Below are 140,324 nucleotides of genomic sequence, written 5' to 3' on the forward strand. Positions count from 1 at the left end.
CAGCCTTGCTAGTAGATGAGTAACCAACAGAATATGCTGAGTATTGTGAATGTTTGGTGCCCTAAGCAGAAAATGAAAAATCAAGCAAAAAAATTACACACCTTAGGTGGAAGGGAGTCAAAAGATGTTTAATTGGCTTTTCTTTGATGGATCATGTGACTGTGTGCTGTCACTACGGCTGAGTATGCGCTCTGACAGCCATACCAACAAGCCTGGCTCTTTGGCATTTTGGTAAAGCTGCTGGTTTGGTACCCTGTAGACCTGGGTTTGAGGCCGGTTGGGGTGGCTGCTCTTGCCCTTTGCTACATATCATTATCATTCTGAGCTCACATACAACATATGATGAAATGTCATGGCACATAATAAGGGGAAAGGAATTTAAGTTCATGTGCTATCTCGCCCGAATTAACTCGCCCAAAAACTATTTTAAGAAAAGATTTTACCAAATAGCTAAATGCCTGGATGCCAGTCAACATCAACATTTTATGAATTAAACATGGATATGCAGAAAAAAACATATGCAGCTGAGAAACTGTGCATTCCATGATCTACATTATTATTAGGGGTGCATCATGAAGAATGAAGGAAAAAGAAAATGAATGCAGAACAGCAAGGCACCTTTAACTGAGGCAGTATGTTGTAGACTACTCAGCATCTCAGACATGTCTCAATACAATTAACATGTAATTATTTGCAAAGTGACATTCAAATGATTAATGTGATTCATATTATTACTGTTAAGTAGAGAAGCATTGTATAGAAACTCCAAATATTCATGTATGTTTTCTTCAGGCCTTGAAGTGGTGCAGTCAGTTAAAATTCTTGCTCTAAGCATAGGCTGAGCCCTACAACCCAAGACCTCACATGTTGGAGTATAAGCTACTGTATGTCATGAGATGAAATGACTGTTAGTCCACAGTGGTGAAAGATAATTGACTCTATTTTGACAGGGTCCCGTCATCGCTCCAATTATTAGCTCTATCTAGCAAGTTGTAAGGAACCGATGAGTTTCTTCAATGATGTCAATTGACAGGCTTGGATTAAAACTTTAAAATCCCCGCCTCCTGACTAAGAACCACGTTAATACTTTATTGCATGGCTGTTGGTTTCTTTTCAACATTGGGGGGAAACACTGCCAAACAGCCACACCTCCTACCACCACTTCCTTTTCTTGCCCAGCATGTGAAGGTAGATCATTAAGAGTTTAGCTACATGTTAGCATTGTTTAGGGAAGCTAAGTAATCCACTAGCTGAAGCTAGATTTCTCATCACACTAAATTTATTAAATCTGATTTAGTTATACTGTGTATCTCATAAGCTTGCTCACAGTGCACATTACCTAATGTTCAAGTGTGCCATGATGCAATCATTTACCCTGCTAGCAAACTGAAAGCCCATTTGATCATTGCTGAACTCACCTCTCACCAGCTCACTGCTCTGACTAGACGGTTCAATCCGTTACCCAAACAAGATTTTGGTTTTTGAAACTAGTCAATTAGTTACATTTTGAGAGTCTGCACCAATAAGAGTTCCTCACAACCTGTATACTATAGCTGTACAAATTATATGAGCCAGCTGTAAAAGAGGGGGGGGGGGGGGGCATTTTTCTCAACATTTCTCACCACAAAACCCACGCCCATGCATTGTTGTGAAATTCACTTTTGTGTTCTCATATATAATAATAATAAAAGTTTTAAACATTTTTTCCCCTGGACCCCCTTGTGTCCCCTTAGAGGGGTGTGCTCACATAGGCCACCCCCATGGTAGATCCATCCTAGTCAATTAGGATTCTGGCTCTCCATCTGGCCTGGTGCACTGTGTCTCTGGCTGGTGAGTATATAGGAGGACTGCATTCATTGTTTTTCAGTGTTCCTGTGTGAGTGCAGAGGACATTGAAGGATGCTGAAAGCATGTATAACTGACGTTTATATGGTTATAACTTTACATGTGTATAACTGAAGTCGGGGTGAAAATGTGGGGGTGAAATGTGTTTTCTTTGAAAACTTAAGAATTTACAGGTAGATATTTTTCAGTCAAGTAAGAAAAAAAAAAACTTCAAAGCATAAATCTCCATCTTATTGATTCATTTTAAATTAAGGATCACATCATTCTGTCATTTGTATAATCAAAGAGGATAGATGCCTCTTCAGAATATGCTGTAAATGCACAATGAGTTCTTCAGACTGTAAAGCACATGAAAAGTTACTGGAACTCTGAGTATCATGGTTCTATGTTTAGTAGCATAAGGGGAGCATGGATATCATTCTATATTTCATTTAATCTATTGTTTGATCAGTTTGATCTATTGGTTACTATGCTGCGACACTACATATTCACAGAGTGGTATGAGTAATCAGCCTTCACCTCAAAAGGACACAGATAGAGCTTGTTTCATAAACAGGGAAATGTCACGGTCATTTTTTCTGTCTTCCTCTTACTCTTTTCCACATAAATTGCTTATTCATGCTGTGTGAGCATTGTAGCAAAGATAAATATCCTTAATACTTGGGAGCCCCTGTTCTCACATTCTAAGAGATCTGCCTTTTCTCAGTATTCAGATGCATTGCTTTGTCTGATTCAAACTCCATTTGTGCTTTCTTTAACCCTTTCCACAGAGATTTGGAAAAGTGTATTTAAGTTCGAAACAGCGAAAAACCAGCACTCTGTTTTGCTCAACGCACATTTCCTGACTCAGAGCATACGCAGAACTTTGACCAACACTCACGAACTCATGAACTCACACCCAAAGCTTGTATTCATACCTTCCACTTTTGGAATCTATCTTGGCATAACCTATCTGACCTATAAACAGACCTGTTTCTTCTCTGAGGAAAAGTACTTTTATATGTTGAACAGAAGAAAGCCTTATGATTTAAAACTCATTTCAACAGTCATAGAAACATAGTTGCAGCTCTGTATTTGTTCAGGTTTTTATACTTTATAACAGTTTGAAGTGAGATGAATCCAGTCAGCCAATACACACATGCACAGCCATTAGCTAAAGGTGCTCACTGGAGGACAGGCTGTACTCTGCAGACATCATTTAAACAACTTGTAGGCACAGGATGTCTAAGAAAGGTGAGAAGAGGAAACCCTATTTTCAGCAGAAGAAGCCTTAACCATTGAATTACTTTGAAAATCATTTTCTGCTGAAAGCTGATTGAAAGACTGCCGGAAGAATATCATTTTACTTTTCTATCCCAGGGCTGTCCTGACACATGTGCACACTGAAACCTTGCCTCTGCACCTGACACATGTACTTCTATACATGCATACATTTATTTTTTTTTGGTAGATGTAGATATAGATAATACTTGAAGCTTCAAGCTAACTCTTTTCAGACATATGCACTCAAAAAAACTGTTCTAAAGTTGACCTGTTATACATTCATTTATACAGAAGTCACCCGTATAGATTTTTTGTTTGTTTTATACTCATTGAATCTACAGTACTGCACGTCATTTGAAGCTGAGGGCTTACATCTGAGCTTTTATTAATTTGAAATATTAAGACAGGTATTCATTTTCACATTCAAGACTTTGCTCTATACTTACTGTATTTCATTTTGATTTTGAAAGAATCATCATCATTCACCTTGTTTTCAGCAATTTGAAAATGAAAAGAACTTTTTAAAGTACAATAAATTGAGAACAGTAGGAAAGTACGATAGTGTATAATATAACATTTATGACATTTAATACAACTTTAAACATGGACACATTTAGTTTGAAAACAACTATATTTAATAATTAAGTTGAAAGAAACCTTACCTGTACACAGACATAAAGTGAGGGTCAATATCCAATCCATTCTGTTTCAGTCATAAAGACAGAGAGGGAGGAGGCATGGAAGGATGAAGAGAATGAAATGCCAGGGTTGTGTGGTGTTGCCTCTTGAGACTGTGCAGGAACTGAGAGAGAGGGAAGCACTCAGAGTCAGAGAGAGTAACTAGAGGAGGAAATACAATGTAGAAATGTGTGTCTGTATTAGGGGGACTAGGGTGGGGGGTTGTTAGCAGACAGAGAGGGGCGTGAGATGGGAGAAGTCATATATCCTTCTCAGGGTTTTCATTTAGTCTTTGTAAGTGGAACATATTCAGATGAGGGTGATATTACTGCAGATAATATTTGTCCTATGTGTAATATAATATTTGACCTCTATACTGAAGGAACATTTTGACAGTTATCCTGCTACCAGTGTACATCAAAGGCATAGTCATCCCTTCAACAATGGAGTTAACACCTTGAAAACTGATGTGTCCCTCAGCACCTTCCATGATCAACACAAAATTCACCTTCACTCACTGTTCCTTGACTGTTCAGGTGTCACATATCGACTGTTCAGGTCCATCAGATAAGACAATAAATGACAGTGTGCATTCTCAAACTTCAACATCGCGAGTCATTCCCCATCTCAGTTTTCCTGTTCATATTAATAAATAGAAATTATGTACCATCAGGGCAGACAGCTCTGAGGGGCCTCCATCAGTGTTGGGTATTGCTCCAATGTACAGTGCAGACAGAATCACTCCTCTAATACAGATGCCCAGAGAATCACTAAAGTATAGAATTTTCACACAAAACATAAGTAACAGAGTACATACTCTTTGTCTACAAACAAGGGTTAGACTCACAGTTAACAAGATTTAGAACATGGTGTAATATGCAACAGCACAGTTCACATGAGGCACTGAGACATTCTGTCCTAACAATCTGAAAAGGAAGGGCAGAAATCATAATGCACGACAAGTTGAGGAAACATCTCTCCTGTCTTATCTAATTTAAAAGTATATCGCTGTGTGTCTTGAACCATGCCAGTTCAAATACGTGAATTTGAACAGGGAATATTTTTAATTTTTTCATGTTTTTGCCAAAGCATACTACTTCATGTGTGTCATGTTGAGGGCAATGAATCAGATGTAAAGTGCAGGTGTTAAAATACAAATAAACACATAGTTTAAAGCATCTGGAATCATTCTTTCCTTTTACTGTGTTACAGTTTTAGTCTCATATGACAAAAAGAATATGGCCTAAAATTGTTTACTTTTGTTTGGCTACAAATGTGTGGTATTTACATTTCTCACACTGCTTTAAAGCTGTAGACCAAACACTTATAGTTTGTACATTCAGTTTCCTACCCTACATCAATAACATCTGAAGAACCACACCAACAGCTGATGTTAATCTTTTGTTCTGCATTTCAGGCAGTATGTGGAAATTACCAGAAGCTTGCACTTCACAATATGAGTCCTTGTGAAAGCAGGGAAGCTAACCCTCTGTCTTCATTTTGTGCTCTTTAAAGGAGTTTTACTAAAAGGTGTGGGCTGTGCAGAGAAGGAGAAAATACAGAAAATAAAGAGGAGCAGACAAATACATTTCAATACAGGAATCTGTCCAATAGATAAAATTTCATTTTACAGAGGAAGTGGGGGGTAAATCTATGAACTGGGTTTAGCTCTACAGACAAAGTATCATAACATGTTGGTAACAGTTTTTGTTATCTTTGTTGCAGAGCATATATGTGGGGCATATTTAAGCTAGAAATGTTTGTTAGTAATTGTTCTTGTTACATTAAACAACAGTCTGTGGCTTAGCACTACAAGAAATCCCATTGTATCATATAGTGATCACGTGATTGTTATTTTTTACCTTGTGTCAGTGCTCCCGCCCCCTAGCCGTTGTGTTTTTGTTTTTTCCCGATCCATGTGCTTTTGTTTTCCTTGTGTTTTAGCCCTGCCCTGCTCCCCGCCTGGTTCTCCGCACATCTGATTGCTCATCGCCTTCACCTGCCTGCCTGCACACCTGCTTCCCATCCCCTTGTCAGCCCTGCCCTATATCTGCCCTGCATTTCCCTGTTGTTAATTCGTAGCAGTTCATTTTCTGACTGTCTTCGTCCCCGCAATTTTTCCTGTTCGTTGCCTTATTCCGTTTTCGACCTGCCTGTTTTTCGACCTGTTTTTTGCCTGCCGATCTGTACTGTTCGCCCGATCTCTCTGCCTGCCTGTTGTTCAACCCTGCCTGTTCCGGTTTACCCTCCCCTGGATTTTCCCACAGACTGCCTCTCTGGTTTTCAACCCTGCCTGTATACTGTTTATGATCTGCTCATCGGATTACTTCTGCCCGGACATCTACGCAAGGTGGCCTGCGACTGAGTCCTTGCCCGAGCCCTGACACCTTGGTTAGTTTCGCAAAGGCATTTTAACTGCTAGTGTAATTAGTCAGTAGTTTAGGCCTCCCCTTCCCAGCTGGCTGCTCATCTGCTGCTTAACTGAGCAGGGCATGCATTGGGTGTGTCTGCACTGAAGTTGCAGTGGAGGAGGAGACCTTGTCTCTTAGCCTCGTTGTATGGGGGCTCCATCGTACAGGAAAACGGGGTCTATCTGTGGGAGTCCTTCGGGGGAGGCCTCTGGGGAAAGCCCTGTTTCAACGCTGTCCTCTATTGCATTTGTTAACTCCTGTACACCTAATCTCATTCATTATATGTGGATGTTTTATTTCATGGTATGTGTTGGAATAGTGTTGGAAGGGTACAGTCCTTCTATTGGCTGTATTGTGTGGCACTTGCATGCTGGGGCAGATGCACACCTGTGGTCTTGGCCTAGTTTTAAACTGTTAAAAGTTCCATGTTTTTCTTCCCGATACTGTCCCTGCCCTCTCCCCAGACTCTGCAGGAAGTAGAAGTACCAGTCGTGGGTAACAGACAGTATAACTGCCTCCTTGGGGAGGGAAAAGTCACAGACAACATGATCTGTGCTGGTGAGTTGGATGGAGGAAAGTCTCCCTGTGATGGGATGACTAGTGGCGAACAGGTGACAGAGATTGGGGTGAACAAAGACAAGATGTTTAATAGTGCTATACAACAATTACAAACAAAACAAAGAAATAACTATTTACAATAACAAATAACCAACACAGGGCAATCTTTCCCCAAGTGTCTCCTTTTCACACTGGCTTACAGAATCAATACTCTCCTACTACCTCACCACAAAGGAAGGAACCCGGCGCTTAAATGGTGTTAGTCCCGCCCTGGACTAACCCATTGACCTTGGTGAAAATATTAAAATCAATTACAAGAAAATATAGCAGAAAATTATGACAGTAGTTCATCTTCTAATGAAATATACACATTTCATTGACAATCCCACGTTTTCTTCAAAATAAACATATTGCGGATAAAATTGATATTGGCAGCACAAACTTCCCCCTTCCGCGTTTTAACAGTTGGAAATGTTACCGATAATCCTATATAACTCATGACTAGCGCATGCACTCATTTTGCCTGTTCTCGGCAGGAGCTTTAACCCACAGGTGAGTCTTTTAAACTTTTAATTACAATTAAAACATTCGCCGTAAAGTGTAAACCATAATTACTTGGCTGTTATATTAGCAAACACGATTGCCTGTTTTCGTGTGAATCTGAAAACAAAGTGTTCGTATTCGCTACATTAGTTTTAAAAACCCCGAGCAACAATAAACAACCATTGTTACGACAATGTGCATAGCATTCTCTTTCCTTTTACCGGACTGAACACAACACAGCTAGCCAGGATGATTTGCAACAAAGAAATAAACAGATGCAATTTAAAACCGAGTCTGTATTTTACAACTGCGCAAATAAATCTATTGCATTTATGGCGGATGCGCACATTTTTGCGGAGAATTCTTTCTGTTCAGCCTATTCAAGTTGAAATTGTCGCTCATTCAACCTGAATGGATACACTTCTGTTCCTTTGTTCTGGAAGTCACTCTGAATAAGAACGCCTGCAAAATGAATGTAATTATAATGTAATTCTTCAAATTGAATCACATTTTTAAAGTATTTCAACTGCAAATGGTCATTTTGTTCACATATTGATTTGATATTGTACACTTATCGGAATGGCAAAAAACACTATATTCCATTTGAAATACGTAATTCTCTAAGGCTGTTGTATCTTCAAATGTTTGACTTACTTTCAGACATCACTTTCAGTTGCTTGTAGTTTAATGAAAAAAATGCTTGAAATTTGTGTCTTAGACATTAACTTCACACTTACACGATGCATGAATTTCTTTCCACTCTTTTTTTAAATATAAATACTTTGAAGAATCTAAAAATGAGCTCTGATTCGTTTAAAACTTATTGGTCATTGCATAATTCCATTTGTGTTATTTCATAGTTTTGATTATATTACTATTCTAAAATGTGGAAAAGGAAAAACCCTTCTATGGGAAGGTGTCCAAACTTTAGACTGATATTGTATATATCAGTACATGACAAGTGTAACTTTTCCAGTGACAAATTGTTCAAATAAGAATAGGGTCATGCGAGAATCAAATCCATTTAAAGTAGGGCAACAGCAGAACCTGAACGCACACCCACACACCAACACAAAGCAATGGGCTGCACCATAATAAAGTATGTGAACATGCAATACATAATGGTTGGATACTTGGATTTACATCTTAAACAGCTATCATTAAGTTCAATATCAGAATGTACTCATGAGACAGTGCTTTGCAGATACCATACATATAATTGCCTAAATCTCTTCAATGCACAGCTTGGAAAGCAATACTAAAGCACTCTTTTTAACATCTAGCATGTAATGTGTTAAAACAAATGAAAAATCATGCAAGTTCAAATTATACATGTCGGTGTCATTGTCTTGTGTGAAAACTTCTCACACCGTCATGTCTTTTCAACACTCTAAACATATATTTTTGAAGAGTGACTATGGAATGATATATTGGTGTGCTTTTAGTTACTCACCATTAAGCATAAAACTTCACTTGATCAGGATCCGTGAGACAGTTTTGTATGTACTTTTATACATTCCACATTTTGAATGCTGCTAAGTTTTGTTATAGCACTAAGAGTCTGACAAACCACAGAATTAACCACTACTGTATACTGGATCGCAACATTTCACTGACATTATGTCTGCAATGCATCATTTAGAAAACTATTCATTGCAGTTACATGGCTGCATTCTGCTGTCATGCCATGCAGTGGCACAGCATTGTGCCTATTCAGAGGCCGGAGGTGCAGTTCCATCCTCTCCTGAGGCTGCATCTGCTTCCCCTGCCCCGTCCTCTGTGTTCTCCATCTTCTGCTTGTACCGGCTTTTGAAAAACCCAGCCTGGGAGACAGAGAAAGAGGCTGAGTAATAAGGTCCACACATGAAAGACCAAAGTTTAAGTGTTTTTCAGGAGGGCTACATAATGAAACTGACCATAAGCAATGTAAATGAATCAAAATTTGATTGAGACAGTAAAACAATGTTTTACTCAATGACTAGAAAGGCATATTTACCTTGTAAAGCCCAGCAGTGATCAGAGCAAGTAGCAGCAGACCCCCCACGGCAGACCCTATTATCTCCTTTGTGAAGTCAGCTTCAATGTACACCTCCACACAAGTAGCAACCTGATGGAGATTGAGAGACCACAGTAATTAAGCAAGGCGGTGGTAATCATAGTTGTTTTTACGGAATTTATTGAATAAATTTATTACCTCAGTGACAGGCAGGTTGTTCTGAGAAGAGGAGGCTGTATAAATAAACTGGTTTCGGTCATAATCGAAAACAGCTCTACTGACCAACTGTAGTGAGGTAAGTTGTGTGTAAAGGAGGGATAAAAAAAGAAGCAGGGTAAGAGAGTTGTTATGTCATGACCTGCATACACCCTAACATCAAAAGAGAGGATTACAATACCATGCACAGTTACACACTCCCCTTACATAGCCGCTTACTGAAGTTTGCAACATTCAGAGACTGGTTGACAGCATATGAGAGCTTTTATTTATATATTACAGCAACAGTACAATGAACATAATGCAACTGAATGTGGAGGCTTCCTGTTACCTGTTCAATCCAACGTGAGCTAACTTCGCCAGAGAAGTTGTAAGAATAATGACCATCCTTCCTCAGGTACACACTGCACTTTATCACTCTACAAACTGAGACAGTGCAATCCTGAAAGAAAGAGAAAATGATGTTACATCATTCATCATAAGAACTGTAAGTCAGAGTATGCTACAAAAGGAACTTTTGTAGAAAAGATGTTTACTGTGAACAGATGAGTAAACTAGGAGCCTCAGTGTATGAATGAAAACATATTGTGTTTTAATGTTAAACACAAACATCTTGTGTCTTAATTTTAATGTTATTGAAGTACACACTGTACTGAAATAACATTAAAATTAACATATGGATGAAGACAGGTCTAATGTAACCTAAATACACTTTGTGACTGATCATTTACACAAAAAGAAGACAACACAAGGTGTTAACAATATATTTGTGCTGAAGGACTTGTGAGCAGAGTGAATAAAAGGATGAGACACTCACCACAGTGGGCTTGTTCTTCAGCACCTCTACAAAATTATTGACTTTAGGTTTCTCATCTCTTTCTATCTGGCAACCTGGAATCTGTGGAATTAGTTACCATTAGCACAATCAGTCTAGAAAGAAATGTGTGCTGCACAGGCTTATTAGGATGTAATTTGCACATGCAGTTGTATGATTTTATATCTATAACAAGCTGTCCTGAAGGCATGGATATCTGTCAGAGTCTGTGGTTGTATGTGTATATGTTTACTACTATATATGTTCAGTGTGGACCTCACCTGAAGTCTGTTTGCATCACTCCAGATATTTTTTTCTCCAAGTTTAACTGGCACCTTAAAAATCACTGTAGCATTAAGGTCTCTGATATAATTCACAACCTGAGGCAAATAATAAAGGTACATCTGAGATATTTATTCAAACAAATGTCACAGATTCTTCAACCTTTTAAAAATATTTTCAAGCATAAAAGGAATGTCACAGTACAATAATTCATTTTGGGTTTCGGCATTTTTAAATAAAATATCACACAGAATGAAATTTCAATGCATCATTTGTAATTTAGTAAAATGTGAGAATTGGTCATGGGTCTGAATACTCATGCAATGCACTGTATGTGTGAATATATAAGAGTTAACAAGAACAAAACAATGATTCATTTATCCTGTTAAGATGAAATTAATTTTCCAGTGGAATGTAACCCAAAGGTTTCTGGTTCAAATTCCTGCAGAGGCACTGCTGTTGTACTCTTGGGCTAGGTACTTAACGCATAATTGCCTCAGTAAATATCCAGGTGTATAACTTGATAATATGTAAGAATTGTAAGTTTCCCTGAATACGAGCATCTGCTAAGCAAATATTCCTTATGATATAATAAATATTATAAATAATTCCTTATGATAGGCATGACAGACTTGCTTGGTAACCTAGATATACAATTGTTCAACAATAAAAAAAACATTTATTCATTCACTACAACTAATGTACACTGTGAACGCTGTCAGAAATTTCCCAGACAGAACACTGGACATTCAATAAGCTGTTGCATCCTCAAATATTTTACTTAGTTTCAGACCTCACTTTCAGTTGCTTATAATTTAAAGGAAAAAAATCACTGCGTGCAAATGGAAAATAAAAGCAAACTTTAATGTGAAGACAGATGCAAGGTGTTCCTGTACAGTAGTTTACCCCAAACTGGATATTCTGTGATTCTCAAGCCCATTTCCATCTGGTGGACATGTCCATACAGACAGTACCCGTTAAACGTTTGGACACACATGATGAAAATGACGTCAATCATGCAAGACGTGTTGATTTAAAGACGAATGCTTAAATGTTTGTAAGTTGTTTCTTATACAAATATAAAGTGAAGTTGATGTCTGAGTATGAATATGATTTCAAAAAAAAGAAATAAATTGGCTACTTTGAAGAATCTAAAAAACAAGATAGTTGTGACTTGTTTAACACTTTTTGGTCACTGCATAATTCCATTTGTGTTATTTCATAGTTTTGATGTTTTTATTATTATTCTAAAATGTGAAAAATAGTACAAATAAAGAAAAACCCTTCTGTGGGTAGGTGTGTCCAAACGTTTGACTGATACTGTATATATCTATAACATGACAAGTATAACTTTTCCAATGCCAATAAACCCACAAATTGTTCAAATAAGAATAAGGTCATAGGAGAACCAAATCCATTTAAAATGGGGCAACCTCAGAACCTGAAGGCACACCCACACAAAGCAACAGAATATAGAAATGACCATGTAATACATAATGGCTGGACATTTCTGGCTTTATATTTTGCAGCAATACCTGGATTTACATCTTAAACAGCTATCATTAGGCTCAATATCAGAATGTATTCATGATAAAATGCTTTCCAGATATATGAGATGTAGCCTATATATGTAGTTATACATATAAGAACACATATATTTAGCCAGATCTCCTACACAACTTGGGAGGCAACATTAAAGCACTTATTTATTTTTTATCTTCTAACATGTGATGCCTTAAAGCAAACTAAATACAATGCAAGTTTCAATATTCTAACGTGTAGGTGTCATTGTCTTGTGAGAAATCATCCCAAGTTTATAAAAGTCTTTTAGACACTCTAAACATATCTTTTTAAAAAACTGACTATGGAATGATGTATTGGTGTGCCTTTAGCTACTCACCATTAAGCATAGTAAAAACTTCAACTAAAACTTCACTTAATCAGTGTCAGTGACACAATTTTGCATGTACCTTTATACATGTAATAATTTGAATGCTGCTAAGTTTTGTTATAGCACTAAGAGTCTGACAAACCACAGAATTAACCACTACTGTGTACTAGATCGCAACATTTCATTGACATTATGTCTGCAATGCATCGTTTAGAAAACTATTCATTGCAGTTACATGGCTGCATTCTGCTGTCATGCCATGCAGTGGCACAGCATTGTGCCTATTCAGAGGCTGGAGTTGCAGTTCCATCCTCTCCTGAGGCTGCATCTGCTTCCCCTGCCCCGTCCTCTGTGTTCTCCATCTTCTGCTTGTACCGACTTTTGAAAAACCCAGCCTGGGAGACAGAGAAAGAGGCTGAGTAATAAGGTCCACACATGAAAGACCAAAGTTTAAGTGTTTTTCAGGAGGGCTACATAATGAAACTGACCATGAGCAATGTAAATGAATCAAAATTTGATTGAGACAGTAAAACAATGTTTTACTCATTGACTAGAAAGGCATATTTACCTTGTAAAGCCCAGCAGTGATCAGAGCAAGTAGCAGTAGACCCCCCATGGCAGACCCTATTATCTCCTTTGTGAAGTCAGCTTCAGTGTACACCTCCACACGAGTAGCAACCTGATGGAGATTGAGAGACCACAGTAACTAAGCAATGCGGTGGTAATCGTTGTTTTTACGGAATTTATTGAATAAATTTATTACCTCAGTGACAGGCGGGTTGTTCTGAGAAGATGAGGCTGTATAAATAAACTGGTTTCGGTCATAATCGAAAACAGCTCTACTGACCAAATGTAGTGAGGTAAGTTGTGTCTAAAGGAGGGATAAAGAAGAAGCAGAGTAAGAGAGTTGATATGTTATGACCTGCATACACCCTAACATCAAAAGAGAGGATTACAATAGCATGCACAGTTACACACTTCCCTTACACAGCCGCTTACTGACGTTTGGAACATTCAGAGACTGGTTGACAGCATATGAGAGCTTTTATTTATATATTACAGCAACAGTACAATGAACATAATGCAACTGAATGTGGAGGCTTCCTGTTACCTGTTCAATCCAACCTGAGCTAACTTCACCAGAGAAGTTGTAAGAATAATGACCATCCTTCCTCAGGTACACACTGCACTTTATCACTCTACAAACTGAGACAGTGCAATCCTGAAAGAAAGAGAAAATGATGTTACACCATTCATCATAAGAACTGTAAGTCAAAGCATGCTACAAAAGGGATATGTTCACAGTAAACTAGGAACCCCAGTGCATGAATGAACACATCTTGTGTTTTCAAACTGTACTGCATGCATTACCATTAAAATTAACATATGGTTGAAGACAGATTTATTGTAGCCAAAAGACACTTCATGACTGATCAGTTACACAAAAAGAAGACAACACAAGTTAACAATATATTTGTGCTGAAGGACTTGTGAGCAGAGTGAATAAAAGGATGAGACACTCACCACAGTGGGCTTGTTCTTCAGCACCTCTACAAAATTATTGACTTTAGGTTTCTCATCTCTTTCTATCTGGCAACCTGGAATCTGTGGAATTAGTTACCATTAGCACAATCAGTCTAGAAAAAAAATGTGCTGCACAGGCTTATTAGGATGTAATTTGCACATGCAGTTGTATGATTTTATATCTATAACAAGCTGTCCTGAAGGCATGGATATCTGTCAGAGTCTGTGGTTGTATGTGTATATGTTTACTACTATATATGTTCAGCGTGGACCTCACCTGAAGTCTGTTTGCATCACTCCAGATATTTTTTCCTCCCAGTTTAATTGGCACCTTAAATATCACTGTAGCATTAAGGTCTCTGATATAATTCACAACCTGAGGCAAATAATAAAGGTATTCAGGTAAATAAAGGTACATCTGAGATATTTATTCAAACAAATGTCACAGATTTGTCAACCTTTTTAAAATATTTTCTAGCATAAAACCAATGCCACCTTAAAATACGTTATAATATTTTTAAAAATACTTTCTAACATAAAATCAGTGTAACATTACAATAATTCATCTTGAGGTTCAGAATTTTTAAATAAAATATTACATAAAATGAAATTTCAATGCATCATTTGCAATTTAGTAAAATGTGAGAATTGGTCATGGGTCTGAATACTTTTGCAATGCACTGTATGTATGTATGTATGTGTATATAACAAAGAGTTAACAAAACAATAAAATAATTAATTTACCCTGTTAAGATGAAACTCAGTAAATATCCAGCTGTATAATTTGATAATATGTAAGAATTGCAAGTTTCTCTGAACAAGAGCATCTGCTACGCAAGTAAACGTAAGACGTAAATATAAATATTGGAGTCTATGCTTTCAATGACTTGGGCCTCAGTGTAAGGGCTCAGGCAGGGACTCAGTCGCAGACCAAGAGAGCTTCAGGTTGCAGGCGGGTTTATCAATGACGGCAGGAAAGTAGCAAAACCAAAAGCAGGCAGGGTCGAAAACCGGAAGGCAGTCCGTGGACAAAAACAGGGTCAGTAACAGAAGCAGGCAGGATCAGGAACCGGGCAGGCAAACAATCAGGCAAAGGGACAAAACGGCAGGCAGGAAACGAAGACGAAGGGCAGGCAGAGTCAGGCACGGAGAATACAGAAATCCAAAAAACTGCGGGAACGAAACAGGTACGAAAACGCTGAGACGAACTGGCAAACAAGACAGGAACAAGCAGGGTAGAAATAGGGCTGGGCTGATGAGGAGATGGGATGCAGGTGAGCAGGCAGGCAGGTGAAGGTAATGGGGCAATCAGGTGGGCTGGGACCAGGCGGGGAGCGGGGCGGGGCTGGAACACAAGGAAAAACAAAAGCACATGGACAGGGAAAAACAAAAACACCACAGCTAGGAGGGCGGAGCCCTGACAGTACCCCCCCCCTACGGACGCCCCCAGGCGTCACAGCGGGTTCGCCAGGGTGCCGGCGGTGGAAGTCCCGGATGAGGTCGGGGTCCAAGATGTCCCTGGCAGGGACCCAGCACCTCTCTTCAGGACCGTAGCCCTCCCAATCAACCAAGTACTGGAGTCCGCGCCCCCGTCGCCGAACTTTAAGCAGGCGGCGCACGGTGTACGCCTCCGATCCGTCGATCAGGCGGGGTGGCGGGGGCGCCCGGGGTGCAGGACAGAGCGGGCTGCGGAAGACGGGCTTGATCCTCGAGACGTGGAAGGTGGGATGTATGCGGCGGAGCGAGAGCGGCAGCTTCAACCGGACCGCTGCGGGACTGATCACCTTAGCAATGGGGAACGGCCCGATGAAGCGGGGGGCGAGCTTGCGGGAGTTTGTTCTGAGGGGAAGGTCTCTGGTGGAGAGCCACACTCGCTGACCCTGGCGATAACGAGGGGCTTTGGAGCGGTGGCGGTCGGCGAAGCGCTTAGCCTGGGCTGAGGCTCGCAGCAGGGCGAGCCGTGCACGCCTCCAGGTGCGGCGACATCGCCGGATGAATGCAGCTACCGAGGGGACGCCGACTTCCTCCTCCTGGGCAGGAAACAGAGGGGGCTGGTAGCCCAGGCAACAATGGAAAGGGGACAGCCCCGACGAAGAAGATGGCAGGGAATTTACGGCGTACTCCACCCAGGGCAGGTGCTGGCTCCACGCCGACGGCTCCTGGGATGTCAGACATCGCAGCACCGTCTCCAGTTGTTGGTTCGCCCGCTCGGTCTGGCCGTTGGACTGGGGGTGGAACCCCAACGACAAGCTGACTGATGCGCCCAACAATCTGCAAAATGCCCTCCAGAAGTGGGAGGTGAACTGGGGACCCCGGTCAGACACCACGTCAGAGGGCAGGCCGTGCAGCCGGAAAACGTGAAGAATAAGCAGCTGCGCTGTTTCTTTGGCGGAGGGAAGTTTGGGCAACGGAATGAAGTGGACAGACTTGGAAAAACGGTCGACGACGGTGAGAATGGTGGTGTTACCATCTGACGAGGGCAAGCCAGTGACGAAGTCCAATGCGATGTGGGACCAGGGTCGTCGGGGAACTGGCAGGGGTTGCAGCAGACCGGCAGGTGGCTGGTTGGACGTCTTATTCCGGGCGCAGACCGAGCAGGCGGAAACGAAGCGGGGAATGTCCTCCCTCATGGTGGGCCACCAGAACCGCTGACCGATGAACGCCGCAGTACGTCAGGCGCCAGGGTGGCAGGCAAGTCTAGACGAGTGCCCCCATTGCAGGGCCTGGGATCGGACAGACTGAGGGACAAAGAGGCGGTTAAGGGGGCAGGAGCTAGGACCCGGCTCGGTCCGGAGGGCAGCGCGGGCGGTGGTCTCGATGTCCCACTGCGCTGCCGCAACCACGCACCGGGTAGGCAGGATGGTGCTGGGTTCTGGGGTCTCGCCTGCTGACGCGAACTGGCGAGAGAGAGCGTCAGGTTTCCCGTTCTTGGTACCCGGTCGGTAGGACAGGGCGAAGTCGAACCGGGAAAAGAACAGGGACCAGCGGGCCTGTCGGGGGTTCAGACGTTTAGCCGACCTGATATATTCCAGATTTTTATGGTCGGTCCACACCAGGAACGGCGTCTTTGCCCCCTCCAGCCAATGCCTCCACTCCTCCAGTGCGAGCTTCACCACCAGCAGCTCCCGGTCGCCGATGTCGTAATTGCGCTCGGTGGGCGTGAGGCGGTGGGAGAAGAACGCACAGGGATGGAGTTTGTTGTCTGCAGCCAAACGCTGAGACAGGACGGCCCCCACTCCTATGTCCGAAGCGTCCACTTCCACAATGAACTGACGGGCAGGATCAGGCTGTGTCAGGATGGGCGCAGAGGTGAAGCGGCCTTTCAGGTTGCGAAATGCTGCTTCGGCTGCCGGGGTCCAGGAGAATGCCCTGCTGGTAGATGTCAGAGCCGTGAGGGGAGCTGCTACAGTGCTGTAGTCACGGATGAAGCGGCGGTAAAAATTGGCAAAACCAAGGAAGCGCTGCAGCTCCCGATGAGAGGTGGGGCGGGGCCACTCCTCCACCGCACGGACCTTCCGCCGGTCCATTTGTATGCTGCCCGCTGAGATAATAAAACCCAGGAAGGAGATGGTGTCACGGTGGAACTCGCTCTTCTCAGCCTTGACATAGAGGTGGTTCTCCAGCAGGCGCTGGAGAACGCAACGGACATGCTGGACGTGTTCGGGCAGGGAGCGAGAAAAAATGAGGATGTCGTCTAGGTAGACGAAAACAAACCGGTTCAGCATATCCCGTAGGACATCGTTCACCAGTGACTGAAACACAGCAGGAGCATTAGTTAATCCGAATGGCATAACCAAATATTCGTAGTGACCGGTGGAGGTGTTGAAGGCTGTCTTCCACTCATCCCCCTCCCGGATACGGACCAGGTGGTAGGCGTTGCGGAGGTCGAGTTTTGTGAAGACGGTGGCCCTCTGCAGCGACTCAAAAGCAGAGGACAGGAGCGGGAGGGGGTAGCGGTTCTTCACGGTAATGGCATTGAGACCCCGGTAATCAATACACGGACGAAGAGGACGTCCCTCTTTCCAACGAAGAAGAAGCCGGCCCCGGCAGGTGAGGAGGATGGGCGAATAATTCCAGCTGCTAGGGACTCCTGGATGTAGCGATTCATGGCCTCAGTCTCCGGCAGGGATAGGGAGTACAGACGCCCCCTAGGTGGTGAGGAGCCGGGCAGGAGGTCGATCGCACAATCATAAGGACGATGAGGGGGAAGCGAGGCTGCACGGGACTTGCTGAACACGGGCTTCATATCCAGATACTCCGGCGGCACTGCCGAGAGGTCCGGAAACTCCTCTGGTGCGCAAGCGACAGGTGACACAGGAGCTAGGGCCTCATGCAGACAGTGGTAGTGGCAGAACGGACTCCAGCCCAGGATCTTGTTGCCCTGCCAGTCGATGTGGGGGTTATGTTGCGCCAGCCAGGGATGACCCAGGACTATGGAAGCTTGCGGGGTATCAATGACGTGCAGTACTATCTCCTCGCGATGGTTGCCGGAGATGAGGAAGCCCACGGGGGGAGTGGCGTGGGTGATGCGGACCAGCGGGGCCCTGGTGATGGCATGGGCCTCCAGAGGCGAGTGCAGCGGGACCCGGGGCAGTTGCAGCTGGGCCGCCAGGTTGGCATCGATGAAGCTCCCATCGGCCCCCGAGTCAATCAGGACGGAGACCGGGTGAGGCTGATCCTCGACGAGCAACGTGGCAGAAAACAGAGGGCGGACTTCAGAGGACTGGCTTAAGGGGGTGACACTCACCTGTAGTCCCCTTGCTACAGGTGAGCGCTAGCTTTTTGCTGGGCAGGTTGCCACGAAATGCCCAGGTTGACCACAGTACAGGCACGCCCCGGCGCTGATCCTCCTCTGACGCTCAGCCGGGGACAGGCGAGTCAGGCGAGTGCGGTCGACTTGCACCAGCTCCGGGAAAACGGGCGGCGGTGTAGCAGGGCTGCGCGTTGCTGGTGTGGGTAGGGGCTCACGGGAGGGGCTCCGCGGTTCACTGGTTCCTCTCTCCCGCTGCCGCTGTGACAGGCGCTGGTCAACGCGGATAGCCAGATCCACCAAGGCGTCAAAGCTGACCGGCAACTCCCGAGTGGTCAGCTCGTCCTTGATGGTCTCCGAAAGGCGTCATACTGTGCCTCCGTGTTCCACCCACTGGAGGCAGCGAGGGTGCGGAAATCGATCGCGTAGTCAGACACCGACTGGCGCCCCTGGCGGATCAGGAGCATCTCCCTCGCGGCTTCTCGACCGTGTTTGGAGCGGTCGAAGACCTTCCTCATCTCCTCCGCGAAGGTGGCGAAGGAGTGGCAGAAAGGGCCGTCGGCATCCCAGACCGCAGTGCCCCACTCCCTGGCACGTCCCGTCAACAGGGTAATCACGTAGGCGATCCTCGCCCGGTCCGTGGGAAACGTGGAGGGTTGGAGTTCGAAAACCAGGGAGCACTGGGAGAGGAACGACCGACAGGTTCCGGGATTCCCCGCGTAACATTCGGGAGGTGGCAATCGGGGCTCCCGGCACGGGAGAGCTGGCGGGGCAGACGGGGGAGCTGCCACAGGCGGTGCGGGGCGGTTCTCCTGGCTCAGCTCAGGCAGGAAACGAAGACGAAGGGCAGGCAGAGTCAGGCACGGAGAATACAGAAATCCAAAAAACTGCGGGAACGAAACAGGTACGAAAACGCTGAGACGAACTGGCAAACAAGACAGGAACAAGCAGGGTAGAAATAGGGCTGGGCTGATGAGGAGATGGGATGCAGGTGAGCAGGCAGGCAGGTGAAGGTAATGGGGCAATCAGGTGGGCTGGGACCAGGCGGGGAGCGGGGCGGGGCTGGAACACAAGGAAAAACAAAAGCACATGGACAGGGAAAAACAAAAACACCACAGCTAGGAGGGCGGAGCCCTGACACTCAGGCCTTCAGCCTGGTCAGCCTTAATTTCAGGCCACACCTTTAGCTCGTTCTGTGACTTAAGACTCTTGTCACTTTTGTTTCTAGTCACTTATGAAGTTAAGTCAGACCCTTATGAGGATCAGGCTGACTTTATTCACCATAGCTAAACCTATTAATTTTATTGAACTGTATTTTGCCTTGGCAACTTGGCGAGTTAGACTGAATCCCAGACTATACATTAATAAGGCAGTTGACAACAGTAGGGATTTTAATGAAATCACCAGATAAAAGAAAGTTCAGAGTTTTACAAAATAACTTTAAGAGCATTTTTGGTTTGTATGTATATTTGTATTTCCAATTAAGTCACATACACTTTTCTTAGTCATTTGTAAACCAGGAGATTACGCTGGTGATGGCATCGGGATCCTAATGCTATTAAAAGTTGCAAATGACAATGCATATAAAATTTCATTAAAAAAAATTTCAAAGAGTGAAAGCATATATGTAGGTAGCAGTATGGTGTAGTGGTAACCCAGTTAACGAATTGCTGCATACTACGAATTGTCGTAGTATGCAGCTACATAAATGGGCGATGTACAGAAATTGCAACTGATGTAAGTTGCTCTGGAGAATCTGCTAAGCAAATATAATGTATTGTAGATTATTTTCAGTTAAATCAAATTGTTATTGTATTGTATATGGACAGGACACTACTTCTACTACTAGGATACTACTACGTAGTATGTAGTAGGTTTGACAAATATACATAAACATAAGTGTCTTCAATTCAACAATTTGACCAGACTGCATTCTAAGAAAAGATAAGAAACAAAAAAACTAATATTTTGTTATGAAAGATTAAAGTGAAAGCAAAATACTTACCTCAAATGAATGCAGCACTGGTCTCGTTAAGTCATTCTTACCAGCTGTGAAATTAATGTAGCTGGTTGTGTCATCCAGTCTTGAATTGTAAAAAATCAAAGAAAATCATTTAAAAAACAAAGTAATGACTTCATGATTAGTCTATAATTAGTCTATATTATAATTATAATTAGTCTATAATTAGTCATACACAGCAAGACTACTGCATTCAACTCTGACCCACAAAGAAATGCAAGTGTTCATTTGCCTTCATAAAGCCAAGTTTAGCAAATTCACTAAAAGGTGAAAGGATTTTTAAAAAGATTTTTAAAACCTTTAAATATTTTTGAAAAAAATTAAATGCATTTGTTTATTGGAAAAAGTCAGAGGAAAACATTGCATGGATTTGACAGATAATTCTGGAAATTAGCACCTACATGGCAGTTAATACAGCTTGTTAAAATAATGAATTTTCATCTCAATCATTAAAACAAAATAGATTCCCCTTTCAAAGGTGCTCTCAAAAACACACATATATATTAAAATGGGGGGAATGAAAGATGGAAAATACTGAACACATCGGAGAGGGGACATGATTTTATGCTTTTCCTACCGAGAGAAGCATATAGAAGCATCTCAAGAATGTAATAACAAGACAGACTATAGAGAAATATATGTCCTTATTGGAAATTAAACCTTGATTCATTGTGGTAATGAAAACTTGCAGCATAGCTGCTAAGCATATGTATTTTCCAGCTTTCAAGTAACAATGATTCATTTTAAATGTGCAAATTAGTGACAAAATACAGCATGGAGTGGAACGAGAGCACTTACCCCTTGATCAGCATGTAAATGTTGTATTTTACATTAATCTTGTCCATTTTGAAATTTTCACTGCCACTGTGCAGCTCATTCCCACTGAAATTGTTTGAAATGCAGAGTTAGTGCACTTTAGACACAGATTACAGGGGCACTACAACATATGTGCAATAAGCCAGAGGAGATTATGAATAAAAATGGCTCAGTTAAACACTACACTATTGAGAAAGGAGCTTGCACATCTGCAGAGAGGGCCGCAATGCAGAGAAACAGGGAGGCTTAAAAAGTGCATTACCTTGTGGCATTGGCAGTGAACGTCACACTTCTGTCATAGTGACTGTTTCCATCTATTCCAAAAGAAATTATAAAGAGGGCCTGATAACAAGAAAAACAGAAGATGTACAGGGAAAATGAGAGGTATAAAATTGCTCTATGATTGCAAAAACTGAGGCACATTACACTGTGTTTTAGAATAATGAAAAAATTCAGATCTGCCTCAAGGGACAGGAATGAGAAATATCATGGACTTGCATTGTTTTTGTGTGTATTCTACAGATGTTTTTAATCACTTCATGTCATATGATGAGGAACATCTGGCTTTTCCCATCAAGTGAGTTAATTGCAAGGTGATGTAGTTCCCTGATGGCTTTAAAGCCAAGAGCTGTATTATGTTGTACTGCTCCTGTGTTCCTAAAACAATGGCTCCAATTCCATCTCTGAAAAGAATTCCAGTTTTAACACAGGCGGTTTTAGTCTCATACTTTTATTACATAGCAATGCTGAACTGTTTACACTGGAAACCACTACTACTTTAAAAACTCCACCTGAGGGGAAAGACTATGACTTCCTTTGCAATCAAAAATTTGCAAAAACTGGACTGGAAAACCATCCAACTTGTCAAAGGACTAACTGGAAAATGTGCTGTAGTATTGCTTTTAGAAAGTGTTTTAAAAGTTTTTAAGGTGGCCACCCTGTTCTGGAGTGGGGAAACTCACGCGGGTGTTGCTTCTGAAAATGGGCCTGTTGATGAAGCAGACGCTCTTTCCTGGGGTGGTTCGGTCCTCGCTGTCTGAGGCACTGCACTGCACTGTGGTTCTCCGGGAGGGATCCTGGGGGAACAGCCGGAGTCAGCATGTACTCCTAAAACGTGTGTACTTTGCCTCCTTTTCTCTCCTTCCCACCTGCATAATCTCTTAGATCCATTTTATCCCCTCCTCTCTCACCTGCACCACGGTAACCCTCCTGTATGACAGGCCTGCCGGGTAGGTGAAATTGACGTGGGTACTGTAGGAGTTTTCCGCCCTGTTCTCCATGAATACTGTCACGTTTAACACCAGCGCTATGCCAACCTGCACCTCCGACGCTCTAAAAATGGAGGAAGGGGGGGAGGGAAGAGGGGGGAGGTCAGGAACTGAGCAGTTAATGCATATGTGGTACTGATTATACTAATGGTAAATATTACAATAACAAAAAATGATATTCAGCAGTATAAATTCCATTGGCTATCATTCTGCCTAAAGGGTACCTCTACTATGTCACAGACAGACAGAGCATCACAATGCATAATAACTGATACTGATCAAGGGGTTATAAATATTAAATCTGAACACTGACAATATTCTTACCCGGAGAAATTGAAATCCACTTTGAGGTCATCAACACACTTGTTATCTGTCCCACAGTCTATCTCAAAGTCTAACTAAGGGAGATAGCAGAAAATTAATTAACATAATTTCAGCTCCAACTCTTTGTAAGGGCTATGGAGTATATAGCTAAAAATATTTCTGATTTTGTTAAAAAAAAAAAGATGATTTGGTTAATCAACGAACATGAAAAATACCTTGACACATTGTGCATACAGGTGTAATGTCATTATAACATTTCTTTCATATGAATGAACCATACACTCAATTATAGGGACATGATGTTAATTTTATATTATTTCAAAATGTACGGTTGAGGTTAATGTGTTATTTTCTGTCACTTTAGCAAATGATAGCATGCCAATAACGAAGCTGAAATTCAAATTTAATTGAGAGAGAGCTCACTGGGTGGTATGTAGTTGTAGATTGTTGGTCAAGGACTGGGGCAAGACCGTACTTATCCTCAGAAGCCAGACCATAAAAATGGAACTTTATTTCATTGGACAGGGGATTCAAAGCATCTTCTGGGCACTCCTAAGAGACAGAGCAGAGAGATGCACATTCTGAGCCTTGCCACTCACCTTCCATTATATACCTAAAGGAGGAAAACATCTAGACTATTTTTATATTGGTAAAGGAATATGAGGAAGAATGCGGACTTACAGCAATGAAAAACTTTTCTTCATTACAATGCTGTTGTTTAATTAGGATGACTTTCTCTTGTGTGCGATTGTTGGAGGAGAAATGGGCACGAAAGCGAGATCGAGTGGCATCCAGAGTGAGAGCATAAGAAATCTGTGCTTTCACGGCTATGACAGACAACAGAAGAGGAAGGGTTTCAATATATTTAATAGCTTAATAATGACAGCCTGATATAATCACTGCGAATGATGAATTAGAAGCACATATTCAGGTGGATATGGACAGTGAAATATAGAGTGAATAGACACTATATTCTGTGCATACAAATCCAAACAAGTCTGATCGAGTGCAGCACCTATTTTGTCCCGAGTGAGTTTTTGCATAGTGAAGCAGACAGTGGCCGTAATGGGGATCTTGGTACATTCAGAGCTGCCGGTGGGGATTTTGCTTGGGCTGTAGGACACTGTCAAGCCCACTGACACCACTGGTCTGGACCTATATAAACAAGGATAAAAGCAAGAACAGCAACAATAACAATCATGATTTCTAGTGCTGGAACAATACACATCTCTGGATTAGAACCGGATATGGTGCATAAACATGTTCTAAAAGAATACTCTAGGTCTGTAGCAATTATTTTCAATAAAGACTTTCGCAAGGTAAATAAATTGAAAGGCAATACCACGACTCTGACATATATACAGTTTTGGTTTTAAGAGATTTTTGCACTGTTGCTTTAAGTGCATAGATTGGATGATTCTGAGAGACATACTGAATAAATACGTGTTTGGAAACTTTGACTTGTGAGGATGTCAGAGTTGGGTGTAAAATTTGCCATACGTTTGTTTGTCAAGGATGATAACAAACTCTTTGTTTTTGATATATAGTAAACTAAATCTTTCTACAGTCAGAGACTGTTTTTTTCTACAGACACAGCCTAATGAGTCTCAATACATATTTTGCGTGGGTCATATTTTCAGGTAAATGAGTACAAATCAGAGCTCCTGCTCATAAACAGTTTAGTAAAAGCAGCCATTTCAAGAGCTAAAATCCAATGAAGTGTTGAAGCAATAAGGCACCTTAACTCGTAATAAAGCAACAGACCTCAATATTCCCCCAAATGAAGAAAAATACAATTTTATCTTTATCTTTATTATTAATTGCCAGACACCCATTTAGACATGACTCAATAGCTTGTTTCAATTTTAAATCAGTAACTGCACAGTACCACACAAGAAGTTAAAACAGACCTTCATCGGGATGGTAACTGTGCACTCCATCATGTAATTAGATTGCAGAAATATTGCATTATGAGCACAAGAGAGTACAAAAGAGAATCATGATCTCTGTCACCTTCACCTCACTACACACATCATTAGAGATATCACCTGATCCAAATAGTGACTAACCAAATGAAGAATTAATTTAAAAGTTCTTGACACTATCAATTACAACAAAGGGAGTAAGACACTGAATTCGTTTCCACAATTAAAATCAGAAAAAAAATCTGGTATAGAAGAAAAACACCAGTACACAAGGGGTAAATTGGGGGAACCTGTCACAATTAAAATAATTCTGGGATATCACATTGTAACACAATCGCACACAATTATCTCATCATATATATTATTTGAGGTAGGGTGATGGTAAGGGCAGGAGGCAGGAATAAAAAACTAAATACATGCCATATATAAAATATAGAAAAACATTGTATTACTTTAAAAATACAAAACATGAATACATAAATATATCTGTGTACATCTGATGTCCATATATCCCTAAGCTCTAGTCTGTATGTTACCAAATTACGCTTTTGATAAGTGTCTTGCTGTGTGCATGTTTCAGTTTTGACTGTGAGCTTCAGTTAAATATGTTGACACTGTGATACCTGAGAAGAAGAACCTCCCCTTTGGAGCCCACTGCTATATCTGGAAGCATGTCTTCACTTTGGTCCAGAGAGCCACTGACAGACTGACCAAAGTACTGCAGTCCTTTTTTTATGGAGGAGCTTTGGATTCTCTGCATGAAGCCAGAGAAAAATGGAAGTGTTGGAAGAGTGCAGAAACAGGGATGAAACAGGGAAAATGCATGTGATGCCAAACAAATACTGTAAATGTTTTACAGCGACCATCAATCAATTAATGCTGGTATCTACAAGTATCTGTCCATAATAGTAAAGTGTTCATTCAAATGCAAACTTATTGTGCTACTTTTATATGTTTTACTGAGGCTTATTCAAGATCGGGGCATTGCCCAAGGCTACAGTATCAGCTTCCCACCTGGGAATCCAGTCCACAGTCTTCATATTACTAGCAATGTTCCTTAGCATTACACCAAACCGCTGCCCACCTCTTCTCTCTCACCTGAGAGTAAATTGAGTTGACTCCTCTCCTATTGCCACTGAAGATGTACAGGCTGCCTTGGCCATTACCCTCCAAGGGGGCGCCCACAGCTACATCAGAAATCCCATCTCCATTCAGGTCAGCAAGAGCCGACACACATGACCCAAATTTCCCCCTCTCCCCTGGCTCCCCCACCAGGGCATCTTGTGTGCATGAAACAGATGGCTAGAAAAAAGCAATTAGAGGAAAACAAAACAATTAATTTTAAATCACCTTGTTGCATAAACTAAGCAATTCAAAAGAGTGCATAGCCTCTGTAGGCGGACACTAAAGAGTGAAAACCGCACACACACAATGAGTATAGAGACATAGATCAAATTGCATGCACGGCAGCAGAGACAAGGAGCACATGTGATCATTACCCCATTTTCGAAGGTACAAACAATGACTTTGCCTTCTGTGTCTTTCTGCGTGTCTCTGTACATAGGAGCAGCAATGAGCAGCAAATCAGTTTTGGAGTCTGAATTCAAATCCACTGTACACACCTCTGCTCCAAAGTATGAACCAATCTGACAGAGAGAGAAATAGGTGTAGGATAAACAATGGTAGCATTTTACAAATCCAAAAGAACTTCACACCCTCCTGAGGACAACATATTTGTAAACACTTAGACCAACTGTTGTATAGTGTATTAACTCACTTTTCATGTCAAGTATTATTGTCACGGTGTATCAATTAAACAGTAAGCTATAGTGTAAGTCACTTATGACATATTGAACTATTAACATGAAATGATATTGTGAAATCTAAATTACAGCTTAAAAAATACACACATAAAAATGAACATTATAAATGGTAAAATTAGCAACAGACCTGTTCGCCTTCTATTTCAAATTGTTTGCCACTTGAAAAGAAAACAACCACTTTCCCGATATGTTTATATCTTGGGGCTCCCAAAATATGTGTCTCTTTATCTGTCAACTCAGCAATAGCCATTGAAAATCCTGAAGAAACAAAAGGTTAAAAAGGAATCCAAAATAATTCAGACAAGAAAGAATAAATTTATTCAACATCCATGGTAGAAGAGGAATTACAAAATACTGATATATAATATAGGATTATTATACTGTTCATTTGTGTGTGTGTGTGTGTGTAAATAATGAAATATCTGTGTCATATTTTATTTAAAAATACTAAAACTCAAAATGAAGGTTTATGGTGTTTAGATTTATGTAAGTTTCTGAAAATATTTTTACTTAATATATTTTATATATATATATATATATATTTTAATATTTTATTTAATATTTTTTAAGAAATACAGAAAACTGAAATATGCTGTTTGCATAAGTATTCAACCCCTGTGCTCTGGAAGCTCTAAGTTCATACAGATGAAAAAAAAATTGCCCTAATGAGGATGCTATTGCTTTACCATCGGTGTCTACCTGAGAATCGTTAACGTAACTGTCACATTTTCCAGATAGAAAGCCCAGTGTTTAAGTATCATTGCTCAGGCTGTGAATCTGGAGGAAATGTGTTAAAATGAAGTCTAAGGAACATTCTATGTAACCTAGATGTACAATAATACGAAAGTATAAATTAGGAAAAGGGTAAAAAATGACATCCAAGTGTTTGGATACCACTGGTTGGTAGCAGTGAGCACTGTTGGATCGATGATCAGGAAGTCAAAGCTGTATCGCACCACCCAGTCGCTCAAAACTCAGCATGCTAGCAAGAAGAGAAGCCACTTGTGAGAGAAGCCACAAAGAGGCCCAAAATCACCTAGAAGGAGCAGAGTTCAGTGTACAGAGTACAGATTTCAGTGGTTCAGAGTAGAGTAAAGGTCCACCAGTCATCAATATCAAGAGCTCTGTGTAAAACTGGCCTGGGAGGGTGGCAAGAAAGAAGCCATTACTCAAAAAGAGACATCTCAAAGGATGTCTGCAGCTTGCCAGAAAGTATGAGAGTGACGCAGCTAAGACGTGGGAAATGTTTTCTGGTCAGATGAGACCAAGATGGAGCTTTCTTGCCAAATTTAAAGTACTATATGTTGCACAAACCTAACACTGCCCATACCTCATGAAGCACAATTGCTACAGTGGGATATCGCTATGGTGTGGGAAGTATCAAAGTCTTGATCACAATCCTATTGAGAATCTGTGGCACTACTTGACAATTTCACTCCATAAGTGTCTTCCAACCAACGGGAACAACCCGGCACAAATGTACTAAGAAGAATGGCCAAACATCACTCCCCAACAGTGTGCAAAGCTGGTGGATACTTACTCCAAAAGACTTAAAACTATTAATGCAGGACAAAGTGGTTCTACCAAATGCTATATATATCTCAGCTTTTTATTTTTCTTAAAAATATTTTCTAACATAAAACCCAATGCCTTAACATTTTCAGTTTTCTTAAATTAAAATATCAATATCAGTGTAGGGCTTCTAATATTGTTAACTCCATATGGCTTTTCGCTTGTGTTGTATTGTACGTCACTTGTAAGTCACTTTGGATAAAAGCATCTGCCAAATGAATTAATGTAAATGTAATCAATGTATCATTTGTAAATCAGTAAAAAGTCAGTATTTGTCACAGATCTGAATACTCTTGTAATGCACTGTATATATACATAAATGAGAAAGTTTTGTATATTTTATGTACCTCTGAAAAATTGATAAAGCCATCAGTTTTATCATTTAAAATATGTATTTTAAATTAAAAGATGTACTTTCTGAATACTGAATGTACTACATTGCTAGTGGGGTGAAAAAACAATAGTTGTTGTACCTTATTTTTACTATTCAATTCTAAATGAGCCATTAACAAATACACTATGAATACATTTTTGGAGGAAGACTGCCATACCCAAATAACTGTCTGATTCATTTTTGCTGCTGCTGTCAAAAGCAGGACTCCCTCTGTTTGACGGAAATTTCTGGTAACCTCCTTGCCAGCCTTTTGCCCCCACTGTTCCCATCAGAATCGCCCCCTAAACATAGTCAAAAAAGCAGAGCAGTCAGAAAACTTGCACAGGCAAATACAATAAGCTACATTTTAAATGAGTGTTGCAGCGTGACCACATCAGACAACAGTGTCCTTATAGGATGTTTGTGTACCGAGGACAACAAAGCTGAACTAAATCCTTCCTGAGCCAACTCCATATCAAATGATTCACCAGTCTGGGTACCTGTGAAAGAAGGATAAATGGACATCAGCACAGATGTTCTGCACATTAATGTGAAATTCGTACATTTACAGGTGAGCAGTCAACCTTCCTGTTTAATTAATATGGATTATAAAGATGGAGGAGAGGGAGAACCTCCTAGAATAAACATGCATCACAGCAAACTGGAAAAGAACACATTGGAAGTGGGGGCAGGAGGACAGAGGGAATGTGAAATACAACAGAAACAAGAACAATGATGTGAAACATCCACTGAAGCAGAAATTAAGAATGCAAGACTAAATGACAAAAAGAAGCCTGACCAGACCAACCAAAGAAAACCAACAGAAAAACAAAGTGTATTGGTAAAGGTAGATCAAAAACAACTATACCCTCAATAGCAAAAATGTTCTTTTGCAGAGTATCTCTGAGTTTATCCAGTGCTTGGAAACTGCTTACAGGAAACAAATGGTTAACAGTAGGTTTGGAGGCTATGGTTTCCAGCTCTGCTCTCCCCTGGGAATTTGGGTTAAATGACTGACCCACCTGAGGAAATTCCACAGACAGAGACCAATAGTTGACATCAGGGTACATTATATGTTATCAATGAAAAAATAACAACTCCTGGAAAAAAGAAAAGATAACCACACACAAAGAAACAAATGCACAAATCGAGCCATTGTAGATGGAGCCAAGTCAGTATGTTAATTTGTAATCCACATAAAAGTATAATGATAAAGGTTAATAATCTGTTATTACCCACTTATTGTAGAATACATGCTGATAGAAAATGCTATTAAGGTAGATTACATACCCCTATAGCATATCTAATGATGCCTTTTAACTCAGCCTCTGGAATGACGTCATGCAGGGAAAGGGGATCTAAATAAGTCACCCCATCAGTGATGACCAACAAGACTTTATTGGCTTCTGGCCGCGCTCCACGCGTAGACCCAAAAAGCTCACGACTGGAAGAGAAAATAAAAGTAAACTTAACATAAAGTATCAATGTCATGATTGGCAGTACCACCCACTAAAATTTACTGCAGAGCAGCTGACAAATATTGCATTCATTTCAAAGTTGGGTAAATGCTTACAGCTCTAATTTTGTCTATGACACTTTATTTAGAAATCAAACTAATTTAAACTGTCATGGGTCATTGACTGTTCTTCTGTCTCAGTTCCTGCACAAAGTGTCTATACAGCTCAGCCCATTGTCAAAAATTACTAGTGGTGGAGGTACAGAAAATGATGTGCAAGATAATTAAATGTTTTCAATTCTGTTTTTGGATAAATTATTATATTATGTGCTGCATACAGTACACCTCACCTTCCTCAAATTATCCTCTTGAACTGTGAAATATTGTCACATGCTTTTTATGCTATTTTACCCCATGAAGAAATTCACTGTGGGAGACAACAACCAAAATTGAACAGCTGGTGGGGCTTGCAGTAGCTGTTTCAAAACATACACAAGACTTTTTTTTAACTTCCTATTGTCTGGCTGCCCTACAAAAATACACATGGGTTACAGTCTTCCCCTTCGGTCTTTCCTTTGATGGCGCTTCAAGGTTTACAATGCAATTCAGACTTACACAACTGTCCGAATGGCTGTTGCAGTGCGTGTCACTCCTTTCTGTTGCCGTATAGCAGCTATCGAGCCCCTCCACGCGTTACTGTTCCTTTTGAACTGATTGAAGTCAAAATGGATTTCAAAGTCGCTAGAATACTGCATGACTGCAAACTGAAACAGAATGAAAAGGGAAATGCAAGCCATGACCTGTATTGTGTCATTGATTTATAACAGGTGTATTAAATACATTTACAATTTTGCATTTTCATTTTTCATTTCATTTTGCATATGAGATCATTTCATTCTTCCAGTCAGAGGCAGTTCTGATGCATGGTAAACTCCCAAAGCTCCCAAAGATCCCAAAGATTCTAATTCCATATTCCTCCAAAACCAAATATCATCCATATTAATTAATGCCACATCCACAGCTCATTTGTCTCGATATATAAAACTTTTCATGCCATTGAAGGATTTCAGTTACACTTCTAGGTTGTTTCTTTTCAATTAATTTTTAATTTAACCCTGAATTCTCTTGAGGTTAAGAACCCATTTTCTGAGAGCAACCTAGCAAGAAAGTCAGCAGGGAATTGCATTACATTCCAATGTGAACCTCAGAGCATTTGCAACCACCAGATGCAGACCAATAATACAGTTAAGCATGTTCCTCAGTGCCTACCTCAAAACAATCACATTACAGTAGTTTCATCTATTAATGTCATGGCCTGAATTTAACATCTTATTTCATCTAAGAGTCTAAGTGTCCCACTCCAGAAGTGCAGTTATAAGTGAAGGGCCACTCTCCCATTGCTGTTCTGACTTTAGGAACAGTAAAAGATAAAAATGCCTGTAAATGCAGACCACACTTCTGAGATGATCTGTTCAGAAAAGAGCAAAGACAAAGGGAGTAACCCAATATTTTCTTTGTACACAAAAACATGATGTTTTTCCTCCAGATGGGCAGAGAGGTCAATTTTACCATGTTGTACAGTTCAAAGTGATGGGTGAGTGGTGTGATAAAACCATAAATCTAATGGCACCATGATGCTCATAAAATCAGAAACCTTAGCATAGTGGGTAAAGCTTGTAGGCGGCATGAAAATCATCCACATAATTTAATATAGAGAAAAAGTGCCTTGCACAAGATCTTTCCTGACCGATACTGAAAAACAACGATTTATTGCTTCAGTTCCTTGGACAACTTGCTTGAATATGCTGTTTAAAACTGAGCCTTTCACAAAACCAAATAAATAAATAAATAATAAGAGAATATATTCTAGTAGGTACAGGGTAGGTACTGAAATATATATTACTGTATAAAAGAATTACTGTTTGGAAGGACCACTCTGCTGTAATTCATTATTAAAACAGTTTTTTGAATTTAAAAAATCATGCTTACCTGACTGTTGCGTCCTAGGAGTTGTGAAATCATATTTATTACAAATGATTTCATTTGTGCAAAGTCATTATCACTAACACTGCCTGAACCATCCATTAAAAACACAATATCTGTACCCTTCGGACAAGCTAGAGGCACAAGGGAAGAAGAAGAGAAGGGAAAGGTTAGAATATGTAGCAAGAAACTTCACATGCTTCTATTTTTCTAGAGGTGAACATGGCACTCTCATTCTGTTCTGAGATACAATAGGACTCCTGAATCTTCATGTTCTATGGCTGCTTTCAGACAGAGAGTAAGAGCCATGGTAATTTCTTCCACTGAGTTGGAGCCCAGCAGCAATAATGACTGGTAACCATGCATGTGAAGTGTACTACCTCTTCACTGCACAGCAGACTACTGCAAGTATTCATCATTTAGTGTACTCTCAAAGCGTATTTCAGGCTTTTACAGCAGAAAGAGATGCTTTGAAAATATGGTTGACCCAAAATTGGTCAGCTGTTGCATCCAGTTTGTATGATTTGATAGCTACATTTTTTGTAACAATATTTGTCATACCTTTGGATAAGAAAAAAAAACATTTAAATGAAAACACAAATTATAGTAACTTCTGTTTCTTGGCTGCATTTGTTTAGTGCATGCATCGCTGTTCATTGAAATCCTGGTGTGTAAAGTTTGACGCATCATATCGAAGAACACGCAAGGCTATAATCGCTGCCAAAGGTGCTTCAAATAAGTACTGAGTTTGAATACTTATGCCAATATGATAGTTTTTTATTTTTTAATAAATTTGCAAAAATTTCTAAAATCCTGTTTTCACTTTTTACTTGTCATTATGAGGTATTGAGTGTAGATTGATGGGGGGGGGGGGGGGGGGGGGGGTTAATTTAAATGATTTTAGCATAAGGCTGCAACATAACAAAATGTGAAAAAAGTGAAGGGGTCTGAATACTTTCTGAATGCACTGTATCTTTCCCTGTATATTCTATTTTCAGTATGCTTAGCAAAAATAAAGGTAAAAACCACGTTTTGAAAAAGTACATGAATGCAGTTTTCCTAAACTGACTTGTTGGTCATTACTCTAATTAATCCATAGCAATGATAAAAGGAAATTCCTTAGATTGAGCAAAAGCAAACTGGTCGAACTTGTCTGCTCACTTCCTTATTGTAAAATATTATCTTTTCAAACAAAACCAAGTGAAAACCAATTCATTTAATTTATTGCATGTTTTTCATGGCCAAAATCTTATTTATGTGCAAATTGGATCTAGATGTTACAGATGTAAGAAAAGAAATAAACATTGTATCATCCCCCATGTTATTGTCTCATGCTTCTCTCTGTCTTTCTTTACCTCTGAGATTTGGAGGTAGTCCAGATTTACTGACACTGAAACTTTCACTGAGCTGAAAGCACATCCCATTGTAGGTAGTGATAGATGGACACTGTCTGGGTATTGTGGGTCCACAAACCTGAGAAATGTCAAGAGAGGAGACTTACATGAATTCCAGTTTCAGTTTCCAGTCGAGTATGGTTTACTGAGTGATGATCACAGTGCACAAGCACCAGATATGGAATCAAGGCTAGACCTCTTGGGACTTAGAGTGCTTAGTCCACGCACAATAACAGCCAGTGTATGGGAAGACTGAGAGCAAGATCAAGGAAGACTGCAGAAGCACTGCGGTATATGGATTTAATGCTTATGTTTCTTGAAGACCATTAGCTCTACTTCATACAAGTGTCTTTTTCTAAAAGTGCTCAGGGCTGTCACCACTGGTCTTCCCCCCTTTTTACAAGGGCAGACCTCTCAGCAGCATGGTCATTTCAATGCACTGTACTGACAAAACTTCAGTTCCCATCTCCAGCCATTAAGCTTGTCAGCCGGAAACCCACTGCTGGCTGCAACATAGTACTTCTCAGTAATATTTATGTTTACAGGTTAACCAACTGTACAACCAAGCTGTCTGGCTAATTAAAATTAAAATCTGGGTTAACTCAACAAATACAGATATAGCAGTCTTAACAGAAACTTGTCTTAAGAAATCAGTGGTTATAGGTTTAACAGACCAGATCCTCTGAGTAAAAGAGAGGGAGTTGCAGTTCATGTGAAATCTAAGATTATTGGTTCTGTAACTTAGTCTGTGACTAAAGGTAAACGCTTTGAGTGGCTTGCTGTTAAAGTTTAGCATGTCTAAGGCTTTCCATTTTACAGGCCACCGTCTGCCTCGAAAGATGCGCTGTTTTCTCTGTCAGATGTCTTACATAAAATAAATTACTCTGAATTCATTCTTTTTGGGCATCTGAACTGGGATTGTCTTACACTGACCTAGGACTGTTTTAAAAACTGTCAGATTCTCTGAATCTTCTGCAGCTGATTATGCGCCTACCAGACCAAGCCCTGGCAATTGGAATAATAAGTGCACAATATTAGATATTATTTTAATGAATACAACCTTAAAGCAAACTTACGATAGTATTTGTTGTTGCAGTGACATCAGTGATCACTGTGCAAACACTTGAGTAAGGGACACAACAGTTCCCAAAACAAAACCTTGTTTTACTCTTTAAAGAAGTTTTAAATGTTTTAAGAAACAAGCCTTTTTAAATTATCTGTGGTCTAGTTATGTTGTCAGTCACCCTAATCCCAGACTCCTAATACCAAATGTTAATTCTGCATGGGAATATTTTCAATTGATATTCAGGTCCATCTGTAATAAGAATGCCCACGTAAAAAGAAATTTAGAATCAGAGGAAAGGATAACAATTTTCGGATTTCAGTTTTTGGATATCTTGGCAAAATTAATTAGACTAATGAACCCATCATGGGGTAAAGCTAGATTCTCCAAAGTATAAATAATCTAAAAGCTAAAGCTATTAATTCAACTGACTGCAACATCTTTTAAACATCCAAGAAACGCATCACAAAAAGTGCATCAAGGAAAGCAAAATCTGAATTATACTTGAAACTGGTGACAGAAAGCCATGTTAACACATCAAAATTCTGGAAATGAATTATCTTGTCCAGTTTCCGCTGCCCTCCTTAAGCACATTTGAGTTAACTCAAGTGAACTCTTTGTAACTGGTGTGGCTGCCCTGAAAGGAAGGAATTACGCAGTAAAAACGTACATAAACAACATATCAATTTAAACTTAAAGTTAAAAATGTCGGGCTGCAGGATAAATGATAAGGCATTAAATAAAAGATAAATAGTTGATCATACATTGTTGATCACAAATTCTCTTCCTGTGTACCTTTTGAACTTTTGGCATGTGTGGCAAAGTTTACTGCAGTACATAAATAACATGAATAGCATGTGAGAAAGATATGTCATAGGCAGTGGCTGAAATCAGTTTCACGCTCTGTTGTTTTGTGCACAATAATCATTCAGGAGTTAGAAATGAATTAACAATGAGTTCTAGGGTTGCAAACTCTGTGGGAGAAGACGCTCTTAGTCACAATTGCTGAATGTAAATGAACACAAGATGAACACACATACACATAGAGTTTTATAACTACAGACTTACCAATGTTTTTGATGACTTTGGATCTTTTGACATTGATAATCCAAGAGACATGTTTACTCCATGATTGGGCACTGTTAAAAACACAGATTTCTTTCGTCACAATGACAATATGTATGCATAGCCTATTTTGTTGCATAAAGCATGAGAAAACGTCCCCTGAAGAACATGGTAAAAATCTTTCTCATGCTTATCTGCATCATGTAACAGCTATCTTCCTCTTCCCACAAGAACAGAGCAGAAAAACATAAATGCTGTTAGTGCAAATTAAAATATCACTTTAATTGGAAGATGGGGAGAGGTTGCAGTTGGAGGATGGGCAAGGTTGCTTTCTCTTTTGAAAAAGGAATCGTTACATTACAGTACATTATTGTCATTGAGCAGACACTCTTAACCACACCAACTTACACAGTGCATCTAATAAAGCTGCATTGAAAGTTACACTAACAGGACACCTAGCAGGCCAAACATGGTTCTGAAATCACACATGCATGCCAAGATAAACATGCACAGCAATATGTCCTTTGTACGCATTTGACTTAAAGACAATACCATTCCAAATATAATGCTGACACATACCACATGCGTGCAAGTAAGTCTCAACATACCCATATAATTGCACATAACAGGGACAATGATCACGCTTGGGGAGGGGGGTTGAAGTGCGTCTTCAGTCTGCAACGGAGGACGGCTAGTGTTTTAGCTGTTCTTACCGGAAGCTTGCTTAACCACATAAGGGCCAAGTCAAACAGTGGGCGTTAGTGAGGTTACGGGAAAACAGCCAAGCACCCTGAAGAAGCTGAGCGCAGCGGTCTGGTTGGTGTGTGGGGTCAGGTGATCCACTAAAGATAAGAGGGAACCATTCCCTTGCACCGCTCAAGAGACTAACACAAGCATTTTGAAGCAGATATGAGCTGTCACTGGTTGCCAGTGAAGGGAGATCAGGAAGGGAGAGAGGTGGGAGAATCTGGGGACATTCTGTGACCCAACTGAGCAAGAGCATTTTGTATAAGCTGCAGTTTGATCGCACTGCAGGGAGGGAAACAAGGAGGAAGTTGCAGTAGTTTAAGCAGGAGGGAAGCAGCGCTTGTTCTAGGAGTTGGGTTGAGTAGGTGGTGAGGAGGGGGCAAATTCTTCTGATGTTGTAAAGGAAGAGTATGCAGGTCCTGCTGACTAACACCAACATGTGTAACACCTGCTGACTTGTGTGGACTTGTGAGTTGTAGTCTAAGTCACAGGTCCCATAAGTGAGACATCTGATTATTTATCACTTTAGTTAATTTCATCATATACTCTCTGCACAATCCTTTCTTACTACCAGCAAATCTGCCTTTTGGTCTTACTACATTTTCAAGGTGTTTCTTACCTTGTATTGATATTTGAGAGCATGTTGAAGATCCAACGCTGCAGTCATAAACGGTCCCTTTCCTGTTTTGAGTGTAGTAATTTAAAGGAGCACTAACAAGTAACCTGGGAATGAAAGAACAACAAGAGAGACGGACATATGGAGAGAATACGTGTGATCAGATCCAGCCATCAGAGCACCACCCACCCCCAATCCCCCATAGTGCTCACACCTTTCTCTCACCTGTCTGCCTTTGTCTGTATCACCCTGTACCCAAAAGCAGTCGCAGGATTGATGAAAGATTTCCAAGCAACAGGATCGACATTGAAAGTCACAGCTGGCTGAGACACTGAGTGACAAAAAGGGAGTTAACAGAGTACACAAATACATTGCTATTATTATAGTAATTAATATGTCATTTAACAGATATAACTATCCACACTGGCTTACAAATTATGAGATACACAATTACAATACAATAGCAAAAGAAGAGCAGTAGATTATATATATAATTATACCAATAATAGATTGTACATGTGAGGATACAGTCAAACAGGGTGGTGAACGATATATAAAGGGATAAAACATTATTTTATTGAAATATACACTCAAAGATATGACATTAAATGAAACACTTGCTATGGTAATGTTCAGAGAAGTCTGTTTTTAGAAGAGCAAAGGCTTGTATCTGTGGTATTAAAATCGTGACCCAAGACTGTGTGTCACAGACGGGTTAAAAATGTCAAAACTTTCATGAACTGACATCTTGTGCTTCTTTATTCTTAAGCCATACATACACACACACACAGCTAAAAATTTAAGCTCATCAGAAATCAATAAAGTATGTTTAAGGAGATTTTTCATCCAGAAGTGAGACAAGTGAGAGTTTATCTTCCTGCCACATCATCATCGAAATACAAACATGATTACTATTGACATATTGCAATTTATTACCACTGTATTCATTACCAGATGCCAGAAAACACTGAACATGACAGTGCACCAAATATGCTACAAGAGAAGTAGCATTTAGGTAGTACATTGATCCACGGGTTGTCACGGTTTATGTGGCTGCTCCCCATAACGACCAATAGGCGTCCTCATAACAGCCTGTCTGGGTTTCTGGGAGTCGCATCCCCAGACTACCGCCAGATGTCATCGCTTCCCGTGTGTGCATTATCTCATTTAGTTAATCAGTATCACCTGCGTCTAGTTAGTTTGGTCATGTGCTTTGTTTGCTATTTAATCCCTGCCTCTTATTCACTAACTTATTCGTTACTCAGTCTTGAGCTACAATGTTCTGTGTATGCTCTTGTGCACTAAGCCTGGTTTTCTTGAGGCTTCAGAAAAGGTAACTTTGTTTTCCTACATCCAGTCGTTGTCTCAGAGTCATGTCCACTTTTGGATTCATCCTGCTTCACGTAACACTGGCTGTCTGCAATGAATTGCATATACTATTGAAACAAATTGTACCAGGTCACAGAGATGCGATATTGCTAAATTTTTGCAGACTAACTAAATTAGGCCACAAGACCTCATATGCGATAACTGTCAGTGCTCCCGCTCTTGTTTTCCTTCCCAACAGCTCACACATACCATTTACACAACTCGTGTTGTGACAAGCATGCAAACTGCAAACATTCATCCTAAGGGAGGGTGCAAGAGGAAAAGTGAAAACGTAAGGAATAAAAAGGACTGGTGAGAAGAGTATTGAACATAAAAGCCTGGGAAAGGGTATATTCCATTTAGTTGTGTAATACATTGTACCATGTTGATACTAATGAGGCAACTGCATGTAGTGATAAAAACACTAGAACAGAACTATATCTTATTCTAACTCAGCTTACAATAACCAAGCCCTCTGCTTCTAAAAAATGATTCTTAGCTCAGTCACCACATGTGACAAGATACTCAATCAAATGTCATGGCACACAATAAGGGAAAAAAGGAGTCTGGTTTCATCTGTTATCTCCCCCATATTACTAATGCACCTCAAGTGCAAAATATTTTTAGAATATATTGTATAGTGTAGCTAAATGCCTGGATGCCAGTCAACATCTCAGGAAAGATACTTCCTATGAATTAAACATGGATATGGGACAAAAAAAGACATTAAAATAATTCTGAGTCAATCATATTATTTTTCATTTTATTTAAGGAAGTATTGTATTGAAACTATATATTTATGTATGTTTTGTTCAAGCCCTTAAGTAGTGCCTTCAGTTAAGATGTTTATTCTGAGCACAGTCTGAACCCTACAACCCAAGACTTCACACATTTGAGTCTGAGCTATGTTTGTTAGTCTGAAATGACTGTTAGTCCACAGTAATGACACGTGACAAGGTTGGGTAAGTTATTATTGGTCAGGGTCCCTCATCACTCCAGTTAACAGCACCATCCAGCAACTTGTTAGGCCCCAATGTCAGGGCTCCCGCCCCCTAGCTGTTGTGTTTTTGTTTTTCCCTGTCCATGTGCCTTTGTTTTCCTTGTGTTCTAGCCCTGCCCCGCTCTCCGCCCTGTCTCCGCCCACCTGATTGTCTCCACCCGCCTGCCTGCACACCTGCTTCCCATCACCTAATCAGCCCAGCCCTATATCTACCCTGCTTGTCTCTGTGTTGTTTGCCAGATCGTTTCAGTGTTTTCTGCCTGTCTCGTTTCCCGCCTGTTTTCCTGTTTGGATTTTGCTGGTTTTTGCCTTGCCTGTTCCTTGACTACGTTTTTTGCCTGCCCTCCTGTCCTGATTGCCTGATCTGCCTGCCTTCAAGGTTTGACCCTGCCTGTTTCTGTTTTTGATCCTTGTTTTTCCCCTTGGACTGCCTACCTGGTATTTTGACCCTGCCTGTTTTTGGACTGCCGGCTTGTTTGACGATTCTGCTAATAAATGCCTGGAATTGGAGCACTTGTGGTCCGCGTCTGAGTCCGTGCCTGAGTCCTGACACCCAATGAGTTCCTTCAATGATGTCAATTGGGATTCTGTCTCTTCTTGATTTGGTGTGGTACACTATGACTGTTGCTGAAAATGAGTATATAGGAGGATTGCATTCATTGTTCAGTGTTCCTGTGTGAGGGCAGAGGACATTGCAGTGAGGGACACTGAAAGCATGTATAATTGACATTTCCAAAGTCAAGGTCAAAAGAGAAGGAAAATGGAGGAAAAAATATACTTTGTTTTAAGACTTAAGATGACAATTTTGATATTTTCAAATAAGGGAAAACCTCCAAATCACAAATCTCCATTTTATGAATTAATTTGTATTTTCCCCCTTTTAAGGATCATATCATCCTCTACCAATGTCATTTGCACCCTCCATGAGGATGGTATATTCCTCTTCAGAATATACTGCAAATGCACAATGGGTTCTTCAAACTGTAAAGCACATAAAAACCGACTGGACCTGGACTGGACACTATGCTCTCATAATTGCAACACTGCATATTCAGAGAGTGGGAGGATTACAGCACTCAGCCTCCCCCCCCCAATCACTTTACCTAAAAAGGAAATAGATAGGGCTTATTTCATAAATAGGGAAGTGTCTACTTCTATTATTTTCTGACTTCTTACTCACGCTTTCCCACATGAATTGCATATTCATACTCCATCAGCATTGCAGTAGAGATAAATACTATACATAGAAAAAAGTATTTGGCCACACCTGTTTTTCAGGGTTTGGACTAGGCCCCTTATCTCCAGTGAAGGACAAAATTAATGCTTCAGCATACCAAGACATTTTGGGCAATGTTATGCTTCCAACTTTGTGGCAACAGTTTGGGGAAGGCCCTTTTCTATTCCAACATGACTGTGCCCCTGTGCACAAAGCAAGGACTATAAAGACATGGTTTGATGAATTCGGTGTGGAAGAACTTGACTGGCCCGCGCAGAGCCCTGACCTCAACCCCATCGAGCACCTTTGGGATGAACTGGAATGGAGAATGCAAGCCAAGCCTTCTCGTCCAACATCAGTGCCTGACCTCATAAATGCTCTACAGAATGAATGGGCACAAATTCCCACAGAAACATGTGGAAAGCCTTCCAAGAAGAGTGGAAGCTGTTATAGCTGCAAAAGGGGGACCAACTCCATATTAAAGTATATGTATTTGAATGCAATGTCATTACAGTTCAGTACAGTACAGTACATTCAAATGATCAACTCGTTATGAACTCCTGAAGCTGCTGAATAACAAACTGATCATTTGAATCAGCTGTGTTGGAGCAGGGAGAGATCTAAAACATGCAGGACATGTGGCTCTCCAGGAGAGGGTTGGCCACCCCTGATATAGTGTATCTAATTAAAGTGTATAGTGTAATCTAATTAATGCTTTGATGCAATACAGACATAGTCATGCACATTGAATATATTCAATGTACAAATTGTAGAAGCTGGCAATGCTGTGTAAAATCATTTTTATCTTTTTTATCATTTTCAACCTGTTATTTTTCATCTTTGACTACATAGCACTTTTTTACATTCCTCTGAAACAGTGATACACATCAAAGCACATAATATGCTTTATATGACTGGTTAAAAAGCCAGCTTGCTGCATGCTTACATTTGTAAATATTTACCATCCAAATTATGAAATTTTCTTGCCCAGAAACATTTCTACCATTGCCCATTTCTACTATTGCCTATAATATTATTATTTTACAAATCTCACTAGAATGCTCATTAGCATCAATTAGCCTACCTGTTGATTACAGTTTTATGTCCGTTTCATAGTTTATATGTTTATGTTTTCAATATTATCATGTAAAGTATATATCCTTTCTTTATCTCTGGAGTAAGGTAACATATCTATGCTATGTTTTACTCTTCCCATCTTGAGCCATTTTGTAATTGACCCATATTGTTCCCATATTCTTTTTTGCCTTGTTTCCTTTCTTCCAACTCTACTCTTGGAATTACCTATGGTATGTTAGGCTCACTTCACAACCAACAACCACTGCATTTACTCAGGAGCACTGAGGTGAGATGAACCAAGTCAGCCAACACGCTCAAACGCAGCCAGTGGCTACTTTTGCACTACAGTGCAGTGGGTTCTCACTGGAGGACAGGCTCCATTCTGCAGACACCATTTAAATAACTTGTAGGCACAGGGTGCCAAAGAGAGGTGAAGAGCTGAAACCCTATCAAGGAAACCGATCAAGTCACCGCTATCTCCAGCAATACAAAGCCTTAACCATTCAGTTACTCGCCCTTGTTCTCACATTCTAGTAAGAGTTCTGCTTTTTTCTGAGCAAAATGCACTGCTGTTTCTGATTCAAATTCTCATGCATATCCATTTATGCAAAGAACTCTTTGTGCAGTGGTTTGGAAAGGTGTAGCAGTTTTACAAAAGCTCTGAACTGTGAAAAATCAACACTCAGTGTTTCTCAGTGCACATTTCCTGACTCAAAAAATACACAGAACTGTCATTCACACAAGACCTAAAACCCAGTTCTTGCATTCACACCTTTCACTCTTGGGCTGTAGTTTCAGTTAACACTTCATAGCACACTTGTTTCTTCTCTGAGGAAGGGAACTTTTGTAATTATTATTCAAAACTCCTTTCAACAGAAATGCACACATAGCAGCAGTTGTGCTCAATATTTTAAAGGTTTTTTTATACTTTATAACAGTTTACCTCAGTTTCCTGTTACAAAAAACAGGAGCCATTTTCCACGAGCCATAAAATGCAACATATTTAGCATATACATTTTCATCTAACTCAGAATAGAAAACATTTGGGGAATCGAAAATAAATCACAAAGCCATATGTTTCTGCTGAAAGCTGATTGAGAGACTCCTGGGAGAGGTAGCAAAAGTAGCACAAAAGTAGCCCATATAGATTTTTTGTTTGTTTTATACTCATCAAATCTACAGTGCTGTGTGTCATTTGAAGTACACAGGTTACATCTGACCTTTTATTCATTTGAGAGATTTGAGAGAAGACAGATATGCGTTTACACATTCTAGACTTTGCACTGTACTTATTGTCTATCATTTTCATTTTGAAAGAATCATAATCATTCATCTTGTTTTCTGCAATTTAGAAATAAAAAGAACTTTTAAAAGCTCCTTAAATTGAGAGTAGTATAAATGTACAGTAAAGTTTTATATAACATTTATGACATTTAATACAACTTTAAACATGGACACATTTGGTTTGAAAACCACTATATTTAATAATTAAGTTGAAGGAAACCTTACCTGTACACAGACACAAAGTGAGGGTCAATATCCAATCCATTCTGTTTCAGTCATAAAGACAGAGAGGGAGGAGGCATGGAAGGATGAAGAGAATGAAATGCCAGGGTTGTGTGGTGTTGCCTCTTGAGACTGTGCAGGAACTGAGACAGAGGGAAGCACTCAGAGTCAGAGAGAGTAACTAGAGGAGGAAATACAATGTAGAAATGTGTGTCTGTATTAGGGGGACTAGGGTGGGGGGTTGTTAGCAGACAGAGAGGGGGCGTGAGATGGGAGAAGTCATATATCCTTCTCTGGGTTTTCATTTAGTCTTTGTAAGTGGAACATATTCAGATGAGGGTGATATTACTGCAGATAATATTTGTCCTATGTGTAACATAATATTTGACCTCTATACTGAAGGAACATTTTGACAGTTATCCTGCTACCAATGTACATCAAAGGCATAGTCATTCCTTCAAAAATGGAGTTAACACCATCAAAATCGATGTCTCCCTCAGCACCTTCCATGATCAACACAGAATTCACCTTTACTCACTGTTCAGGTGACACATATTGACTGTTCAGGTCCATCAGATAAGACAATAAATGACGTGTGAATTCTCAAATCTCAACATCACGAGTCATTCCCCTTCTCAGTTTTCCTGTTCATATTAATAAATAGAAATTATGTACCATCAGGGCAGACAGCTCTGAGGGGCCTCCATCAGTGTTGGGTATTGCTCCAATGTACAGTGCAGACAGAATCACTCCTCTAATACAGATGCCCAGAGAATCACTAAAGTATAGAATTTTCACACAAAACACAAGTAACAGAGTACATGCTCTTTGTCTACAAACAAGAGTTAGACTCACAGTTAACAAGATTTAGGTGCAATACACAACAGCACAGTTCACCTGAGGCACTCAGACATTCTGTCCTAACAATCTGAAAAGGGAGGGCAGAAATCATATTGCACGACAAGTTGAGGAAACATTTCCTCTGTCTTATCTAATTTAAAAGTATATCTCTGTGTGTTTTTAAGTCAGTGAACCATGTCAGTTCAAATACATGAATTCTAACAGGGAATATTTTTAATTTTTTCACGTTTTGCCAAAGCATACCACAGACACTTAAAGTGTGTCATGTTGGGGGCAGTGAATCAGATGTAAAGTGCTGGTGTTAAAATACAAATATACACATAGTTTAAAGTGTCTGAAATCATACTTTCCTTTTATTGTATTATAGTTTGTAGTCTCATACAATGACAAAAAGAAAATGGCCTAAAATGTTTTACTTTTGTTTGGCTACAGATGAGTGGCATTTGCGTTCTTTACACTGTTTTTGCACTCTTCAAAGCATTAGACTAAACACTTATAATTTGTACAGTTTCCTACCCCACATTGATAACATGTGAAGAACCACACAGTGGTCTAATATTAGACACCAGTAGCTGGTGTTCATCTTTTGTTCTGCATTTCAGGCAGTGTGTGGAAATTACCAGAAGTTTGCACTTCACAATATGAGTCCTCGTGAAAGCAGAGAAGCTAACCCTCTGTCTTCATTTTGTGCTTTTTAAAGGATTTTTACTAAAACATGTAGGCCATACAATGTTAATGAGGGAGTGTGCAGAGAAGGAGGAAAAAGACTGAAAGTGAAGAGGAGCAGACAAATTTAACCTTTGCTCCCACATGACATGTGCTTTCCCATACAGGAGTATGTTCAATAGATAAATTACCAGACATTTTACAAAGGATGTGGGGGTGTGGTAATGAGCAAATTTATAAATTTTCCATGACTCTCACAACCTATGCGCTGCAGTTTTTAGGTGTTGACCTCATTGTTATTATTAAAGCTACAATCTGGGTTTAGCTCCACAGACCAAATAAAAACATTATAAATTATTATAAAACATTGGCACACTGCTTGTTGTCTTTGTTTTATAGCATATATGTGGGTCATATTTAAGAGTATTTTTGTTTCTTGCCTTTGTGTGTTTCTGAGTGCATTTTAACCACTAGTTAGTCAGTGGTTTTGGTTTCCTGCTCTCAGCTGGCTGTACAAAGACCATGAATAACAGCAATGGCTTCAGTCTACATGTACTTGGAATAGTGAAACTTTGTTATCTTCACAGGACAAAGCTAAATACCACTTTATACATATAACTTGTAATTACGTTAACTAACAGCGTGTTTTTTTAACCTTAGTTTTGCAAAGGCATTTTAACTGCTAGTGTAATTAGTCAGTAGTTTAGGCCTCCCTTTCCCAGCTGGCTGCCCATCTGCTGCTTAACTGAGCAGGGCATGCATTGGGTGTGTCTGCACTGAAGCTGCAGTGGAGGAGGAGACCTTGTCTCTTAGCCTCGTTGTATGGGGGCTCCATCGTGCAGGAAAGGGGGGTCTGTCTGCAGGAGTCCTTCGGGGGAGGCCTCTGGGGGAAGCCCTGTTGCACTGCTCACCCATATTGTGATTGTTAATTAACTCTGTACATCTAATCTCATTCATTATATGTGGATGTTTTATTTTAGGGTATGTGTTGGGGTTGTGTTGGAATGGTACAGTCCCTCTATTGGGTGTATTGTATGACACTTGCATGCTGTTGGGAGGTGCACACCTGTGGTCTCAGCCCTCTGTTTGGCACTGGTGCTTGTTAGTGCATGGATTGTGTCCTTGTTTGTGTAACATTTCATAGCATCTTGTTGGATGCAGTTTGTGCTTGGCTTTGGGAGTCATTCCACACAGGGGCAGTTGCAGGAAGTCAGAATTGAACAGTAACAATAAATGTACTCACATATTTTATAATACTCAAAATAAATGCATCTGTTAATATCCAGTTCTATAAATGGATCATCTTCAAATTTAAACTGGGTATGTAATTTTGAATGTCTGCAAAACAAAATGAAAAAAAAAAACTTTCCATCCTGCTTGTACAGTTCCTAAATGCAGTTCCTCCTGTTCCTCCTTTTTCTCTCGCTTCTCTTCATTTGTCTAACTTCCGTCTGAGTTTTCACTACCTTTTTTGACTATTCTTTTCTTCCTCTACTTCACTTTCAATAATACTTTGTTGTTCATTTAAATTTGTAAATTTAATCCTGGTATTATTCATATCTGATCACCAATGATCAGTACTGGCGCTCTGTCATGATGTCAGGTACATTCTCCTGGCATGGTTGAGGCCTACTCAGCCCCTTACAGGGCAAGTTAAAAACCAATAAATACAAAGCCATTCTGAGATATCACCTTCATCACATGGTGATGCATTTTTATCCTAATGGAAGTGGTCTCTTCCAGGATGACAATGCCCCCATCCACAGGACATGAGTGACCACTGAAAGGTTTGATGAGCATGAAAACAATGTAAACCATATGCCACAGGAGTCTCAGTTACCAGATCTAAGCCCAGCTGAACACTTATGGGAGATTCTGGCATCATGCGTTTTTCACCACCATCAACAAAACACCAAAGGATGGAATTCCCATGGAGGCATGGTGTCACATTCCTTCAGCAGGGTTCCAGATATTTGTAGAATCTATGCCCAGGTGAAATGAAGCCCTTATGGTGGCTCGAGGTAGCCCAATGCCCTTTTTAGACACTTTATGTTAGTGTTACTTTATTTTGGCAGTTAACTGTATCTAGACTAGCTGGCTATAGATATTTTAGATGTGCAGCCTGGGATGTGCATCCTCTTGGTCCTTGGTAGTGGCCTCCTCTATGTTCTTCATTAATGGTTACACACAGTCTGTTAGATAGCGAGCCAAATCTGTGTAAAACTGTCTTTGGCCAACATTTGCCTAAAAATATAAGAGATATTGTTGTCTTGCAAGAGGCCTTTTTATCCTTTAACTATCCCTTGGTAGCAAATGGTAGCATTGTTTCTTATATGTGTTGTTTACATATTGCAGACACATACACTATATGGCCAAAAGTATGTGGACACCCCTCCTAATTATTCAGATGTTTCAGCCACACCGATTGTCAACAGGTGCATAAAATCAAGCACATAGCCATGCAATCTCCATAGACAAACCTTGGAAGTAGAATGGGTCGTACTGGAGAGCTCAGTTACTTTAAAAGTGGCACTGTCATAGGATGCCATCTTTGCCACAAGTCAGTTTGCCAAATTTTAGCCTGCCCCAGTCAACTGTAAGTGCTATTATTGTCAAGTGGAAGCATCTAGGAGCAACAAGTGGTAGACCACACAAACTTACAGAGCAGGGCCGCTGAGTGCTGAAGCGCATAGCACGTAAAAACCACCTATCCTCTGTTGAATCACTCACTACAGAGTTCCAAACTGTATCTGGCAGTCTGATGGATGAATCTGGATTTGGCGGATGCCAGGAGAGCGCTACCTACCAGAATGCACAGTGCCTACTGTAAAGTTTGGTTGGAGGAGGGATAATGGTCTGGGGCTGTTTTTCAGGGTTTGGGCTAGGCCCCTTAGTTCCAGTGAAGGGTAACATTAATGCTACAGCATACAAAGACATTTTAGACAATTGTTTGCTTCCAACTTTGTGGCAACAGTTTGGGGAAGGTCCTTTCCAGTTCCAGCATGACTGTGCCCCTGTGCACAAAGCAACGTTCATAAAGACATGGTTTGACGAGTTTGGTGTGGAGGAACTCCAGCGGCCTGCACAGAGCCCTGACCTCAACCCCATTGAACACCTTTGGGCCGATTGCAAGGCCTTCTCATCTAACATCACAAATGCTCTTTTGACTGAATGGGCACGAATTCCCACAGACACTCTCCAAAATCTTGTGGAAACCCTTCCCAGAAGAGTGGAGGCTGTTATAGCTGCAAAGGAGGGGGGACTCCATATTAATGCCCATGGTTTCGGAATGGGATGTCAAATAAACTCATATATGTTTGATGGTCAGGTGTCCACATACTTTTGCCATATAGTGTAGGTATGTGTATTTTCTATGTGTCTGGAAAATGTTATGAATATGAATTTCATTAAATTCCATTTCTGCATATCATATGTGCATGTGCATGCTCAGCAGCCAACAAAGCATTGTACAGCCAGTACATAACAATGAACCACTGCAGCAATCAATGTCAGCAACTTTGGATATACACAATCCTTAACATTCAATATAATGTACAATGTTGCTTACAATGTAACAACAGGTGGTCCTGCACATTCTTACAAATTACTTATAGCTGTTACAGCTTTTTTAGACTTGCATTTTTAAAAAATTTCCAAAAAAACCCCTCACCCCAGGGACATTTCTAGCTGTTGAAAACATTCAGGGCTAAGTCAAGTTTGCTAGGGCTTGTCTTTTTTTTGAAGGTCAGCATTGGTAGGTTGGGGAGTTTATATCTACCTTTATAATAAATGAAAATTATCACACCTTCGGATTCTGCAAGTCAAGTTCCGCTCTGTTACACAGTCTGTCTGTTGTTTTGCTATAAACACCTCCTTTTTCAGGGTGAAGATATTCGGGGCTAGGCTTAAAATATTCGGGGCTATATCCCCGAATGTTCGGACCTAACGACACCACTGCCTCACCCTATAAATGTTACAGTGTTATAATACTAGATTAATAAGGAAGCAAGTGCATAAGTATCGAGGTAAGTAGACACCTGGGCTGATATACACTGTAATCAAATGCAACTGTGAGCACAATTGCCCCCAATTACTTCCACTCCACCAGACTGATTGCCCACTTTTAGCGAGACCTGTAACGTCAATGAAAATTTACAGGAATGACAATTATCCCAAGGTGGACAGAGCAGCATCCGAGAAAGGTTAATCAACCCTTTGTGAATCAGTTAATTATTTGGCTTATTTAATGCTTCTGCTGAAATTTCTTTTTTTCATCAATAAATGAGGTAACACCTCTGAATCTTAAAAGTGCGACACACAAAATGACCATATAATTCGGTGAAAAGTTCAAGACAACCCAATGGACTACTGATGTGCAGTACGTGAATGAACGAATCTTTTTGAATGAATCTTTGAGGTGAACTGAGTGTACTGAATCACTAGTCTAAAAGATTTGCTCATTCCTCTTTGCAAACATGCATGCTGATTAGCTGGCATAGCAGCTATAACTCTCCCTCCAATGGATATTAGCTATGCGGTCTGTCCATGAAGCAGCCTATCACAAAACAGTATCAGCAGTACATTCATGACGGAATGGTTAATCAACCCTTTGCGAATCAGTTAATTATTTGGTTTATTTAATGCTTCTGCTGAAATTTCTTTTTTCATCAATAAATGAGGTAACACCTCTGAAGATTCGTTCCTTTCTCTTTGCAAACATGTGCGCTGATTAGCTGGCATAGCAGCTATAACTCTGCCTCCAGCGGATATTAGATATGTGGTCTGTTCATGAAGCAGAGACCCCATGTGTTTGTTCGGTGCGACCCCAAGTGTTTGTTCGGTGCGTCTAATGAACCGTAGGCTATGTGTGACAGATGCATGTCACTGCCAACTGTGCGTTGGCAGTCACATGCCTTCGCTGTCAAATTACGATTTGAGCGGTGACTATAAGTATATTAAAATTTTTGGGTTCGGTTTGTTCAAAACTTGTAAAAAGTTTTTCGCTTTGGATATAACCGTAGTTCATTTTTCTTCGGTGCATTTTTTTAGCTTTTGCAAATGGCATGTAGCTACTTATTATAGGCATATGCGTTAAAATATGGGGTTCTATTACCTTCCTAAAGACGAAGTTTCACGTAATGGATATTACGATTTAATTATGATTAATTTCATTGACATTTGGTTTCACACGTGCTGTTTGGCGCAGAGCAGGCTAATAATGGACATGATGTTTGGAACAATGTAGGGTAATTTTTAAAATGCAATAAAACTATATACAGATTCGTGTATGCCGCCCGACCGGATATGGAAATGAACGAATCAGTGAGTCAAAGATTCGATTCATTTTATTGCACTGAACGAAAGGAACCGAGTCACTTTAAAGAATCGTTTTTGAACAAAACTACCATGGACTGCCCACTTATCATGTATTCATCAAGCAAGCCCCACCTCCAATAACCTTTGGAAACAGGAAGTTCTTAATATCCTTTTGTTTCACGTTAATTTGCAAGTTCATTGAAGAGGGTGTTCGCTGAGAACGCACACTGACATAAATTTCAGTGAAAAAAATCAATTTAAGATATTTAAATAATAATTTAAGACTAGCCTACTGCTTCTCCGCTGATTTGTAGGCTACAAACATGAAAAAAAAACTTGTTTACAACCAAACATAAAAAAACTATCAAAATATCTTTCAATGGCTATTGACATCAGCCATTCTCCATCCAAGATTTGTTTCGTTAACTCTTTATCACTTTGATGCCCTTGAGATGTAATGTGAGTAGAAACAGTTTTTCCAGCGTTTTTTTTTTTTTTTGCCAGTATGTACGGCTAACGGTCTTGTACATGCTTTTAAGTTCTGCAGCAAGAGCCCGGATAGCTCAGTCGGTAGAGCATCAGACTTTTAATCTGAGGGTCCAGGGTTCAAGTCCCTGTTCGGGCGGCCAATGTTTTTTTTCTTGTACTGGATTACGTTGGATTTCAAGATTCATCCGTTCTTGTATTTATCATATGGACACGCTAAAACCGTATGTAGAACTTAGTCAGCGAAAATTTAAACTTTAAAATGGGTGGGAGCAGACAGATTTAATTATTTTGCTAGTCGCGTTCACACGTAATCTCTAAACAGTCTTTCCAAAGTTATTACAACTATTATGCCCTGTAGGCTATGTTATGTTGCGTTTACCGGGTGTCGTCTCCTGCACCCAAAAACGAATATGTACAGCAGTATGACAATCCGTTTTATTCTTGATTTAACCCTGATCTCGTGATATCAACAACAGGTATATTGAAAGCACCATGCTTTTCCTTTTGATCGCATGACATATCGTAACACCAATTAGGATACTTCGTAATCAATGTTGCTTCATTTGAACGTAGTTACATTCAGATACGTGTCATATATTCACTGAATAATATTACAAAAAAGGCTAGGTGGTTGTATTTTTCTCAGTCATCCGGTGGACATTTTAAGATGCAGCTAGCCTAGTTACGCAACAAAAATGTATGCGTCTCCGTTACTGTGCTCTCTATGTCACTTCAACGGTCATCGTAACTCAACGTTCCATGAGCCATGAGAGGACTCACAAAGCTGAATATATCAACCAAACTAGCAATAAATCTAGCAAAATAAGTTAGCTGACAAGCTTGTAGATAGTTTGCTAAAATAGATAACTATCAGCTAACATTATCTCGAACACTTCTAAGCAGCCATGTCTTTTCTAATCATCATGCGCATTTTAACTGACAAGCCCTAATGTGAAGCGGTATTGTGTAAGGGAGGAATCCAAGAAACGTAAAAGTGTGTAAAAGTGTTGTGCATGTGGGAATGAAATAGGAACAGTTTTCTCTGAACAGACCCCGCTCCTTCCATTTAATTCGGTCATCATTTTGCTTCCGAATGCTTCAACGTTTTTTTTCCACGCAAGTGGTACAGAAAGCAAATTAACTCCAGTTAACTGGTTTCCCTCCTTCCCCGTTTTGACTTCCTCCTCATTATCTGTTCAGCTGCTCCCTTACATTTTCTTACTTTAGCTCCTATGGCCCCTTCTACATGTGCCCTGTCCATGTGCTTTTGCTTATGCCGCTCCCACTATATTTCCTCCCGATTCTTCTTTCGCTGTACATACAAATCATTCTGGGCATTTCATAACATCATGCAGGACTCTCACGCACCCCGTATAGTGTTTTTTAGGTGAATGTCACTGCACCTCTCCAGTTGCTGTACACTAAGTTTAGGCAGACCAATGAAATGTGAAGGGTCATGACAGACCGATAAATACAGCCTTGCCTGGGCAGGACAGCGTCGCGGACTCTGCCCGGATCTTTCTCTCTCTCTCACCCAGCCTCTAGGAGTCGGTCCATCCCTCCACCTCTTCTCTCCTATACAAAGGTAGATATAAAGATTTATGTGGATTCTGTTTAATTCATGTGCATATGTATCGTAGTTTCTATAAGCGATCGTCTGCAAATTCAACCCTTTTATCCCCACAAGCATTGTAATTATTATCATTAATTGAAAGTGTTGTAAGTAACCTATTAGTCCCATCAACTATCTGTCCTGTTTGTGGGCTTTTTAGGGGGTTCACGGAGGGGTGGTGCTGTACACTCTGTTTCTGTATTCATCTTTATATGTTAAAATTAAACTAATAATTTGGAACATCTAAGATCCTCTTGGCCTGGCAGATACATGGTGCAATTGAAAGATAAATAATGTATCCAATTTAAATTATGTACTTCACATACAAACACAGACTGGGTGCAGCCTGGAGACAAGTGTTTAAGGAACTTTATGTGAAGTCAGTTTAGGCAGTCAACGTGCAAATGACTTTCTGTACTGAATTCTGTACTTAATTTTGAGTCCTCACCGTGCGCATTACTAGCGTTATTGTTCTCACTGCAACTCCGAACACCAAACACCTTTATATGTAAACACTGAACTTTTGAGAGGGTGACAGAGCTGAATAAAGGGAGTGGTACGTGAATGTGTGAAACGTCGCAAGTAAGAAAGACCGGAGAAAGTGAAAGTGAGAAATGTCCTGAAAGACCTGTCTGTACGTCTGCAGAAGCGAGACAGAAAGAATCGGGGGGAGAGGATTAGAAACAGTGACGTACAGAAGTGAACATCACTGGAGAGGACATATATCTGTAGAAACTGAGAAGAATAAGAATACTGTACTAACACGGAAAACACATTTTTTTACTCTTTCCTCAATCAATATGTCAAACTCGCGAAAGTTTACCGTATCGCGTTGGTGGTATAGTGGTTAGCATAGCTGCCTTCCAAGCAGTTGACCCGGGTTCGATTCCCGGCCAACGCAAAACGCTGTTTTCATTTTCTTAGGATGTTATCATTTCCAACAACTTCATACTTATTACTAATTATGTGCTCCACATACGAAAGTGTATTAATGTTCTTCCATAACTCACTACTAGTATTAAGCCTTAGCCAACAACAACACTTTACAGGCTAACTTATAATGATACGTTGTAAGACAGCGCTGAGAAAACTAAAATCAGCTGCAACAAAATATCGGTCCGTGTGGCATGTATGCACGTATTGCACTCAGATAATCAGCCCCGCTGTTCGGAAAATGCGACTCTCTCCTTTTCGTTATCACGCGCCCAAGCAGAATTCCAGATTTAATCATGAAACCACCTCCTTTTTGCCCTTATTTATCAACCACCACTGCAAGCACTCATTTCGCTGCTCCTTTGTGGTGTTGTCACATAGCTCTGTGTACGTATGCGAGGAACCTCCGTGATCTCCGACGTGTTTGCGAAACTCCTCCTTCCGTTTTTTCGGTTCAGAATTTGCCTCTGAGTACGTTGAAAAAAAATGAACTTTTGCGGCGGATTTCGGAGAGACCGTATGCATTGTGTGGCCGGAAATTGAATGGCATTGGAAAAACGAATTAGCTAACAGGCTGTTTCTTTCAATTCAGTTACTTGACTATGTTGATAGTCAAATTGTGTAATTGTATAATTTAAAAAGATTAGCTAGCTTAACACATTGTGAATCTGAGTAATGTCATTCTGCTAAAAAAAAAATGGCTACCCTATAGGCTACACCACCTAGATCGAAGTTAAATAAAAGTGAGAGAGTTCATTAAACATATTTTGAAGAGGGAATTTGCATAATCAGGCAACCTTTTGCATATATCAATAGATAACAGTGTCTAATTGGCTTTCACTATCGACATAAACATTGTGTTTTAACCAATAATCTTAAGAAACACAGATCATCTTTAATGGGTGGAGAAAACTTTTATCTCCTCCCATTGTACCGCTGTGATTTTCCTCCATAAATTGCCGCTCATGCAGTGGCGTTTTGATCCATCCATAAAGAAGTGCATTTCCTTGCATTGAACACTAGAGGGCTTATTGCGTATATTATACGGAATTACGGACACCAAACAAAACTGTGTGGAAACGAGGCGTCGGTCCCGTGTCGTGTATTTTCCTCAGACAGTAAAGGTTGTAATATCTCACATCTTAACTGCCCGCGTGGAAAGCAGTGTCACATTCACTCCAGTATCGCATACAATATAACATTTGGTCTTACCGCGAGAAAATGTCTTGTCACACTTGTTCAGTATTCAAAACAATTTTTTTAAAAACACATTCACACACACACGGGCGCGCACACACACGGAGTGCACTACTACACTGATGGATCAACAACAACACGTTTATAAACACAACAGCAATACTTTACATAGAAGTTGAAGTATTTTGTTCAAATACAGTTAGTGGTGGATTCAAGGCCATCATTAACCAGCTCTCCCTGTGTCAGTTTTAAAGTCTTCTTCTTTTCACCATGTTTTCTTGGGAAAGACATATCGGAAAGCTAAAATAATAGTGCTCCCAATCTCTCTTACATCTCAAGCACACTTTGAAGGCAATGGTTCTATTGAAAGTGTTGGTACAATACTGCTTCATTGTACATTTGCCAAGTGAACATACGTACACCCTGTACAATATTAACTCATGGAGACTGAGGAAGATTAATTGCTTCCATGGACCATTTTCTCCTCCATTTGTGGTGTTGAAGTACTTTAGGGTTATTCTCTGCTCTCCAATCTCTCTGCAGAATCAGAATGCCTCACGCTTACCCTTTCCTCAGCCCTGAGCAGAAGAAGGAGCTCAGTGATATTGCTCAGAGGATTGTTGCACCTGGCAAGGGAATTCTTGCTGCTGATGAGTCAACAGGTAGACAGCGTAAAATCATTCTGCAGTGATATATTGAAGTGACACTACACATGAAAGATATCCTTCAAGCCGTTCAATACGCACAGTATTGTTTCCCTCTGCAAATCAAATATTACTTGTCAAATAAAGAAACAATTTGATAAAGGTAAAATGAATTAACGAAATACCCACATACTAATATATATCGCTGCCACACAAGTGATTTATTAAGCAATATGGAAATTTTCCATGTTTGCCTTGCACCTGAGGAACTTCAGATGTGCATATGGTTTTGTGAAATCCACATAAAGGGCACCTTACAAGAGTAACTTGCACATACGCAAAGAATAGTGTTACTATGCTAGTGCTATGCTAGTAACATACTGGTGATAAAGTCTTACATTGTATGTAGTCAAAATTGCACAATAGTGTAAGTATATGACAGTAACAATTTCTTGCGTATACACACTGCTGTCATAACAGCAAAATATCATACGGTACACATATTATCTAGTATTGGCAATCCTGACAGTGCATTCACACATAACAAACATTTTAATACAACAAACTTCACTCAGGATTTGGGGTGATCAGGAGCTACAGTGAATACAGTAAGCAGTACGATACAGTAAATTAGCATGAATGATGTAGTAAATATGATGTTGACTCACTGGAACATCATTAGAAATTGTGGGTTATATACAACAAAAGGTGCCCTTTAACACAGGTTACCTAAAGGTAAGCAGCAATGTATGGTGTATACAGTGTATTTTTTTCCCTGTAAGCATCTGTCTTGCTCTTCCCCTCTCTTTAGGAAGTGTTGCCAAGCGCTTCCAGAGCATCAATGCTGAGAACACAGAGGAGAACAGGAGGCTGTACAGGCAGCTGCTGTTCACTGCTGATGAACGTGTCAACTCCTGCATCGGTGGTGTCATCTTCTTCCATGAGACCCTGTATCAGAAGACTGATGATGGCAAGCTGTTCCCCCAGCTCATCAAGGAGAGAGGCATGGTAGTGGGAATCAAAGTCGACAAGGGTGTGGTCCCCCTGGCCGGCACGAACGGAGAGACCACCACCCAGGGTGAGACATCTGCCCTTCTTGTCACTCCTGCCCACTCACCATCTCTTACTCACACCCCTCCAACCTCTTTCTTAGTATGACTGTTGTCTTGCTCTTTCTCTAAGGTCTGGATGGGCTGTATGAGCGTTGCGCTCAGTACAAGAAGGAGGGTGCTGACTTTGCCAAGTGGCGCTGCGTGCTAAAGATCACTCCCACCACCCCATCCCGCCTGGCCATCATTGAGAATGCCAATGTCCTGGCCAGATATGCCAGCATCTGCCAGATGGTGAGAGAGTGAGAGTGCAGGAGTTTTCTGAATGAATATTAAGCAGTGAGGCAGAACACAGATTGTCTAGCATCAGCAGTTACCTCATGGGTTAGTTAAAGGGAGGTATGACTCTTCTCAATACCTCCTTCTTGACTTTCTGTTGTCTCCCAGTCAGTTTAAAAACAGGTTTTGCTTAGGACCTTTGGAAGTACAGCCCACAAGCCTCATTGTTTGCAAGAACATGAACCTCTGAAAAGTATAAGGACAAAAATTAATGAACCAGTGTAGTTTTGCTTAACTTGACATTTAGAAATTTATAAAGGAACAACACAGACTGGTTAGATTTTAATAATGAACTCCAATCCTCAGCATGGCATCGTCCCAATTGTGGAGCCTGAAATTCTCCCTGATGGAGACCATGACCTGAAGCGCTGCCAGTATGTCACTGAGAAGGTTCTGGCTGCCGTCTATAAGGCCCTGTCCGACCACCACGTTTACCTGGAGGGCACCTTGCTGAAGCCCAACATGGTGACAGCTGGACACTCCTGCCCACACAAATATACTCCTCAAGAGATCGCCATGGCCACCGTCACCGCCCTGCGTCGCACTGTGCCCCCTGCAGTCCCCGGTGAGAAGCACACGCTCTAAGCTAAATAACATGCACAGACACTGAGCTGTACCCATCTTCCGATATTTAACCAACTATATGAGGTGGATGCTCCAGAGCACCTAGTGGTATGAACACAGTGCATTCCTCAATTTCCCCTTCTTTTCCTTTCTCAGGCATTACCTTCCTGTCTGGAGGCCAGAGTGAAGAGGAGGCCACCATCAACCTGAATGCCATGAACCAGTGCCCTCTGCACAGGCCCTGGGCACTCACCTTCTCCTATGGCCGTGCCCTGCAGGCCTCTGCTCTTAAGGCCTGGGGTGGAAAGAAGGAGAATGGCCATGCTTGCCAGGAAGAGTACATCAAGAGGGCTATGGTATGCACACAGTCACAGGAATTACTAGATCATCAAACTATAGTCTTTTTGTCTTGAACACCTGTCATTGCATTTTCAAACAGTGTAATGAATTATCCAGTCTGTCCTTAATTATGCTCTGTTTTTTCTCTTCCATCTCTTCTACAGAACAACAGCCAGGCTGCTGTTGGTAAATATGTTTCTACTGGCGATCAAGGCTCTGCTGCTGGCGAATCCCTCTTTGTGGCTAACCATGCCTATTAAACATAACGACACATACCTCCATATAACTCTGCCAATCTTCACAGCGACCACACACCCTCTAGTTCTTGAACTTGTCACACTACTTTAAACCAAATACCTCTTCTTCTGTATTTGTGATATTACTTTCCTGTCTAGTGAGAGAGAAATACTTGTCACCTTTTTCCAGCGCTACAGCCTTTGCCTGAGAGAGCAGATTCTGAAAACATGCACCCCCATTTGCTGCCTCTCCCCGTTTGTGTTTCTCAGCACCTCTTCCCAGGTGCAGGAGTCCCTCACCTTTGTGATGTCACTTCATGTTTTCCAACACATGCCTTCTCTGGTCTGTAACAACTGCAGGATGGAATATATTATTGCAGTATAAGCACTGGAAATAAATATTCCCCCACATCAGCTGCTTTTCAAGTACTTCTTACAGTGTGATTTCTACTGTTTTTTCATGGAACATAAGATTAAGCAAAAAGACAATGATAGAACTGCTTTTGTCTTTTCTGACTACACACGAAAATACTATCAGGAAAATATAAAAACTGCAATCCCTATCTAGTAATTTTTAATATGTAGGTATGTGTCACAGAGAAATGAAGATTAACAAAATCAACGTGACTGATGTTGTCCAGGAACCAGGTTACTTGATAATTTACATTTGAGGATTAAATTTAAACTTGTATGGCATTTTAAAGTATTTTTATTTTCCCCTTTGACATTTTGAGCTTAGGTGTTGGTATGTGGGTTTCTGAATACCAGAAACATAGACAGAACAGCTGGGTTCAGCTGACAATGATTATCATGTCCTCCCACTGCCTAAACTTCCTATGCCAGTCTTCAGACAGACAGAAGGCATTAGCTTGCTTTGCAGATTTCCAAAAAGCATCTCAGTCCATTTTACATGGAGGGTTAATTTACAAATTTATTGAAAGTGGTGCAGGGAATAAAACATTTACATCAATTTACACGGAGAATAGGAGTGATATCAAGATTGGAAACAAATTTCAGCACTTTTCCTCATCTACATCAATGGCTTGTTAACTGGTAATTGGTAACTGATAATTGGTAATCGACAGTCAAAGACTCCCTTAATGTTCAGAATCTTTTACATTGTTCCCTCAGCCAGAAGCCCAGGGTGCTGTTCCAGCCAGAATCTCAGCACATGGTATTATTGTAGAAAAGTGTGGTGTTGCTGGTCAGACAGATATGGCATATGTAGTTTTCTTGACCTTTTAAGTAGTTCTGTGAGGGTTATTCAACAGTTTTGCACATATTACTGCAATTTTCAATTGATTTTAAAGATTTTATAACTATTCTTTAACATCAAAGAAAATGAAAATGCAAAATCACTGGAAGACAAACTGGCCTTTGCTGCTTTTGTATTCTAGATTACATTTGTGCCACACAAATATGATGTAGGGAGGTTCACATCCAGGGTTGAGTTTTGACAGGATCGTACATTTTGATACCTACTGTGTTGATTAGTTGACTCAAAGTTAATGAGGCTTTGCACTGCTGGAGATATATCTAGAATTCTTCACAACTAAAAGTCTTCAGAATGTTGGGTATTAGAAGCAATGACATGGTTTTATTTCCCATTAGCTTCTGAACATTCCAATACCTCTTATCTGCTTGGCACTTTGCGTACATCATAAACAATCAAGGATTAAGGTAGATCATTTTTTTTTTGATGAAGCCTGCAATGACAGTTCATTTGCCAAGTTAAACCCATTTGTTATCAGTGGTGTTATCATTCACAAACAGTTCAAAGCACATGAAATTCTTTGTGATATGCCCAGTTTTCACATACACATCGAATTAGTGGGCTCATTAGATTTATGTTTGGGTATCTGTATGTTTTTTTGAAACTTGCATAATGCAATAAAGATAATTCACAGTGCATAAATTTCTGCTAGACTTCAAGTTGTGGATCTGTGACACTATCATTTGTCCCAAATGAATGAACATATGCATAGCTAGAACATCTCAGCTGTGGTCTCTAAATATATGTAGCATGTCAAGAAGGTTCCTGTTCTGGCCTTCTGCTTGTAGATATGTTTAAGTTTGCATTCTTTGTTTACTGTCGGTTATTTATAGCAATGACAGATGTATTTATGGCAATGACAGGTGCTATACTGTATATGGCTGCCTGACATTCCAAACATCTCAAAAACTGAGTGTCTTGTTTCAGACGGATGTGCACATAAATCAATTTATGGACTCAAATACATTAATCAATTCGGATCATGCTTGACTGCACCACTGAAGAGGTTCTTGGGTGACACATTGTTTTATTACTTTGTGGCATACAGTTAGATGCGTAAAAAAAAATAAATTGGTAATCCACTTAAAAACATTTTGGTCTCACACATAACATACTACAATGCACAATGGAGTATCTGATAATCAGGAAATGCCATTTAGAATGTGAAACAGTAAAGCTCCTTTCACACCCTATATATTGATAAAGACTGTGCAGTTGTGCAGTTTAGCTAAATAACTGGATGTCAATCTACATGGCAGGAAAAAGTATTTAATAAGTAGTATATACTTGCAGCTCTCATTATCATGTCAGCAACTAATTAAATTAACTGATTTACCATTTAGTAATGATTAAATTTATTTGTTTTATCATTTTGTTTGTTTACCTGTTAATTTATTCTTGCATATACTCTGAGATTTATTTACATATTATTCATAATTTTGTAAGCTTGATCTGCCATAATGTCATTGATTTAGTGGGGTCAAACAAGCAACTTTGATTTATTGTGATTAAAAAAACAAGGTTTTAAACTGAATAGTACGTATTCATATATACTTTATATTATTCCCTCTGAGTGCATGTGCAATGGCCATTGCCAGCAAGGGGAGAGTCAAGATCCATGTGGGAGCAACCAAACTGGAGCTATTGGTGCAACTGAAGCTGCTGTCTGGATTAGTGCCAGCAGAAGTGAAGGTCACAAACTCAGCAGTTGATCCCACTGTGTCTGTGAGCCACTCCTGGAATGTGGAGACCCTTGCATACACCTCAGAGATATTGGGAGTGGCACATGGAACCCCAAAACTGGTTATACCAGCTTGGACCCACACTGAGCCCTGGTTACATTGCAGAGGACCTCCTGAATCTCCCTGGGGACAGGAAGAGAAAAATAGTATATGGGTTGTCAAAAAACTGTGATTAAAAAAAAATCAGAATCAAAGCTGAATGTGTGAAATGCCATTACTGGACACTGACATAGTGTGTACCTACCTGACATATACCCTTGTTCTCCCGACCAGCACAAATCATGTTTTCAGTGATTTGTGCATCCTTGATAGACTGATACTGACACGTGCACTGTCTATTCCCAATGACAGGCACCTCAACCTCCTGGAGGCTCCTGGGTGATGGCAAAGGTACTGAAAAGTATAATATGGAAATGGAAAGGAAATGAAAGATGTGTCCCCACTCTGCGTACTCCTTTTGTTTTGCCTCAGGAACAGATAATGTATTCATCATTTCATTGCAGGGTGGAAAACACTAAAGAAGAAAGTTTGGGAATATTGTCCTGAAAGGAAAAAATAGCCCTTCTTTCATAAAATGATATACTATGAGACAAGTTTTCTGATGTACACACATATTGGCTAATGATTAGTCACAATTGCAGATTTGCAGTTAAAAAAAGAAATATTTTTATGAATGTCTAACACATTTTTTACATATCAAAATTAGTTGTCGCAGTATAACCCGTTGATTGATAAACTGTGATTTTCACTTAATTCCTAAAGCACATAACCATTTTAAGGATCTTTTCCTGTATCCCTTACTTTTGCTTCCTTTTCATCAAGCCATTTTTCACCCATCACAGATTTTCCATTTGTGGCCCCTGTGTAGTTTTTTTCTATCCACTGAATGACAGAACATTACTTTATATCTTTACCTTCTTTTCCAATGTTTCCCCATCCAGTGGCCCAGCACTTGGTGTTACTGTGGAAGATGCTGGCACTGCTGGCCAGACAGATTGGCTGAATGTAGTTTGTGAAGCTGACAGAACTGCTCAGCTTCATTAGGGCAATGTCATTGTTGAATAAGGTGTTATTATATTGAGGATGGCGGATGATGACCTGCACTTTCCTGGACACTTCATTGGGGTTGGCATTTGTGTTTGAAACATCCTGAGTCTGTCGCCCTAGATATAAGGTCCAATCACTGAGACTAGTGGTGCTGTAATAATGGAAATGCACAGTTATTTACAGATGCAATGTTGTGCATCATTACTGGTCACCAGCTAAAAGCTACCACTTGTTTTATTATATTTGCAAAGGATTATACTCATGTGAATGCATTTCATTTTTTCTTGCAGTTTCATTTTCAATACTATATTCATGAATATCACTGCAAGCTTTTCAATACTTTCAGTGAACAAACAGCAGTGTGCTTCACACTAACATATATCAGGATGTTTTGTCTGTAAGCCTGTTAAGCATCCATTGCTACAAGCTGCTCACTAGTGCCTCATTTCAATAGTCAACTAAAGGCCAACAATAGAGATGCACCTGAGAAACAGGGCATTTCACTCTCCACAATTCTAAAAGATCGGGAGAATTTCATGAAGAACAAAGCAGTGGGAAAACAAGTGTTACCCTCCAAGGCACTTATATGACATATTGTTGGTCACACTGCTGCATCTTGCACTGGAACAGTCAGTCATGTACTTGTGGAATGTCACTTAGTGATTGTGTTTTATTTATTAAATCATTCATTATTAATCCCTAATCACTTCAAACCCTACCACTGCCCAGTCTAAATTGTGGATTATTAACTAATTATTATTGATTGACAGACTGATCACTTTCCCAAACAAATGTTTGCTCACTGATATACCTTGCTGGCATCATCCATATTTATCCGGTACACAAATTACACTAGGAGAAAATGAATTGATGCCTTTTCATTATATATTAAACGTTCTGCTGTTTTCCAGAGGTTGCTCAACCACACTTTCCCCAGGCCAGCTCATAAATTTCCAGTTTTTTGCAGCTGGTACATTAACATTTTTGTCATCCAGCAGTCACTCTCATCTAGATCAGTGTTTCTCAACCCTCTCCTGGAGGGCCCCCTGCCCTGCATGTTTTAGATCTCTCCCTGCTCCAACACAGCTGATTTAAACGATCACTTTGTTATTAGGCAGCTTCAGGAGTTCATAATAACGAGTCGATCATTTGAATCAGCTGTGTTGGAGCAGGGACAGATCTAAAACATGCAGGGCAGGGGGCCCTCCAGGAGAGGGTTGAGAAACACTGATCTAGAGTGACTCCCAAAGTTGCAAAGTTAAGCACAAAGTGCATCACAACACAGCAACACAAAACATTACCCAAAAAAGGATGTTGCCCACCACACAAAGGATTCAGTTTTATACTCTGTTTTTCACTTTACCTTTGAATGCAATGCGCGGCAGTCATGACCCACTGGCTGCTGATCAGGGTTCCTCCACAGGTGTGGCTGCCTCTTATGTGCAAACTGACCTGCCATGGCCAAGATCCTGCAGGGGCATCCTGCCCCCCCACTATCCTGGTATTGAGAGGTGACCTTCCACAGACTTGTGTGTGTTGGGAAGGGGGGTCAAAAACAAGAGAGTTTAGTGGTTGCCATACTGCTTTGTTTCCGTATTTGTTGAATTTATCAGAGGATTGTCATTTACTCTCATGAGTGTAAACTACTTCCTCCCAAGACTGTGCTTACTGTAGAACTGGTTTGTAAATGCGCCTCTTCAGGTGAGAGATAACAATTGCGCGCATCCAGTTCACTCAGGTTTCACATTAGCCCCAACATTAATACACTGAGCACAAACTGAGGCAATTGATTCATGGGGGCATATGTGAAAGCACCTTAAGAAAGGTCAGAGAAAAGATTTAATCATCATTGGCCTTGACAGTTTTTGAGAAATTCACCTTGTCCAGTTTAGACATTACAAACAGTCTTAGAAAGACATTACTCTTACCATTTGATGTCTGGGCATGTGAATCTGAAAAAGAACTCATGAGAATATAATGTGACAGTTTAAGAGAAGTCGTTCTTAAGATATTCAAGACTTGTATTTGAGGATGTACTTCAAATGACAAAGTTTTATCTGTGTAGATAGATAATTGTTCCTTTTCTCTGAAATACAGCATCCCCTGTAATTAACAGCAAACACCCAAAGAAACTTACATTTCACAGAGATGCTGAGGGCAAAATGAAGAATCCAACTAGTCCAGAAAGCCATGGTGTGCATAAAGCCTGAAACTCAAAGTGAAACTTACTATACCTTTTATTTTCTTCCCACTCTCTTTGTCCCGCCTTCATCTGACAACACGCAGTTCATAATACGCCTAAGTGTTTTCTTTGCTACACCCTACTCTGACCACTCCTGTCTGTCTGGCAGCCATCATTTTTTACTTTCATTTGCCACATTATTGTATCCCTTTGTATCCCTACTAAGACAATGCAAATACAAAGAGAATATACTGTGAGACCGAATCAGTTAGAGAGCGTATGGACACAATCCTTTGTTTTCGTGCACCACAGATAGCAAAGAAACTTCTGAATAACTCTTTTTTCTATACAATGAATCCTGGTGCTATACGAATTGTGAAGCAGAAAGTACAAAACTAAAAATGAAGAAATAATGTATTAACGCAGATTCCGTTCAGAATCACTCTATTTTCTGTCTGTTCAAAATGGTCTTGTGTCTATAGGTACAGTGTGCGTGTGTGTGTGTGTGTGTGTGTGTGTGTGTGTGTGTGTGTGTGTTCTTTTTTTGGAATCCAGACCAAACTGGCCTTTCTGCATTTTTTTTCTTTTGGATGTGACCTTCCAGGAGCTGTTTTGTTGCCAAAGAATATAATGCTAACTTGACAATGCTTCACGTAATTTTCTAGAAAAGTACTGGTAAATGTGAAAATACTTTAGTTCCCTTACATGACCTAACCTTAACCTTAATCATTACCTCCCATTTATCATACACATATAATAATGCAAACAACATGGAAAACCAATGCTTTCATTAAAAACCCGCCTGAACAGATGAACTGCTGCTGTCACATGGCAGCTTGGTCTTCTCATCGGAGATAAGTTTCCTAAGCGGCCATTTTGCATCAGTGACTGCAATTGCTTTTTCACCTGGCAGTTCAGTCTTTGGAATAATGCAGGGATTTCTTCAGGAAGCAAGCTCACCTTCCCAGGGGACAGCTTTGCCTGCCTGGCTGTAAGGATTTTACTGACCGTTAGGATGTTGTCAGTGGAGCAGTCATACCACACCAACTGGCTGTCTCTGGCAATGATGAGTTTCCTTTGCCTGGCAGTCTGAGATTGAACCTGCATGCCACCATTCTGAGAAGGGGCCAGGGCCTCCTTCTTCAGGACATAGGGGATCTGCCAGTTTTTACAGTGGCATCTGTAACTTTTTCATTGTATTAGGAGGCTAGGCTCTGCACTTACACTACACACAACAGTTTGGGGAAAGGCCCTTTCCTGTGCCAGCATGACTGTGCCCCTGTGCACAAAGCAATGTCCATAAAGACACGGTTTGACGAGTTTGGTGTGGAGGAACTCCAGCGGCCTGCACAGAGCCCTGACCTCAACCCCATTGAACACCTTTGGGATGAATTAGAACGCCGATTGCAAGCCAGGCCTTCTTGCCCAACATCAGGGCTTGTGCGCAACACTCAGGCTGCAATTAAGACAAATTACCAGGAGATGGCAGTGAATTCACAGATTGCCTCTGTCTGGCAGACTACATCAATGAGCTCAGTAACCTTTTTTTTTTCAGAGAGAGAGAGAGAGAGAGAGAGAAATTTGCTCACTATGTTCACATTTTTAAACATTTCTACAAATCTATGAATTTTCTTCAAATATCATTTCATTTATTTTTTTAATTATTGTTGTTTTATGTAGTGGAAATAAAAGAGTCTTTAATTTAATCTCAAATCTTCTGCCATTCAGTCCTGTTTGCCGTTACCAGATTGTCTGTCTGGCATCTTGTCTGTCATTTTATGTCTGAGGATCAGAAAGCTTGAATACTTTTTATTTTTCTCCTGTGAGCAGGAGTATGTATTGTGTCCATCTATATGATTATTGGAGCTATTGTACAATAGTGTTGTTGTCCTAGTTTAGCAATATGCAGCAATACAACTTTTTCTGGATGTCACATTTACAATTTTATATACCCTTTCATGTACAGGGGAGTTGAATAAGATGGTTATTATTGTATTTTTACAGTCTGTGTTTTCCCTCTATCCTAGCACTCACAAACAGTGTAAAAGCAAGACCAAGCATTTCCAACTGCACCCATTTTTGCTCCTCTGGTAGTGTTTATTCCTAGCTACATGGGATATACCTTACCTGAACAAATGAATAAATGTAGTGTAAAAAATTTAATTGTACCCTTCATTTTTATTCCCAGAAAAGTTCATCTTCTTCATGTAAATTCTCTCTTAGTGTTTGAATGCTTTGTGACTGCATGCATCTATGTATTTCCAAATCCAGCCCCGTACAGGTAATGTCTGTGTGTTGCAACATACCAATGCTATTATTGCTAAGCTTATTTCCCAAAGTGTAATTATCTGCAGATATGATTTTTTTTTACTATGGTTTTACTCTGTTATTGTGGCAATACATTTAAGTGATTTTAACTTAAATATAATTTTATTTTAAATCAGAATTGTTTTATTGTTTTATGAGTTCATGCTGTTTAATAAATTGATCCAATGCATTTGTCTGTCTGCATTTCTGAAACTTTTTCTGTTCCCTACTTCTGTCAGTTTTCAGGCTCTGTGCTATGTTGGGTGGGCTGTAGCCTGGCGTATGAAGGCATCAATCATCGCCAAGGATAGATTGTTTATGGATTCTCAAAGGTTGGGTATAACACTCAGTGTTTTTTGTTCTTTGTTTAAAGCACCATTTTCTAACCTATTTAGATGACAGTGTGTGTGAATAGGATGGAATGTATAAATATTCTAAGAGGAGATTTGTTTTACTCCTCATGAGCAGTGAGGATGCCCATGTCGTCTGTGTCTCATCACTACTTATACAATGCTTTGGGTTGATCCTGGCTGTATGAAACATCTGAACATCTGAGACAGAGATAAGTGCTGCAGAGTGCCACAATGTAGAGATAACATGAACAACAAAGTGATCAAAATTGTCAAAGTGGTTAGATGCATAATGGTATTGTTGTCAAGAACTTTAATCGGAATGCTTGGTGTCCTAACAAATAAGAGTTCTTATGTTTACAGTGCTATTTAGTTACATTAGTGAAGGTGAATGGTACTCCAGTCCAACGGACCCTAGATGTGTCTTATTTTTATTCAGTCTGTAAAGTGAACCCTTTTGATGGTATTCTTATTCACCCCTTGAGGTCATGCACCCATTAGTCAAGGGGAATCAATGTATTATTTGTATGTGTAATATCTGTTAATGAACAGAAGTGTAGTTACTACCTTCAGAACATTTGGTTTCTATATCATTGCGATTTTAGTTACATACCAAGAAGAGAATGCTTAGTGGCTGTGACTAAGCTACATCAGAACATTTAAACAGAGTATCCATTTGAACATTGCAAGCACATCTAAAGAGCTCAAAAGAGAATTATGTACACAGTGTGTGTGCTAGTTTGAACCTCGCGTGTTTGGACTGCCTCTCCGTCTAGCCCACACCTTCTCAATCTCCTTGTTCGGCCACTTGACAGATGCTCACTCAATCTTGCACTGATGAAAGGCCAAATGCTGGCTGAGAATGAAAAGAAAAGGAATGAGAGAGAGTATTAGAAAGGGAGGTGTGTGAACCTCAAATACCAGCCACAAAAAATAAATAAATAAATGGAGAAAAAGAGTGTTTATTTAATTTGTTTAATCTGACAGATCATGGATCTTTCGTCTAGTGCTAATTGAAAGGCAAAAAAAACAAACAAAGAGAAAAGAGAGAAGTTGCGAGAAAGGGACGATTGATAGAAAAAAGCAAGAGGTATAAGAGGGAGAACTCTATGGCTTTAACACTTCACTATACAAACCATTGTTGATTTAAAATTTGGTAAACTATGTTTAAGGCACTTCTGACTAGTTTCAAGCAGGCCACAAGTGATAATGAACATTTGGGTTGTAAATACTTTATAGTTCAAACTACAATCACTTGCTAATATTTAACCACTGCAGGGAAGAGTGTGAAAGAGCAAGAACAGAACAAGGAAAGGTGTGAACGTCACGTCACCCCCCCCCCCCCCCCCCCCCGAGTTTCAGTAAAATTACATTTCCATTCAAATGGAAGACAACATGTCTGTTCTCTGATGATCCCAATGACTGTTTAACATATAGAAATGAAGAAATTTGAATACGGTGCTGACTTAAAGAAAATGTAAGAGGGGCAAAACAGGAAATAAAGCTTGTATGTATCTGCACTCTTCTCTATACACTAAAAGTTTCAGTTTTCAGGCTGTATGTATGGTTTTAACACCTTTGTTCTAAGGTGCTGTGTCTAGTTTTCATTAATCACTGTCAGCCTCTAAGCATTGACCCCTCCCTCTCCCCCTTCCTCTATATATAAAGGAGAGACACAGCGAGAAGATAAGAACTTAGTCTTGAACAAATCAGTTGCCATGAAGTTTAAAGTCCCTTTCTATTTTTGCCTCCTGACTGTAATAAAACATGGTGAGTATTCTGTTATTGTGCTTCTAGTAGTGATCACAAACAAGCTTTAATTTACTGATAGCAAAGTACTCAGATGACTTACAAGGTATTTGCTGTTCATGACACTTTTTATGGTAATGGTACCTCCTGATGAATCAAATGACTTTATTTTGTAGTGCAGCTTGTAGTGCGAGGAAGACTTTCGCGGAATCTTGAAATGTAGCTGTAAATGTGAGGTGTGTGACACAGTAATGTGGTATTTATTGTACATAGTGGCACTGACTGAATTCTATGTATACATTCTTGGCATGAGAATGTATTGATGACACTGTTGTATTGTTGCTTATTCCTACAATTTGTGGTTTATTATGCTGCTGTCGGCAAACAATAAAGTACTTGTTAAAGATTTAGCCCAAAATAAGCATTTTGTGGCAGGTATTTTGAATTAAATTATGAATTCATGACAATATTCATATATATTTTGGATTTCAATTTTTTGAATGTGAAAAATATTAAGATAGTCTGTAGGGTATTGTCTAGTCTTGTCTTGCCTCCATTTGGGCTTAGCATCTTTCTGGTAGTGTTTGCCGATGGCTTTGGTTTCAGAGTTCAGAGGTGAAGGACTTGATGAGGGCCCCTGGATTGCCCTGTTGTGGGGAAATCCCAGGGTCCTCTACACTGGCAGTCAGGTTATATCACCCATGTGTCGACAGTTTTGTCTGTTTCTCTGAGTGCAAGATGTCCTCTTTCAGAAACCATTGAACAGGGTGTTCTGTTAAACTCTTTCTTCCCTATTCCTCTCTTTCCCCCTCTCTCCATGTCACTTCATCCATCACTCTGATTGATAGCGGCAATATAAACACTTTGTCCTGTAATCAGGTGTAAAATATTTCACTGCCTTTATACCAAGTGGCAAATATTTATTGTTCTAGTTATTGATTAAGCCATCTGAATAGGATCAAATTTTTTTTCCCATAGATGCACATTTTCTCTAGACCCAAATATTTACACAGCACAATGTTGCAGATTTTTTCCTGACATTTCTAAGACTGATATGCTGTCAGATCTGAAGTGAGGAGTGAGGACACCTACTAATGGAAAAATTAGTGGACCTTCCCCTTATTTTCTCTCTTTCTGCTTCCCTTTTTCGTAATCATCACCCCCTTTCTGACAGATGCTTTAGTGTACTCTTTTCCAGTAAGGAAACGTATGCTGTATTTTCTCAGGTGCAGTGAAAACCTTTCAGTGTGGGTGACGTGATAGAGGAGTGTATTTCATTGTTTCACAACTTTTTTGACTTTGATTACTATCGCCGTGGCATTTTGCCTTTCACTATAGAGAGAAATGGAGACAGAAAAAGGAAGGAAAGTCCAGTGTTTCAGAGAAAGCATTGTCAATGTGTTGTTTTATCCATTCAGTTGGTGTGTCATTTGGTAACATTCTCTATTACATTATAAACATGAATGTGAAATTATGGTTCTCTTAGACACCATAATATGAAGGTGCAGTTATAAAAGTCAGTCTCTACTGTATTAACCTCACTTCTCTCTCTGTCAGTTTCCCCGACAGAAGTCTGGGCCCACCCGCATCACTCTACAGTTCTACCTTGCTCTACCTCTCTTTCTCTCTCTGGGGAAGGGAAAGAAGAGCCAGAGGTGAACTCTTCACTCTTGGAGGTCAGCTGGATCCACAATGGGATAGTTACAGCTCTGTCTGGGACAAATGGTACCTACACAGAGGAAGGTTTTAGTTTGGATCCAAGTGCGTTTGCCAATGGGACCTTCTCACTTACAGTGCATAATACCTCACTCAGCCACCAGGGGGAGTATGTGTGCAATGTCAGCTTCAACAACACTGAGCTGTACTCTGCCAATGTGACAATCACCATTATAGGTAAGTCTTGAAGCAGTGTAAAGATGATGATGGTTTTGGTGGATTTTAGACTGAAACATCAAAGGTTAGCAGGACAAATGTGTGAGAATACTGAAGATCATTACAGGGAGGCCTTTATTGTTTTGGGAGGATAGGGAATGTGGATGTAATATTGGAGCCAGGGGCACATCAACATTTACTCTGCAGGTCTTTTGCAATCAACATGTCACTTTGTCATCAGGCAATGGAGGCCTTTCTTGACCCAGAAAACAGTGTTTACAATGGAAAAAGTCAAACAGTGGAGCACTTTAGCCATTATGACATAACAGCTGCAAGAATGCTGACCCATTTATGACAACTTTGTACAAATGGTTATGCATTAGTCATTCCCTTCATTATTTCATTTTAGCTGTGCACCCTGAGCACAATGCTTACAATGATCGCCAAATGCACCCTACCATTACCCGTAACACACCATGAGCTGTTTTCCTCACTCTCCCTCTCTCTTTCAGCTCCACCCTCTCTCACTATCCCCTCTTCAGTGGTGGTTCTGAACAGGGAGAGTGTGATAAAGTGTCGGGCAGAGGGGTTCACGCCTCCTCTGATCTACTTCTCTTGGATGAGAGGAGGAGAGGTGGTGAGACGGCCACGGCCATTCAGGGCAGTCAACCGCACCAGCGATGGCTATTTCTGGGCCGTGAGCAGCCTGGCTCTCACTGCCACTGCCCAGGACAGGGGCGTTAACTACAGCTGCGTGGTGAATCACACAGCCCTGAAGGAGCCTCTGGTCCTGGAGTTCCCTCTTAGCTTTACCCGTGAGTGTCATTACCCACCATTTTCTCCTTCTCTCCTGTTTTAATTTTACCTTTTTTTCCCTGTTTCTCCTTTTATGTTTGTGTGACACCTGTCTCTCAGCCAATCTTTGAGCCAGCAGAGAACAGATTTTGACTAGTACTGAATTAATCTGGGTCGGACAGTCAAGCAGAAAGCAACAACTCTTTTCCCTATAAATAACACGAGGCCAGGTCCAGTAATGGAGATCGTGATTTGGCTGCTTTAGCTACTCTGTTGTAAAGTGTGACTCATTAGGTAGGCTAATGCTACTAAAATGAAATCTGACTCGAGCCCCCAGACATTCTTAAATAGACACAAATCACTGCAGAACCACAGGTAATGTTATGGCAAATGTCAGTTTACTTATTTGAAAATTCCCCCTCCTCTGAAAAAACACATTCAATGAAAACAAAAAAGTCCGTCTTCCACTGGAAGACAAAAAACTTGAGCTCACTTTTTCATTGTGTGAGGGCTCACACTCACCTGTGAGAATTTCAGAGATCAAGGCTGGAGGCTGGAAGTCGAGTATGATGGTAGTGGCCTTGCTTCATGTTAGAAAATGGCACCGGCATCCTCCAGCAATGCAGAGGTGGAAAAACCCTGGCTTCAGAAAGTAAAAGTTTGTGTTACAAAAGGCCAGAGTCTTCTGCTGCAACAAAACCATTCCTCCTCAGGAAAGAGTTTCACGGCAAGAACTTTCTGTGATGCCAACCCACCAGCAGGTTTAACAAATGGTTTTTCCTATGAACTCTGCTAAGAAAAACTCCTACACCTCACTTTCTCTGCCTGCTTTTTCCTTAGCTGTAGACACTTCAAACTCAAATGCATAGCAGACAAGAATCCCAAAAACCAGACAGTGACCCAAAAACAAATTTATGCAGTAAACTGTACAATCAATAATCTTACAGATCAACTTGTAACAGAGGGATACATGATACAACCTGATACATGATAAATCACAAAAGAGGAACCGACCTGACCATTATGATTAAGCCAAAGTGCAAGAGAGTGCACAAAGTTAAAATAAAACAAACATTTTCAAAGGAAAATTAACCCTTTTCTTTCAGTATTACCCCTCTGTTTCCAAATGGATTACACTTGCTTTTGTTTTTTCCTTGCTTTCCTGACTGCATGGCTTGGATCTGACCACAGTATACCAGCAGCTAAAAATAATTATACTAAAACAGAAAAATTTGTACACTTATATTTGTATACCAAGTGAAAAAAAATCAAAGAAGTCAAATGTTATAGCACTCACCACTTGCACTCAGCACAATGAACGTCTGCAAAAATGATTGTAGGTTATGACTTTCCAATCTCAATGTTTATTTGACTAGGGATTTTTGTCATTTCTGCAATGCTTTGTGAGGTTTTTGTTGCTCAAATACCTAAACTAACCCTCTTGCTAAGACTAATTTTTAGGCATGGTAAAAGTTGATTATGATACCACACATATAACAAATATTTCTTGAATTCTTGCATTTTAATGACTTTACACCTCACACATTTATGACCACATACTGTCGACAAAGGTCTGGACATCCTTTTGTTCATATAAATTCACTGTAGTTTGGTTTCCAATATTTTCACAATTTAATTAAAATTTGTTTACTGTAATGAATACCTCTCTATCTCACATTATTTATTCACATTGTCAGTAAAGTGACAAGTGGTTTAAGTTTGTTGTCTTGTCTTAAATCTGGCTACCCTAATATAAGGAAAGCCTTCAAATCAATTGCTCTGTCTAGGGCTGGTCAAACAGCACAGTTCATGATATTTAGGTGCTTCCAGATATGGTGAGTAATTCTTTTTACTGTGAGAGCATGTGTGGTGAAGGCATCTCAAAGGACTCCTTCATTTATTGTTATCTGAAGTCTCCACAGAAACAAGGGCAAGATGGGATCCATACATTCATTAGCCTCTCTCTCTCTCCCTCTCAGAGCTCCCCACGGTCACTCTCTCCACCATCCACAACTCATCTCCGGCCTCCCCTCTCACCCTCTCCTGCGACATCAGTGGATTCTACCCCAGGGAAATCTCTGTCTCCTGGCTCCAAAATGGCTCGATTCTGCCTGATCCTCCTCTGATCCAGCCTGGCCTTGACGGCTCTTTCAAGACCAGACATTTTCGTACTCTGAGCGTGGAGGAGAGGAAGAGGTCCGGGGAGGTCCAGTGTGTGGTCCAACAGCCTGCTGTCACTGACCCAGTCTCTGCTACTCTGGATCTCTCTATCACTGATTCAATTGGTACCAAATGAGTAGCTTTGTATTTTTATTGTTAACGTCTGCATTTTTTGTGTCTGATTACATTTATTGTGTTATTGTGTGCAATTTCCATGAACAGATGCATGCCATAACCAGAAAAAAAGTTACTAAACTCCCCTCCGTCTCTCCCTATCTCTCTCAGTGGAGGAGACAGTTCTGACCAAGTCAGCCAAGGCGTCAGTAGCTCTCATGATTATCTCTCTTGTTCTGGTCTTCCTGCTGTGCTTTGGGTTCTCCTGGAGGAGGAGGGATGGTGAGTGCTCTCTGGCCCCAGTCTTAATACAAGTTAGGTAGATGAGTCACAAGACACAATTGTCTGCAGGGTTTGAATCTGTTTAAATGTGTCTTCTGCATTAATTTGTGCGTATGATGCTTTAGTGTTCATCTATCCATGTACATCACTTACATCCATGATTTTTCCATACATGTCTTTAATGCCTTTTTAAACTGGCTACATTCAACAAATGTCCCAGCAAGCAGTCAATTATGCTGAAACACTTACTAATTGCACTACTACCATTTAATTTATTCCAAAACACTAGCTGAGATCTGTGAAAAATTATCTTTAAAACAGGCACCTCATCTGCAATAACTACTGCTTTATGAATCAATATAAAAAATCACTTAAACACATGTTCCCTCCTGTGCAAATCCAACACCTAGATAGTTTAATAATGTATAATATAGTGACCTGCTGTATTATAGTGTACATTAAATTTGGATGCAGGTTCTATACCAGCCAATCTCTCTCTCTGTTCAGAGAAGCTCAAGTCCCTGAGTGTGTCTGGTGTGATCCTGCCCCCCCGGGTGATTGTGGGTCAGAAAGGCAGGGTAACTGTGAGTGTGGAGGGCAGAAGGGTGGACAGAGTGCAGACTGCTTGGTTCCTTAATGACACTCCCATCTCAGACACCTCCCATGCAGGTATGAAACAATAACACCATTCACACTCATAATATGTACTGGTTTATTTTTGGAAATTTACCAAATTGTCAACATTACTGCTATTATTATCATCATCATTTATTAATGTTTCTCTACTATTAAAGTCATTCCTAATAAACGAAATTCTGTTACTCATACATTTATAATCCATCTCTAGTCCATCTAGAATCTAAGTTACTACCTCTCCTTTTCCTCCTATTAGTTACTGAGAAGGGCCCTCTGCTCCCCCCGGGTGGCGAAGTTGGATATTACAAGTTGCACACACAACGCCCCCTTCAGTCAGGAAATGGCAGCACGCAACAGCTACTCACCTCCCTGACTTTCATCCCTCACCTTTCCATCCACAAGGGGGCTGTGTTCAAATGCCAGATCTCATACAAGGGGAAGGACAAAGTTGTGGTGGAGAGAGTGTCAGACAAGTTCACTCTATTGGGTAAAGACTTCATCTTTTTTTTCTTTCACTTTCCTTGTGTTCTTTCTTGGTTGTTAATCATGTTTCTATTGTCTTAATTTCTTTTTTTTTTTCATTTCCACGTTACATCCGTCTTTTTCAGTCATGGTTCTTATGGTCATCTTTTCTTATTTTCTTGTCTGCTTGTCTTGCTTATCTACCTCCATTCATATTCTGTATTAACCCTTTCTCTGTTTTTCAGCTGCCCCTGAAGTATCTGAGATTCAGCTCTCAGAGCCAGCTGATGGCTCAGGTATGTGTCTCCTTTCCCTAAAAATTCGGTGACAGATACTCTCTATCAGCCTGGTTTTGTTAGAGCAGTGACATAGAGTTGAGCTTTTTGAGCAACTCATAAATGAAGTTTTGCAAATGAATGTGTGACAAAGCAATTTGTTTCTAACTGACATGAATATGCAGCAATGCATATAGAGTCAGCATTAATTTGTTGTAATGCTTATTTCTTTGGATTAATTTAACTCTTATTTAGCCAGAGAAGTTAACAGAGAAACAATTCTTAGTTTTGATAACAACCTGACCAAGTGGCTGGCAACAGAGAAAGTACAAAGACATCAGACAATTGGATACAAATACACAGCACAGATCAACAGGCACATGTTGGTAAATAGAGCTTTGACCTTGTGCACAAAAACAGTAACAAATGTAAAATGACAGTTTTAGTCTCCATCATAGCTCACTCCAGCTTCTAGCTGCTGCAAACTGTTAAAAATAAAATGTATGGACCTTGGGAATCACCAGTGTAATAAGGTCACTTGATCTCAAATTGCAAGGGCTGAGGATAACATCTAACAATTCTTGAAAATAAAAGGATGTTTACCCAACACAAATCTAAAATGCTAAATGAATAAATGTAAATGTAAAATGTAAATGTAAATGTAAAAATGAACAAAATCAAATTAATCCAAGGCTTCTTATGTACAAAGGTGGCAAATTACTTAATATGCATCAGTGCAATCTTTATTCTTTAAAAGGGACACCAGTCACAAATCTAACAGCAGAAGGATGATATATGCTGAGAGTGCACTTTGAGGACATTCTGTATATAACAATATTGATATTAAAGAAAGGGAAGAATAGTCATCCGAGCTAGGTTATATTTTGCTGCATGAGTAAAAATTACAGTAGGTGCAGCGGGCATGTTTATAACCTCCAAACCCCCCACCTTTTTCCACAGGTATCGTCACTCTTACTGCCCAGGCTTCTCGATTCCACCCTGATATCATCACTTTCCGCTGGTTTTGTCAGGGGGGGGAACTTAGCCCTGTGGCACCCCCACCGCCTCTCTCTGCCCCCCGGCCTGATGCCCAAGGCTTCTTCTCAGCAGTCAGCCAGTGCAAACTGCCTCGTGCTGAGCTTGAGAGAGGGGAGACCAAAGTGTGGGTGACAGTGCACCACATGGCCCTCAAACAGCCAATCACACGAGAGACCAGAGGTAGGTAAGAAAGAGAGGCAGTAAAGGCAAAGGAATGGAAATAGAAATGCGACTTTTATTTTCAGTTGGGTTTTATTGGGCTTACATTTGTTCTTTGCAGGATTCATAAAGAGGCCTCATGTGTCTGAAATAACTTCCTGCTCGGCTGCATCCACTTTCTCCCCTGAAAACCCATTGACACTGGGCTGTGAGATCACAAGGTTCTATCCACCTGAAATCTCAGTTTCCTGGTGGAGAGTGACAGAGGGAGAGAGTGAGGAGGAAATCACGGAAGGTGCAGACATCTGGGGGCCCGCGCTGACCCATCCCAGTGCCTTCCGAGCAACTGCCACTCTGAGGAAGGGAAGGAGTGAAGGAGATGGGGAAGAGAAAAAGACAAGGATTGTATGCAGGGTGATGCACTGCTCACTGCAGGAGCCTATTGAGAGACACTGGCAGGACAACCACTCAGGTAATCATCACCTTTGTGAAAGCACTGCAGGAACATATTAGTTAGTGCCTAATTCAGGAATATTTAATACATCCTTTAGTTGAACATTACATTACATTACATTCATTCAGCAGACGCTCTTATCCAGAGTGACTTCCAGCACAAGACAACAGAAGTGTATCCATTAAAGCTGAATAAGAAACAGTGTCAGACCAGGCTAACACACTCCCAGACCAGGGAGTGTGAGCATAACACTATTCAAGCCATACCACAAGTTAACTTGTGCTATCCTAAGTTAACATAGTTAACTTAAGGCAGTGTAAAGACTTGGATTTCTAATCCCTATTAGCCTGCATTCAATCTAGCAATGGGTCAATTGGATATGTAACATGCATTCAGCTTTGTTCAGTTCTTGTCTTTTTGTTGGCATGACAAGTCAAGTCAGGTCACCAAAAGCACAGTAAGTGCAGAGAAGTGAAGAGGCTATTTAAAAATCAATATTATATTTGAATGTTATTTCATTTCATCTGTTATCTTGTTTGACCAGCTGCCATAAATGTTAATTCCATCTCTCTACCTCCCTGCCCTCCCTCAGCTGCTCCCTCCATCCCCTCCTCTATATCTGTACAATGGAAGAAGGGAGGAATTGGAGTGTTTTCTCTCACTTTGTCGGGGGGTCATCCCAGGGCCAAACTGCTGTGGGTGGCAGGAGGAGCCACTCTTTCCCCCCTCATCTCCAAGGAGAGAGAGGTAGAAGGGGAAGACGGCAGCCTGGAGCTGAGGAGCATGTGTGCCGTACAGACATTTACAGGGAGAGTAAACACCGACAGACACGTACACACCCAGAGGAATGGACACGTGCACAGTGAGTGGCTGTTCCTGTTCAACGCAATGCTATTCATCATCATTAGATCTACTGCTAATGCAGCTGAAGCACAGGCAAATGTACTAGTTGCTTTTTTCTCAGTCATACCCTGACCAAGTCTCATTGTGGCTCAGTTTATTAATGAATGGATATAGGCCCTGTATTGTTATGCTGCAACCATAATAACAGACTAATAATATACCAATGATCATATTTTTCATGTAGAGACAGAGGATGCTATGGCAGATCATGGAACAGAAGCAATGGACATTGTAGAAGAAACACAGGATGGAGAGATGACAGCAGAGCAAAAATGCTCTGGAATAACAGGAGTAAAACAAACAGGGATGAAAGGAGGAGAGACTGAAGAGAGAGAGAAAGAAAAAGAGCAGGGGAAAGGGAGCGTCCTTCCACCAATAAACACAGTGAACGTGAGAAAGGGGAATAAAGGAGAGAACAGAGAGCAACTAAGAGTGAGTGTGGAGATCACTCACCCAGCGCTTTCTCTGCCTGCATGTCGGATGTGGATAGGTAATGTACTATTAAATATTAAAGTAATACTACAAAGATGAATGCTTGTACATTAAATGTGGAACTTCTCAATTGTCATGTGTCTCTATAAATAAATGCTGCATTGTATGGCTTGCACTATGGTGGGTTATATTCCAGGCTGTGACTATAACTGTACTTTGCTGTATGTGCATCTGCATGTGAGTTTCTCTGACCATCTTTAAGGCATTTTTTTTTTCCTTTCAGAACCTGAGGAGGAATTATCATTATGATTCTACATCAACAACTACCCTTCCGACCTAAAAACACTTTATTTAAAAATTTCTTCATCTGCACTGTGTCTCACACTGTGCTCCTGGTCCTGATCAAAATCAGCATTTACCACTTGAATTTCCTTAAGCCTTTGGAGACTTGTATTTATTTATTTATCAATAGTCTTATTTTCTAGAAAATGAACTTAAAGGCATTAAAGTTGTGATATCCGTAGTAATTTCTCTTATTGATTTTATACAAATGTCTGTATCATAATCACCAAACATTCACTTTGTTTCCCACAAGACTTTTTTTTCACAGTAAATGTCATTAAACCTATAATGTAGTTTGTTCTTCAATTTTATAGTAATTTTTGCTGATACAAGTGACTCCATACATTGTCTACTTTTGTACTCACTCCCAAACTGAATGTGTCTGCATACACTTTGTGAAGAACCTGTGTGTGTGTGTGTGTGTGTGTGTGTGTGTGTGTGTGTGTGTGTGTGTGTGCGTGTGTGTGTTGATTTGTAAGTGGGCAGTATGTGGTTGTTTCTCTATGCATTATGTCTAACAGAACTGACTACTGTTGGCTTCATGCGAAAGACCTCTTCTCTGTTCCCTTGTTCACCACAGAGACAAGAAGCAGAACCAATACATTCACTCACACAACAACTCATATTCTGTCAGTAACCTGGATCTGCCTGCCTTTTTGCCACATATTATCCACATGCTGTGCACAGTGTTGTGTCCCTTTGTCCAGTAATGCACTCATCATGTCAGCATCATGTTGTTCTTGCAAACACTTGCCAGACCTGTGAGGGCCCAAATTGTATACAGCGACCAATGGAAAAGCGTTAAAGCCTAGTCAAGCTTGTGTGCTTCAAGAGGGTTTAGTGGCTTTCTCAGCTGGTTCTTTTTTTGTGAGTCAGCGCTGCTCTGTATGTACTAATATCCTGTGTTAAACTCTTTAGAGGGGGGAGCAATGGGTGAGGTTAAAGAGACAGAGAAAGATCTCAGCAGGGCCATAAATGGAGATATATATTCACACAGTAGGTACTGAACAGGAAGGTCACTAAATTTTAAACAGGAAACACAAATAATAATATTATGGTTATCAGTGTTACAGGAGGCTAGAAACTGAAAGACTATAAAAATCTGTACCTACAGTCACATTCACTGAAAGTCTGCTATGGGGGTGTCTTTTTGTAGCTGTTCAGTAGAGCTAGCAGAAGTTTATCTTTATGAGGAAGCTGGGACTGTGGCGTTTTCCGGTAAAACGCAATTCGAAACGTGACGAAAGGCAGAAGCAAGGATCAACTTCATGAAATTAGGTTTAATGTAACAACCATACACGCAAATTTAAAAGTGCCCTTCCTTCGATATAGCATTTCACACTCAAAGTTATCAATGTTTATTAAAATATGACCATTTCATACAGAACCTACGTAACCACACTTTTCTTCTCAAAGCGATGCAGAAAAGCATTCAACTACACACAATACTACTAACTTCATCTGTGGCACATCTCAACCCTCCCACCAACCTGTGTGTGTGTCTCTTCCTCATCTTAATAAAACCGGACACTTCGATACCAGGAACTGGCCAGTTTAAGAATTCATGGACGTTGCATGGGGTGTTTAAATCATGCGCTGACACCTGCACAAAAAAGTTTTCTGTGTTAGCTGTGTATCAAATACGGAGGATAACGTGGACGGACATTAGTTAAACTTTATCGTATTAACTCTTTCGACAGTTGTAACAGTTGGCGTCGTTGCTTTTTTCTCTGTCGATGATGTTCTTGAACGTTAAGAGGCTTTACAAGACGCTTCACTTCGATGTATGATGGAGAGAAACACCATCCTGTAAGCTAACGTTCCGTGCTCCCATCGATATCTGTAACCGCCCTGCCCTGACAGTGTCAAAGATTCTGACTGAGATGGATCCTTCACCCAGCCCTTTAACGCGTGTTGGACAGACGATTTGGACAATTTTGGTGAGTCTTTTCATTTCTGGTCTTGTAGCCTATTGTTAGAGCTCATGGAATTTTCATAAGTACTGGTAAGTTTTAGTAACTGAATGCTGATACTCTGATAGTAACTGATAGTTACTCTCTCGTAGTAGTTGTAACTGCTGTTTTAAAAACAAAAGATTATTATAACTAAATGTAAATATTAATTACAGTAATGATCGTAGTGTAAGTACTACTGTTACCTTTTACCTAGCCTGGCTAGGTTGAAGACACATGCAACTGTATGTGTCTGTGAATGTGTGTGTGCATACACACTTGTGTGTGAACATGTGGAGCATGTAGATACCATTTACACTTTTTACAATGCATATTATTTTTAATCATTCCACTGTGCAGTGTACTAATTCTGCCAATGTTGTAAACATGCATTTATATTTATTTGCATCCATTGCAAATGGCATAATTACAACTTTATATTTACTGAATGTAATTATCATTTTTCAGGTGAATATTTATTTTTGAGGATCATATACATTACACAGTAGTTTGTATTGCTGAGTTTTTAAAATAATTACTAGCATGCATGTCTTTTGTAAGGCTAGATAGCCAACATGTTCACTGAAACTCAGATTCCTGTTTTGCTTGTGGTTTTTAATTGAGCAAGAGGCAAGAGATCCGTGTTAATGTATGTATGGTTTTGTGTAACAGTCCATATATATATATGGATTGTTAAATACAGTATATAGTATAGTTAAATAAAAAAGTATGCCCTGTATATTAAAAGCATAAGACATTGATATGTATGTTTTGTAATTGCTTTAGTCAAAAGTAATTGATAGAAGCAAAACATTTCCCAATAAATTTTGTTTTCTCTCTCTCACACACATTCTCACTCACACAGAGCTATGTCACGGGAGTCATTGCAAGATATTTAAGAGCAGAGCCTGAGACCACAGGAAATGAGAACATAGACCCAGAGCCAGAAGACACAGTCTCGACAAGCACTGAGACAAAGTTGTGGAAAGAAGGACAGACTGGCAGAGAGGAAAGGGTTAATCAGGAGGGGGAGGATAAAGAAGAGAGAGAAACAGACAGAGGGAGTGGACACTTGCGGAGTGGAGCGGACAGTGGGTATAGACATGCAGTTGCCTGGGAACAGTGCAAGACCTCTACAGTCACAACGACAAACAGGTCAACTCAGCAATTCACAGTTAAGTACTTCAAAGGAGTAGACACAGACAGTGTTATAGAGGAAGGACAAGATGTTAGAACAGGACCAACAGACCAAAGACAAAATGAAACCACCAGTCATCTTTTCACTGATGAAAGAAATAAGAAAGACATTGAGAGACAAGAGGGAATAACAGAGCCGATTTCTCAGCAGACCACTCCAAAGAAAGAAAGAGGTGGTTGGAGAGAATGGGAAAAAAATGAGCAGGACTGTTATGAGGGCAAGAGAAAGGCGGAACGAGGAGAACAAAAAGTACCTGGGAGGTTGTGTCCTGGTGAAGATGGAAAGGCAGAACATGAACCAAAGGACAAGGAAAGAGAAAGAAAAACAGAAGGAAAGCACAAAGACCTCATCAGGACAGATGAAGTGAATCTCATTGCAAGGACAGAGGTGAAAAGTGAAGACATGAAAGAATTAGAGAAAGAAATAACAGAAGAGATGGATGAGGAAGAGAAATCGGATAGAAAAGGGATAGACAAGGAGGGGGCAGAGAGGGAAATGAGCTCCAAAAGAGTGGATGGGGTAAAAGAAATGGAAGTGCTATTTGAGATGGAGAGAATGGAGGACACAGAGGATAGCAAAAAATCTGCAGAGACAGGAAGGCATGGTAGTTTAGGAGAAACATGTGAAGTAAAAGAAGAACTAAAGGAGGAGCAGACAGAAGTAAGGAATACAGATATTGTTGAACAGAAAAGGAAGGGACAGAGAGAAAGTGAAGGGGGGGGAATGGAACCAAGGGGAGGTGAAATATTAGATGAAGACAAAGAAAGAGTTCAAAGGGGAATAGAATTAACTGTCTCTGAAAAAGCTGGACCAGTGGAGAACAATGATGCAGGTGTTGAAAGAGGTTTTCTGGTGTTAGAAGGAGCTGAAGAAAAACAAACCAATGACACACAAAAAATGTTCTTTGAAGGACAATTGGGAGAAATATCAGGTATTGAAGAAGGAAAGGATGATGAAAAAGAATCAGCACCAGTAGTGGAAAGTGGAAAAATGCACCTACCGCATGTAGAAAGGTTAGATGCCCAAGGAGGAGAGGAAACTGTCCGAGCACAAGAGATTTATAATAGAGAAGAAAGAGTGGAGCAGTGGGATGAAAAGAAAGGTGTAGCAGTTTGTGTCAGAGAAATAGAGGATGGGGGTGTAGAGACAGAAGAAAATGGAAGTGATAAAAAAACTAAAGTAAGAGGCAGAGATGAAGATGAATGTAAAACAAAGACATTACACTCAAGTGAAAACATTGAAGGATATGCAGATATTGAAGGAGTCTTATTACTGAGAGAAAAGCGAGATGGAGAACTGACAAAAAAGGAGACAGAATTAGAGGATCAAAGTAATAACGATACAGAGGACTTACCTGGAGGACAGGAAGAGGTACATGGAGGAAGACAAGACAGAGGAATAATAGATAGATTTGAAGAGGAGAGAGGTGAAGAGGTAGATGACAGAGAAGAGCATAATGGACATGTGAGAGTAAAACGGACGGAGATCAAAGCAACTTTAACAGAAGGTGAAATAGAAGAGGGAGTAGAAACAGATAAGAGCAACAATGTGAAATATGAAGTAGAAAGAGAAACAGAGTTGAAATTAAAGACAGAAAACATTGAGACAGCCACAAAGATGGAAAAGACAATGAAAGAGGAGGAGTCAGGAGACCAAATAGATGATGAAAAAACAGAGGGAGAGGTTGAAGAAATGGAGAAAACAGAAGATGATATAAAGGAAAAATCTAAATGTAAACAGATCAAAGTGGAAACAAACTGGAATAAAGAATCAGAAGTTGTGGTAGAGTCAAAGGTAACAGAGTGGGACCAAGGAAACATAGGAGAAGTACAGGAAGACAGAGGGATATGGGAAAGAGAGAATGTGGTACACAATACACATGAAGGGAGAGATGAAGTAATAGCTGCACAAAGAGAGAACACAGACCAGGGTCTGAAAGTAGGACAAGATGGAGAAATAGGAGGGCATGGAAGAGAAATTGGGAAAAACATGACAAAGGACAATATAGATGGGAGGGGAGACGGAACTATGAAAGTGCAGGAAGTCTATGAAAGGGACATATGGACATTTGGAGTGAAGGAGGATGAGGTAATTAGCGAGGCTGATAGAAGCATAAGAGAGTTAAATCAAGGTAGCACAGAAAAGGAAGAAAGAAAGGATGAAGGTGAAATTGAAAGTGATCTGAAAGAACCTGAGGTTGAAGAAAGTGAAATCAAGGGGAGAGCAACAGAATGTGAGGTAGGTGGAGGACAGATAGTGAGGGAAATTTTACTAAGTGTAAGAGATGATGTAGAACCGATTTGGAGAGAAGATGAAATCAGAGGAGAGTTGGAGAGTGAAGGGGGAAAAGACGTTAAAGCACAAGTAAAAGAGGCATATCAAAAAGGAGAGACAGAGGAGTTTAGCGGCATAGAAGAGGATGAAGGTTTTAAAAAAGGAGAGAAAGAACACACAGATCAAGTAAACATAATACTTAATGAAGAGAGACAGGGAAGAGAAGTAATTGATGAAAGAAAGTGTGTGGAGGTAGAAGTGCAAGAGGGACAGTTTAGTGAACTTGTGGCAGAAGGACAAGAAGATGAGAGACAAGCAGAACAAGAGAATAGAGAAGAAGCAGTAATGGAGGAGGGAGACGTGGGAAGGGGTGTTGGTGTAACAGTGGAGATAGAAGCTGAATCAGTGGATGAAGAGAGAGATGGTGAGGCTATGAAAGAAGGGGAAAGAGAGGGTCTGGTTATGACAGATGGGATGGAAGAGGAAAATGTAGAAAAAGATACAGAGTTAGAGGATATTGGTGGAGAAGAAACCAAGGTATTGGGAGGAATGGAAGCCCTGCCAGGAGAGGAGAGAAGAGTTTCTGTCAATAGGGAGCAACATGATGATTTAGAAGGAGAAACAGCAGGAGAGAAAGAAAAGGGAGAAATGAAGGGAAAAGATGATGAGGTCAAGGAGAGAGAAGTGGACAGTGAGGAGGGCGAGCCCACTAAAGCACAATTGGATATGCATGAGGAAATAGAGGAAAAGACTATCACGGGCAATGAAAACAGAGAGCGTGAGGTTCTAAATGTGGACAAAGACACTGATGAAATGAGGGAGTGCATAGATAGAGAGATAGAGGTCGAGGGAGGTGAAAATGTAAGGGAAGGACAAACACCTGTTGAGCAAATTAACAAAGATGGACTGTATGAAGAAGCAGATGAGAGGAGAGAAGATATACCAAAGGAAGAAGACAGAGGACAAACAGAAACAGGGACAGATAAAAATATAGATGAAGGAGAGGTAGCGACGACATGGTATATTGATGTAGATGAGGGAATCCTAGATGTTGACAGAAATGAAGTCAACAAAAGAGAAGTGAATGAAAGTAGTAAAGAAAAAGAAAATGGAGATTACTTTGAGAAAGATAAAATAGAAGATGTTGAAGTGGGAGAAACAGAGGTTGAAGAAAAAGAAACAAAGGGGGCAGCAATAGAATGTGAGATGGGTAGAGGACAGATAGAGAGAGAAATTATACTGGCTCAGACAGAGCAAGTAGAAGCAGATTGGAGGGAAGGTGAAATCAGAGGAGTGGATGAAGGAGTGAGTATGGACACAGAGCAAGAAAAAGTAAAACTTGCAGAGAGACAGGGAAGAGAAGTAGTTGATGAAAGAAAGTGTGTGGAGGCAGAAGAGCAAGAGGGACAGTTTAGTGAATTTGTGGCAGAAGGACAAGAAGATGAGAGACAAGCGGAACCAGAGGATAGACAAGAAGCACTAGTGGAAGAGGGAGATGTGGGAAGGGGTGTTGGTGTAACAGTGGAGATAGAAGCTGAATCGGTGGATGAAGAGAGAGATGACAAGGCTATAAAACAGGCAGAAAGAGAGGGTCTGGGTATGAGAGATGGGATGGAAGAGGAAAATGTAGAAAAAGATACAGAGTTAGAGGATATTGGTGGAGAAGAAACCAAGGTATGGGGAGGAATGGAAGCCCTGCCAGGAGAGGAGAGAAGAGTTTCTGTCGATGGGGAGCAACATGATGATTTAGAAGGAGAAACAGCAGGAGAGAAAGAAAAGGGAGAAATGAAGGGAAAAGAATATGAGGTCAAGGAGAGAGAAGTGGACAGTGAGGAGGGCGAGCCCACTAAAGTACAATGGGATATGCATGAGGAAATAGAGGAAAAGACTATCGCAGGCAATGAAAACATAGAGTGTGAGGTTCTAAATGTGGACAAAGACACTGATGAAATGAGGGAGTGCATAGATAGAGAGATAGAGGTCGAGGGAGGTGAAAATGTAAGGGAAGGACAAACACCTGTTGAGCAAATTTACAAAGATGGACTGTATGAAGAAGCAGATGAGAGGAGAGAAGATATGCCAAAGGAAGAAGACAGAGGACAAACAGAAACAGGGACAGATAAAAATATAGATGAAAGAGAGGTAGCGACGACATGGTATATTGATGTAGATGAGGGAATCCTAGATGTTGACAGAAATGAAGTCAACAAAAGAGAAGTGAATGAAAGTAGTAAAGAAAAAGAAAATGGAGATTACTTTGAGAAAGATAAAATAGAAGATGTTGAAGTGGGAGAAACAGGGGTTGAAGAAAAAGAAACAAAGGGGGCAGCAATAGAATGTGAGATGGGTAGAGGACAGATAGAGAGAGAAATTATACTGGCTCAGACAGAGCAAGTAGAAGCAGATTGGAGGGAAGGTGAAATCAGAGGAGTGGATGAAGGAGTGAGTATGGACACAGAGCAAGAAAAAGTAAAACTTGCAGAGAGACAGGGAAGAGAAGTAGTTGATGAAAGAAAGTGTGTGGAGGCAGAAGTGCAAGAGGGACAGTTTAGTGAATTTGTGGCAGAAGGACAAGAAGATGAGAGACAAGCGGAACAAGAGAATAGAGAAGAAGCAGTAATGGAGGAGGGAGACGTGGGAAGGGGTGTTGGTGTAACAGTGGAGATAGAAGCTGAATCGGTGGATGAAGAGAGAGATGGTGAGGCTGTGAAAGAAGGGGAAAGAGAGGGTCTGGTTATGACAGATGGGATGGAAGAGGAAAATGTAGAAAAAGATACAGAGTTAGAGGATATTGGTGGAGAAGAAACCAAGGTATGGGGAGGAATGGAAGCCCTGCCAGGAGAGGAGAGAAGAGTTTCTGTCAATAGGGAGCAACATGATGATTTAGAAGGAGAAACAGCAGGAGAGAAAGAAAAGGGAGAAATGAAGGGAAAAGATGATGAGGTCAAGGAGAGAGAAGTGGACAGTGAGGAGGGCGAGCCCACTAAAGCACAATTGGATATGCATGAGGAAATAGAGGAAAAGACTATCACAGGCAATGAAAACAGAGAGTGTGAGGTTCTAAATGTGGACAAAGACACTGATGAAATGAGGGAGTGCATAGATAGAGAGATAGAGGTCGAGGGAGGTGAAAATGTAAGGGAAGGACAAACACCTGTTGAGCAAATTAACAAAGATGGACTCTATGACAAAACAGACACTGATGTGGGAAGAGTTGATGTTTCAAAGGAGAATGTGGGAGTCAGGGAGGATGAACAAACAACACAAGTGGATGGAAAAACAGAATTCTACCAACAGGTAGGAATCACACGTATTATAACTTATTTAATAGTTTGTAACTCTTTGGAAGGGGAAGAGACATCTCTTATTACTATTACATGGTACCGATAAACTGCATTGGAATTGTGATTACTGTTATTATAACTAATCAAACAAAGTCCATTAAATTGGTTTTCTCATCATAGATAATTAAAGCAATACTTTAATGGAGCTTATTCCTTAATAACTTGTTCTAAATTAAACAATTTACTTGGATGAGGGGGTCAGTGTTGAGAATTCCCTTGTTATGTTTCATTTCCACAGCTTGATACACCTTCTTTGGATTTCACTGCTCAAAAGTCACGAATTGCCCTGAAGAACCCCCTCACTCGCCGACCCAAGGACCCCCGCACTCTCCTCCACATCCCCTCCCTATCCCCCACACCCTTAACAACACCACAGCCTGAACAACTCAACATAGGGCCTGTGGGGGTAAAAGTGGGAGGGGCCGGGACGATAGGAATCAGACTGCCAGGTATGTCCGGTAGAGAGGAAGAAGAGCTGGGTGCGCTATTTGCCAACAACGACCATGACAGTAGCTGAGTAAATTGGTTCATTTCTAGGTCAGAGAATGGAATGATAAAAAAGAGCTTTTGAAAAAAAAGCTGTTCTGTTGGTATTAACACATGCTGTCTTAATCACTGTGTACATTTTAAGGACACAATCTTAAGCAACATATTACTTGCAAACAAAGACAGAATAGCACTTAAGATGTTCTCCTGCCGTTGTTGTACAGGTATAGGTGGTGGGCTTCCAGTGCTGAAGAAGACACAAGGAGGAGTGAAGGAGAGGGAGAATGTCACAGCACAGGTAAACACACTGACTGACTTTTATTTTACTCAGACATTAATCAACCAATAAGTACATGGCTTGTGCTCACTGACTCACTGACTGATATTGTAATGCAGTAACTTTTCAAATGTCTTTCAGATCTTTCTAATCTTTTTAATTGGACTACCTAGGCTTTGTAATGAGAGCATGACAGTGAGGAAATCAATTAACATAGCCACATCCTTGTATCAGTGCCTGTTTTGTTTTGATTTTGCCCAGAACCCTGACAAGGAATTAATCTCATCTGTCAGTGATGTCAACAAGGAGCCAAGAAGTGAAAAAGGAGGCATGATTGGAGTCAAAATGGGTGGCATTGGGGCGATTGGAGTGAAACTGCCAGGTAGGTGTTACATAGTAGATTTCTATATCATTGTGACATCATCGGACTGTGTATTAAGGTTCTTGATGTTTTTGTGCAGCTTTTAGCACAGGGCTCCCAGTGCTGAGGAAGACAGGCAAAGGAATAAAAATGAGAGAGGTAAGAAGGGGACAGCAGGCTACTAACCATCAGACTCAATGAAACGATACATGACAGAAACCAATTGTTGACTTTATGCAGGTCAGCTAAAAGACTGATGTAGATTTCATCTTCCTGCAGACACCAGAAGAGAACATGACCTCTCATAGTGACAGAGAAGGAGCAGGCGTTGTCAAAGGTGTTGGAATTCCTGCTGTCAAACTGCCAGGTGAGAGATAAAAAAGGCACTCTCCATTAGTGCTTTATGTGGTTGCTGACTACATTGCTGTTACAACAGTTACAACAATGAGACTTAAATTAAATTACATGCCATCTCCCTGTAAATGAAAGAAAGTAACGTGTGTTATCCCATGGTGTGGTGTGACAGTGATGTTGTTCTGCAGGTTTTGGTCCAGGATTTCCTGTATTGAGAAAAACAGAAAGGGGAGTGAAGATTAGAGAAGACACAGAGGGCTGTGCACAGGTAGTGTCTTAAAGACACACCACACTTTTGTGCCAATGACTATGAATGATTGTGGTTGTCAGTTTTGTGATCAGAAGTCTGCAGCATTAATTGTCTTGTTCAGCAGAAATCAGAGGTTGAAGAAAATGTGTCTGATAAGGGTCCACAGGAGAGGCTCACCAAAACCAAACCCAAATGGACACCACCAGGGAAAGCTGGGTAAAAAAAACAACAACTTTTGAACCAATTCTGAAATTATTTCAGTACAGGGATCCTATCAAGTACAAGATTTGTTCAAGTTCTACTTCATGTAGAATTGTATAGTATGGCATGAAAAAAATATTTGGTTAATATCTGTCATAAAATATCTCTTTCTCCATCTTACTTTTATATTCTTATTATTAAATGTAACCAGTTCTATCACTTGAAATCTAAACCTTACTGATAACTGTTGCTTGAATATTAACTTTCTTTGTCCCATTGTCTCTCTATGTAGAATTGGAGCAGGCAGCCATCCAGTGATGGCAGAACTTAAAAACAAGTTGGAGAAGACAGAAGAGTAGTGAGACTGAGAAGGATCTGTGGAATTTTTATTTTATTTTATTTTTTTTTAAACTGGTTTATTTTCTCTGCTGGCACCCTTAAACAGGATACCTTACAATGCTTACTATCTTATCTGTTACATGTAAATGGTATATGTCATTTAGAATGCTGAGGCCATTTATACATTTAGTAAGGCAGCCAACTTTAAAAAAACATAAATATCATATTAAATATCATTGATTATTATGTTGCACAACCCAGAAGTCCCTCACTCTATCATGACAGTAGATGCAAAGAACTTGATGGAATGAACTGTATAGCTTCTGCAATACTTGTAACCATCCCCTCTTATTACACATTCTTCCCACACTGTACTTTTTAATACATTGTCAATATATTGTATTATTTCTTGCATTTGCACTATTTCTAATTTGAATACAATATTCTCCTTTTTGTTTACTGTTCCACAGCTTGTTTTTATCAGAATTATTTTAAACTTCTTGCTCTTTAATTGGAATTCAGTTCTTTTTTTAGTGTTTATAGTTTATATAAAGTGATGTATTTTATGTATTTTGTGATATATGTAATAGTAAATATTACATGGATAAACTGAGCCCTAAATAGTGGAATCAGCAAATGCTGTATGACAGATGACTGTTACAGATTTTGATTTTTCTTTTAGCATACTGTTACACATTTTGCAATTTTTTTCCAATAAAGTTCTTTTTGAATATCTTTATTTTATAAATGGTGCCCTTCTAAAATCAGTGAATATTTTTTAAAGGAAGATTGACCGACTTAAAATTTTTGGCTGTAAATGAATACACAAAATAAATGGTGGTTGGGTCTGGTTGGAAACATCTGGCAAGAAAACAGCAATATAGGAATGTCAAACCAATGAATGTCATAAATTTATGTCAGTATAATTTCTGGTAATACTTACTGGCACACTAACTTAACTGCTGCTTCAATAAAAACTAAACAGGGCTTGGATCTAAGTTGAGATGTAGACTAACTGTCATAGAGTGCAGATAGCATTAGCTTACTACTGTATGTCCTCAACAGAAACTCATCTTCAGGGTGACAAACGCACACCAGCCTCAGAGAATACTACGAACATTCACGATCTCTGTGAGGTGGCTGGTAGTTTACAATTCTGCAGCGTACAGACACAGTTGGTTTGCCCCAGTAAACACCGAAAGTAATGTCCGTGCGAGTATCCGACTGGACCGGTTCTGATTCTTTTGATCGGTACAACAGTGCGTTGTCACCCGCCATCTGACAGAGATAGACAAACAGTTAATTTAGCATTTAATCGTTAAGATCGTCACCGACTCTCAAGACGTGTTGGAAAGCGCTGCGCGCACCCCAAACCGGAAGCTGTAGTTTCAGGGTGGCTTTGCTGTGTAACGGCTGGGTGAGGGGGGCGCTAGCAGTCACGGCCACTCGGTGGATTTTCGGCCAACACTGTTAAAGGGGAAACAGCCTACCAGCCCCCGTGCTTCAAAAGTCACTAAATCTGGATTTTGGATCTCTTCGATATATAGGTAATTGTGTCTAAATGGTTGTTGAAAGTGTTTTTACTACATATCCGTATTCCTTGAGTTAACAGAAACTCAATGTGTACGTCTAGCTAGTGTTGGCTAGGAACTAGCTAGTTTGTCTTTCATGGGCCTGCCGCCGTAGTTATCTAGCTAGCTAGTTTAAGCCAGTTTGTTAGCTAGTTGGAACGATTCACGGATAAATTCGTTACCAAGAAGCTTTTAGGTAGATATTATCGCTGGATCTGAATGGCATGTTTACGAATAGTAGCCATCGAGTTGCCTTATGATGATTTTGTGAATGAAAGTCAGGTACCGAGTCTGGTGGAGCAGTTTGTAAACTGGATTACCGTAATTACGTCGGCTATCTCGGTAGCTCGTTGGCCACCGTAGACCGGCTTTCAGTGGGCAACCCGGCTTTTTTTGGCTGAACTAACTGTCACACATTTTCATTGTATCTGTCTAAGTAGTCGATGTTATGAAAAAAGGTCATTTATCGGTGTTTATTCACGTTGTTGTTTTTGGATGTGTTATTCAATTTTATGTTAAAAGCCGGACTGTCTTGTGCGGCGCTAGCTAGACTAGCTAACAAAGATTTGAGTTCCATCTTTGTTGTGTAAGTTAGCTACCTAGTTAGTTATCAGCTTGTGAACGGCATCTGAATTAACCTCCCGGTATAATGACTCTCGGTTGCCTCTGTTGCAGCATGTGTGCTACCTATCTGGTTTTCTAGCTCGTTGTCGGACTGTGCGCAGCCCATTTGAGCTAGCTAGCTATGCGAGAGTAGGCCTTGTAAATGCCGACCAAGGCAATGGCTGCGTAACCTAACGTTATCACGAATAGTTGTCACATACATTAACCAACTTTTTCCATTTATAATCCTAGTTAGCTGTTTCTTTTGTCGAGTGAAACGTAATTGTTGGTTTGGACTGTATGAAAATGGATGTCTGAACAATAGCTGAACACCGCATTTGGCAGACCGAACGTACTGTTTAGGTGCTGCTTGTGTTCATGTAGGAATGTTCCTGCATTCCACGCTGACTTCAAACACCGCTCTTCGTTTTCTCAAATACTTGCATATCTGGATGGATGGAGCCCAATGATCAGCTTCACTAGTTAAGTTAAACTCTGAGTTATGATGTGCGTGATTTAATTAGCTGGTTATTAAACTGTGATTTGCCTTCCCGCAGTAATGTGGTTTTTAGGCTGCACACCCAGGTTTAATAACACATACCTTACGTTAAGTGTTTTGTTGTGTATGTTGTGTCTTTAAACAGGTTTTTTTTCCCCATCATCCTGAGCCACCCTTTTCCTCCTTTTCTCTTGCCCCTCAACCCCACTTTCTGGTTTGTGGCAGTGAAAGTGAGTGTGTGTGTGTGAGCGCGCGCGTGTGAGTGTGTGTGTGTGTGTGTCAGTGACACAGTACTCGCACGTGTATCCTAGCAAGTGGGAAACACTCCATCTGCCCATGACTATGGGTGACATCAGTGACTTGGACAGACAGATTGACCAGCTGAGGAGGTGTGAGCTCATCAAGGAAAATGAGGTCAAAGCTCTGTGTGCCAAAGCCAGGTAATACATATACCTTTTACACTCTTTCTCTACACTCTCAGATTTATTTTGGAATCCTTTTTATACTTGTTTTCACAGAAGTAGTAAATTGCCCTGACGTGTTAGAGATTGCTTTCCTATGTCAGTGTACCTGTAATTCAGATGTTTATTTGTTAAGGATTTGTGTCTTTGGTTCCTACATCCTACATACATCATTTAAGTAAATAGGGGTGGAGTGTGAATATGCACACTTTTTTGCATCTATTACTAAATGAACCATTCACCATGACATGCCTTGTCATCACGTGATTAAGTCATTGCAATCAGATGTTAGCCATACTGAGTGAAGATATAGGCTTGATAGCATTTTAATTTACTTAGTTATATGCTTCTTCTCTCATCTGTGTGATACATTTTTTGCAGGTGTCACAGTAACAGGTGGAAATGGGTGTAAATCATGTTATTTGATGAAGTGCGTGATTCTGTTTTGTACTAAGGAAGGATATATAGGACAATATATATTTGGTGTGACCTCACCTAGTCACCAGATTGCTGCTGTCTTGTGGTGTGGGATTATGTGGTAAACAAATTGGCATTTGTGTTTCCAGGGAGATTTTGGTGGAGGAGAGCAATGTTCAGAGAGTGGATTCTCCAGTTACCGTAAGTAACAGCTGCGCCGAATTGTTTTTGTCTTGAAAACCCAAGAGTGAATACACATTGTTGTATGTGTGACGTTTTTTTTTTTGTCTGTCAGGTATGTGGTGATATCCACGGGCAGTTTTATGACCTCAAGGAGTTGTTCAGGGTAAGTCTCTAGCCCTCTGTACCCCACTCCCATCAAATTGAATTTATTTGCATTAAAAATGTTATTCTTGCATTCTGCATGAAAAATGAACACAATGTAAAAATCTTTTTCATTAAATGCATTTGTCATGTAAGACTTCAGACTCATTTTAAAAAATGGAGAGAAGATTGAGTATGGAGGATTTTATGAAATGTAGGCCTACTGAATGTGGAATGTCTACATCACCATGTAGCTGTTGGTGCTAGTTACCATGTACAGGCTCTGGAATACTGAAGGCGTAAATCCTCTTTAAATTCCGATTCAGGATTAATTTCTTCACTGCCCTATTGTAGTTTCCAAAGCAATCCATCATCCAGAATACACTCTGCTCTGCTAGAATGAGTACACATGCTTTATACATGTCCAAAATATTTTCAGGTAGGCGGTGATGTTCCAGAGACAAATTACCTCTTCATGGGTGACTTTGTGGACCGAGGATTCTACAGTGTAGAAACGTTCCTGCTGCTGCTTGCACTCAAGGTATTTTTACAAACCTGTCTGTTTGCGTGTCCATGCTCACTGTATAGATTATTTTTGTTCTGTTGTTCTGTGGGCCCTGTCTTAGCTTTTTTTTCCCTAAAACAATACAGTATGTTCCTGTTAGTTGACATTGTGGGTTGGGTGTTATTGTTTATATATACGGAGAGTGGAGGTTGAGATGTTTGCAGGTTGTCTTGCTGCGTGGAAGCGAGTTCCTACAAGAGTGTGTTGTACATTTACACATACATACCGTGGGGCAACTGCAACTACAGCTTGAAGTGGGAGACTGCAGAAATTTTGTTAAGATTCACTGGTTGTATACTCTGCAGTTTTTATGTTCCACAGTTAGTGTGTTTACATGTAGAAGGGGGACCAGCCACTTTGCTTCTCCTGGTTAGACTGCATTTTTTTTCCCCTCAGCTTGCCACAGTGGCGTGCCTGTAGAGAGTGCTGTGGGGTCGACTGGTGCTCATGTACACCAGCATGTGCCAGCCGTGGTTTTAACACAGGGCATGTGGAGGCGTGTTTCCTGTTTCCCTAAAAATAATGCAAATCGATAGTTGGTCCGTGGCAGTCCTTTTCACAAAGGCATTATGATGATGGTAAAAGTGTAACTCATACAATTTTGAATTGCAGTGAAGAAAAACACTCAAATATTCTCTTGGGCTGGAAGTCATGTCAGAAATGTGCATACTGCTGAGAATTCAGAGATTTCTCTTTTTTAGGGGGCAATGTGTATGCATTATGTCATAAAATTTTTTCATTTTTTCACTGTCAGTCTCTTGCCAGAAAGTTCCCCCAGTTAGACATTTCTTGTGTCTTGATTAATACTATCTCATATGAAGTACCTATTGAATGAAACTATTAAAATACAAGTGGGAACTTGCTTAGGTAGTGGTATGTGAGTGGCATTGCATTCAGTTCACTAAAATCCTAATCTCACAATATTTAAGTGGCATAAACACAGCATAAATATAAGTTACATGCGAAAGGGTTAAATATGAGCTAGCATGCATGGCTAGCATCACAACAGTGTGAGAGATGGACTGCAGTAAACGGTCAAAAGTGTGGCTTCACTTTAGAAAAGAAAACAACGACAAGGCAAAGTGCAATGAATGTGGGAAGCTAATTAGCTGCGAGTCAGGTTGCACATCAAATCTGACCAAACATTTAAGGCAGCACGGCGTCGATCTGAAAGACTGTACAGTGTTTGATGTCTTGCGATAAGCAAAAATAAGCAGAATTGGAATCGGACTCGAAATCGATAAAATTCAAATGATACCCAACCCTAAATTATACCATACAATTATAGTTAAAATAAGGAGATAATGAGCTGGATGGCCTGTTCTTGTGTTCTTGTCATTAAGTTTATGTTTTATAATTGAGTGTTGGATTCTTTTAGTGGCTAGTCAGTCCAATCAAATGGTTTTAGCCCTTTGCTCTGTTACTTTATTTTGACCAAGAGTAAGATATATGTGGACCCCTGGGCTTGTCCAGTACATTCCTAATAAAGATCTAAGGTCATTGTCATATGTACACCACCTCCTTTCGTTATGTTAATAATGCCAGCTTTGTACTGCATTGACTGTTTGTTTTAGGCAGTCAGAGTTGACATGGTTGAACACCTATCTCTCTGTCCCACCTTTCCCTCAGGTGCGATACCCCGACAGAATCACACTGATCAGAGGGAACCATGAGTCCCGGCAGATCACACAGGTGTATGGCTTTTATGACGAGTGTCTGAGAAAGTACGGCTCTGTCACCGTGTGGAGATACTGCACAGAGATCTTCGACTATCTGTCCCTCTCAGCCATCATCGATGGGAAGGTTTGTCTCTGGCTGTTTCCTCTCTTCCCACGCCATCTCTTAGTACTTCTGCATCTTTATTCTGAACTGAAACGTCATTGGCTAAGCTCAATTTCATCAGTGGTGAGATGGTGGGAAAGGCATGGGGCGGCAGTGTGGCATAGTGGTAAGGAGCAGGACTTGTAACCGAAAGCCTGCCGGTTCAATTCCCTGCCGGGGCACTGCGGTTGTACCCTTCGGCAAGGGGACACTTGCCTCATTAAATATGCGGCTGTATAAATGGATAACATGTAAAAAAAAATGTAACCTATGTGAGTTGCTCTGGATAAGAGCATCTGCTAAAATGCCAGTAATGGTACAAAACACATGCCATACCATTGCATGTAAGACCTGAACACCTGAAATGAAATAATTTGGTTCTGCATCTTTGAGGCTTTGTTTGTGAAATTTTATTTTCTGTGATAATGAAATGAGAGTAACAATAGCTTAAAAATAGCAATTTTCATTTCCTTTCATAGTGCTTCCATTTTTGTGAGGTGAGATTGTACATTGTCTTCCATGACACGTGAACCATTTAGCGGTTTTCTGTCAAATCATACCATCTATGTTGGCCCTCTGCCAAAACAGCTAAGACACACAGGTAAAGTAGAGGGAAGGTAAACTGACAATTCATTACTGTGACATTTCCAGTTCCTGTGTGCCTCTGTACTAGGACTGATAAGTTGAGTGAGGCCTGATGGGGTATTTCATGTGTCAGTCTTCCTTCACTAAACACAATGAAATATTTTGTTCTGCAGATCTTCTGTGTGCATGGCGGTCTCTCTCCTTCCATCCAAACTTTGGACCAGATTAGAACCATCGACCGGAAGCAGGAGGTGCCACACGATGGGCCCATGTGTGATTTGCTGTGGTCTGACCCGGAAGGTGAGAGAGCCTTTTATACTGGTCCTTACACTGTCATTTCTCTACACTGAGGCACTCTACAGTTAGAAGGATTTCTTAAAGCTCAACGGCAACTGCAGTTTATCAGCGTCTCTTGTGTCTGTCTCTCTGTCTCTCTCAGACACGACTGGATGGGGTGTAAGTCCCAGGGGCGCAGGATACCTGTTTGGCAGTGACGTTGTGGCACAGTTTAACGCAGCAAACGACATTGACATGATCTGTAGGGCCCACCAGCTTGTAATGGAAGGCTACAAGTGGCACTTCAACGAAACTGTACTGACTGTATGGTCAGCACCTAATTACTGCTATAGGTACTGGCTCTCTTATGTGTAATGTACTTCCTTTTGTGTGACAATTCTGTGTGCGGATCTAACGCTCTCCATTCATGCAGACTCATTTTTAATCTCTTAAACTCTCTTTCTCAGGTGCGGGAATGTGGCAGCAATATTGGAGTTGGATGAGCACCTGCAGAAAGAGTTTATCATATTTGAAGCAGCTCCACAGGAAACCAGGGGCATCCCCTCCAAAAAGCCAGTGGCTGACTACTTCCTGTGATGTAGGCAGGAAAACAATCTCGACATAAACTATAGGAGATAACCCCCTTACAGTACTCACATTCTCTCATTCTCCCTTTCTACACCCTTCTGTCTGTTTGGGGGGGGGGGGGTTGCGCTTATCCTCAAAACCTTTGTCCACTATTCACTACCCCATTTTTGTTTCTTTCTCCCTCAAAAATGTGTATAGTAGGTATCACCCCTTCTGTGCTCCCTTTCCTCTGGGTACCTCTGCTGGCTGTCCCACATGCCTTTCATTTTCCCATTTGTACACAGCATTACTGTCTCTCAGCTATTGTTGTGAAGTCACCCACACTGGCAGTATGAGCTTATACATCCCCCATACCTTGTAGCTTCAGCCTTTTTTAAATTATAAGTGAATAGTCATATAGAATGGTAAGGGGGTGAGAGGTGCGCAAGTGGAAGGGGCAGACAGGTGTGATTTGAGAGGTTTAGAATCCTCTCTTACATTTATGAGGCTACTGGAGGTTATACTGTGTGGTGGGAGGAGTTTTACACTTGCATTATGATTTTTTTTTTTTTTTCTTGCACCATTTCTTTTATATCTTTCATTTTATCTGTGGTGAAGAAAACCATGAATAATTTTCAGTTTGGTTAAGTTTCCTTTTCTGTCTTTTCTAACAGACAGAACTGGTGTTAATGGATCAATTGGAGTAGCAGTTATCAGTCTGATCCATTGCAGAGGACAAAATTACAGGACTGGAGATAACCTCTATGTTTTGTTCAGTGAATTTTAGGGAAGACTGCAGACAAATGGGAACACAATGCACCAAACTGAACTTTTTTTTTTCTCTGACCAATCTCTGTAGGAGTTATTGTTGCCTTTTGTTATTGATCTGTGAAAATAAACTACTTTTTGTATAAATGCAACTTCTTCATTAAAGTGTCTTTTTTATTATTCCTCCTCTCCAGTTTAAGGCATCTATTTTGAAGGGACTGTGTACAGATAGAGCAGATGATAATTTTGTCCCTGTCTGACAGGTCATTGTTAGAAAAGGTTGCTGTTGAAGGTGTATTAGTTTGAGGCTGCTGCTTCTGCCAGAACACCTATATATCTTATTTTTATATTCATATTTTATTAACCTGAGATAGTACATGATAAAATGATTAATGCTTCAGACATTGCATACCATTTGTATGGTCTCATCACACATGGAACACTTGAATGCTTGTCATATTTACATCACCTTTGTATATTTTTTCACATGTAGGCCTGGTGAACATAAAACTGTATTTTATGTTACAATGAATTGTGGTTCCTGGGAAAAGATCTGAATAAAGAAGGTCAGATGTCTCATTAACCATCTTCACCTTCTATTTGTATGAGAGCAGCAACATGACAGACTTGCATGGCTACATTTTACAGGAACAACTACAATGTTTTACATTAAAATGTAAACAACGTTTTTAAGAATAATTGGCATTAATAAAAGCGAAACTCTTCAAGCAGCCAACCCCTCTGCAACCTTCCTTACCATTCAAAAAAGCGGTTTGTGCTGGAAATCCCTGTCAGTACATAGGTCAAGTACAGAGTAGGCTAGTGCTTATCTTTGAATTTACGACCATTTTCTGCCTTTGTTTGTCCTTACGTTAACATAATTTCAGGTCTGTAGCTGACAGTTTTTCAATAACCAGACATGTGACACTACAATACACGCAAACGTCAGAAAAACGTCTCTAACTCAATCAAACGTAACAATTCACACTTTTACATTGAGACTCAGAACTCCGATATCTACGTCGACAGCAGTAACGAAATTGGTGTACATCCCAGATCACATCGCCTCATAAGCATATTCTCTCCAAGTACACAGATTCCTACACGTTAACACCTCAAAGAGATACGTTTAGCTCCAGGAAAAAAAGAATTATTCACATGTGGATGCATGTGGTAAAGTACCCATCTCACAGCGGGTAATGTTTTCATATGCATTCTGTCTGTTAAGAACTACAACTTCAACAATACATCAGAAATTGACTTCATTTCCTGTTCCTTTCCAAGCGGAACCGCTAACGTAGGAGTCGCACGCTGTCAGCAGTGCTGTTGAAAAGCAAAACTGGGTTTTAAATATAATACTTAGCAAAGATACAAAAGAACTGCAGTTTTCTGCGAGGATATAGGTAAGATTGACCTTACCGTCTGTTATGTGGGCGAGGGTTTCTGTATTTTTTCCCTTGGCATTATTTTACGCGCGTCTTTGCCCTGCTCTTTATCGGACTGGAATTTTGGTAGGCCTAGGCGTCGCAGACAGAGCGAGTATTCTAGATTTTCGCATCAAATCCTTCAAACAACAGCTAAAATAAACTTAGCAGCTGTTTAAGCCACCAAATATAATATATTTACTGCGTTTGGGTAAACACTGCCTCGGCCAAAACGTTAATATTAGCTAGCTTGGTGCGACCGTACCTAGCTTTTTTTATTACGCAGCCCCAGTAGCAAACCAGCTTGCTAGCTGCGCGTCCATGTAGTCAGAACTTTGAAAGTGTTAGCTCAGCATAGCAGATACTTGACAACTAACACTAGTTAAGAAGTGGTGCTGTGCATGTTCATTCATCTTTGTTATGTGGTTGCGTGTCCGCTATAGTTAGCTCATTTGGAAAGAGGATTTACACAACGTCCGTCCTGAAACCGTGAATAAGCAGTTACTGTCATTATTTAGGTGTTGTTCTTTAAGTTGATGGCCTTTTAGCGACTTGCATTGCTAGTTGTTGGCCCGACGTCCGAAGTCATGAATAGAAAGTAAGTCTGTGAGGGGGTCTGTTGGGCCATAGGGACGGTGATTGCCGGTGTGTATACGTCATTCCAGCGAGGTGGGCAGGTAGTGGCGGAACTGGTGTGAAATTTATTGGAAACAACATAACGATCCAATATTTGCATCTAAACATGGATAATGGGCGACGCTCAGCGTCCTGTTATCAGAGTTGCAGATTGTGTGAGCATATCACAGTTATTCTGCTATTCTGCCCCTGAGCAAGGCATTTTATTCATCAGTGACTCCAGGAAAGCTAGTTTTGATTTAAACAAATGGACACATAATATATAGCTAAGAGCAGAAGCGTGCATTACAGTGGATAAAGTAAACTGGTCGGCGAATCTAGAATTACATTAACCCTTATTTAGCCTTATCCAGATAGCAAAATCTGTGGTCTGTGATGTCACGTTTTTTCTCTAAATGTATTTTATGAGCAAATAATGTTTGTATGTACAGATGCAGTGGGAGCATACAAATTGAGTTGCTGTCTCACCAGGAAATAGGACCAAGGGCTCCAGAAAGCTGAGGGCATATATTACTAGGATGTACATCATTATAGGTCAGAAGAATAGTATGTGTGCCTGTCTTCACAGTGCCCAGCGATGTCTCGTTTCTTTGCGACCGGTTCCGACAGTGAGACTGAGGAGTCATCCTCAGGAGATGAGATCACTCCCAAAGCAACTGGGACGACATTCACCAAACAGTAAGTGCCTCTTCACTTTCACCAGCCTGCCTCTGTTTCTGCCGTTCTTCCAGCTTTCTCACCCATGTAAGCGAACTAACTTGCTTTTTTCAGGTCTCTGTTGCTCAGTGACGATGAGGAGGACACCAAGAGAGTGGTGCGCAGCGCCAAGGACAAGAGGTCAGTCCCAGAATGCATTGAGTGGAACATACACAAAAGTCATGATGCTGTCCCACTTCTCCAGCCACTTCTCCTTTTCTAGCCTCATCCTTGCCATTCGTATTTGTAATATGAACTGAGTCCTGTGCTTCTAGGTTCGAGGAGCTGACAAACCTGATCAAGACAATCCGGAATGCCATGAAGATCAGGGACATGGCCAAGTGTCTGGAGGAGTTTGAGCAGCTCTGTCGAGCCTTCCTCAAGAGTAAGACTATTGTGGACAAGGAGGGGGTGCCTCCCTTCTATATCCGCCTGCTGGCTGACCTGGAGGACTACCTCAATCAGGTGTGGAAGAGTCTGTATAGTAAAACTAGAGAGGTGTTGCACGTTCCTCTCATTGCACTTGCACCTTTGTGTGTTTGAGGCTGGTGTGTCGTTATTGAGGGTTGAAAGAGGCTTGCAGTAAGACTCACTTTTTTCTTTCAGCTGTGGGAAGATAAAGAGGGGAAAAAGAAGATGAACAAGAACAACGCCAAGGCTCTCAGTACCCTGAGACAGAAGATTCGTAAATACAACCGTGACTATGAGAGCGAGATCGCCAGTTACAAGGAGGTAAGTAGACAAATACAGCCATATCCCTAAAGCTTCATTTTTGCAGCTGTTTGTTCCTACCATTTCTACCATCACAGTTCCCTCCCCACAGTCTTCCCTCGTGTAGTAATGGTTGATCTGCTATGGATTAGTGATGCTGTGCTAAACCCAACACTCCCCTATATCCTCAAAAGAGTGTGCTTCTTAGGAAGATTTTTCTCTCTCCTGCCCATAGAACCCAGAGCAGTCAGCGGATGAGGAGGAAGAGAAGGATGAAGGCGAATCTGGTGAGGGTTCAAGCTGTATCCCTTGAGGCACACTCTTGTTGATTGGTGTATGCTCTAGAAATGATATTGTTTTCATTGTCAAAAATGTATGGTAATACATTAATTTTTTTTTTTTTTTTACTGCTCTTGGTATTACTATTACCTCCCTCTTTTTGCCACCATCTTTTTCCCTTTATTGAACTGCGTCTTTTTTCCGTGTCCTCTGTCTCCCACTCTCCCTTCCCTCAGGCTCATCCTCAGAGAGTGAGGGAGCGGGAGAGGAAGGAGAGGAGGGGGGAGTGTCTGTGAAGAGCTTCTTGAAGAAGAAGCCTGCCAGTGAACCACCCGCAGATGCCAGGAAGTTCCTCAAGGGGGCAGCGGTAAGAAAGGGAGAGGGGTTGTGATGTGGAGCATCTGTGGACAATTTTGTGTGGCTATCATTGTAAATCAACTTTACTATTTCATAAAAAATTGAGTATATTTAAGGAAGTGATTCAGTACTAATAATGACAGGGCTACCCAGTGACCTTGCTGTAATGAATGTGGAACACTTTGTCCAGTTAGCCTGCACTGTATAATGGAAAGGATGCTGGAGAGAGAATATCAATTGTTAATATCACCAAGGTGTCAGTACTCTCAGTATGCTGCTCAGTGGAATTTCAGCTAATTGAAAGAAATGTTGAGCCTGACCCCCAAATCTTTAGAAATGGGGTTAATTCTTTCCTATTCTCTATAGTGCAGAGCTGGAGAACTGCCTTGATCATCACAATTTATATTAGAGACATGTGGCAATGTCTAAATTTAGCTTCTACTTTCTTATGGTATGGCCCCTGTGACTTTTTCTCTCTGTATATAAGTTGCATAAGTATCAGCATGTCAAACAATTCAAAATATTACGCCATAGATTTACAGCTGCTAGGTGCATGTGTGATATACAGTATGTACAGTGGTTGATTTTTGTCGTACTAATTTGCATGTGACTGTATTCTTCTTATCAGTGCAGTAAATTGGAGCTTTGTTGTAATCTCAGGATGAGGAGTCAGAAAGCGACGATGAAGATGATGATGAAGACTGGGGCTCAGACACTGTAGATAGTGGCAGTGAAAGTGAAGACGATGAGGGGAAGAATGCGTCTTTGGCCGTCGTTTTCCTGAAAAAGTCAGCTCCTCCTTTTATCCATGTTTCTCTCCTCCTCTCATGTTGCATCCACCCATTTTGTTCTCCTCACTGAAGAACTCATTTCCTTCCTTAATCTTCCTGATAAGTTTCTGTTCCTGGGTTTTGGACGTCATTATTCTTACAGGCAATCCTTGTGAAGTTCTTTCTCATCTCTTGTATCTGTCCATTGGTTTTGTTCTTCTGGTAACAGTATTGTGTCTGGTGGGTTTTTGCCAACGCTTGGTATAAATAAGTATCATTTTGATTTCCCTGGAGGTTTCTTGTGCTGTTGTAGCGGTGCATGTTTGTTTCTCAGTATCAGTATTCTGTGGTGTCCAGTCAGTCAGTGTTTGAACTGTATCTCACACAGAGTCTTTCACTGTTTCTCAGGACTCAGGATGGAGAAAGACAGACAAGTGAGAAGAAGGAGAGGAAGAAGAGACACAAGAAGAAGGAGCGTCAGGAGGAAGAGGTAGAGGAAGAGGGAGGAGAAGAAGATGGAGGCTGGAAGAAGGTCAGAGGCACTTACCTCATTGTCAAGGTAAGAAAAGCAGAAATGAAGGGATAAAATATAAAGCATCATCCAGGAACAATGTGTGGCCATTCAGTGTGAATGTGTACTAACTGAAGGCTCTGTACGATGTGATGTCTGTGGTCAATGGCACTGTCACTTAGTGTTAAATGTTAAGTGTTGGTATTGAACTCTGTGTCTTTTGCTGTGTACAGTCAGTGCACACTGTGCATTCCTCTCTCCCCTGACTTTGTCTTCTCTCCATTTTTGCTCGCAGGAGAAGCCTAAGATGTTTGCCAAGGGCACAGAGATCAACACGGCTGTTGTCGTCAAGAAGCTCAATGAGATCCTTCAAGCTCGTGGCAAGAAGGGCACTGACAGGTACACAGCCACCCTGAAGTGCCCCAGCTGTTCCCACCCTCATGGAACCAGTGCTCCATGTTTTAATGTCCCCTCTCTAGTGCCACCCTCTCAGTGTTTCTGTGAAGGGCTCTGTTAGGTGTCCAATCACCACATCCTGACTTAACTGGCTGTCTCTCCTTCAGAGCTGCCCAGATCGAGCTTCTTCACGCCCTGGCTGCCATTTCCAGTGAGAACAACCTCGGAGAGGGCATCCTGGTCAAGATCAAATTCAATATCATCGCCTCGCTCTATGACTACAATCCCAACCTGGCTGCCTTCATGAAGGTCAGACTTTTCTGTTCTTTGAATTAGTGTTTTTAACGTTTATACTACATCTGTAAATAAGAATGGGTTCTCTAGGAAGCCTAGCTTCCAGATCTGAGTACACCACGGAAGTCAAGGTCAAGAACATTGGGTGATAAAGTTAGTGTCATGGTTTTTCAACCCATGTGTCTGTGTCCAAAGATCCCACTTAACCCCTCTCACTGCTGCCTCTCTCCACATCCATCTTTGTGTAAGGGGTATAGACCTGATTTTCCTCTGTTCTTTCCCAGGCGGACATGTGGAAGAAGTGTCTGGACTGCATTGACGAGCTGCTGGATATCTTGTTTGATAACAACAACATTTTCATTGGGGAAAACATTGCTGAGGACAGTGAAAACCTGGCCATCTCTGACCAGGTATGCGTATATCAGTATTTCAGGACATTCAAACCGGGTGTGTCGGCTTGGTGCGGTAACCTCCCTCCTGCCCCTTTAGCCATTCAGGGTTCGAGGATGCATTCTGACTCTGGTTGAAAGGATGGATGAGGAATTCACCAAAATCATGCAGAACACAGATCCCCACTCACAAGGTGAATCTCCCACTGTCTGCGGCTCCATCGTAGTGTTCATGTCTCGGTCTGTTTGTCCCTCTCCTGCATTTTACATTGTGCGTCTGTTTACAACACCTTCTTATAGTCTCCGCCTCTGTGTTACACTGATACACTGCCGCTGCCTTCACCGCCTTCTCCCCCCTGCTCCCCTCCTCAGAGTACGTTGATAATCTGAAGGACGAGGGACGTGTGTGCGGGATCATCGACAGACTGCTTCAGTACCTGGAGAACAAGGGCAGCACGGAGGAGATCTGCCGGGTCTATCTGCGCAGGATCATGCACACTTACTACAAGTTTGACTACAAGGCCCATCGCCGGAGCCTGGGGCTACAGGGGGAGACCAAGGTAAGGGCGTTTGTATCAAGTATTATATCAACATGTGACATGGCAGCAGTACATTAAATACTGGAATACTGGACACTGGGAAACAAACGAGTAAGGTGAATATGGAGAGTGGGTTCCTGCCTGAACTTTAGAATGGGTCCAGAGTGGTTTCAAAATGGCTTAGCCAGTTAAGACATTAATTTTACATGTGCCGAGCTGAGTAGGTCTGAGTGCCACTCGCCATTAGCAGCTGGTGTGGTGCCTCTGAGTAGCTCGGAGGAGTTCAGTGAAGACGCGCCTGTCCTCTAATTGCTCTTTGCTTCTCTGTGGTGCCCTGCGGGACTTAGTGTGAAGAAGTCATGAAAATCAATAGTAGGTCTCACACACACACGCGCGCACACAAAGTTGGTGTTTATTTTTGTGAGTGTTAAAACTGTCATTATCCGCTCTCTACAGTCTGAGCAGGACCAGGAGGAGAGTGAGGGTGAAGACAGTGCAGTTGTGATGGACCGTCTCTGCAAGTTCATCTACGCCAAAGACCGTACCGACCGCATCCGCACCTGCGCCATCCTGTGCCACATCTACCACCACGCCCTGCACAGCCGCTGGTACCAGGCGCGTGACCTCATGCTCATGAGTCACCTGCAGGACAACATACAGCACGCTGACCCTCCCGTGCAGGTGAGCGCACTGCCGTGTCTCACACATCAAGCTGACGTGGCGCCTCGTGTGAAAGGCACGAGCACTCACGCGCACAAGTCTGGTTGGGCACGTGAAAACCATCTACCTCACAAAAGCCCCTTTTCTTGCCTTCTTCTCGCAGATCCTGTACAATCGCACCATGGTGCAGCTGGGAATCTGTGCTTTCAGGCAGGGCATGATCAAGGATGCCCACAATGCCCTGCTGGACATCCAGTCTAGCGGCCGTGCCAAGGAGCTCCTGGGACAGGGCCTGCTGATGAGGAATATGCAAGAGAGAAACGCCGAGCAGGAGAAGATTGAAAAGAGGCGACAGGTAACCAATACAGAGGATCCATCAGTGTAGGGGATGCATAAGAGAAGGCAGCTAAGAGCAGGTCCACTCAGGAGTTAAAAGCCTTGAGGTCTGTTGCAAGGATCCTGTGGCTTTTGGCTTTTATCAAGTTTTCACTGGTGAATTTTCTGGGTAGACTGTTTAAGGACCCAGTCCTCTAGTGTCATATTTAAATGATTTAAAGGAATGGATGTAATGTATTTTATGGAAATATTTACCCCTTATGTCTTTCAGTATTCTTTATTCTGCATTAGAGTTTTGCGTCTCATCCAAGTTACTTGCAAATCCTTTATTTTGCTTGACGTAAGAGTCTGAAAGGCTATGGTTTGCCTTAAAATTTATGATCAACAAGTCAGTAGTATGTAAACTACCTTGATCATTTACAGACAGTTCCATGAGTTAAAATCTGTGTTGAGAAGATTCCTGAATGCCAGTGTCCTAGTTAATGTACTGAGAATCCCTCTTGCCTGCCAGGTGCCCTTCCACATGCACATTAACCTGGAGCTGCTGGAGTGTGTGTATCTGGTGTCTGCTATGCTGCTGGAGATCCCCTACATGGCCGCACATGAGTTTGATGCACGACGTAGGATGATCAGCAAGCAGTTCCACCACCAGTTGAGAGTCGGGGAGAGGCAGCCTCTGCTGGGTAACTGTCAGCCCATCCTGCATTTTAGGGGTCATGGGCTATGCACTGGGGGCTTTGTATGGGTCATTGGGTGACGGATCAACCATAACAGTCAGTGTCATTAATAATATATGCTATTTCATTTTCTGGTGGGGAGTTTGTTGAATTTGATATCGCTGAAATGAAGACTATGAGAACCAAACATTTAATTAACCCAGTTTTGCTGTCAATTTGAAAAACTGGCTTCTTGATTTGATGACTGGGACAAACTCAGCCCATGAGCTGAGCACCTTCAATAGAAAGTTGTCAGATGACCAGAAATTTAGCAGGAGGTTCATAGGAAAACTAATGTTTACATGAACTGGGACGGTAATCGGTAGTCAGTGATGCCGCCCAGTAAGACAGTGAAAAATCAAGGACCTGGACTGACTCCCTCCCCTGCTGGCTCAACTCAGGGCCCCCCGAGAGCATGCGAGAACATGTCGTGGCCGCCAGCAAGGCCATGAAGATGGGCGACTGGCGCACCTGCCACTCCTTCATCATCAATGAGAAGATGAACAGCAAGGTGTGGGACCTTTTCCCCGAGACACAGAGGGTCAGAGAGATGCTGGTCAGGTCAGTCCCAACGGCCGGTGCACTGTCGCTTGAAGGGGTGATGCGTAGAGCCTCACACCAAGGAAATCGGGCATGTCAGAGATTTTTTTTTTACGTAATATCTAGTTCTCTTTCAGAGTAGCCAGTAACACCATTGTAAAATACCTAAGAACAAAGACTGTCTATTCAGCATTTAGTTCTGACTGTCTTTGTTTGAACTGCAGGAAGATCCAGGAGGAGTCCCTACGTACCTACCTGTTCACCTACAGCAGCGTGTATGACTCCATCAGGTATCGGACTGCATGCCGTTCACTCTGGGTGGGAGCATTGGGCTTCCAGCGTGGAGCTTATTTGAGAAGTTACTTTACTGGCCATTAGACACTCTTTTATAGGTCTTTTCCCAAATGAGTGTCGTTTCTGTGTTGACTGTCCCTGTCTCCTGAAGCATGGAAACCCTCTCAGAGATGTTTGAGCTGGAGTTGCCCACAGTCCACAGCATCATCAGCAAGATGATCATCAATGAAGAGCTCATGGTAAATAGGTTTTAAGAAATGACTGCTGTCAGTTGTCAGACTTTAATGGCCACCTTTGTTCTGATTGCCTTTGATGTGTCATGATTAGCTGCATCCAAGCTTGCACAGAACAACAGAACACCTTCTCAACAGTAGCGATACACCAATCAATTGAGGAGTAGTCATGTAATTCCCTCTGAACCCCTGTTCTTATTCAGGCATCTCTGGACCAGCCCACACAGACAGTGGTGATGCACCGCACAGAGCCCACCTCCCTCCAGAACATGGCCTTACAGCTGGCTGAGAAGCTGGGCGGCCTGGTGGAGAACAACGAGAGGGTGTTTGACCTCAAGCAGGGCGTCTATGGGGGCTACTTCAACAGGGGTAATTACCGCAGAGGAAGACATTGCTATGGAAGTGAGAGAAGGAAAATTAGATGAAAAGAAGCAGCAGAAGGGGATTTAAATGTGAAAAGGCAGACAGGATCAGTGGTTTCAGGGGATGTTGATTACCTTGTTTACATTCCTTATGGTTACAGGGCAGTTTGGTCATCCTGAAATGTGCTTTCACAGGTCTTCAGTGTTGAGCAGTGTCATTTGCTGCCGGACAATGTCCATGTCAAAATGTGTTGTCGGATGCGCTGGATTCACTGAATATTCTGTGGCCAGAGAACAGACAAATGGGTTCTGTGAATTTCCATGCAGCATCCTGATTGTTGTCAGTGGAAACTTTATCGAATAGACACCACAGTATAAGGTTGCTCCACATACAGTAGCCTTCACCTCTGAACATTGTTCCTCGACCTGGAATTAACAACACTATGTTTCAGATGCTTATCAGTAATTAACAGGCAATTTTTCTGTCTCTTACAGACCAGAAAGGTGGATACCAGCAAAAGCAGGGGTATCAGAGAGGTAAGAGTTCTTCCACAGCCATCATCAGTTGCCTGAAGTATTAAAATGGTCCACGGGGCATCTTCAGGAATCTGGAGAGATGATACACCCAGTATATTAACAGGTGTCTCTGTCTAGAAACCTTCACATACACTGCAGTGTGAGACGGAGGTGTGCTGCAAACCCTGTTATTGTATATTGTGTACTGTGTTGATTGTACGTTTCAGATTGATTTTGTGGTAATTGATGATCATACATGGGTGCAACTGTGTGTCTCGTAATGATTTTTACTGCCGTTTCAGACCTGAGAGGCAGTTACCAACAAAAGCAAGGTTACCAACGAGGTGCTTATGACCAAACTAATTTATTAATTCACCGCCTTATTTTCCAATGAATGATTTTTCTGTTTTGAAGCTCTTCTTAATACTGTGGTGACAGTGAACTGCATCCCTTCCACATTTTCTCTTCCTGTCTTTCTCCCTTGAAGTTCACTACTAGTTAAAACTCATTGTGAATTAATGCCACATATATCTGTGTTAGTGTTAATGTCATGTTGTGTTGGTCAAGTTTGTACATGGTCTAATAACATGTTCTTTTCCCCCTTACAGACCAGAAGGGTGGATACCAGCAGAAACAGGGCTACCAGAGAGGCGGCTACCGAAACCAGAATCAGAATTCCTATTGAGAAATGAAATCAGCCCAGCTCATCTTCATCCCAAAACAAAACTAATTCCATTTTAATTTTGTTGCTGAGTTGCTGTACTTCTGACATTTGTCATTTACACAGCTAAAAACAAAGTGCAAATCCTCCTTTTCCCAGACATGAATTTCCCATTCAGTAACTGGTATTGTAAAAGTTACTTTACTGAGGAGTGTAACCATGACTGAAACCCAGATATCTACTGTTAAATTTTACTGGTAAGAGTAACCCTAGCTTGCGTGTCTTTTCATGGCTCTTTGTGTGTTGAAGGCCCATTGAAAAGAATGCTCTTTGAGTATTTAAAAGTTGTTTCTTTTTACCCCAGCTGGTTAGCGCAAGTCTCAGATTTAAGGATGCACATCTGACAGTTGTGTGAGCAGGAATAGGTCTCAGCACTGGCAGTCCTGTTGCACAGACGTTACAGTGTAGGAGAATTAGGAACATGTCAGTAGTGAGACCTATTTGTTGACATTGCAAGAAGAAAAAAAAATAAAGATTATTCATGAAGTAACTCAAAGATTGTTGATTATTGCCTCACACTTGGAGTGCAGCTTGCAGTGATCTTAAGAAAAGATGATGGGCACAATAAAAAAAAAATCATTACAATGAATTTTAATGCACATAATCTTCTTTATTTCCTAGTTTGCCTGGGCCATCTTTTTCTACTTGTTGGCAGAAGCATACTAACAAAAAAAAATGATTACAATTTCAGAGTCAAAATAGTAGTGTAAAGTAGTGTTTCAGTAATGGGATTGACATGTTCACAGCCAGGTGTACACTATAAAAAAAGCTGAGGGTAAGCTGTTGAACACCACCGATACAAGTATAATGTCATATCTTGTGACTTTAAAACACTCTGCGTTCAACACTGTCCATCTTACTGTTGATGTCAAGTGTAATTACCAACGGAACTGTTTCCTGTGGTCTCTTATTTAGGATTTATGCTAGCCAATAAAATTTGATATTAAAATGTATAGCTAGGAATTTTCCTGGTCTGGATCTTAAACTTGTGTAATTAAGAATGCGTAGTTTTGTAGGGACATTCCAATGGATTACTACATGTTAATGAAGGTGCAGTGCTGTGAGAAGAGGAGGGAGGTTTGGGGTAACCAGGGTTTTTCAGGTGCATGTTTGACACTAATGCCAGTTCACTACAGTTAATTTTTCCCCAAACAGTTAACATGGTCAACACATGTGGGCAAAGTCCTCATTACTCTCCTTTCTGTTAGGCACCTGTTGGATTCACTTACTGATGCCCTGCCTTGAACATTGACATCTGTTCATTTCCCCTTGTTATCAAACACGTCCTACTTTTGGCTTTTCCTTTTTATCCAGGCCAATTGAACGGAAGAGAGTGGGGGTGGAGAGGAGGCTGCAGTCATACGTTGATGCTGTCATTCTTTGAAACCAGGGATGAAATTGGCAGTGAAAATCAGTCAAAAGCAACAAAAATTAGCATTGAAAGTGGTGGAGGGGGGTGTAAATGGCAGACCTAAAGCAGTTTTGATATGAAGTGCTGCAGTGCAAGTTTTGAGGGGTTGAACAGTGACTCATTATACCAAATTTTTGGGGTCATTTAGGTATTTAGAAGTTCAAATAAGCAAATGTGTATTCATCAAAACTGAATTAGAAGTGATGTATTGATGTAAGATTAAGACCTACAGGATGCACAGATTAATTGACAGAATGGTGATTTACATGGCACTGATGAAAATAGGTATAAACCTTGATAGCATTTATATCTTCAGCGTGTCAGTTTACTGAATGTTGACTTAAATTTCAAGTTTGGAAGTCACTCATTAACCAACTAGCAACCCAAAAAATAGCATGACCTCGGTGTCTCTCCTCCCCTTGGCTATCCCTCTGTCATTTTTTCTGCCATGCACTTACTGACACCACTATTTTGGACACAGTCCGGACTGCTTCATTAACACTGTAAGTCTGAATATTTGTATAAATTCAAATGTAACTTAGAAATCCTTTACAAGTATGACAGGCATTTCTGTGTACACTGCCAATTTTTTTTATTAATCAGCAAGGGAAACAATTGTAGAGCCATTGTGCATGAGTGAGAATATGAACAGTGAAGGACTGCTACCATAGTGTTGAAATATTTTATGATAGTACATAAATGCTTGTTTTGCATCAGTCCCTGATGGGTTGTTTTATTGGGTCTGCTTATCACTGTATATCTGTTTTTGAGTGTCCATGCCTGTGCACAGTCCCCTCAACCTCTCTCTCTTTGTCACACATTCAGTTGTTGTCATCACCCAGTTCTATCTTTCCCACAGGAATTTTCAGAGACCACTGAGAGGACTGAGGAAAACTGAGACTCACATACCCGCCCTGTTTGTGAAACTGCTATATATAACATATACATATCTGTAACATACAGTCCAGCCATCTGAGCAAGCTGAGCAAGCACATGACAAACTGCCAAACCTGCCAAGAGCTCCTTTCTAACCCTACGGAGGACTCCGTCAACAGTGCAGACATTAAACTGCAGAATAAACAACCCTAACACCACAGTATAAACAGTATAAATAGAGGCACACACGCACACACGTGTACCACAAGCGCATACACAGGTAGGATACACACAATCTGTGATGTCACTTCTTTTCCGGCCATCATTCCATCACTTCCTGTCAGTCCGTCGCCTGGGAACTGCTGCTCCCAAGACACTGAATGGCAGACGTGTAGTGGCAGCCCCTCACCTGGGCAGCAATGCCCTCCCAGCAACCCTGACCTTTGAGGACCCCAGTGCTTTCCGTGTGAAGAGCTTAGGAGAGCTGCTGCGAGCCCTGGGAGTCTTCAGACTCTGTTCAGTCCCCTTTCTGGTCAATAACTGTGGAAAGGTGAGAAATGGAAAGGGTGTGAGGAATGCACTGCTGTCTGTCATTGGGCCATGCCATTGTCTTGGTTTTTTTTCCATGTTGTTCATGTGTAATATAGTGTGTGATGAGCATGTACTGTATATGTATGTATGTATATAGTATATATATATATATATGTGCTCACGTTACTTGTTCCCAACTGTTGAACATGGTGGTGGGTCTGATATGATATGGGTAGAATAGTAAAATTACGGGCAAGGAATGTGAAACTGTTTAGGCAGCCAGGTGCACCCTATAGTGCAAACAGTTTCCTTGGTCCCATATTCAAAGACAACCCCCCCCCCCCCCCACTTAAATGGATTCATGAATGGTTTTATGAACAGCTCATATTAAAGTATATGTATTTGAATACAGTGTCATTACAGTCCCTGTTGGTGTAATGGTCAGGCGTCCGAATACTTTTGTCCATATAGTGTGTGTGTATATATATATATATATATATATATATATATATATATATATATATATATATACACACATGCACACACACCACCTAGTGTTATGTGTATTTCATTTTCTCTCTCTCTCTCTCTCTCTCTCTCTCTCTCTCTCTCTCAGCTCATGTCTCTTGCTCGCTCTCTACTGGGAAAGAGAGGTTTCTCTCTGGTGCTCCGCCCCACTGTCTATGCCCAGTTTGTTGCTGGGGAGACTGAAAAGGAGATTGCTGTTGCCATGGAGAAAATGAGCTCGCTGGGATTGCGCCCCATGCTGGCCGTTCCCATTGAAGAGGACATCGGAGAGAGCACTGGGTTAGCATGTCATGTCAACATTTCTACTTCATAGAATCTTGCCATTCAATACTTATGGTTTATTATCCCCCTACACTCTTAAGTGTCATCAATACCTTCTGATGCAGGTAGCTGTAGTTTATCATTTCTTTGCACTATCACTGAACAAAAGATGAAGGAATTCCTGATTGTAACCATCTTACCTTGAAGTCATAATTTCACTTAAACAATATATTCTATGCCTGATATTAATTTTGGGGGTCTTATCAAAAAAATTAATTGATGATGTTGACAGAGAGAATCGTTACAATGACAACCTGGAGGCCATGTTGGAGTGTGTGCGCATATCCCATAGCAACGCCTGGACTACAGATCCAATGATGCAACTGAAGGTTACCGCACTGCTGAGCCCAGAGCTGTGTGTGAGTGTTGTTTTCAGGCTCAGCAGAATAACTGTGATCTTAAGCCCTGTATTGACACATTTATATCTAATATTGTTGAAAATCTACAGTACAGTCCAGCCAGTTGTTTGTTATCAAACTTATTTAAAATGATTCCTTGTAGTTTCAGAGTTAGAATACCTTATTGTTGAATGAGTGTCCGTGTTTATTCTCTGTAATGAACTCAGGTCAAGCTGACCTCCCTCATCTCAGAACAACAGTATGATCTGGACCTGCTAGTGAGAGCCATGGATGGAGAGGTAGCTAAGTCTTTACTTTTGTGAAAAATTATTGAATTCTTCTTCTCTGTGCCAGCTAATATACCATTGTGCCCAGTCCAGTCATTAAGCAAATTGTTCCAATTCTTCACTCTCACAGTCTGTCAGCTTCCCAGGTCTGACTGACAGTGAAAACATGCATTTTCTCTGTAGCCTCCAGAGACTCAACAAAGTCGGAGAGGTAAGAACAGACCAAGTGGTCATAACAGGGCTGCTGTGCAGCAAGGACTTGCTTTTCTTCTAGTGAGTAGTGATTCTCTTGTAAGACATAGCTCTTCCTTGTGTTTTCTGCAGTTCACTGTAGAGGACAGTTGTTATGTTCAATAATACAATATTGTTTACAAGACACAAAGAACACAGATACACAGAGACTGATATGAATATATTGTATTACATAGTCTGCATATCAGAAAGGAACATAACCATTTATATAAATATCACCTTAGATTTTAAATTACTGGGTGTATGTCTCTCCTAGGCCAGTGTGATGAAGGTACGAGTTCTGGTTGATGCAGAATATACCTACATGAACCCCGCCCTCTCCCTTGTCACCATGGCAATGATGAAGAAGTTCAATCAGAATGGTGCCTGGATCTGGAACACCTATCAGTGCTACCTCAAGGTTTGTGTGTTTATTTTCACTGTTTCTTCCTCTCTGCCCCCCCCTTGCTTTGTGTGTGCCATACCCATAACCCCCTGTATTATTGATTGTATCCATACATTTCTCCTTCTCTTTACTTTTTCATTTTTTCATGTATATCTCCTTATGTGTGTTTTAGAGTAATTTTATGTGTCTGTTGTCATGTCTCATGCTTCTGGTCTCTTGTCTGATTTTGTCACTTTTATATGTGTAAGTATCTTTTTCCTGTTACTATTTACATATAACAAATAGATAAAAAAAAAATTGTTTGCGTTGACTTTCTGTTCATGACTTAAAATATTGTAAATGTCACTGTCATGCAGTCAGTCTGTCCCACATTACCTCTCCCGTATTATCTCTTTCACAACCTTCTCTCAGGTTAAGTGTACAAGTGCTATAACGTGCAGTATGGATGTCTTTGGTAGTACTTAACCAACCTCTTTCTCAGGAGTCAAGGTCTCTGTTACTTGATGCAATCAGTCAATCTCTGAATCAGTCCTTCTGTCTGGGAGTGAAGCTTGTTCGAGGGGCCTACATGGATAAGGAAAGGAAGCTGGCCGATCAGGAGAGAAGGCCAGACCCTATTCATGAGTCATGGGAGCACACCAATGACAGGTGATCAATGGAAACTTTCTTTGGATCTGGAGAAATGCATGTTTGAATGTGTATTTGTGTGTGAGTGTGTGTGTGTTTTCACAAGTGATGGTTTGTAATATATTGTTTTGTTATGATTATGTAGTTATAACGGCTCTCTAGACATCATGCTGGACCTGATTTCCCAGAATCCTGAGCGATATCGCGTCATTGTGGCAACACACAATGAGGAGTCAGTCAGACATGCAGTTTCACGGTATGATTGAACAATAATGTATATAATTCTGTATAATGCAATCCATACTGTCAGTGTGTCTATACCATACTGACTGATGGTGTCACTACGTTGAATTCTATAGTGTCTGTAGTGCTATATTCTCAAGAATGTCTGTGAGTGAAGCTGCTTACTCTTGGTCAGGATGGCAGCGTTGGGAATAGACAAGAGTATTGGCTCGGTGTGTTTTGGACAGCTGCTGGGGATGTGTGACCATGTATCGCTCACTTTAGGTAAGACACTTCTCTCAGCGCAGGGTAAGGTGTGTAAGCGTGTTAATCCATGCTAATTCCCTTTCTTTTCGTCTCCCTTTCCCCCAGCCCAGCAGGGGTACCCAGTGTACAAGTCGGTGCCCTATGGCTCGGTGGATGATACAGTGCCCTATCTGGTGCGCCGTGCCCAGGAAAACCGCACTGTACTGCAGGGAATCCGCAAAGAGAGGGACCTGCTGAGACAGGAGCTGAGGAGGAGACTGAGAAAGGGGCTTATGGGAGGCAGGAAGAGAAAGTGATGAAAGAGGCGGGGGGTAGGGTTGAGAGGTAGGATGATGGAAGAAGGATGTAGGCACCAGGGTGGTTAAAGGAGTTGACCAGTAAAGCCTGGAATGGTTTGAAAAGGCAAACGCTAGAAGGCATAAATTGTGCTCAATGATGAGGAAGAGAGGAAGAGAGGGAGAGAAGGAGAATGCTAAGTTGGGGGGAGGTTGATTTTCTTTCCTGAAATAAATGCAAGTACAAATAACCGCATTCGTCAGACCATTTGCACCTAAGCTTTATTTACTATACCGCTGATGTACATATCATTGGTAAATTGTCATTTATAGTCTACTATTTTCTGGAGATCAAGAAATTTCAATGTTCTGTCATGCCATAAATTTGCATATTAGGTCATTTTTCTATTATTTAAATTGGTGTCTATTCAGAACTTAATGTGTACAGTTACAGAATTGTTTATGCCCAGTTTTCTTTAGACTAAAACACAATAAATGTGAGAAAGATGGTGATTGTAAAAAAAGAGTGACCTTCATCCCTATTTCATGAACTGTGTTGTCTAACACAATTATATTTAATTAATTCATTTCCTGACTTTTTGGTGGATTTCCAGTTGAATGTATTTTACCTTGCCAAAGTTCACATTACAAAACTGCTTTTTTTCCTCCTTGAAAATGTTTGTTACCAAATGGAAAGAGGGAGTGCGAGAGGAGTCATTAACACCTGTTCACTAATTACCAGACTTCTGCCACACCTCCACCCTTTCTCCACACTAAACTGTGAACAAATGTTGCTATTTTGCTGTCTCTGTTTTCATTAGATGACCCAGTAGCAGGTTTCTGTGACATTTAAAAAACATGTATTTTTTCTGTTTAACATCCTCTAACAATCATTGAAAACATGCTTTCAGAGCTTTAGAAAATAAAATCAGATGTGTTAAAAGCACATAGACCATGTAATGACCTTTAAGCCCATTTTGCATGGGATATTTTTAAGCTGAGTTAAAGGAAAAGCTTTGTTTTTGCATTCTACTGTGACAAAAACATATGATATAAGGAGTTTCTCCTTTTCCATTTGTGACAAAATGAGGACAAAATGGATCGATGTTGATGGACCCAGTGTGAACAGCTGATTCATTTCAGAGGAGGGACAAAAGAGGCAGCTGCCAGTTTTACATCCAGTTCAGACAGGGCTGACTACCTGCAATTAAGCAGTCAGACAAGCAAATCCACCCAGTTAGCCATGCGAGTTGGTCATGAATGAATGTAGTATGGAACCATTTCACCCAGTTCTATTTGTAGAATCTTCAATGCCTGTTGGAAAACAGACTTTTTTTTTTACCACTGAGCCAATCAGAGAACAAAAGGATGTGCTTTGTATACACTTTGAGCCTCCATGTAAAGTAAATGTAGTAGAAATAACACAGGCAGTGCTTTCAGCAATAACTGTTGCAGATGGAAGGGAAGCAACCAGCTACTGATCTAAAAAAAAGTTCAAAGAGCAGAAGAAATTGTAAAGTTTAGTCAGTTATGTAGTTATGGTGGAACATGATTAAATAAAACATAAAAGTAAACCTTAATTTCTTTCATGGAGTATAAATGTGAAAAGACACAATTTTTCCTCTCCTACTTGTGCCATTACGTCAGTTGTCTGAGGAGTCTGAATGGATTAAATTTAATCTAAACCTATGTTCTTTGATTATGAAAAACAACCCCCCAAAAAAAGTGATTCACCAGCTTTAGGGTTGTTGTTTTTTTTTTTTTCTTTGCATGCAGACTCCAGAGGAGATTCAGGAAAGTACATCCTGCCATCCCTTTTGTGTGTATGATGGTATGAAATGGTAATTACTCACCAAGAATCACCAGTTCTGGCTGGCTTGGGGGCATTGTGTGGTGTGTATAGCCCAGAGGGAGCTGTCACAGAATGCAGGGTGGAACGACCTACCATGTAATACCATTACTTGGAGAATCCATGGAAATTACACTCACAAAAAACACAGAACATACAAGTATCACAGAGGAATTCACCCCCTCACTGTCTGTAACACAGTATTATCTGTAATATCTGTGAATATATAATATTGTAATAATTGATTATATTACAAGAAAGATGAGGATCATTTTGCGTAATACAGGAAGATTCTTCTCACATTAAATTTGCTCACAGTGAAAAGGTTTCTATTCTTTTGGTTGAGAAGGATGCACTCATCTCTCTCACTTCCCAAATAAAAAGGATGGCCTTTGGAAAAAACAAACACTTATGGTCTGCTGCTGTATTTCCAAAAAAAATAATACTGTATGTGTTCAAATATAAGACTAGGAATATGATTTCAAACTGACATATATAGCAAATATTAGAACATGTACATATTATTCACTGTAAGTACATGATTTTATTTCATTCTGTATAATCTTGTAAATGTTTGATTTTTGTGTTTAATTTTTCAATAATGTCCTTGATCTTTGTATGATAGTTATGCTTGAGATATAGGAGGAGTATTTCATATGTGATTTTGTGCATATATAGTAGAAAATCAGAATACAATTGCATGTATGGCAATAGCTGTTTTTTTTTAATAAATACAATGATACATTTTATAAAATTACAATTTCTGTGTCCTAATTTTCCATTTATCAACAAACTCTATCAAAAGGATTAAGGTCAATCTATATAAGTAAATATGCAAGTGAAGCTCAGACTCATCAGGAATAATGTCACAAAAAGGTAAAGTCATATAAACACACTTTATTTCTTAGATATGAATATAATGAATGAACTAAAAGATGCAAAGATTAATTGTTTTACAAAATCATTTATATTTCAATAATTGTTCAAGAAATGGACAAACAAATATGCACGCAAATACTAACGTGAAAAACCTTTCAAATAAAAATTCTGTACACCTGCTTTCACAAAACCTTTTTATTCCCAGACAACTATTACTTCACAGCTGTTTCTCCAACTGCTCTCCACTGGGACATGTTTTCTATTGTTTTCCCACTTGTGGACATAAAAAAATCCTCAAAAGGTAAAAATGGATCCATAATGTTGTACCTTTTGTGACAAAACTGTTTATTATTCATGTAGTCTCACATGCTCAGATACACTATAGCTCTTCCTCTCTCTTTCATTTCCTTCAGAAGACACCTCTCCCTCCCATCTCCAGGTAGGGTCCCTGACTGTGGGCATGTCCATGCCGATGCTGTCCATAGATGTGCCTGAGTGGGATGGTGAATGGGGAGCGGGGGTCCTGACATAGTCTTAGAGGGTAGGAGGGGAAGGGCGGATAGAGGGCAGCTTGAGCAGAAGAGGAGGATGGAAGGCAAGAGGAGAGGGAGGGCTCCAGAGTTGACATAAGAGATGGATGGAGAACCATTTCTGAAAGGTATGGTGGGGCGGGATTGAACTGAGAAAATGAGCCAATTTCAGTGGGAGGAACTGTGGGATAAGAGGATGGTGCGGATGAGGGGAAATGAGCGTAAGCAGCTGGAGGAAGAGGGGGATTTGGAAGAGAGGAAGATGTGTGGGAAGAAGTAGAGGCAGGAAGAGATGGAAGGGAAGGTGCTGATGATGGTAACACATAGCAGGAAGAGGGAAAGGAGGGATTGGGGACCGAAGGTGGGGCATGAACTGAAGCGGAAGAGGGGAAGGAAGACAAGGCTGAGGACAGGACAGGCTGACTAAGAGCAGAGGGAGTAGAATGGATAGAGGTGGAAGGTGGGAGAGTAGGATTGGCGACTGAAGGAGGGGTATGAATAGACGTGGAAGATGGCAATGTTGGAATAGGAACAGGAGTGGTGTGGGTAATGGTAGAAGTGGGAAGAGATGGATTAGGGTCAGAGGAAGGAGTGCTGATTGAGGCAGAAGTTGGGAGAGTTGGATTTTGGACAGAAGGAGGAGTATGGGTAGATGCTGAATGATGGATAGATTGATATAAAGGGGGAGGTTGAGAAGGGTAGGTGGAATTGGGTGGGGTGTGGGGGCTTAGGAGGTCTTGTGGAGAGTTGGATGGAGGGATAGAAGGATAGGAAGCAGAAGTGGGTAGCTGGGGAGAAGACGAGGAAGGCAGTAGCTGGTAGTTTATAGTGGAATCTGAAGTCGGAATTGAGGGGGAAGCTGTAGAAGAAGGAAGAGGAGGAGAAGATGGAAGAAGAGAGGGATAGGAAGAGGGAGGCAGTGATTCATACAATGGTGAAGCAGTAAGGAGTGGTTGAGAGGAGGAGGAGGATGGAGGAAGAGGGGTATAGAGAGATGCCGATGTAGAAATAGGTGGTCCACAAGATGTAGGCTGAGGTAGAGGGGCAGATGAAGTGAAAGAGGAAGAAGTGAGAGAGAGACTGGGAAAGGCTGGGGTGTATGAGGGGAGAATCATTTGGGTGGAGCTGTAGAGAGACAAATGGAAACATGCACAGATTAATTTAAAGGAAAACAACTTGTTTTAACATTTATTGCAAGCTGGAATGATTGTGTTATTATTGATTCTTTAATGGTCATGATCTTTCACCTTCTGCCTAAGGGGTTTTTGTTTTGACTTGATTAATGGGCTACAGTTAAACTGCAATCACATTTTTGTATATATATGTATCTCAGGAAATCTCTATGTATTTGTAATCTGAATGAAGTAAAACCCTTAAAGAAACAATCTTAATCATAATGTTTGGGTAGGTTTGTGTGTGGATTGTGTAAGAATTTATGAAATAGCACTCACTTGTCAATTAGCCCCTCATTGCCACTTGTGTCTGATGTTGTTTGCACATTTTCAATGGGAGCTGTGATCTCTGCAATCTGTGGTGTGAGGAAGGCCTGGCCAATATCCAGGGGCTCGTCTGAGACTGGAGCCTGCTGGAATGTGGAGTTGTCTGGGCTGTAGGTACAAACAGACTCTGGGATTGGGAGGCCTGTTAGGCCAAGGTCCTGGAGGTTTGTGGTTGACTGGGGCAGCAACTCAGTTGAGTCACATGGATCACAGGACACTGAGAAGAGAGATGTGGACAGAAGGAGTTAGCACTGCACAAACAACGCCTCTCTTTCCTCTTCCTTACTGAAATGGCAATAAAAAGAAAGACATCTGAAGAGATATGAGAATGACTGAGACAAGGAAATAATGTGCAACGTTACTTTAACTTACCAATATCTAGTGGCTCTGTCTGCTGTGCTGGTTTGCCGCTTAATTTCCGTTTAAGCCTGGCTTCTCTCTGCCTGCAGGAGACAAACATATACATAGAAGGGGCAAAGTCAGTAACATGAACCTTTAAAGAGCAATTTCAAAAGAGAGACAGTAGCTCTGTAAAGTGAGTATAGAATGCATTGTGGAAATAGCAGCGCTAGTTTGTATTGTATTTTCTGTCTTGTGTCTGACAGGCACTCGCACATGCAATGCCTCAAAAACATAAAGTTGTGTCTACATATCAAAGTTATACCCTAAAGTCTGTTTATATGTGTCTATTTGTCTGTGTGTCTGTAGTGTTGTTTCAGGAGCAGTTACATTACCTCTTGCTGTTCATGCCATTCTCTCTGAATCCCTTGGCAAAGGGGTTGGAATTAATCTTCAACTCAGTGATCTAACAAAAAAACACAATCACCACAGCACATATTTAAAAAACACCCTTATCAGTGCACATACATACAGTAACTACTAGAGACAGAAAAATGTGCTCATGACTAACAGCACAGCAGCAGTGGTATACATCTACAATACTGACAAAATCAGTTTTGACATACCCCACGATCAGCTTTTAAATTTTAGACATCAGAAATCTTGTTTTATTTGTCTGTCATAAGCATCTTAGAAAACTCTCGCTCCCTCTCCCTCTCTCCCTCTCTCTTTCTCTCTCTCTCTCCCTCTCTCTTTCTCTCTCTCTCTCTCTCTCTCTCTCTCTCTCTCCCTCTCTCTTTCTCTCCCCACTTTTCCAGCGTTGTTGCTGAGTATGGACATGTGATCTGCCCTGTCTCTGTACCTTACTGTTCTGGTAGGCTGTGACGGTGAGGAACTGTGTTTCAGGGAAGACAAAGGAGTATCGTCCCCCTCCCCACATCAGCACATCCCTGGCTTCGATCACATGCAGGCGAGGTTGGTAGCGGTGGAGAGAGTGGAGAATGATCTGAAGAGCAGAGAGAGAAAGAGACACAGATGACAACACTGTGCTGAAATATGAATAAATCCTATTGGATAAACAGTGACTGAGACTGTGTGCTGACAAATACACACAAACACTTACGCAATAACACACAAGCATGCATACGCACATGGAAATATGTGCACGAATGCCTGGATGCATGGATGCATGCACAGACACGTACAGAGAGTGAAAACGCGTGCAGCTCATCACTGTAATGTGCTCACATGTCCACGTGTGTCCAGCGTGTTGTTGGTCAGTTTGGCGCGATGGAAGGAGATGACCCTGCCCTGCCAGTGCGCCCCTGTGGCTGGAGAGTCCGGGTGGATGAAGACGCGATCGGGGAGGCGTGCCTCTGCTCCACCCACAGCCTGCCAGGTATCACCCTGGAAACGGTACCGTGACCCATCTGCAGGTACCACTTCCAGCAAGAGGATGTAGCGCAGAGAGGGATTCAACCCAGACACCTTCACTCTGAGCTGGGGGAACATTCGTCTGAAGCAGATACAGGGGGACCAAGAGAGACAAGTGGAGGGACAGGGAGACAGAATTTAATACAGTGCATTTATACTGAGACAAAGGATTATTATTACATACACAGACACTGTGGTAAGTTATAAGTAGGTTAAGTTATAATATAAGTTATGCACAGGATTCATGTTAGATATCTAGACATAGAAGCAGAACGGAACTGACACATTTTTAAAAATGTTGGACTGAATCTGTCGTCCACTATTTCCCTGCTTTAAATGCCAACTACTCTGACAGTAATGACAATAATTGCTAAATTTTTAAACTTGCTGATCAAATGAATAATTGGTTTACCGGCCAGTCTTTGTAATGATCATCTCAGTCCCCACGCTGCTGAACTGTTTCCATAGAGCTGCATTTTCCAGCTCCATTGTGACTTTGTCTTGTCCTTTTCCTGTACCTTCGTTGGAAAGGAGTGGAGCCAGTAACCGTTGGGGTGGGGCTCTGGCTGCCATGTCACACGTGGTTGGAAAGAGCGTCCGATGAGATGGGGCTTCCCGTTCTGGTAAACACGTGTTTTATGCAATGATAATTATAATAATAATAATGTACACAACAAAATTAATCCTAAAGGAACAACTAGTTATTCACCATAAGAAACGTTCAATTTTTTGAGACAACATTTTTGTCCTGTAATTTAACAATAAAAATAAAAAGAAACATGTACTAAAACCTTACTTCACGAAATAAAGTCACGGAAGCCGCACACTACACATGCAATTGTTATACAACTCTACGTTATCATCTGCTAATGTCTATGGGAAAGGCTGTGAGAGAAGCCTCTCACCTTATTTTCAACTCACCTCTGTAACAGCAGTCTGTCAGCCTCTGTGGCCCCAGGGCCAGACTTGGGTACATTTCCACCCCCAACATCCCTCCTTCTCTCTCTCCCTCTCACTCAGTGTCCCACTGTCTCACGGCTCCTCCTTGCCTTCCTTCAGTTTTCTGCTTCTCATCCAGTACCTGCTCTGTCGATTTGTTTGCTCTCTCCGCTCTATTTCTTCCTTTCAACTCTTTTTTCCCCCCGTTTGGTTTTGTTTTACCAGTATCCTTTGTGTTTCCTCTTTTGGTCTTTATCTGTCTTTCCCCCTCTCTCTGCTCTAAATGTCTCTCTCTCTCTCTCCCCCTCTCCGTCAGTCTTATATAGGTGAATGAGTCTTCACACGTTGACCAAATGGGAATACCTTCTCACTCCATCCTTGAATTTCTCCTTCACACTGGCCTGCAGGCCAGCCTGCTCCCAGCTCTTCCTCTCCACTGCTACCTAAACAAACATGATCACACAGAGGGAGCACTCGAGAAACACACGGATGAGAGCAGTCAGTAGATAGAAAGAGCTGTAAAGACGCTTTTAGGTGAAAAATAAATTGAAGCATATACTTCCCAATGTGTACATTGCACATATATGAATAGTGCAAGTACATGCATACAAATATAGCTGTTTACCTCATTACATACATGGACATACAGATAGTTGTGTGCTTGTTTTACTAATTTGTGTTATCAACTCATCGTTGTTAAGCCATAATCTAGATCTATTATTCTAACCTATATTTTAGAATGTTGTTAACATATGATTCTGTGTATCTTACATGTCTCCCATTTAAAAGCTATTTGCCTCTGAAGTTGTTGAAACAAATTTGAGTACCCTCTTTAATGGTGGAATCTGTGGGGGGTCTCCGTGGTCAGTTAAATGAGGTCTAAATGAGCCCATGTCCTCTGTCTGTGTCTCTCCTTCTCACTCTATCCCAGTAGGAGGTGTGTGCTGGTATGCAGGTGGAAGGGTGTGAGAGGACCAGTTTGCTCTTAGATAAACAGACAGAGAGAGCTTCTATGCACTCAGTATATTGTCAGTAAGCGAGAGGGTTAAAACTGTATACATAAATAACTGGACACTGAATCGTATTTAATTTTGTCAAGGTGGAAGTAATGTTGTTGGTGCTCAAACAGCATTTAAATTATGATGATAATGGTGGATTGTGCTTATGATGTTGGTAATCTTCTATTTGGAGAATTTCCCTTGGCTTCTCCTGGAAGAGAAAAATGTGTTAATTGTACAACAAACTTCAACCTTTGCAACACAAAAATGAAGACTTCTAAAAGGCAGGAATGCTATTGACTGGTAATGATGTTTCCTATAATGCCATCTAGCACAAGCTAACACATTAATCCTTATCATTTTTTGCTTGAACAAATAAAACATTAAACATGTGACATGATCTCAACATGTACTGCGTTTATTGACTTTTACATTTTTTGAAGGTTTTGTAGCAAATATATTTAGAAAGTAACTGTATCAGTGTATGAGTGTCAAATATTAAATGCACCCAAGGTTATTAGGGAGTGTTATTGAATAATTTGACTGACTTGTCAGAGGTACAGTCAGGCGAAGCTCCCACAGAGTGTTTGATGCACGAACATCGAAACCCTTTTGAAAATAAATAGGAATGAACAAAAAAACTAGAAAAATAAATATTAAACACATCCTTGTAAGACAGACAAAACTACTCAGACAAACAGAAGCTGTTCAATGTTGTTGTTGTTGTTGTTTTTCTTGCCCATTTGGGAAGGGATGAAAGACCTTGAATGAGGGAATGTGGCAGAAAAAGGAAGTAGAGGTGAGAACCCCCTGTCTCTCACAGAGGGAGGCAGAATGAGAGAGAAACGATTATGGTCGCAATGAAGAGGGAGAGCAAGAGTGACAGTTCCATTAATGCGTTTATGAGGTGACAGGTGTGGAGGGTTCATTCAGTAGGCACACAGTACATTATTACATTAACACTGAGGGTGAGGGCCCATTCAGTATAAACACAGTATATTATTAGGCTACATTAACACAGAGTGAAGATCGACTTACCATGTACATGTCATGTTACTACAATAACATTCTGATTGAGCTTGCATTCAGCAGATACACAGTGCTTTCTTGCAAAAATACTGAAAATGAGGGTTTATTAAGTATGTGTGCAATGTATAATAATATTAGTTCTGATGGTGAGGGTTCGTTAAGCCTGTACACCATGCATAATTGCCTTAACAAGGAGAGTATTCTGCTATACAATGCTTACGCATATACTGGTAAAAGTGCTATTAACTTAGCACACTGTCTGCATGACTGGGGGTGAGTAAATGGTAGAAAGGTAAATGGTAATCATTTCACAACAAGAACATTTCTGTTTGTTTTCTAATTATGTGAACAACACCACCACATGGATCTACACAGAGCACACATTTGCTGTAAACACTGTTTGAATACTGGAACAGACCACAATTTCCTGGCCCATGGATGCAAACACGTGAAATAACATGTCTTCGCATGGCTGTTTAATTAATTCCAATTAAGAAAATTGCACGACTCTCATGGCATGTTTTTCACGGTTGTTTTATTATTATGATCAGTATTTTCTCAGTAACCTAGACAGTTGTTATGAAACAATTATCATATTTTCACAAGAGAATATATATGACAGATTAAAAAATAAGAATGTTACTTTTCAACACAGGAAATATTAATACAGTACATCTCTCACAAGATTAACAAGGATGGCAATTTTAATAATTAAGTGGCAAGTAATCCCAAAGCTTTCTCTTAAATGTTTCACATTATAGCTTTCTTGTGTTACAAAATTCAAATTACAAAACTGAGCTAAATTTAGTTAAATTAATTTAAATTATTGAGAATAAACGTTTAGCTTAGGTTTAGTGCAATGAACAATAACATTTAGAACACAGATCTCACAAAAGCTGTGATGTGTCGTGCATTTAATGTAATTTAAATTGATCAATGCCATCCTTGTTAATTAAACAATCTCACGTTATAGCTTTCGTAAGCACACAAACTACAGACAATATGCGCTGTTTCGCGAGCATAATCATTTATTCTAATTACACGATTGGTGTCGATCATTCTGTGAATTATTTGTTTTATTGTGAATCAAGGTGGATAAAGGGAAACAGGTTGAAAATAATGATAGATTTAAAGGTAGTGTTCGGGCTTCCCCTGTTTCCAGCTCACCAGCCACCACTAGCAGGCACTATAGTTAAAATGCTGTATTGGCTATGTATAATGCAATGTACTTCATGTGTCATAATGAGTATATGATAGAATATTTGATCTTTTTGTGAGAGCACTTGTGCACTCATTTTGTCCTTCCAGATATGCACCTCAAGTTATCCTTTAATTAGTATGAAATACTGTTATATGTACATCTTCAGTTACAATATGTCTGATACATCCTGTACCAGATCCTGACAGGCCTCAGGTACATCCACTCAGCCACTGTGTTGCAAAGAGACGTGAAGCCCTCCAACCTGCTCATAAACACCACCTGTGAAGTCAAGGTGAGGTCCATCTGCTTCATTGTGGAGAATTATTTCACATTGAGTTTTTTTTTTTTTTTTTACAGACCTGTCAGTGTGGTTTACAAATATTACATACATACAATACATTACGTACAATACATCCAGTTACTGGCATTTACAAAACATGCACTCTCTGTTAGTTTTTACATGAACACCTGTAAAAACATAACAAAGTACAACGTGGCAAAAAAGTTAATTCTGTTGTATATCCGCAATTAAGTGTCCTAAATCTGAAGTAGTCCTAGAGTGACTTTTACAGGCATGTATGTTTTTGTAAGATATTTAAGCCAGGGATTTGGACATAATAAAAGCCTGTACAACAAAGACAACAATTTCATTGAGTGAGCAGGAGGAATTTAATGTGGGAATCACACATTTGATCAATTTCTAGGACCTCATCAGCATAAACGTATATCTACATTCCTTCTCATTAGCATTAGGTGTCATTGCATTGTGGTGTGTTGAAATAATTTGCTGACCATTGATACACTGTATTGGTCAGTAATTTTATGTGTAGTGCATGGTTATCAGCCCCTGCGTGAGTGTATAAGGTTTCTGTGTTTTTCTCCTCCTCTGTAAGTTTGTGATTTCAGGTTTGTGTGAGTAGCTGACCCAGAGTCTGATCACATATGCTTTCTAACAGAGATCATGAGATCATGCTCAGCTCTAAGGTGCTAGTGTTTTTTGCTGTGCTATGTTTATACCCTGTTGACAGCAAGTCAACATAAGCAACACCATGATCACATTGTTACTGTAGCATCAGGGATCAGGGGCTCTTGTGGAAATTTACAAAAATGCAAACAACCATTTTGAAGACAGAATTTGACCAGGGAAATCATGGCAATAGTATAATGTGCATATCTGCACTATTCTGTCTTTACTTTGTCTTTAACATAATGTTTGTGTGAGTCTTTACTGTATTATGTCCTTGGGACTGTGAGTATTCTAATGCATCTACTGAACTGTGTGTAGGGGCCGAAACATGCATGGCTTGCCTATATTTCAGGTCTGCATCAAGTCTGTTGATATATGGCCTGTGTGTTGTATATTCGCTGACATGATCTCTAACAGACCCACATTCCCTGTGAAACATCTTCACTACACTAGCTCAACCATGTACTGGGTAAAAGTAATTGTCTATTATTACACATACCTCATACCTTTGCTATCATCCTGATGATGTGTAGTAATGTGAAATGTGATTCTCACCCTCCTCAGTTATCCGGGGTTCCCCTTCCCAGGACGACCTGAACTGCATCATCAGCCTGAAGGCCTGGAGCTACCTGCATTCCCTGCCCCAGAAAACCAAGATCCACTGGAACAATACACCCCCCCCCCCCCCCCCCCCCCCCGAGAATCCTCACTCAGCATGCCGCTGTGCACAGTTATGATGTATTGTTGTGCTACAGATGCATTACATTCTGAACACACATACACAGTACTGAAATACTCCCTCAAATGCTCACACAGCACTGTTCACGGATTTGATGGACAAAGGCTTTTCCTCGTAACTGCCAGCAGGGGTCACTGAACAGTCACTCAGGATTGTTTGAGCACAGCTCTGTTTAGCAGAGTTTCCATGCTAAACACTGTATTAGTTGGGCGATCTAATACTGTAAGTGTGCACAGTGAATATTGTTGGCAACAGAGTGCACTATCACTGTACTACAGAAACATCAGGGACGTCTCCTTGTTGGTCTGTGCCTTTCATAGTAAGTTGTCACATGCACGCAATCTTCAAGGTGCTGGCTTGGGGATAGAAATACAATAATTCTTATAAATGTTATGGAGTGTTTGAGACAATAGAAGAAGGTCCCTGTCAGGTCCTGCACACTACATGCTCACATTGACCTGACACAATGGCATGAGCCGCCCACCACTGAGGTGGTTTATCCTTGTCTGTACTTCCCTCATTGCAATCTCTGGCTTAAAGATATCGCAGACACATGTGCAGACTTGTGCACCTGTAAACCTGTGTGTCATAAACACTGATCAACATTACAACACTGCAGGACATCCACTGTAAAACAGGCATGTCTACTTTGATAGCGTATTGTGTTAGTGTTAGTCTTCCACTGCGTGTCCCTATCTCTCAGCTTTACCTAAAACTGTAAAATTATAACCTTTTCAAAGTGTCTGCAAATGTGGTATTCTCAGGTAACTGCGCTTTTGTTGATATATTTTTATGTATGGTTGCAGGTAAAACACAAAGCAATTTCAGTGAATTATAATTAATTATACTGCTATAAGGGATTTATATAATATTGTTACTGAAGTTGTGGCTGCGTGTGAATGGATTCCCCGCATATAATAAATGTTAATAAATATGTATTTATATAAAATATATATTATACATTTTATGTAATATACAAAAAAAATAAATATTATTTTTGTAAATGTCTATTCTTGAATTCTCTGGAATCACAGACACATGTATTGGCATTGTAAATGCCTTTTACCTAGCAGACTCTAAGGACTATTTAAATGTGCCACACCCTTGTCTGACCCCTTTAACACACAAGCATTAAGATAAGCAAGGAGAAGAATAACAACTTCAACAAAAGTGACATTGTGTGCAGGGGCGCTGTAAGGGGGTAAAAGGTTGGGACGATTCCAAGGGCCCCAAGCAGACAGGGGCCCTCAAAGATTCTACCATATATTTTTGTTACATATACATAGGGGCCCAGTGCATTAACCTTTCAGGGGGCCCAAAATTCCTACCGGCACCCCTGATTTTGTGTGTGTGTGTGTGGGTGTGTGTGTGTGCGCGCACGTGTGTGTGAACATGCGCACAGCCTATTGCAGAAGAACCTTTCACATTTGACACAGACTACTTACCCAAAGAGAACCTAAAGCTGCTCAGAGAGTGCACACTTTAAGGTGGAGTACCAGTGTTCCTGAGATATTAGGGGAGTGAGACAGGTGAGGAGGATAAGGAGCATGTATGCACATACTCATGCACACATACATGCATGCACTGGGGGATTTGCCCCAGTAGCTTGTAGCTTGTTACATTGTTACAGTAATTTTGCTCTTGATATTTTTTTCAGAGGGAATCATTCTTTTTTCCTACCTACGCTCAACTGTTTTTTGCTTGTCTCTCTGGCATATCTCTCTTTTCATTAGTATTGCTACACCCCATCACTCACTATGCATATTCCTGGATCATACCTTCATCTCTGTTCATTGTTCCTTTGAGACACACTGAGGGAGTGAGAAAAGACATGGAGTGAGAGGAGGGATTTGATGTGTATACAAAGCCTTTAATTTTGTATTATGTTATAATTACACCTATATGCATGTATATTGAATTAAAGTATTTAAACAAATTTTTACTTTTGTGTGTGAAAAATAAGCTGAGGTTTCTTTATGAAACTGGTATTTTTTATTAAAATGAATTCTTTAAAGAGTATTCATAAAGTATAAAGTCTTCTCAATGCAAAAAAATAAGGAATTATACAAATATTAAATTAAATCTGTGTTATTGTCACATGAGTGTTTTTTCCATTGATATTACTCAGCAGTTATTGTTAATGACTGTGATGTTAATGTTATTGTTAATGAATGTGAGTCATGAGTTGCCTCTTTTTGTTTCAAACACAGTAATCCTTTTTCACGCAGACCATTTTCTAAGCGTACGCAGCTGAATTGCGAATGTAATGGATTTATTAACGCAAACTTCTCAAAACCTATGAGTAGCTTATTTTTGCTTTTGTCCTCATTGTTTGTATCAGGGGGCTCCTGCTGCTTTAGCTCTCACTATAGGGTGTCTGGCTCAGATTTACTCGTCATACCCCAGCACGGCTGTGGTTTCTTTACTTTAACACTACCCCGAACTAGAACAGTCCAGGCCCAAACTCCCACCTCTGGTTTCCTATCTGATAGGATACTAGACTTGGCTGCGTGGAAGTAGGCATGTTTGTTGTGACAGTGTTCCACACATGCTGTTATGAATGAACATTGAAAGAAGGGTCTTCAGCTTTACTTTATTGCACTTGTAAGACTACAAAGGAGAGCAAAGATACAGAACATGCATCTGATAACTGCTCTTTTCAGGTAAGAGACACATGGTGCAGCTGAATTCCGATCATGGGCTGTGTCCATTCTCACATGGTGGAAAAACATCACTCTTTACAGTAATGTCATAGCTGGTCACCTGACACACAGTGCAAAAAATCCAAATCTCACCAAGCATATTTGTCTCTTTTCAAGTCAAAATATCTCTTTACACTTAATATAAGACACAGTCGCCAAACAAGCAAAATTTCCTTGAGCTACAAGGACTTGTTTTTAGACGGTGCATCTTGAATATCTTGTTTGGTGAAACTGTCTTGAAAACATCTTACTTTGAGTGGTATATCAAATTAAGCAAGCCTTTTTGACAAGTCAGAAGGTTTTTAAACTGCATGACACAAAAACACTTCCTAATACCAGTTAAAAATGGATCAAAATTATTTTTTTTCCACCTAATTTTAATATCCCTTTTATATCCCTTTCAAGAAATCTTAACAAGTGTATTTCCACTAGTTCCATTGGCAGGTTTTTTCACTTATTACTAGCAAAAAACACCTTGTATTAATTATTTTATCTCTTATTTTTGAAGGGCTATTTTTTGCAGTGCATTAAATGCCCGATTGTCCGCAACAAGCAGAATTTAACCATGGCAAGCAATTATTTTCAAACTGCATTTGATTGCTAATTTCGTGTCATTTTTTGCTTTCAGCGTAATTATATTTAACTTGAAGTCAAACATTATTGCAATGATTTGAAAGTGTTTGAAGTGTTTGAAAACTTCAACAGAAGTGTTTGAAGACTTATGTAGATGAGCAGTAGCATAATCATTTGTTGTTTTTAATTCCAGTTTTTCAACAGTGTTTAACTAGCTCCCACATGATAGCAGCATTCATAGAGCTCTCTCAGACTGCGTAAAGAACTAGCATGTTGGAGCAGAGCAGAGGGCAGTTGGAAGGCACTGTTGTCACTATTGGAAGGGGTTCAGGAAAGGATTTATTTTAAACAGCCCCAAGCTGACATGGTATGGTCTACTTAGACATGAATGTAGCCAGCAAGAACCAGACATAAACAGGTTGCGACAGTTTCTGCAATGTGATGTACCACACCATTTTTGGGACTTCCGTTTTTTTTTTTTTCATATGACCTCAGGGCAGTCTGTCTGGTTGGGGAACTTCTCACAAGTCACAGGTTCACTGTGCTTATTTACTGTGGGATTAGTGGGAGTTCATATGGGCAGGTCACACTTGCTCAGTGGACATCACATTGAGGAAGAGGGAGATTTAGTTTTCAGAGAAATGAAACACTGACTCACACTGAATTCAAGGAAACCATTTGGAACTGTATGGTCCTTCCCATAGTGAAAACCTTGTGATCCATGTATTGAAAAACACTGCATTCTTAATGTTGTTGTCAATACTGTTGATTGTTTCTGGGGTAATTATTACTTATGTATTAATGTTTTAATTTGTGTGCCATTGGTGAGTGTTCTGCAGAACCTGTGTGTTAACCCCTCCTCTGATGTCTCCTTCATATTCATGGGCATGGATGTTTATGTTGCCATTTCACTCCCTCTCTGCCTATATATCCTTTTTCAAAACTTAAACAACACATAACAATACTTTGCTTCACTGCACACTGTGGGCATGCCAGCTGGGGCCAGCCTTTGTTAAATAGTGAGTAGACCAATAACCATCGCAACAAACAAAGATAACACTGACATTTGTCTATATTCACCTCTGAAGGATTGTTCAATCATTTATCTCACAGCCCAGTAAACTTGACTTGTATCACAATTAGCATATTTACTATGGAGAATAATTAACTATGCCCTGGAAAGTTAGGTGTTTCGCTCCTTGTGGTGTAGAGTGTCACATTCTACAGTGTGATAGTCATTGGTTTTAACCACTCGTTCATCACAAACGAATGAGATAAGCAGTGTTAACCACATTCTCACACTCAAACAGACATCTCTGGGATCTGTTTTCTTATTTAGATTACATATGAATTTCTCTAATATTTACTAGCTCGAGGCAAACTCCATAGTGTGAACATAGGTCAGACTGTAATATGCCTTCAAGCTGTATACTGTGTAAGAGTAAGACGCATTGGGAAAATAAGTCCAATCATTTCCATAGCAAAGACATTTTTGCATTTTGCACTTTTTTTTTGCATGTTTATGGCAAAACCTGACCACATCCACCCCGGCTCATGTCCATTTGCGTGCTCAGTTTCACAAGAGTTCGGAGATAAAACGTTCAAGAGGGGAAGTGTGTGACAGAAGAAGGCAAGGAATTGGGAGACTCCTATGATCTGGCTTACTAACACAGTAGTTTATCATCTAATTACTACAGATAGAAAGTTAATCGACTACATAAAGAGCAAACTAGTTGGACATTACATTGAATACTGTCTACTCTGACATTGAGTAACCTTGTTACTGTACTGCAAACAAAACAAATGGATGCAATTTAACATTGCAGAGCAAAAGAATAAGTTGTTACAGATAACAGCTTTGACTAGTATGAAATTGGAGACTGGGAAAGAATGATACCTGGTGATTGCAGTTGTCACAGAATACCAGTAGAACAGGGTTTTTCTTCTTTTTTTTTGAAAATTACTCCAGCATTCCTTCCACAGCATATACTGGCAGGTGAGGGAGGGAGGAGAGAAGGAGTGAGAGTTTTTCTCATATGATAAGGAAGCACCATAGAGAAGAAGAAACAAGGATTGGCTATGGAAGGAAGGCTGTGAGAAATATATCTGAAAAAGTCATGGCAGTTTGAAATGTATATTAATTTGTTCCATATTTGTTCCATAAACAGAGGAGATGTACATAGCTTCGTGAGCTTTGTGAAACATTGTTTTTTTTGCTTTGAAAAAAGAGTGTATTTTTTGCAGGACTTTACAGAAAGGTTTTTTATTCCATTTTGAAACATTTAATAAGATTCTGAAGAATTTCAAAACAGTAGTATATGGTTGTTTAGTGCTATTGCGGTATTACTTTCTTTTTTGACTAAGATTGTATTTTTAGTACAGAGACTGAGTCTCTCAATCAATTTCTGAGTACAGAGCAGAAGTATCTGTTTTTGGATATGGATCTTTTTTGTGGAACTATTGGCAGTTACCTGCCCTATGTCCTCCCAGCACTGGGAGGCTATGTCCTAACCTCCCTTTTCCTGCTGAAGAACCCTCACATCTTGCATAAGAAGAAACACCCAGCTTTCTACTGCACCCACATCTCTCATAGAGGGGGTAAGAAACTGGCAGAACCTGGGAAATACTGATACAGATAGAACATTTTTGACACTACAAACTGAGCTTTGAAATGAATGAAGGTCTGTCTGACTATTTAAATCACTGATTTAGTGTTGTATTCCTACATTGTAAGATATTTTGCAGTTCTGTAAAACTGTTACGTAAAAACCCTCAATGCTGTCCACTTAATTATAGATTAAATAATTGTGTACTCATCTTATCAAGGTGCAGGAGAGAGAATAGAAAATACAATGGAAGCATTTACACAGTGAGTACATCCCGACTGTTTTTTTATCCTTCAAGTTTTGATTGAGGAGCAGATTGACCCAATCTCTCTTACTATTCTCATTACTTCAGTGCAGTGAAGGAAGGGACAGGTATGCTGGAGCTGGACTGTTACTTGACCCGCGATGGGCATGTGATTGTGTCGCATGATGACAACCTGCTTAGACAGACTGGACTTAATGTTGAAATTTCATCTTTGAATTTGAAGGTCAGAACCGTATCTCTATCAAACACTTGCACTCTTTTGTTGTCATTATTGCGACTACTACAAAAATAATGTGACCACTTGCAGAAACAATACTTATATAATATCATTATCATTGTCATCAGTGATAAAATCACTTGAGTTGTGGCATTATCCACTCATAAAATGAATGTGTATGTTTCAGGACATGCCTCTCTATAAAGAAAGACTTGAGGTGACTTTTTATGCCGGTATGTACCTTTCTTATATTCTTGCAACATAAGCATGTCGGTCAGCTAGGTCAAATGGGCAGTTAGCAGTGTGTGTTAGTATTAGCATTCCATGACTCAGTGTAATGTTAACATACTGCAGTGTTCAGAGCAGAGTGTCAGTATGTATGACCTGTGCCAAAACGTCATTGTCTCTTTCCCTCAGGCCGCTATAGCACAGGTGTGGACAGGAGGTTTACTCTACTAGAAGACGTCTTCAAGAAATTCCCCAAAATGCCTGTAAACATTGAGATAAAAAAGGATGACCCCTTGCTGATAAGAAAGGTACAAATGACTTCATCAGTTAATTACAGAAGATCACTGGGCAAAATATATTACACCATCTTTATTGGATTACAAAAGTTATACAGTTAGACTTGTTCAGATTTTAAAACAAACTTGTCAAAGGAAATGAGTCAGACAAGTCAATGGAAGAAAATATCTTATCATTTTGTTATAATCCCAGATTACTGGAAAAAGGAGGGCAGTCATTTTATTGTGTCATTGTTAAGTATTTTTACTCTGATTTCAACTATTTTGTAACAGTTGATGCAGTTTAGGTGTAACAGTGCATTTTTTCTATGGTGGTGTCAACAAAGAGAAAAATATCCTCTCAATTGATATGTGTACTGTATTAACGCTGTTTATCTCATCCATAGGTATCGTCCCTTGTAAAACAGTATGATAGAGAAGACATTACTGTGTGGGCCAGTGAAAAAACACACATCATGAAGAAATGTCAAAAAGAGGTGCGCGTCCCCACACTACTCTGTGTGTGTCTGTGTCATACCATGTGGTTACACACTGTGCACTGCTGTTATCATTGGTCATTCTTCTACCAAAGCTTTATGTGTACTATACTCTGAGCATACTCATATGGCTGGAAAACAGTTGTGTACTGATGTGTATCTGTTCTGTGTATCACCGAACAAAACTATGGGGATGCAGTGTTGTGTGGTAACAGGGTGCAGGGCTGCAGTCTCGGGGGGGGGGGGGGGGGGGGGGATTCTCTTAGCAATTACATAATAATCATTCACTGCATTACACCAAGACACACAACAGTAGCAAAGCTACAGGATTCATCACTGTGCTTGATTATGGCATTGCTCTTCACTGCACGGCAAATGATTGATGTTCATAGTGTGCCTGGATGTGAAAAATATTAGTACTGAACATGTATATTGATCTATTCTGTAATACCCATGTGTCTGAATTATGCAGTATATGAGTACAGGGACAATATGTATCTAATTGTACATTTATTATCATGTCCTTGTTGTACAATTCTATGTTGATCTCACTCTTGATAAATACAAGCCTGTTATGGTGGTATTTTGAAAAAGCATAAAAAGCTCACTCTTTCTGTGTAGAACCCATCCATGCCTTACATGTTCACACTGAGTAGAGGGATGCAGCTGCTGCTGCTCTACTACACTGGCCTGCTGCCCTTTGTGCCCCTGAGAGAAAGTTTCCTGCAGTTCTACCTGCCCCAACTCTTCAACAGGTGGACACAATGCAAGATTGTGTGTGTGTGTGTGTGTGTGTGTGTGTGTGTGTGTGTGTGTGTGTGTGCATGTGTGTACATCTATGATGAGTTAGCACAGCATTAAAGGTGATAATCAAGGCACACACACCCACAGTCTGCCTGCAGCTAAATAGTCAGTGACTTTCAGATGTCAAGGTTGCAGTTGCCTGGACAGCAAGAAATGGGCAGATGGAAAGACAGAAGCTGTGCACTTGTTTTGGTTATTTCATGTTTTAACTTATTTGCAGTATTAAAGTAACAAGGTCTCTATCCATAGATAAAATGTGTCATTTGATTTCCATTTATATGTTAAAATTACATTTGTCATCTAGGACATATATTCCTGAATCACGAATTCTGAAGAATCGACTGGTCATCTGTCTGATTGAAAAGTGAGTATATTTACAAATTTGGTCATAATCTTTGAGTATTAATGAGGTCATTATTAATGTGAACATAATTATACAAACTTACCAACAATTTCTTTCAGACTGACAATGAAGAAGAGTCTGTTTAAACACTTAACAGAACGGGGTATTCAGGTAAAAGGTTTTTTATTGCAGTGACTATTATATTATGATACTTTTACTTTATATTGTATTAAACGTCTCTCTTGATGTGTATATGTAAATTGCAGAGGGCTTGTATTGTTTGTTGAATGCAATAATAATTATTATTCTGTGTTGGTGTGCATGCATGTGCATATTTCACCAGACGGATTGTCTCTAGCTACTCACCATGTCCTTGTTGGATCATCATACTGCCTGAATGCAGATGATGTAGTAATTGGTGCATATAATAAATATAAAACAGCTTTTCTGTCTCAACAGACACTTACAGGCATGCAGAAATGATGCTACAAGAAAGTCAAGGCAATCCTACCACTCCCAAATGAGCACTGATGACTTTATATATTGAATCTATTGTATACACATTAGAAAAAGCCAAAAACTAAGAAATCCAAAACTACAAGACCTGAGGTATTTAAGCATGGTTCTCCAGGGGAATGAATGCTGGAATGATCTCTCTATCTGCCCTCTCCTGCAGGTGCACCTCTTTGTTTGCAATACGGAAAGGGATATGGAGGCAGCATTTGCAGTTGGTGCTACGGGAGTGATGACTGACTACCCCAGCGTGTTGTCAAACTACCTTCGCAATCACCCACCTATTGCTCCCCCTTTTCCAGCAAAAGAAACAGCCGTGCACTAGTGGGAGACCAACAGTCACTGATTTCCAGTCCCTGTTAGCATCAACAAAGTCTCAATAAATGTGACTTTTTTTGTCTTTATTAACTATTTTATGTCTGAAGTGGAGTCATTGTCTTACATGCATGAAGACATATTCAAACACACGCAATAAAACCTTCCTTGTCAACACAGTAGTCCAGTCAGACATTGTGTTCATAGCACAGCTCATACCCAGCTAACAAGTAATACTCTCATGACATTCAGATAGTATGAATGTGAGGATGTTACCATAATCCCATCGCAAGACAGTTACCAGAAAGTGTGAATCCACTACAGATCTGACTCTATGGACAAGAGAAGCCATTCTCGAAACCTGCAGTAGAACTATTTCAATTGTAGTGGATCAGTGAACCAGACACAGTAGATGGATTCCTAGTGGTTGGCTGAAGTTGCTGCAGGCATTTTGAAAGGGAGATGCAGCAGAGCTCAGAAGAACATGATTCTAGTTAAGAAGATAGCTTCATGCCCAGATCAGTTTTTCTCAACCACGGTTTTGGGGGAGCAGCTCTGGTTTTCACTCTATCTGAGCTCTAAATTAATTCATTTTGATTGAGTTAACAGAATGAACTTTATTTCACAATTCTACACTAAATCACTGTATTTTGTTAATCTCGGGCTGTAATTATTTGATTGAGATCCTACTGAAAAATGAATTACTCTTAATAAGTATAGCTGAGTACCTGTGTGTTTTACTGATTTGTTTATTATTATTAATATAAATAATTTACAGAAACTTGTTTACCTGTGTCCTTTTGTTAGACCTGACACATCCAACAACCTATGTTTGTAACAAAGCACAAACAGCAGATCTGCCTCTTATGTGAGGTTAGCATTCAGTTATAAAGCTCCATAAAACCAAGGCCTTGACAGCTCAAATGGAACAAAACCAGCCTACACCCAGGATCAGGGCTAGGAATCACTAGACTAAACTAACACTAAAACTTGGGTCAGTCATATATGCTGTTGTGCCATGCAAATGGAAAGGGCTGTGGTTCTAAATTCAGAGAAGACCTAGCTGCATTAAATGGGTGTGTGCATGTGTGTGCATGCGTGCACATGGAAACAGTTGGCTAAGGTATCAAAGTCCACTGACTGGGCTTAATAACAAACTACTCCAGTGAAAGACTCTTGGAATAAAGGAATAAAGTCATTTAGCATACTAACTTGATTTGACACACAAAGTACCATGACACACATGTTAGGGAGTTTCCAGTAAAGAATTTCCTCAATGCCATTAATCTTCAAAAATTAACCTTGAAGTGAAAGACAATACTGGAAAAGCAGATAACTCTCAAAGATGTAAATAATGCCATTGAATCCTTGTTTAAAAATGAATCCTCCAACCTCAATGGTTTTCCTGCAAAGTTCTTCAAAGCATTTAACACAATTCTGGAACTTCTAGAAACTTTAAATACCATGGTCACAAAACTACCATTCTTATGTAAAACTAGTCCTTAATTTGACCCGAACATACACAAAAGGTAAATATCTTTCAGTATGTGCTAACTACATACAAATGTCACTCAAAAATACAGATAGTACATTCTTGCCAAAATATTATCTTGCAGATTATAGAAGTAATACATATCCAATTTTATACAGACCAAACCAAAACAGATATTCCTTTGACAATACTAGAAAGAAAGTGATTTAACCTTGTATATCATACAAAACACACTTTCACATCAGCTGTGAGATGCACGCTTGACACAGAAAAGTCTTTATCTAGCTAGAAGGCTAGCTATTATTATTTACATCACATACTTAATGAGTATGGTTTCAACCCATACTGTAACTATAACTGTAGCTTTAAACTATAAATTAACTACAAAGTTAAATGAAGTTTAACATGAATACTGACAATTGCAAGCTACCAGTACAATCATTTTGGTGATTGAGTGGAAGATTAAATACTTTGTTGCTTTGGATAAAAGTGTCTACCAAATGAATATATGTAAATATCAAAGATAATAATTCACAGAACATGGGGAATTCATAACAAATAGCGAATGAGTTTTAGCGAAATAGCGAATTTTTATGTATACAAACTCCTGCAAAAGTCCCAGGGACAGTCCCATATCCACTTTAGCTCGTCCACTACCGTCCACGTACGCCATCTGGCGGAGACAGTGTATTTGACCTACTTTATTGGAAATACTTTGCCTTGCGTTTGTTTTTTGTTTTTTTCTTTTGATTCGGCTACATTTGTCTTTCGAAATAAACGCTTCGCTAACGGATTTGTTACAGTTGAAATATCATATCTGGCTAATTATAAACAAAGCGTATCAACGCCAGGTGAACGTCCATTGGCCAGTTCGAGTCCAGAGGAACCAATCACAGGGCTTGTATTATACTGCGAGGCAAAATGTAACTGATTGAAAGGTGAGATGAATGCTCTCATTGCTTTGCCCGCTGATTGACTGACCTACTTTTTCCACCAGCCGGTCTCAATTGGTCGGTTGTGGGTTTGTTATTGCAGTGTGTGGCTTAGTGTGTCAGACTTTTTTTTTTTTGCTTGACTTCGCATTGTAAACAACTGCCCAAAATAGTTTCGCCTTCGCCCGTCGTCACGAGAACTTCAGTAGTTAACTAGCCCGTAAAATCATATTAACAAGCCAGGTAGATAGCTAGTTGCATAGAATTTAAACATTTTTTCGCTGTGGTTGCTGGCTAGCTAAAGAGTCCCTTGTCTTAATTTCGCCGTTAACGTTTGTTACTGGTTAGGGATACTAGCTGGTTACAACCAACGTTGGAGGCATAACTAGGTAGCTAACGTTAACATCGCTGATGTAGCTATTTATGAATTTGCTAGCCAACAGTTTGCTGAGCAATATTACCTGAAAAGCTATCCACTGTAACCAGCTAATTTTAACACATTCTGTGTAAAACGCATACATTCGTTTAACTGTTAGCTAATGTAAGTGGATAGTGAGCTAAACTCGACAACTAGTTAACGAACAATAGTTAGCTATCTTTAACTAGACTACATATCCGTAAGATAGAGCTTTCAATTTTGATTTGTTTAGTGATATCAAGCTAAAGTTAGGCAAACCTTCAAACTCCACAAGATAAAGCAGTCGTCGGTCTTATTGTAAAGGTAAGTTAAGGTAATCCATCTAAAGTTAGTTGTGTTCATGTGA

General features: G+C 40.6%; 11 protein-coding genes, 1 long non-coding RNA gene and 2 other non-coding genes across 19 annotated transcripts in view; 10 read left to right on the forward strand and 4 right to left on the reverse strand.

Moving 5' to 3' along the window:
* Nucleotides 1-9,870: 9,870 nt before the first annotated feature.
* On the reverse strand, nt 9,871-10,638 carry LOC118790024. Its single transcript, XR_005005484.1, has 3 exons — nt 10,606-10,638; nt 10,328-10,408; nt 9,871-9,952 (listed from the first exon to the last, which is right to left on the reverse strand). It is a non-coding gene; the product is annotated as an uncharacterized LOC118790024 (long non-coding RNA).
* A 2,104-nt stretch (nt 10,639-12,742) lies between these two features.
* Nucleotides 12,743-43,543, reverse strand: LOC118789483 (integrin alpha-M-like). The gene is made up of 30 exons (XM_036545930.1): nt 43,387-43,543; nt 37,442-37,547; nt 37,220-37,323; nt 35,857-35,927; nt 33,687-33,804; nt 32,338-32,465; nt 30,964-31,112; nt 30,183-30,336; nt 29,761-29,914; nt 29,322-29,392; nt 29,071-29,194; nt 27,075-27,205; nt 26,624-26,770; nt 26,223-26,426; nt 25,748-25,878; nt 24,215-24,354; nt 23,881-24,026; nt 23,623-23,751; nt 23,200-23,273; nt 22,798-22,939; nt 22,570-22,683; nt 21,870-21,949; nt 21,590-21,673; nt 20,777-20,855; nt 14,299-14,397; nt 14,022-14,102; nt 13,609-13,719; nt 13,261-13,368; nt 13,066-13,176; nt 12,743-12,892 (listed from the first exon to the last, which is right to left on the reverse strand). The coding sequence occupies exons 1-30, from the start codon at nt 43,424-43,426 to the stop codon at nt 12,779-12,781; spliced, it is 3,444 nt and encodes a 1,147-aa protein (XP_036401823.1). The 5' UTR covers nt 43,427-43,543; the 3' UTR covers nt 12,743-12,778.
* Nucleotides 43,544-50,626: 7,083 nt separating this feature from the next.
* Nucleotides 50,627-58,032, forward strand: aldoab (aldolase a, fructose-bisphosphate, b). 2 transcript variants are annotated; one of them, XM_036546354.1, is made up of 8 exons: nt 50,627-50,685; nt 52,207-52,300; nt 55,001-55,119; nt 55,913-56,179; nt 56,284-56,444; nt 56,796-57,054; nt 57,210-57,409; nt 57,557-58,032. In XM_036546354.1, the coding sequence occupies exons 3-8, from the start codon at nt 55,008-55,010 to the stop codon at nt 57,650-57,652; spliced, it is 1,095 nt and encodes a 364-aa protein (XP_036402247.1). In that variant the 5' UTR covers nt 50,627-50,685; nt 52,207-52,300; nt 55,001-55,007; the 3' UTR covers nt 57,653-58,032. The 2 variants fall into 2 exon arrangements, with proteins under 2 accessions (XP_036402247.1, XP_036402237.1); XM_036546344.1 differs by lacking the exon at nt 50,627-50,685 and adding an exon at nt 50,840-50,936.
* trnak-uuu lies at nt 50,779-50,851 on the forward strand. Its single transcript has one exon. It is a non-coding gene; the product is annotated as a tRNA-Lys (tRNA).
* On the forward strand, nt 53,157-53,228 carry trnag-ucc. Its single transcript has one exon. It is a non-coding gene; the product is annotated as a tRNA-Gly (tRNA).
* Nucleotides 58,033-60,345: 2,313 nt separating the features above from the next.
* zgc:123217 (uncharacterized protein LOC641414 homolog) lies at nt 60,346-63,893 on the reverse strand. The gene is made up of 6 exons (XM_036546808.1): nt 63,828-63,893; nt 63,619-63,642; nt 63,054-63,216; nt 61,558-61,841; nt 60,888-61,036; nt 60,346-60,766 (listed from the first exon to the last, which is right to left on the reverse strand). Exons 1-6 carry the CDS (start codon nt 63,889-63,891, stop codon nt 60,446-60,448), a joined length of 1,005 nt encoding a protein of 334 aa, XP_036402701.1. The 5' UTR covers nt 63,892-63,893; the 3' UTR covers nt 60,346-60,445.
* Nucleotides 63,894-68,868: 4,975 nt separating this feature from the next.
* Nucleotides 68,869-78,169, forward strand: si:ch211-180a12.2. The gene is made up of 12 exons (XM_036536721.1): nt 68,869-68,893; nt 69,917-70,171; nt 70,663-70,937; nt 72,903-73,230; nt 73,391-73,501; nt 74,009-74,170; nt 74,394-74,624; nt 74,845-74,895; nt 75,835-76,092; nt 76,193-76,543; nt 77,118-77,387; nt 78,144-78,169. Exons 1-12 carry the CDS (start codon nt 68,869-68,871, stop codon nt 78,167-78,169), a joined length of 2,343 nt encoding a protein of 780 aa, XP_036392614.1.
* Nucleotides 78,170-79,771: 1,602 nt separating this feature from the next.
* Nucleotides 79,772-89,700, forward strand: si:ch211-136m16.8 (early endosome antigen 1). Of its 3 annotated transcripts, none has more exons than XM_036545880.1 (10): nt 79,772-80,142; nt 81,020-86,923; nt 87,209-87,419; nt 87,681-87,754; nt 87,995-88,115; nt 88,195-88,253; nt 88,374-88,461; nt 88,637-88,716; nt 88,820-88,914; nt 89,192-89,700. In XM_036545880.1, exons 1-10 carry the CDS (start codon nt 80,086-80,088, stop codon nt 89,256-89,258), a joined length of 6,756 nt encoding a protein of 2,251 aa, XP_036401773.1. In that variant the 5' UTR covers nt 79,772-80,085; the 3' UTR covers nt 89,259-89,700. The 3 variants fall into 3 exon arrangements, with proteins under 3 accessions (XP_036401773.1, XP_036401782.1, XP_036401790.1); XM_036545889.1 differs by having other exon boundaries at nt 88,823-88,914; XM_036545897.1 differs by lacking the exons at nt 88,195-88,253; nt 88,374-88,461; nt 88,637-88,716; nt 88,820-88,914; nt 89,192-89,700 and having other exon boundaries at nt 88,027-88,042.
* A 752-nt stretch (nt 89,701-90,452) lies between these two features.
* Nucleotides 90,453-97,794, forward strand: ppp4cb (protein phosphatase 4, catalytic subunit b). 2 transcript variants are annotated; one of them, XM_036546440.1, is made up of 10 exons: nt 90,453-90,785; nt 91,797-91,919; nt 92,057-92,351; nt 92,939-92,990; nt 93,085-93,135; nt 93,553-93,654; nt 95,308-95,481; nt 96,258-96,384; nt 96,524-96,713; nt 96,828-97,794. In XM_036546440.1, the coding sequence occupies exons 3-10, from the start codon at nt 92,248-92,250 to the stop codon at nt 96,955-96,957; spliced, it is 930 nt and encodes a 309-aa protein (XP_036402333.1). In that variant the 5' UTR covers nt 90,453-90,785; nt 91,797-91,919; nt 92,057-92,247; the 3' UTR covers nt 96,958-97,794. The 2 variants fall into 2 exon arrangements, with proteins under 2 accessions (XP_036402333.1, XP_036402323.1); XM_036546430.1 differs by lacking the exon at nt 91,797-91,919.
* A 1,189-nt stretch (nt 97,795-98,983) lies between these two features.
* Nucleotides 98,984-109,650, forward strand: eif3c (eukaryotic translation initiation factor 3, subunit C). 2 transcript variants are annotated; one of them, XM_036546005.1, is made up of 24 exons: nt 98,984-99,098; nt 100,324-100,433; nt 100,527-100,592; nt 100,727-100,916; nt 101,058-101,183; nt 101,398-101,449; nt 101,678-101,808; nt 102,459-102,586; nt 102,977-103,127; nt 103,375-103,478; nt 103,643-103,784; nt 104,054-104,179; nt 104,259-104,352; nt 104,531-104,718; nt 105,154-105,378; nt 105,521-105,712; nt 106,205-106,376; nt 106,811-106,970; nt 107,174-107,239; nt 107,395-107,482; nt 107,680-107,845; nt 108,334-108,375; nt 108,657-108,698; nt 108,963-109,650. In XM_036546005.1, the coding sequence occupies exons 2-24, from the start codon at nt 100,333-100,335 to the stop codon at nt 109,037-109,039; spliced, it is 2,829 nt and encodes a 942-aa protein (XP_036401898.1). In that variant the 5' UTR covers nt 98,984-99,098; nt 100,324-100,332; the 3' UTR covers nt 109,040-109,650. The 2 variants fall into 2 exon arrangements, with proteins under 2 accessions (XP_036401898.1, XP_036401906.1); XM_036546013.1 differs by lacking the exon at nt 108,657-108,698.
* A 1,082-nt stretch (nt 109,651-110,732) lies between these two features.
* On the forward strand, nt 110,733-115,630 carry prodh2 (proline dehydrogenase 2). The gene is made up of 11 exons (XM_036546206.1): nt 110,733-110,989; nt 111,346-111,912; nt 112,510-112,700; nt 112,975-113,101; nt 113,308-113,379; nt 113,498-113,578; nt 113,876-114,019; nt 114,486-114,652; nt 114,777-114,887; nt 115,050-115,138; nt 115,226-115,630. The coding sequence occupies exons 2-11, from the start codon at nt 111,664-111,666 to the stop codon at nt 115,414-115,416; spliced, it is 1,422 nt and encodes a 473-aa protein (XP_036402099.1). The 5' UTR covers nt 110,733-110,989; nt 111,346-111,663; the 3' UTR covers nt 115,417-115,630.
* Nucleotides 115,631-118,532: 2,902 nt separating this feature from the next.
* tbx6 (T-box transcription factor 6) lies at nt 118,533-122,916 on the reverse strand. The gene is made up of 8 exons (XM_036536843.1): nt 122,847-122,916; nt 122,338-122,545; nt 121,740-122,007; nt 121,354-121,497; nt 120,887-120,957; nt 120,525-120,595; nt 120,105-120,369; nt 118,533-119,778 (listed from the first exon to the last, which is right to left on the reverse strand). The coding sequence occupies exons 1-8, from the start codon at nt 122,914-122,916 to the stop codon at nt 118,533-118,535; spliced, it is 2,343 nt and encodes a 780-aa protein (XP_036392736.1).
* Nucleotides 122,917-133,429: 10,513 nt separating this feature from the next.
* Nucleotides 133,430-137,146, forward strand: gdpd3b (glycerophosphodiester phosphodiesterase domain containing 3b). Its single transcript, XM_036536968.1, has 10 exons — nt 133,430-133,671; nt 133,900-133,942; nt 134,032-134,167; nt 134,349-134,394; nt 134,579-134,697; nt 135,072-135,161; nt 135,783-135,916; nt 136,270-136,329; nt 136,428-136,479; nt 136,985-137,146. Exons 1-10 carry the CDS (start codon nt 133,512-133,514, stop codon nt 137,144-137,146), a joined length of 1,002 nt encoding a protein of 333 aa, XP_036392861.1. The 5' UTR covers nt 133,430-133,511.
* A 2,528-nt stretch (nt 137,147-139,674) lies between these two features.
* Nucleotides 139,675-140,324, forward strand: part of LOC118789989 (protein yippee-like 3) — a 2,653-nt gene continuing 2,003 nt past the window's right edge. Inside the window, exon 1 of the mRNA XM_036546771.1 lies at nt 139,675-140,281. The gene's annotated coding sequence lies outside the window, so the exon portion shown is untranslated. The remainder of the gene's footprint in view (nt 140,282-140,324) is intronic.

Source organism: Megalops cyprinoides, chromosome 1, assembly GCF_013368585.1.
Source record: "Megalops cyprinoides isolate fMegCyp1 chromosome 1, fMegCyp1.pri, whole genome shotgun sequence".
Classification (NCBI taxonomy): domain Eukaryota; kingdom Metazoa; phylum Chordata; class Actinopteri; order Elopiformes; family Megalopidae; genus Megalops; species Megalops cyprinoides.

Coding starts and splice junctions, on each gene's coding strand:
- si:ch211-136m16.8 (XM_036545880.1), top strand. CDS start 80,086: ATGGATCCTTCACCCAGCCCTTTAACGCGTGTTGGACAGACGATTTGG. Junction 88,116..88,194: donor GATTGGAGTGAAACTGCCAG/GTAGGTGTTACA, acceptor GTTTTTGTGCAG/CTTTTAGCACAGGGCTCCCA. Junction 88,462..88,636: donor TCCTGCTGTCAAACTGCCAG/GTGAGAGATAAA, acceptor GTTGTTCTGCAG/GTTTTGGTCCAGGATTTCCT.
- ppp4cb (XM_036546440.1), top strand. CDS start 92,248: ATGACTATGGGTGACATCAGTGACTTGGACAGACAGATTGACCAGCTG. Junction 92,991..93,084: donor GAGTGGATTCTCCAGTTACC/GTAAGTAACAGC, acceptor TTTGTCTGTCAG/GTATGTGGTGATATCCACGG. Junction 96,714..96,827: donor GCACCTAATTACTGCTATAG/GTACTGGCTCTC, acceptor TCTCTTTCTCAG/GTGCGGGAATGTGGCAGCAA.
- tbx6 (XM_036536843.1), bottom strand. CDS start 122,916: ATGTTGGGGGTGGAAATGTACCCAAGTCTGGCCCTGGGGCCACAGAGG. Junction 120,958..121,353: donor CAGCCTACCAGAACAGTAAG/GTACAGAGACAG, acceptor TTTTTTTGTTAG/ATCACTGAGTTGAAGATTAA. Junction 120,596..120,886: donor AATGGCATGAACAGCAAGAG/GTAATGTAACTG, acceptor TGTCTCCTGCAG/GCAGAGAGAAGCCAGGCTTA.
- gdpd3b (XM_036536968.1), top strand. CDS start 133,512: ATGGATCTTTTTTGTGGAACTATTGGCAGTTACCTGCCCTATGTCCTC. Junction 134,395..134,578: donor TGAGGTGACTTTTTATGCCG/GTATGTACCTTT, acceptor TCTTTCCCTCAG/GCCGCTATAGCACAGGTGTG. Junction 136,480..136,984: donor TAACAGAACGGGGTATTCAG/GTAAAAGGTTTT, acceptor CCTCTCCTGCAG/GTGCACCTCTTTGTTTGCAA.
- aldoab (XM_036546354.1), top strand. CDS start 55,008: ATGCCTCACGCTTACCCTTTCCTCAGCCCTGAGCAGAAGAAGGAGCTC. Junction 56,180..56,283: donor CGGAGAGACCACCACCCAGG/GTGAGACATCTG, acceptor TCTTTCTCTAAG/GTCTGGATGGGCTGTATGAG. Junction 57,055..57,209: donor TGTGCCCCCTGCAGTCCCCG/GTGAGAAGCACA, acceptor TTCCTTTCTCAG/GCATTACCTTCCTGTCTGGA.
- eif3c (XM_036546005.1), top strand. CDS start 100,333: ATGTCTCGTTTCTTTGCGACCGGTTCCGACAGTGAGACTGAGGAGTCA. Junction 104,719..105,153: donor GGCTACAGGGGGAGACCAAG/GTAAGGGCGTTT, acceptor CGCTCTCTACAG/TCTGAGCAGGACCAGGAGGA. Junction 107,483..107,679: donor TCATCAATGAAGAGCTCATG/GTAAATAGGTTT, acceptor GTTCTTATTCAG/GCATCTCTGGACCAGCCCAC.
- prodh2 (XM_036546206.1), top strand. CDS start 111,664: ATGTCACTTCTTTTCCGGCCATCATTCCATCACTTCCTGTCAGTCCGT. Junction 113,380..113,497: donor TGAGAGCCATGGATGGAGAG/GTAGCTAAGTCT, acceptor TCACTCTCACAG/TCTGTCAGCTTCCCAGGTCT. Junction 114,888..115,049: donor GTCAGACATGCAGTTTCACG/GTATGATTGAAC, acceptor ACTCTTGGTCAG/GATGGCAGCGTTGGGAATAG.
- si:ch211-180a12.2 (XM_036536721.1), top strand. CDS start 68,869: ATGGCTTTGGTTTCAGAGTTCAGAG. Junction 76,544..77,117: donor CTGGCAGGACAACCACTCAG/GTAATCATCACC, acceptor GCCCTCCCTCAG/CTGCTCCCTCCATCCCCTCC. Junction 77,388..78,143: donor GAGGAATGGACACGTGCACA/GTGAGTGGCTGT, acceptor TTTTCCTTTCAG/AACCTGAGGAGGAATTATCA.
- LOC118789483 (XM_036545930.1), bottom strand. CDS start 43,426: ATGGATTGGATATTGACCCTCACTTTGTGTCTGTGTACAG. Junction 33,805..35,856: donor CAAAGTCATCAAAAACATTG/GTAAGTCTGTAG, acceptor GACATTTCTCAG/GTTTGTGGACCCACAATACC. Junction 13,720..14,021: donor TGAAGAACAAGCCCACTGTG/GTGAGTGTCTCA, acceptor TCTTTCTTTCAG/GATTGCACTGTCTCAGTTTG.
- zgc:123217 (XM_036546808.1), bottom strand. CDS start 63,891: ATGCACACCATGGCTTTCTGGACTAGTTGGATTCTTCATTTTGCCCTC. Junction 61,037..61,557: donor GGGAAACATTGGAAAAGAAG/GTAAAGATATAA, acceptor TATACTTTTCAG/TACCTTTGCCATCACCCAGG. Junction 60,767..60,887: donor AGAACAAGGGTATATGTCAG/GTAGGTACACAC, acceptor TCCTGTCCCCAG/GGAGATTCAGGAGGTCCTCT.